The sequence below is a fragment of the Rana temporaria genome, chromosome 4, assembly GCF_905171775.1.
Source record: "Rana temporaria chromosome 4, aRanTem1.1, whole genome shotgun sequence".
Classification (NCBI taxonomy): Eukaryota; Metazoa; Chordata; class Amphibia; order Anura; family Ranidae; genus Rana; species Rana temporaria.
This window is the reverse complement of record NC_053492.1, coordinates 393,416,213-393,560,391: the sequence shown is the minus strand read 5'-3', so window position 1 is coordinate 393,560,391 and position 144,179 is coordinate 393,416,213.

Genomic DNA, 144,179 nt, shown 5'->3' with positions numbered 1-144,179 from the left:
TTTCCCTCAATAAAGATGGCGGGGTCTGTTTCCATGGATCGCCCTTTACATTGAGTGGCCGCTATATTATGATGCCTCACTGCTGCTAGCCCTACCCCCATTGATAACGTCCAATAGGACGAAACACGTCTGGAGGCAGCGTCAGTGACGTCACCACGCCTAGGAGGAGGGCTCCTTAAGCCGGCCGGCTTTTATCTGTTTGTTACACGCTGTTTTTTATCTTCTCAAGTGTAAGTACACTATCGTTTTAATAAATTTGTTATACCTTACGGTATCACGCTATTGCGTCCCTCTCTGTTTCCCGATACATGCAATTTGGACCACTTAATTGCCGCTGCTCTGCTGACGGGTGTGTTTGCGTCTCAAACCGCAATCACTCATCATTTTCCATTTGAGGCTGCGATCTGGTTGATAACCTCGGAGTGTCCTAATCCAGGGGATTGAAAGGCCGTGGCTGGGCTATAGCCAATTGCATCAAAGGCTTGCCATCTGGTAAGCTGCTATATGTCTCTGGTGGTGGGATAACACAGATTGCATGCATGTCACCTGGTGCATTGAAAATTTGACCAGCTATTGTCCCTACATGCAAATCAGCCTTGGATCCTTTCACCTGAATTATTTGTCTGATGCTGCTCGGAATTCATTACTCCTCTTATCTTTTATAGACTTTTTTAATGTTACAAAATAATTTGTTTTAATTTTGGGCGCGGCTTTTCTATATTGTGGATTTTTTACTGATGGAATTCCACACAGACGATCGTTTTTTTCTATCGTTTTTTTATCCATAGGAAACATTTAAAACATGTTCTATTTTTTTTAACCGATGGAAAAAAAAACGATCGGGCCCACACACGATCGGTTTGACCGATGAAAACAGTCCATTGGTCTGTTTTCATCGGACAAACCGATTGTGTGTACAGGGCTGAAGATATCATAATGATTGTGTACTTTTATCAGGCCAGCATTTGTTGGAAGGTTGCACAGGCCAGAACCTGCGGTGCAAAATTATTATAATTATTATTATTATACAGGATTTATATAGCGCCAACAGTTTGCGCAGCGATTTACATCAGGGAAGACAGTACAGCAGTGGCGTCACTAGGGTTGATGTCACCCGGTGCGGTAAAACATGGTGTCACCTCCTCTGTCTATGCTGCCCAGCACCAAGCACGGGCACGGGCGCACCCCAAACCAGCCCTTGTAAATGATAGTATAGGGCAGTATAGTGGCAAGTTAGGGTAGTATAGAGTGGTATAGTGGCAGGTTGGTGTAGTGGGGTGGTATAGTACAGGTTAAGGTGGTATAGGGCATGTTGGAGTGATATAGGGTAGTTTGGGGTGTTATAGGGCAAGTTAGGGTGGTACAGGGCAGGTTGGGGTGGTATAGTGCAAGTTAGGGTGGCATAGGGCAAGTTGGGATGGCATGGGAAAGGTTGGGGTGGTACAGGGCAAGTTAGGGTGGCATTGGGCAGGTTGGGGTGGTATAGGGCAAGTTATGGTGGCATAGGGCAGATTGGGGTGGTACAGGGCAAGTTAGGGTGGCACAGGGCAAGTTGGGGTGGCATGGGAAAGTTTGGGGTGGTACAGGGCAGGCTAGGGGTGGTACAGGGTAGGCTGTGGTGGCACAGGGCAGGCTTGGTGGTACAGGGCAGGCTGGGGTGGTACAGGGCAGGCTGGGGTGGTACAGGGCTGTTTGGGGGGTACAGGGCAGGCTGGGGTGGTATAGGGCTGTTTGGGGTGGTACAGGGCAGGCTGGGGTGGTACAGGGCAGGCTGGGGTGGTACAGGGCAGGCTGGGTGATACAGGGCAGGCTGGGGTTGTACAGGGCAGGCTGGGGTGGCACAGAGGAGCCTGGGGTGGTACAGGGCAGGCTGGGATTGCACAGGGCAGGCTGGGCATGTCAGCTAAAAAAACCAAAAAACGGGATGGTGTCACCCCTCTAGCGGGTGTGACCCAGTGCGCACCGCACCCCCCGTACCCCCTAGCAACGCCTCTGCAGTACAGTCACAATACAAATCAATACAGGAGGGATCAGAGGGCCCTGCTCGTTAGAGCTTACAATCTAGAAGGGAGGGTCAAGTAGAACAAAGGGTAGTTAGCTGTGGGGGATTATCATATTTATTCACTTGTGAAGTAGTCTTACCTATATTTGTATACTAAAAGGTCAAAAGTATATGGTCCTAGGATGTGGTGCAGGACAAGAGAAGAGATACAAAACCAAAAACAGCTACAGTACATGCTGTATTGTTACACTGACATCCTGCATATGCTGAAAATACAATGGTGGCTACTTGATGTTTAATAATAATAATAATAATAATAATAATAATAATAAACTTTATTTTATTTAGAGCCTTTAAAGGTGACTTCTCAAAGCGCTTTACAAGGAAAACACAAGAAGTACACAGGATAACATAACATAAGGGAAAAAGGGACAATTTAGTGAAAGCTTATCTAAAGAAACATTTGTTTTAGATTTGAAAAGGTTTATAAAAGATGACTTTATGATGTTCTTAGGAAGTGAATTCCAAGGTTTTAGAGTATAGTAGGAGATGGCCCCCCTGGAGTGTAGGTGAGTAGGGGGGACACATAGTAAACCAGAATGTGATGAGTGGAGGTTACGAGGGGGGGGTGTAGTTTGAAAAAAGTCCAGAGAGATAATAAAGTGCCAAGCCATGAAGAGCCTTGTAGGAGAACAAGAGGATCTTAAAGTCTATGCAAAACCTGATGGGTAGCCAGTGCAAGGACTCCAGTGGATTTAGGTACACCAGTGAGTAGAGCATTGCAGTAGTCAAGTCGGGAGAACATAAATGTATGGATCAGCTTTTCAGCTACTGTGTATGATAGCATACGACACAGCCCAGCAATATTTTGGGAAAAAGATGTTCTGACAACATTTTGTACATGTGGCTCAAAGGTTAAACGAGCATCAAATATCACTCCTAGATTTTTCAATTTAGACTGAAGCACAAGTACAGTGCCATCTATAAATAAGCTATTAGGAGTGGCCTTACGTAATTGATGGAGGGGGTGCCAATACACATGCTTTCAGTCTTGTCACAGTTTCATTGAAGGAAATTGTGGGCCATTCCAGCTTTTATATCATAAATACAGTTCGATAGGAGAGATGCATTTAAAGTAGAATCTGGTTTTATTAGCCATGTCTTTAAAACACTGATATCTGCCACACCACATTCTGTTGTTAAATAATTTCTGCTCTGTTCAGATAATTACCTGAGACTGCTACAAATCAACCAATGAATGTTTCATCTATCAAAAAAGATATCACTGAATGCACTTGGTATTATTTAAACATGTTTCTTTTTTTCTTTAATAGCACTCCGGCGCCACCCAAAACTCCTTTCCCTGACAGATGGGTGAAGATAAAGACTACTTACCGCTATGTCTCGCTTCTTCTTTTACTTTATTTGTATTGTTGTACCTTTCTTGATACAAAAAAAATAAAATAACGCTGAATAAAAAAAAAAGACTATTGACCTCTATGTGCGAGCAACAATCTCTATCCAGCAATTTAACATGCCCCCTCCACAGTAAGACACTGCTATCTAATCAGCAATTTTCATGCTCCCTGCCGAGTGGAGATCAGTATTTGTGACCATGCTGAGGTTGATTCTGATCACTGGAAATAACAGGGTGTGAGCAACGGTCTTTAGCATGCAGCAGTGGAATGGGGTGTTTAGGTTGGCACTAGTAAAAAAGAAAAGGAACAGATTTGTATAATTCACTTTTTCAATGTATTTTACGTTTTAAAAAGGAAACTACAACGGAGCTTCAATTAACATATTTTACACAACTATTTGTGGCTTTTTATACATAAATAACTCAGAAAAACAACTGTAAAGTTGGATAAGAAATTGGTGGGATTATGACGGTGCTAAATCAATAGAATGTCAACATATCAGTAATTTTAATATATTTATTAAAATATCATGAAGTATACATGACAAACATATATATATATTACATATATATTACAGACATATTGGTTTTTCTGGGTTGCTGGAAGTCCCAATTCGGAATATGCTGACGGTCAGAGTTGCCATCAGGGGGGTACAGGCAGTACACCTCTAAGAGGTCCGGAGGTCCCCAGGGGCCCGGAGCCCCCCAGGGCCCCATATGGAAACCCCCCTTTTTTATTTATTTTTTATAAAAAATATATATTTTTTTCAATATATTTTTATTTTATTTTTTATTAAAGGGCCAATTTTTTTTATTTTTTTTTAGAGGGCCGGAGGTCCTCAGGGGACCGGTGGCCCCCATGGCCCCGGACGGCAACCCCCCCTTTTTTTATTTATTTTTTATATAAAAAAAAATTTAATATATTTTTATTTTATTTTTTATTAAAGGGCCAATTTTTATTTTTTAGGGGTCTGGTGGTCCCCAGGGGCCCTGAGATCCCCAGGGCCCCGGATGACAACCCCCCCTTTTTTTATATAAAAATACTTTTCTTTATAAAAAAATCTTATATATATATATATATATATATATATATATATATTATTAAAGGGCCCAGAGGTCCCCAGGACCCCGGATGGCAACCCCCCTTTTTTATAAACAAATTAAAACATTTTTTATATTATTTTATTTCTATATATATATATATATATATATATATATATTTCTATATATATATATATATATATTTTATCTTTTTTATTAAAGGGCTCAGAGGCCCCCAGGACCCCATGTGGCAAACCCCCTTTTTTTATAAATCTTTATTTTTTTATTATTTTGTATTTTTGTTTATATAATTTTTTTTATTAAAGGGCTCAGAGGTCCCCAGGACCCCATGTGGCAAACCCCCTTTTTTTATAAATCTTTATTTTTTTATTACTTTGTATTTTTGTTTATATATTTTTTTATTAAAGGGCCCAGAGGTCCCCAGGGCCCTGGATGGCAACCCCCCTTTTTTTTTATAAATGTTTATTTTTTTTTATGTATATTTTTTTTATTTATTTTTTATTAAAGGGCCCAGCGTTTTTTTTTTTTTTTTTTTTATTAAAGGGCCCAGAGGTCCCGGATGGCAACCCCCTTTTTTTGTAATTTCTTTTTATATATTTATATATATATATATATATATATATATATATATATATATATATATATATATATATATATATATATATATATATATATATATATATACATAAGGCTACGCCCTTTTTTATATTTTTCTTTATTTCTTCTTTTTTTTGTAAAGGACCCCCCCACTTCTCAATTCGCGGCAGCCCCCCCCTGCTTCTCAATTTCAGGCGGCAGCCCCCCCCCCCTCCCCTGGTTCTCTGCTCCAGGGGGCCCATGCCTGAAGCTTTGTAAGGGGCCCCATAATTCCTGATGGCGGCCCTGCTGACGGTCAAGTGAGATATAATTTTCCAATATATTTCACCAAAAATGGCTTCATCAGGGGTAACACAATGATCAGAAACGTGGACGGCCAGCTCTTACAAAAATAGAGAGTAACAAATGTAAACCAATTATACACATAAATAAATCAACATATAACATATTTTTCAAATAAATAGGGACAAAAGCTGACTTGTCAACCTAGATGGGGACCACCTCAACCCTGCCAACAAAGAGGAGTCAGAATAGGACTCCCTGTACAGATATTAGCGTAGAGCCCTAATCCAGATTTCAATGCTGTTGAAAAACAGGGGGGGAAAGCTCAGTCGCAGGGGGAAGATAAAGACCCAGCTAAAAGGAACAGAGAGAGAGCTAATCAATATTTTATACCAACACACTATTATGATAGTTATTAAATAGATGCGCTGAATTTAATTATACAGGGCTTACTATGTCTGCTGATCTCAAGGGCTTGCGGAGACAGCCAAGAAAGCCTGCGGTTCAAAGGGTCTGTGGTTCAAAAATTATTAAACCCACAGACAACTAGTGAGATTAGTAAACGTGTCGGTTCAAAAAACCTTAAAAAGAAAAGGAAAAAATTGCTAGTTTAAATATTTTGGGCATGCTGGACAGTCAAAGTGTATCGCTAAACAAAAATGGCCCACCCTGTATATTCATTTGACATAATTTTTTGAGATATAGATACATTTATAATAAAGACAAAAAAACAAAACAAACACAACAACCCAAAAGAGAAAAGAAGGAAAAAAGAAAAAGGGGGGAGGGGGGGGCGACGACAAAGAAAAGGATAGGGAAATAGATACAGGAGGATACAGGGAATGGAACGGGGAAGGGAGGGAGAAAGGGGAGGAAGACAAACAATACCATTTTACCAAGGTATAAGACATGATACCCCACGTACAGAGAGCCCCAGATGGAATAGGGGGGTGGGGAAGCAGCGAACCTTCACAGAACAACAAAGTAAAGTGATATTATTCATTGCTTAAAGAAAAGATTTATAACAAATATATTCATTGATACCAGTGTATCGGGTAGCATTTAAGTTTTGAATCCATTTGGTTTCGAGTTGCAGAAGTGTACGATCAATGCCACCACCTCTTACATGTACAGGTACGTGTTTGAGAGCAGTGAACTTGATCATATCTGCATCGTAATTGTGCTCACGACCCACATGGCGAGTTATGGCAGTAGTCATAAGTCGCTTGTGGATCGGGCCAACGTGGTCCCTAATACGATTGAAAAAAGGTCTTTTGGTTTTGCCTATGTAAAAACAGCCACATAGGCATTTGGCCAAGTAAACCACTCCAATGGTCTGACACGTTGTTCTATGACAGATAGAATGTGTGAGACCATTGGGAAGAATAACTGAGGGACCCTTAAAAATAAATTTACAAATATTGCATCTATTACAAGGAAAGATACATCGATATGTCATCTCGTGAAAATAAATCCTTCTCCCACCCCCCCAGGTACAGGTTGGCATACGATGGGGCAGATTTAGTCCCCATCGCAACTCCCTGCACCTGGATGTAGTGGGATAGTGCAAATATTCTAATGAATTTTAGAAGTTTCAGAATAAACGTATTGTACGAATGTGCAGAGCTGCCCCTGTCTTTTAAAATATTGCCAAAAACCTCAATTCCCCTGTCCCCTGACTTTCGATGTCAATGGCAACCAGCCAAGTATTAGGAGGAACACATGTGCCTTCAATCGTTTGCAATAGATCAATTGTATCCTTGATATATGACGTCAAAGATGTCACATGAGGATGGAGATACTTATCCACCACAGCACTGGCGTTCTCCGTAAGACTCTGACAACCGGATACAATGGGTCTACCCGGAGGGTTGGTCATAGATTTATGCACTTTTGGAAGCGCATACATAGTGGGTATCTTAGGTTCTTGAGTATTTAGGTAATTCCAAGTATCTTTATTGATAAGTCCCTTGTGAAAGGCTTTTGTAATCAAAGAAAAATACTCCAAATTAAAATTGGTAATAATAGATTGTGATATCGGACGATACCATTCTCTATTTTTCAAAATTTTCAGACACATGAGTTCGTAGTCACAAGTGTTCATGACCACGACATTACCACCTTTATCTGCCGGCTTGATGGTGATTTGTTTGTTAGTTTGAAGAGATTTGAGCGCTAATTTCTGGTTACAGAAAGGATTATCCAGTGATCTCTCTCTCTCGAGAGAGAGAAATCAAGTTTTTCTATTTCTTTGGCAGTTTTTTCCACAAATGACCAGATACTAGTGTTCTTGGTCAGGAGTGGAAAGTTGGAAGATTTGGGTTTGTATGATAGTGGTAGGGAAAAGGTCACCTCGGGGGCACAAATGCCCATAGGCGATGTGGCCGAGGCCGCATCGTCATCAGTGTGACGTTCCTCCCATAGTTCCATCAAATCTTCAATAGCCTGAATTTCATCTGCATCGTATTTACGTTGTTCAAAGGACAAAGGCTGAGAATCACTTGGAGACTTATCATAAAGAACTTTAAACATCAGTTTGCAAGCAAATAAATGTATATCTTTAATCATTTGAAATTTAACACCGCTCGTGAGGGGACAAAATGTTAGACCCAATTTGAGGACATCAGTTTCATGTTTAGTTAGAGTGGTTGATGAGAGATTAACAACTTCTAAATCACAAGAGGGATCGGATACTAAGGTTCTATCATTGGAGGTAATGGGGTGGGAGGATAATCCAGAGGTTTGGCTAAAAAAATAGGCGCCAACTTGGGGTCAAGGTGAAAATAAGGACGAGAGGTTAGACTCACTTACCCGTCTAGTAGGTGTGGTGCTGGGTGAGAGTGTAAATGGTGGAGCCAAAGCTAGTGCTCTATTAGATTGTGTCGAAAGTGAAACTGATACAGATGGAGTATCAGATTGTGATAGCCGAGAGAGAAAAGATGACCGAACAATGTTCAGTGTTGAAGAGTTAATAGGAACACGTCGCATAATAGTGGAACCGGTGCGTGATAGTGATTTGGATGATGTCGATGTATGACCCCCCTCGCGCTTTTTAGGAAGATGATCACGAGAAAGGTCCCGATAGATCGTAGACTGACTGGAAACAGCTGAAGAGACAGAAGACATATTAGGCATATTAGGAGCATGTTGAGGTACTGTATGAGTAGGAGGGTAAGTAGATGGTCTGTTGAATGTGGGCTGATTCCATGTGTATCCATATTTATTATCATAGGCTGATTTGTCTCTCAAAAACATTCCTTCTTTAGCATTTATAAGATCAGAGGTATATTCCTCCAGGTGTTCTCGCAAATATTTCTCCCTCTGTACAAACAGGGGGCTAGAGACGGCAAGAATCAATTCAACATACCAAGCATTGATTTGTACATCTAATTCAACAATCTCACTCTCATATTGGTGACACAAAATGGTCATCATCTCAAAAGAGCATGTTTGCAAATTGTGTTCCCATTTAGATTTCAGCGAGTCATTTATTTTCTTAAGATTAGGAAATATCTGTATCCTTAGGCCCCAAGGAGTGATTTGATTTTCACAGTACCTTTCAAAATAATGTTCATGCCAAAATACTCTAACCTTTTTCTCCAATAGTCGTTGTAATCTCAAAAAGGCTTTGTCCAACTCTGGTTCAGTTATATCAGCTGTATTTTTAGATGATTGTATTTTGTACATAAATCCCTCCCATGCTTCACCACAAAAACTTTCCATGATGGAATCATGTACAATAAACAATGGGAAAAGTAACAAAGGATGACAGAGGAAAAGGGAAGAAAAAACCAATAGAACAAAGAACCAAAAACAAAAGGCATACAAGATACAAAATAACAAATAGGGGTTGTTTAGTATTTGAATCGAGAGACAATACTTCTCAAGATAGTTACAACAATAATAATATATGCCTGTTATATATATGTTTTTAAATATTCTGTTTGTCATGTATACTTCATGATATTTTAATAAATATATTAAAATTACTGATACGTTGACATTCTATTGATTTAGCACCGCCATAATTCCACCAATTTCTCTTCCTATATATTACCTTATTGGAATGAGGTGCATTTTTTATATTTGTTTTTGAAACCATTGGGATCCACTCCACTTTTTGAACTGTAAAGTTGATTTCTGTGCTAGCTATTGTTATTATTTCACAATTTTATACATGAATGATAGATAGATAGATAGATAGATAGATAGATAGATAGATAGATAGATAGATAGATAGATAGGTAGGTAGATAGATAGATAGATAGATAGATAGATAGATAGATAGATAGATAGATAGATAGATAGATAGATAGATAGATAGATAGATAGATAGATAGATAGATAGATAGATAGATAGATAGATAAATAGATAGATAGATAGATAGATAAGGTTAAAAATTGTTTGTATCTGTGCTGGAGAATTTTCCTTTCCCAATCATTGTATGTTCATTTACCATCTCAAGAATAAAGGAGGTTTTTAAGAAAATTTCAGGCAGTGATCATTTAATTTCAAACTATTGTATCATGGTTTTTATTGTAGTCATTGTTATGGGAATAAGTCTACAGAGTAATACGCTTTTCTAGAAATAGTCATAAAAATTTACAGACAGTAACTTTTACCATGTCCCTTAGACTATTCCAATACAACTGTAAAATAACTTTCATTAATGACCCCTAAATGGTTGTGTAATGACCCAGATTAGCTTGGAAGTGAACAGCTATTAAAAATATCTGATTCTTAGCATGCTTTTGCTTTGATTTTAATATGAATCTAGCTTATGATTTATTTAGAAAAGAAATGTATAATAAATAACTATGTAATCCATGTAAGGGTAGTGCCCTTTTGGATATTTTATGCTTACATTTTTATTAAATATAATGTAGCTCACAATAGAATATAGAATATCCATTAGAACAGAATTGTATTCTTTATCATACTATTATATAGCTTTAAGCTGAACTCCAGGCAGATATAAAAGACCCAAAGTAATGCAGCTCATATATATATATATATTTATATATATATATATATATATATATATATATATATATATATATATATATATATATATATATATATATATATATTCTTTTTTTGTTGAATGCAAGCAGTGGAAGTACCTGCATCTGCTGCTGCCTGGTATCAAACTTTGGTACTCAATCTACAGAAAAGTATCCAGGTTTGCTGCAGTGCAAAAAGCATGCTGATGGAATGACAGATCAGATCATCAGAAAGATGAGCTTATTAACCACGTGCTTACTGGGCACTTAAACCCCCCTCCTGTCCAGACCAATTTTCAGCTTTCAGTGCTGAATGACAATTGCGCGGTCATACAACACTGTACCCAAATGAAATTATTATATTTTATTTTCACACAAATAGAGCTTTCTTATGGTGGTATTTAATTACCACTGTGGTTTTTCTTTTTTGCTAAACAAACAAAAAAGATAAAATCATGTTTCACATTTTGTTATAAATAATAATAATTTTTCTCCTTCATTGATATTCGCTAATGAGGCGGCACTGCTGGGCCCTGATAGGCTGCACGTGTGAGCACTGATAGGCTGCACTGATGAGCACTGATAGGCACAGATAAGGCGGCATTGATAGGCACAGATAAGGTGGCACTGATGGGGACAGATAAGGCGGTACTGATGGTCACAAATAAGATGGCACTGGTGGGCACTGATGGGTGGCATTGATGGGCGGCACTAATGGGCACTGATAGGTGTTACTGATAAGGGACACTGATAGGTGGCACTGATGGGCACTGGTAGGTGACACTGATGGGAACTGGTAGGAGACACTGATGGGCAGAACTGTTGATGAGGCACTGATTGGTGATATTGATAGGTGGCACTGTGGGCACAGATAGGTGGCACTGTGGGCACTGATGGGTGGCACTGTGGGCACTAGTAGGTGGCGCTGGTGGGCACTAGTAGGCAGCACTGTTGTGCACTGGTAGGTGGCACTTAGAAGTGGCACACATGGGCACAGATGAGCTTAGCAGCTCTCCCTGATCGAGACCGATGTCCCTCTGTCTTCCACCGGTGATTGCCTTTTTTTCTCCTCATGCGATCATGCTATCATGAGGAGAAAAAATAGCAGATTACCGGCTCTGTTTACATTACATGATCATGCTCATGTGGATCGACCCCTTACTCCGATCGACTCATCGACTCACTTATCACAGAGAGAGACATGCGCATCCTGCAGGGGGTGCGCAGGCTGCTCGAGCACAGGAGGACATCTATTGACGGCCTCCTGGCAAAGTAGGCTCGCGCTGTAGCCGTCATTTGGCTATAGAGTGGATGGAAAAATGGTAATCAGCTGTTTGTGTTTTCACTGTCGAAATCACAGGGTGGGGGTGGGGAGGAGACATGTAAGTGTTAGCAATCTGCAGCAAAGAAAAATCAGGTTTCCTGTCCAACACAGAAAAATCTGTGCTGTGTGAATGAACTGTGTAAATATTAGAATTGGGTGGACAAAAATATATTTATCCTTCGGCAGCTAAAACAGGTCTCTCTATGTTTTTCATCTAATATTCAGCTGTTTGGTTAGGTTTTAACTTTAACAGATTCTTCACTCTAGTATGCATTTTTTTTTAAATACAGGCGATTTACAAAATTACATAGAAAAAACATTCTTAAACAATTGTGTGCAATTTAAATAAAGTATATCTAGGCATTAGTAAGATATTTTTTTAAATAAGTATTCATTTCTGAAAGAATCGAACGTTTACACCAAGCAAAGGTAATAAATCAAGTGGAGAGGAAAAAAACATAGACAGGATTTTGCATAATTGGATGACTGAAGTGGCCACAGCTTCATCTTATGTATTAAGCTTAATGAAAATTCACTTTCCTAAGTGAATATTCTTGACTTTTTTAATAAATAAACCTTTGATAAACTTCTGCTCTCAAAATATAACAGTCTAGAAACATACATGCTTGTGTAGATAATAAACAAAATGTAAAGCTTCACTTTATAAAGAGTAGTTACAACAAGAAGGTACTAAGCTTTTGTCTTCACATTGTGTGTAATTGCAGTATTCTCCATGGACTTAATAAATATTTCAATCACTTTTTATTATTCTGTGGTTTGATAGAGACTTTATAAAGATGCATAAATGTCATGAGTTCTATGTAAAATTGAAAGTGTTCTCTGCAGTCTGAACCCTTTGCCTAATAGAACTTGCTTGGTTTACATAAAAAAAAAAAAAAAACCTCAATTGAATGGTAGTTTAGAACATTTAATGCTATAATTTTCCCAAGCTTTTATTTATTTTTTAAATATAATATACTATATCATATTAGATATTTTCTACAGTAGCTTGGTCCATAACCTTAACTAAGAATACAGTAAGTTTATCAATCCATAGCAAGCAAAGCAAAGGTGCACTGATCATGTATGGAGACACAATTCTACGTCCACATATTAATTAGGCACAAGTTTATGTCCCACGCTACCACCCTAGCCTTCACATCTAGAGATTTCACAGCCCTTCTCAGACAATATAGTCTCAATGATTTCTGGAACTGGAACCTAAAAAAGACTTGTGAAATCTGGTAAAGCTCTGCAAAGAAACCAATAAGCTTCCATTTTTTTTCAAGCTTAATTAAACAAGTTGAGGTTAGAAGCAGATTGGCTACCATGAACAGCTGCACCAGATTGTGCATGTTCTAGTTTTCGTAAATCAACCCCAATATATTTTATTCACATCTGCATGGCTCTATTTCTATTATATACACCTAATTTGGATGCCTGTGGTTTGGGAGTCTTTCTTAGGAGGTACATTATAAATTAGGGATTCCCTTGTCTGCTGTTTGGCCTCTTATGGGCATGTTTTATGTTTTCTTTTTGTAAACCCCTCTCATGTAACCTATTACATAATTCTCTGGCTTTTTTTTTTTAATTGACATTCTTCCATACAGTTTTGTCTGATTTGAGATATTGACTATAATGGATATCCCTCACTAGAGGCACCTGATGGGCACTTGAGGCATTGAATATCATGTTCCCAGTGGTTAGCTTCCTGTATAAGGTGGGAGTCAGGGAGCCATTCTGCTGCACCAAAATTTCCACATTTAAAAATATGATGCTCTGTTGGCTACAATTATTTGTGAACTTAAGGTTGTATTCATTCCTACCTAAAATATCCATGAAATGAGTCAGGTCCTCCTGCATGTCTATCCTGATAATAAGCACATCATTTATGTACCTGTGCCACGTAAGCACATGGCACAGGTAGCCTGTTGGAAGCCAAAGCATGCTTCCACATTCCCCAGGCACAGGTTGGAGTACAATGGGTACATTGTGCCACTCCCTACAATTAGAGGTGTGCATAACAGTTCTATATTGAAAGAATTGTGTGTTCATGAGGAATGATCCTGCTTTTAATTTTTTTTTTAAAGCGGTTAAAGCGGTTGTATACCCTCTACTAGTACTTGCACCTACAGTTAAGCCTACATTAAGGCCTACCTGTAGGTGCTTGCAATATCTCCTTAACCTACATGGTTAAGGAGATATTTGCAGAAAAGTGGGCGCCAATGTCTACGACGCATGCGCGCCATAGACAACGGCGCAGGCGCACTAAAAGTGGCGGCTCTTGAATGGGAGCCTGCCGGAAAGTGCCGGAAATATGCGCATGCACGGGAGTGACGTCATCGCCGCTCCTGCCAGTCACAGCGCCGGATCGCCGATACCCAGAAGTCACCCCGGGTATCATGGCGGCGCCGGAGGATGTGTCCTAAGGTAAGTAATTGATAATGAGCTAGTATGATATTCATACTAGCTCATTATGGCTTTGTCCTGCAGGTTTTTTTTATCATTTTTAAGGGTATACAACCACTTTAACTTCCAAGTCTTTCTGGTGGGGGGTGCTGCTGTATAGTTGTATTGTGCTCCAATATCCATTGAAACAAGCCATTTATTGAGGTATAAATTTTTATAATTGGTATATTGATCCCTTCTAGAATTTTCAGAATGCCTACAGTATCTTTTACATATGACAGGACCCCCAGTATATGAGACCTAAGGTAACTCGACTAGGCAACTAACATTTTCAGTCTTACCCAATGCCAGACACAAAATATCAACCTGGTGGTGTTTACATGTCTTAAGAGGGGATAATAAGTGGTGTCTATGGGTATCTAGTATTTATAGGTCTCTTTATTTATGATTAACATATAATATCCCATTGATATTCCTCAACATTTTCCTAAGAGAAGGGTTAATCCTAATCTCTTTTTTGTAATATAGGCATATTTGCTCATAATCATGGTTGTCCATTACCAACACATTCCCCCTTGGACAGTTTAATAACAATTTAGTGATTGTTTTATAATTGTATAAAAGCTTGATCCTAAGAATAGGATACATTTTGCTTTCCCTTTGCTTTGAGAGGCAGACATTCCACCGCTTGCTGTAAAAAAGGCCCCAAACACTGGTCCCAGTATTGGAAAAGTTTGGTATTTTTAAAAGAGGGGTGGGACAGGTATCAACATGCCTTCCTGTCTAGGGCCTGTTCCTGTATGCAATAAGTATTTATCTTCATATTATTTTTTAACATAAATGGGGGGTAGGGGGCTTATTGCTTATGGCATAACTGTATAAGGTCTCTGACTGTTCTAAAATCATTAATGCTGGATTTTGGGAATGTGATTCCTGAATCACCTAATAGTCTTAAAACTAATATCAGAATTCTCAGAAATGAGACATGTTAATTAATGACTTTTCTTTCTACCAGAATTTTTTTTAGTTTTGCACACATGGTAAATGTATATGTGAAAAAATGTGAAACTGTGAAAAAATGTCCTAAATATATTGCTATCCCTACGGCATGCATGGTGATACCTTGTATGTGTAGCAATTTTCATTTTAATACATAGGTGCTCCTGGTACATACAGTTTTGTTATTATTCACCTGTATCTGGGGGTGGGGGCTAAAATAGATTTTTTGTTATTTTTTTTATTTATTATATGTTACCTTTGGTTTTAATAAAAATAGACAGTGTTTATAAAACCGTTTGCTACCACCCGCTGTTTATAAATGGAGCTGGTTCACTTAGGTGCTTAAAGAGCTGCAATTAGACTACACAACCTGCCTAAAGAAATGTAAAAATTATCCCTCACCAGCAAACAATAAATCCTTTTTTAATACAAAAACTGAGCTAGAACTCTATAAGCTCATAGACGTGATCACATTTCTAATTTTACACACAAAGCCAGGACCCAATGGCTATACAGTTAATTATTATAAAACAAGTAGTGGACTTCATAGGACCATACCTAATCCAGGCTTTCAACAGTATCCAAACAAGTAAGTGCATTGTAGAAAGTTCACGCACTACCTCAGTTTGTATGATTTCTTATTAACACAGATGCTACTATTTGCACTGGCTTCTGCCTTATATCACCGATTACCTTCAATATAAAGACATTGGCCAAAATGCACAATTAAAGATTAAACACAGATTTAACACATTGTATTGTTTCTGCGCAAACTGTTGGTGATATATAAATCCTGTATAATAATAATAATCTTAAATTGGATATACATAACCAAACAGAGATCGCTTCTGGAAAATTATTTTGTCATTAGACATGGGAAACACATTTGATTCCCTGACCTTGAAATACCTTTTCTATGTCCGAGAACTTTGGAGATTAGGATGCACACTTACTACACAGATGCAGGTACTATTTGCGCAGCTGCCTTCATAAAATATGGTGGACACAGTTTGGAAAAATTTCTTATAGCCAGAGGCAAGTGTATGCCCAGCAAGGTTGGCAACTAAAAATTCTTTGTAGAATTATAAAGTAAAGAATAAGGTGCTATACATGTTTATGTAAAAAACTGGCACAAAGAAAAACACTGCATCAAACTTAAATGTGCACATTAATGAAGAAACAAGCAAACATCAAGTCCATAAGTGAATAAATCCTGCAATGCTCTGAGATAAAACTTCTAGATCTTACACCACGAGTGCTCGGTATGAGGATGGCCACTCACCAGAACTGTTTGACCCCTTTTTACAGGACGGTCAAAAAACGCTTTGGGAACATCAGATTGGTTACGCTAATGGCATAAATCCACTACAATGGCCACTCAGGAAGGGGCTAGAATGTAAAAAATTACTCCACAGGAGACACGGAATAAAAGTCTCATAGTGTAGTAATGTTTTAATAAAGTAAAAACAGGAGCAATAACAGCAGTTACACTCACATGTAATAGTGCCTGGCCTCACTAGGTGCAAACATTGTGTGTGAGGCAGCTGATCCCTGGGGGTGGCGTGCGTTCCATGTCTCGCTCCGAAGGGCGAAGCTTGATGGGGGTATCAAATATGGACCCGGAAACGACGGATCCTCTGCTACGACATATGTTTCGCCATGATTGGCTCTTTAGAAAGTGATGTCACGCAACTTCCTGCTTGCTTTTATGTGGGTAGAAATTCTTCTACGGGTGACAATTTCTTTCCTGACCCGCCAGGAGGCAATCGGATGTTTCTTGGAACAACTAACCCAGGTGTTATTACCTATACAAGTTAGTATCCAGTTAAATTGTTTGCATTCAGGAAGGCATCAAGATCTTTTTTTAAAACAATCTAAATAGCTCACCATAACTGGTTCTTGAGGGAGTCTATTCCACATTTTCACAGCTTTTACTGTGAAGAAGTCCTTCCACATGTGGAGGTTAAATCGCCTTTCCATCAGGTGTAAGGAGTGTCCTCTGTAATTACCTAAATGTAAAAAACTCACTCTATAGACCACTTATGTATATATACATGGTGATCATATCCCTGCCTAATCACCTCTTCTCAAGAGAGAATAAATTCAGTTCCTCTAATATTTCCTAATAGCTGAGCTCCTCCATGCCTTTTATTTTTTGCAAGTTTTGTTACCATTTTTTGCACTCTACAATTCTCCAATATTCTTTGTGTGAACTGGTGCACAAAACTGAACTGCATAGTCTTGATAAGGTCTTACTAATGATTTGTAAGGGCAAAACTATGGAGTTGATTTACTACAATTGGAAAGTGCAAAACCTGGTGCAGACGTGAATGGCAGCCAATCAGCTTCTCCAACTTGTTCAATTGAAGTGGTTCTAAAGGCTGAAGGTTTTTTTCCCTTCATGCATTCTATGCATGAAGGTAAAAAAACTTTGGAGAGCAGTGCCCCCCATTCCACCCAATCCTTACCTGAGCCAGTGATGTTCACAATATCCTTGTCTGTTCCAAGACATTTCCTCTTAATTGCCTAGAGTGGGAGCCCATTGTCAATAACAGCCATCGAGCCAATGAGGAGAGAGAGGGCAGGGCATAGCCATGGCTATATGTATTTTAAGGAGTCAGCATGCAGTGGTGCCCCCAGGGCAAGCAGCTTGCTCTGGGGGCACTGCTTAAGGCAGGGGAGCCAGGAGCGATGTCGTGGGACCAGGAAATAGAAGATAATCGGAGCAGCTCTGTGCAAAACCACGACACAGAGCAGGTAAGTATAACATGTTTGTTTTTTTTTTGTTTTTTAATTAGTTTTTATTAGGAAAAAAAATTTGTATACAAACTTTATACAGAAGTGTATAAAAGGAAAAACAAAACATGAAAAAACAGGCGTTATCGTGAAAGTACATTAGTCACTTACCCTTCACACATACCAAATGGTAAAGAACAAATACAAAAACAAAAACATGAAATCAATCCATGAAACATCATTGAACATCAATCAACAGGTATTATCACACCGTTTGCTCGTGGAAAGTTGTAGGGGAGAGGAATAGGGGGGGGGGAATGGGAAAAGAAAGACAAAGAGGGAGAAGGAAGAAGGGGGAGAGGGGGAAGGTGGGGAAGATGTGCATGCTAAGTACAATTTCTAAGCAAATCAATCATCATTGTTTTCGTTTTTTAAAAACAAAGCTTTAATACCACATTAAGCTTTGACAAAAAAAAAAAAAACAACAACTGGAAGCTGATTGGTTTCTATGCAGAACTGAACCAGATTTTTCACACTCCAGTTTTGGTAAATCAACCCCTATGCCTCTTTCTCCTTTTTTAATACAAGAAAGTATTTTTCTAGCTTTAGAAACTTCAGCACTTGCACTTGTTCTTGCACTAGTAACAAATCCCATAATCTCCATTCCTAACCTTTTTCTCATCCTTGAAATATTTGGTGCAATATTGGGAATCGTAAATAAAACAAATTGACAGCACTGAAAATATCATTCTCTGTATATATGCAAAACCAATTAAGAGATAGATAGCTTCAAGTTTACCAGGGTATCCTCTAGGGTTCCATATTTAGGTATTTACCTTACTGCAGACTATACCACATTATTTCAAGCTAACTAGCTCCTTCTTTTTAGACAAATACAACATCTACATAATCCTGGTTTTGATACCCAAATAGCTTCATTTAGCCTGCGTGCAACCATGCTGGGCTACTGCTATATACAGTTTTATATACTTAAAGCAGTGTTCTGCCCAAAAAAAAAAAACAGCAGCTACACATTCTGCAGCTGCTGGCTTTTAATAAATGGGCACTTACCTGTCCTGGAGTCCACCTGCAGCTGATGTTTCCAGCGATGTCGGCACCCGCAGCTGATGTTTCCATAGTTGTAGGGGGCCCAGGCCCCAACAGGACCGCAGAAGGCCCCGTTATAGTCTCCCGGTCCTCCCATGTCCTCTCCCCCACAGTGTCCACCACCCACAGTGTCCCCCTGTGTCCTCAACCCACCCACAGTGCCCCCCTGTGTCCTCAACCCACCCACAGTGCCCCCCTGTGTCCTCCACCCACCCACCGTGTCCCTGTGTGTCCTCCACCCACAGTGTCCCCTGTGTCCTCCACCCACCCACAGTGTCCCCCTGTGTCTTCACCCATACACCGTGTCCCCCTGTGTCCTTCACCCACCCACCATGTCCCCCTGTATCCTCCACTTACCCACTGTGTCCCCCTGTGTCCTCCACCCACCCGCCGTGTCCCCCTGTGTCCTCCACCCACCCACCGTGTCCCCCTTGATGTGCCCTGCTGTGTGCCCCATGCCTTGTGATGTGCCTGTGCCCTGCTGTGTGCCTTATTGTGTGCCCCATGATTTATGTAGGTGGGGCTTTGTGTAGGTGTGGCTTGCGTGTGGGAGGGGACACAGGGGGCCCCATGATCTTCTATTTCCCGGGGGCCCCATGAGTTTTCAGTCCGCCCCTGGGTTAGTTTGCTTTTGATGACTTTTGCCAAAAACAGCCTTAGCATTACAGTGCCCTCAGAACATTATTATGCAGTGCTCTACTTACTTATGTTGCTTACTTTTAAGCTACCTATTCCTTTGCCTTCTCCTCTCCATCCTGCAGATGTCAGGACTTACTCAACATTGAATGTATGACAACTGAAACTCATGAATAGGTACTCAGCTTTTTACCTTACCTATGCATGTTCAGTCTGCTCTCTCTTGCAGTTCAGAGTCCTGCGAGAATGAAACAGAGTGGACTATGCACCCAACATTCAGTATGTCCTACTATCTGCAGGACAGAGAGGGGAGGGCAATGGAAAAAGCATTTGTTTTAACTAAACAAAGCAATGCACAATAATGTACTGAAGACACTGTAATGCAGGGGTAGGCAACCACGGGCCTTAAGCTGTGGTGAAAATTCAAATATCATCATGCCTCTGCCTCTAGGAGTCATGCCTGTGATTGTCAGTTTCTTGCAATGTCTCATGGGACTTGTAGTTTCAAAACAGCTGGAGGGCTGAAGATGCCTACCCCTGCTGTAATGAATAGGCATGTTTTTGGCAAAAGTAATTAAAAGTTAATTAATCCTTTAAATATCAATAAGTAACATTAACAAAACAATGGACAATCGACTACCCTCCTAAAGTTTTATCCTGGCCTTTGTAGCTTTCCTTAAATTTGGAGATGGAAACTTCAGCTCAAAGAAACTATTTTCAGATGTTAGTCTTGAACAGGTGCACTGTACCCTAACTCCAATTTAGTATATTGTTTGCTAACTGGCACAAATCTGAAAAGCCAAAAGATGGCTACAGTGCGGGCCTTAATTGAATGTGGGTGGGGACACAGTGCCCACCAGTGTCAGCTGCCAGTGCCCACTGTGCTACCTACCAGTGCCACCTATAAGTACCCACCAGTGCCACCGATCAGTGCCCACAGTGCCACCTAACAGTGCTCACAGTTATAGTTGAGCAGACACCTGGATGTTCGGTTTCGGACCCGAAGCCGGACTTGGAAAAAAAAAGTTTGGGTTCGGGACCGAATCCGAACCCAGACTTTGACCCGGACCCGAACCCCATTGAAGTCAATGGGAACCCGGACTTTTGACTACAAAAATGTCTCTAAAAAACTAAGGGAAAGGGCTGCAAATGGCAGCAAAATGTCGGGAAGAGCATGGCAAGTACTCTGGAAATAAATGTGGAAAGGGAAATAACTTAAAATAACATAAAAAAAATAAAAATAAAAAATATAATGATTTTGACCTTGGAGGACGAGGTCCATACAGTTTTGTTCAAAATTATTCAAACCCCCAATGCTGTAAAGGTGTAAAGGGTTTTAGGGAATTTAGTGTATATTTTATAATTGACTTCATAAAGAACCATATGCAACTAATATGACATCAATTGGTTTTGTAATACAGTAGTAAATGCAAAATTGAAGGCAAAGGTCCCTGAACTATGTACTGGACACAAACACAGTATATCACAGGTGCACAGGTGGTGGCAGGTGCAGTGCTGTTGAAATATTCAGAGTCACCTATAGATTGCTGACTGTCCCTATAGGAACATTTCTGGAACCTGTCCCTGAACTATGTACTGGACACAAACACAGTATATCACAGGTGCACAGGTGGTGGCAGGTGCAGTGCTGTTGAAATATTCAGAGTCACCTATAGATTGCTGACTGTCCCTATAGCTGAACAAAATTCCTAAACTATATGAAGCACAGCAGATGTCACAGGAATAAAGTGTGCTTGTTGAGATTTCTGGAGCAGGATACACCTAACACTGTCCCTAAGCAGCAACAGCAGCCTTTCCCTATGAGAACTAAAGCACAGTGACGACGTGCCAGAAACCATAAGATCATGCAGATATCAAAGAAATAAAGTGTGCTTGTTGAGATTTCTGGAGCAGGATACACCTAACACTGTCCCTAAGCAGCAACAGCAGCCTTTCCCTATGATAACTAAAGCACAGTGACGACGTGCCAGAAACCATAAGATCATGCAGATATCAAAGATCAAAGAAATAAAGTGTGCTTGTTGAGATTTCTGCAGCAGGATACACCTAACACTATCCCTAACCAGCAGATTCAGCAGCCTTTCCCTATCATAAGTGAAGCAGAGTGACGATCTGTGCTGTGTGCCTCTATCTAAAATAGAGGCTGGTCACATGATGGGTCACATGCTGCACTGGCCAATCACAGCCATGCCATAAGTAGGCATGGCTGTGATCAGTTCCCAGTCACAGTAGTAAAACGAATGGCGATTGGCTGCCGTGCAGCGCACCAAAACATACCCGAACTCCAAACCCGAGCCCAGACTTTTTCCAATTATTCGGGTTCGGGTCCGGGTTCGGGAAAAACCCAAAGTCCGTACCGAACCCGAACTTTACAGTTCCGGTTCGCTCAACCCTACTCACAGTGCCACCCATCAATGCCCACCAGTGCTGCCAATCAATGCCCATCAGTGTCTCATAATTAGTGCCACAGATCAGTGGTCATCAGTGATCATCAGTGCCCATCAGTGCCACCTATCAGTGCCGCTTATCAGTGCCTATCAGTGCCGCCTATCAGTGCCGCCTATCAATGCCCATCAGGGGATCCTCATCAGCGCACACCAGTGAAGGAGAAAAATGACCTGTTTTCAAAATTTTCGGTCCTTTTTTATTCAGCAAAAAATAAAAAACCCAACAGCAATTAAATACTACCAAAAGAAAGCCCTATCTGTCATTCAAAGAGTGACTGCACTGAAAGCTGAAAAATTGGTCTGAACAGGAAGGGGGTTTAAGTGCCCAGTAAGCAAGTGGTTAATATCGGACATCAAATATATATTTTTCTGTTAATAAATATTTTCTAATGGATATTATAGTAAGTGGACTTGGTGGTTTCCCATTGTATACCAAAAAAGGGGGATAAAAAATGTACTGCAAAATGTTCATTTTCATCATCCAAGTCTCATTTTATCCTACATGCTCTTTTACACATTGTTACATCCAGTGAATAAAGCACAGTTGGATTCAGAAGAGAACCTTAAGCATTATTATATTGCTCAGAAGCAATTACTTCACACCGTATAATCTATCAAAGGTGTCAGATTTACAAAATGCAGATTTCCTGTCACATTTGGGCACTATAAGCCCTGTATCTTTTCACCAAGATACATACTCCTATTTTAATGAGGCCCTTTGGTGGCTGTAAAACAGTAAAGGAGAGGATTATAGGGGTTAGTCTACGTATTGTCTATTTGTCTTACAAATTTCACACTAACTACCAATTACATCTCCATAAACCTTTGGCTACTTTAAGCTTCATGCTATATAATATGTAAAAAATATGCTGTGTTAACCTCTCTCCTATTATAAGAGTAACTACAGCCACTGATGCAAGTAACATATCTAATGAAGCCAATAATGAGCCTCTTTAGATGTACTCTTGTTATAGAAATAAAATTAGAGCAGCTCCTTTTAGTTAAAGGCACAAGTCCATTATGATAGACTCGCTGCGTTCTTTAGTCCAGATTTCAAATGTGGACAGATGCTGACAAACTAATTTAGGCTCAAGAAAGCTATTAATCGTAGAACTTTTGCCTTGCTTTAACTAATAGGACACCTTGTCTGGGCGGAATACACTTCATATATTCCAGTAAACATATTTTAATAAAGACAAATAGGAATTCGCTTCGGCAAAGTAATTTACGTAAACGGAAACCTTTTAAGGAAGAAAAAAATCAACCTGGCATTTTTTGACAAAGTGACTTGCTCTTAATAGATACAAATCAAATGACTAAAAAAATATGAAAGGTTGCATGTTGAAGAAAAGTTTACAATAATTGGATGGGTGTGTGTTTTTTTGCAAAAGTTTTTCTGTAGGTTTATTGCATAGCAAAAGATTTAGGTAATTTAAAATGTTACTTCTTGATCTGAAAAAATAAAAATAAAATAATCCAATGTATAGTGTGGTTTTTTTCATTGTTATCTGTGCATTTATTATGTTGTATATTCAAATATATTGCTTTATATTAGTGTGGACTCAAAGTAAAGTACCACTTACTATAATCAAAGAAAGATGTGTACAAAAACAAGAACTATATGTTTTCATAAAATGTACACATTTTTATTAATATAATTAAAAAGTCAAAATAACTCTCTAGACAATGGAAGACCACGTCAATTTCATCTTTATCGACATGGGTAAACAAAATCAATGACATTATGCTTATGGAAGAACAAAAGGCTAGAGAACTCGATAAGGCTCCTTTCACACTACTGCGACTTCAAAGTTGTGCGATTTTATCGTGATTCGTGGCCGCGATCTTACCGCGATTTCAGGGAATGTCTGTGTAAGTGGCACCAAAATAGGACCACAGTAGTGCAGGGACTATTTTGAAGTCGGAACGACTTGAAGTTGTACTAATATCAATGGTTGTCATTAGAAATCATGGGAAATGACTTGTCATGCTACTTTGCCATCACAAATCGTGGGACAAGTCGTATAAGTGTGAAAGGGGCCTAAATGGGAGAAATTTACCACACTTTGGTACTTTTAGATGCATTATTCTTCTTCGGAGAAACTCAGTAACAGACTTACACCTTAAATGTCACTTTTAATATGTATACAGTAAAACCTTGGTTTGAGAGTAACTTGGTTTGAGAGTGTTTTTCATGGTGAGCAAAATGTCTTACAAAATTTTGCCTTGATATACAAGCAATGTCTTGATATAAGAGTAGCGTCATGTCACAACTGAGTATAAAAGAGAAGAGAGGAGCCTCCAAGTGTAGCAATATGGTTACATTTAATGAAGGTACAACATTTAGCAATTTACATGGTTAATGATTAAAACAGGTACATCTAAGTATGCAGGCATCCAGGGTAAAGCTGTCTTATTGCTACACTTACAGGTGCCTTTCTTCTCTTTTATACCCTGTAAAAAAATGCTTTACAATACAAGTGCTTTGGATTACAAGCATGTTTCTGGAACAATCTATGCTCGCAATCCAAGGTTTTACTGTATTTACTGAGGAACTTGTGTCCACCCCTAGGTCTTCTCTTTCTTCTCGTTTTCCTCTCTCCAAATATATTCTGTTTCTTCTTTCCATGAACATGGTTACAAGCCATCTAACACCCTTACCTTTTTTTTTTGGGGGGGGGGGGGTCAAATACTACTGCACTGACTACATGTGCAGTATGGGCCACCCTGGAGACATTTTTTCTTGGGGGTCCCTTTTCTACAGGTGTTGCAAAATTACTTCAAAAGCCTGTTTGGGTCCTCATAACTATTATTATTGAACCTTTATTGTTGAAATTACCCATGCAGAAGGGGAAAAAAACTCCTCTGAAAACTGCTGTGGTGCACTGGGTGAAATTGCATACTTGCTTGTCCAGCTTTTAGTACCAAACAAGGAAGATGCCGCTCCAGGCGAGCAGTCACTACAGTCCAAATCCACTGGGTGCAAGCCATGGCCTGCCACCAATGATCAATAGGAAGAAAAGAACGACTGCACACCACAGGAATGTTCCAACGATTTTATTTAAAAAATAGCAAATGACAGCTAACAGAGACAGAGTGTCCGAACTCAGGAGGCGACACGTGCATTCACACTGACCTCAGTGCTTCTTCAAACCGGGTTTGGACACTTTGTTGGTTGTCATTTGCTATTGTTGGAATAAATTTGTTGGAATGTTCCTGTGGTGTGCAACCATTCTTTACTTCCAGCCTTTGGAACATCACAGTGGCTGCGTATGTGCATTATGGGTATCCGCATAATGGTGACATCACATGCTGTGCTCATTATGCGGTGTGAATGGGGGCTATATTTAGCTTGCCCTGGGAAAGAGGGGTAGTATGGCCATGGTCTACATGTATGTTTAAGGGGGTATCTATAGTGCTATTTAAAGGTAGACCGATATGGGTTTTTCTCTGGACGATGACGATGCCGATATTTGGAAATTGGGGCGGCCGATGGCCGATATGTGTTGCCGATTTTTGCGGCCGATATTTTAGGCCGATATTTTTTTTTTTATTATTTTTTTCCCCTCATCTCCAAAAACCAAGGGTGGAGAGGAGATAATTGTTTAGGGTGGAGTGCAGCCTGTCAGTGCCACATCAGTGCAGCCCATCAGTGCCCACCAGTGCAGCCTATCAGTGTCCATCAGGGCCACCTCATTGGTGTCTATCAGTGCCCACCAGTGCCACCTCATCAGTGCCCACCAATGCACCAGTGCATCCCATCAGTGCCCACCAGTGCATCACCTCATCAGTGCCCACCAGTGCATCACCTCATCAGTGCCCACCAGTGCATCACCTCATCAGTGCCCACCAGTGCATCACCTCATCAGTGCCCACCAGTGCATCACCTCATCAGTGCCCACCAGTGCATCTCACCAGCGCATCACCTCATCAGTGCATCTCACCAGCGCATCACCTCATCAGTGCATCTCACCAGTGCATCACCTCATCAGTGCCCACCAGTGCAGTGCACCTTGGAGGTGGATCATGCTGTATTTAGCTATGCATTGCACAGCACATTTAGGGATTCATTATATGTACAATACTATATGAGATATCAGTCCCCAACAGAATGTGTTTTATATACTGTATATATATATATATATAAAGAATGCTTTTAGCTATAGAAGTGTTAATAATTGTTGTTTTATAATTAACAAAATGTAAATTAAATGAACAAAAGTGAAATTCAAGTCAAGTCAATATTTGGTGCGGTCATATACCTTCAACAAAGCATCAATTCTACTAGGTACGCTTGCACACAGTTTTTGAAGGAATTCGACAGGCAAGTTGTTCCAAACATCTTGAATAACTAGCCACAGATCTTCAGTGGCAGTAGGCTGCCTCAAACCCTTCTTTCTCTTCAGACAGACTCAATGATGATGACAACAGGACTGTGGGGCTAAATCATCACTTCCAGGACGCTTTGTTCTTCTTTACACTGAAGATAGTTCCTAATGACTAGGGATGAGCCGAACATTCCCCTGATTTGGTTCGCAGCAGAACATGCGAACAGGCAAAAAATTTGTTCGAACATCCGAACACCGTTAAGGTCTACGGGACACGAACATGAAAAATCAAAAGTGCTCATTTTAAAGGCTAATATGCAAGTTATTGTCATAATAAAGTGTTTGGGGACCCGGGTCCTGCCCCAGGGAACATGTATCAATGCAAAAAAATGTGCAATAACTTGCATATTAACCTTTAAAATTAGCGCTTTAAATTTCTCCCATAGACTTTTAAAGGATGTTCCGCGGCTTTTCGAATTTGTCGCAAACACCCCAAATTGTTTGCTGTTCGGCAAACGAGCGAACAGGCAATGTTCGAGTCAAACTCATGTTCGACTCAAACAGATAGCCTAACCCTATTAATGACATTGGCTGTATGTTTGGGGTTGTTGCCCTGCTGCAGAATACATTTGGAGCCAATCACATGATGGATAGATATCTGCCTGTATTTCTCAGCATTGAGGACACCATTTTCCTGACCAAATCTCCAACTACATTTGTAGAAATTCAGCCCCAATCTTGCAGAAACCTCCACAATGCTTCACTGTCGCTTGCAGAAACTAATTTCTGTACCTCTCTCAGCCAAAATTGTCTCATACTACAGCGAAATATTTCAGATTTTGACTCATCAGTCCAGAGCACCTGTTGCCATTTTTCTGCACCCCAGTTCCTATGTTTTTGTGCATAGTTGAGTTGTTCATCCCTGTTTTAACATCAGAGGTATGGCTTTTTGGCAACATGAAGACCACTTCTGGCCAGACTTCTGTGGACAGTAGGTGGGTGCACCTGGGTCCCATTCAGTTCTGTGCTGATGGCACTGCTAGACATCTTCTAATGTCAAAGGAAGTAAGCATGATGTTTCTTTCATCTGCTACATTAAAGGGTCACTAAACCCACATAAAATTATGTATTACAAGCTGTTCATACTCACTCAGTCACTATGAGATTCATATTCTGTATTTTGCTAAAAATCCAGGTTGATCCTGTTGTTCTCTATCTCACCCTTTTGATAATTTCTCAAATGCAGCTAGGGATTTTATTGAGCAGTTTTGGCAGCTCTGCACGTGCTTAATTTTCAGTGAGTTTCTATGCTGAGCATTTCCTCCCTATCACATTTGAGCAGTCCATGTTACTATAGAGTTACACATGTGGGCATCTACACAGTGGTAAATGACAGCTCACTGCCTTCTCCTCCATGCCCACTAACCAGCTAAACCCTATGGGGGCAGGATATTATATGTAGATTTATGGAGGCTTCACCTCCTTCTTATTCTAAGGAACAGAGTGTTTTTGGCAGAAATCCGCCCACACCATGTTATTGCCAACAAATAATAAAGATTTAATTTCCAATATATATTTGTATGACAATTTAACCACTTGCTTACTGGGCACTTAAACCCCCTTCCTGCCCAGGCCAATTTTCAGCTTTCATTTTTAAAAATAAATAAATTATTTTTTCTCAGTTTAGGCCGATACATATTCTTCTACATATATTTGGTAAAAAACAAAAATCACAATAGGCGTATAGTGACTCCACTTTTGATGAGAAAAAACAGTCCCCTCTGGGTGATCTATGTACATTACAAGGATTTTGTTGCAGATTCCTACCTTTTGTTATTCTGAAGAAATCCCTCTGTGTTTTTGTCCATGTGGGAAAGTGAATCTAATGGGAGTGGATTCATAATTATCAATCAGCTGCTGCACCTGCAGGACACTAATGAGGATAGCTGCTGGTCCTGCATACCTTTAGATGTGATTTCCTTTTGGGAGTATCTCACCAAAAATAACATTTTTGTTGTAGGGAATGCCTGAAATCTGATTTGTATCTTAGGGCAGACTTCTGGGAAAATCAGTGAGCCAATCACAGAAGCAGGAAATTATGTTTCTGGGGAGCAGTCTGTACACATTCTGTGTACAGAAGGTCTCCGGGTAGCCATATTGCTTTGCATTTTACAGAAAATTACAGATTGAAAAGGAAAGGTTATTTTTAATAACATTCAATTACAATATGACTTGTTTCACATTTTTGCTATTTTTTTTTACCACAAAAGTGGATTTACCCTTTAACCTTGGAAAATAAGGCTGGGTTCACACTATCTTAGCATGCGGCTCACACAAGGTGTCTGGTGAGTCCCCGTTTACCATTTCAGGTCTGATCTCAGCCCAAATTTTGGGCTGATTTCTGACCTAAAACGGACTAACAGATGCACAGTGTTTGTGTGCTAATTCACAGAGGAGTCGCAGAGGAGACATGTGAACCGAATAAGTCTGGGAGGAGGGGGAAGATAGTTGGTGAAAATATCTGGGAGAAAAATATATTTTTAAGCTGGCACTGGTGTCTGCATGCTGCCTCTTATTCCCCATAGAACAGACCCCTTTCTTCTGTTAGTAAAGAAAGCAGCAGGGGATTCCCTTCATCTATACAAGACTTCTATCCTAGATGAGGGTCTGATATTGATGCAAATGGGGGACCCCAAACCAAAAAATGTCATAGAAAATGTAAAAATGTGTCTCAGAAACACTAACAGCGCTATATGAATACCTTGATCCACCTGAACCAAGAGTTCAAAATCTGCTAAACAATATTGGAAGTGGTCTCACAGGGACTCTGTCCTATGGTCCACACAATGAAAGCAATGCAATTGCACTATCTACAATGAGTCTCACATTGGTATAAAACCATCAGACAGTCTCTTATTCAAAGTGCTTCTTAATATGGGATGGTTCTTATAGGTTAATCCCGATGGATCCAGACACTCCTTCAGCGTTTGAAGGAGTGTCTGGACCCATCAGGATTAACCTATAAGAACCATCCCATATTAAGAAGCACTTTGAATAAGAGACTGTCTGATGGTTTTATACCAATGTGGGACTCATTGTAGATAGTGCAATTGCATTGCTTTTATTGTGTGGACCATAGGACAGAGTCCCTGTGAGACCACTTCCAATATTGTTTAGCAGATTGTGAACTATTGGTTCAGGTGGATTAAGGTATTCATATAGCGCTGTTAGTGTTTCTATGAGACACATTTTTACAAAGCTCAGTCTCTGTTTCATCAAAGACCTCTACTGGGGAGGGCTTCCTAGAAGCGTGTGCTTGGGCCTAAACTATGAGACCCAGACTGGCTTGGGCCTAAACACCATGTGGCAGAGGCCTAGCACTCTTTTACATCTGAGCACAGCCAGTGAGGGTTACTGAGAGGAGTGTTAAAGCAGAGCTCCACCAAGGATTTTTTTTTTCTAAATGCTGAAAAAAACAAAAACTTTTTTTTTTATACATACCTGAGTGGCTGTTGCTAGGCAGATCGTCCTAATCGGCCACTTCCTGATCCTCGGTCCGTATTCATTCTTCTGTTCCTCGGCTGCCTCCAGTGGAATGGTGGAGCGGTGTCTTCTGGGACATTGTGTGTGTCCCAGGAGACATCATCCATTCACGGCACGCCGCGCGGCTCGGGCATGCGCAGTAGGAAATTGGGCGGTGAAGCTTCACTTTCTGATTCCCTGACCGAGGATGGCGGTGGGGCAGCTGAGACCTGAGCGTTTGCTCAGCTTCGGCTACTGTAATCGCGGGCACCCTGGACAGGTAAGTCTCCTTAGTAAAAGTCAGCAGCTACAGTGTTAGTAGCTGCTGACTTTTTTTTTTTCACCTGACCTCCGCTTTAAGTATCTGCAACTGTGTCAGTCTTTATAACTAGCAGTATAGCCTTAAACCTAGTACATTCTGGTCATATATATTAGCTAATTATAAGGACCTACAAATACAATGAATACATAGATGTAATAGTTACAGTATGTACAATAGGTTACAATAGAGGGTATATATATATATATATATATATATATATATATATATATATATATATATATATATATATATATAATATGTATATATATGTATATTATTGCATTAGTTACTTCAGGTGTCCCACTAAAAATATCTAACATAACTCACTCCATAATGGTGCCCACTTAACAGACCCCCCTTTTTTCCTTTTCACTATTATATTGACCTTTCTTTCTTCATTAGGGAAATTAATGTTACATTGGTGCCTTATATCTGGTACTCATATATTTAATCTGAACATGCCTCTCCCTGCTACACAGAATGTCATGGCACCTGAGAGGCTGTACTGACCGTTTCTTATGGAAACAAATGCTTTTTTCTATGCAAGTAATTTGTTTACCTTTGCTATTGTATTTTTTCTTATGGCCCTCTGGGCCCCCTTTTTTTTATTGCACCCTTTGTACTTGTTATTCCTCAATTAAACTATTTGTGAAAAAAAAATTATATCTACCAGACCCTTATACTTGATGAGGATCTGTTATGAATGTCAAGTTGGACAGCACAAAAAAAAGAGGACACCCTCAAAATCCATATTAGGACCATATATGACCATGCATCCTGGCAGGCCAGGAAATTGGTGATTAGTTTTTACCCATATTCCCTGAACCATACCAGGCCAAATACCCTCATCATAGGGACTACATTGCCAGGGGAACTGATTTTACCATTGCACCCTCCCATCTATATGTTTTACTACTTAGTGATGAGCCAACACTAAAGTACATTTGGTGGGAAGGGTCAGAACCAGCAAAAGCTGTTTGGAAGCTTAATTGGTACTTACAAACTTCCTTGGGTTTTTGTGGTCCTTGAATGCTCTAAGGAAGTAGAGGGAGTATGAATGCACCTAGAGGTACCCACTATTTACAATAAGTGCTGGACTGGAATTATATAACCTCTTTGTAGATTCTCAGTGTAATCTAGGCTTGCTTCACTTTTATATATTTTATTTTTTTTTATTTTGTGTACTATCTCATTTAGATTCACAGCATTCAAGGCCCACACTTTGGTCATTTGACTATGGAGAGTCCAAAGTGAATGCTGAAGAATCCAGGTTCTGTAGCTTAAAGTAGAAGTTCACCCTAACATAAAAATCTCCAAATCTACTAGCATCCACAATCCAAGACTAACCTATCTAGCAATTTAAAGAAGAAATACATGCCTTTTCTGAATCCGGCCAGTCCGGTCCCACGCTAAACTGTCAGTGGAGGCTTCTCTGTGGAGGCAGATGCAGAAAAGGCAGCCAACAATTGAAGTCCCATAGTAATTCTAGGGGTGAAGTCACTTCTTAGGCATTTCCCAGCCATTGTAGGCTGTGTCGTGCACACAGCATCTGCCACTAGAGACTGAACCAGATCAGCTTCAGAAAAGGTATGTATAGAGATTGTATAGATTTCTTCTTTACGGGGTTAGATAGGTTAGTCTTATGCCCCGTACACACAATCAGAATTTCCGATGGCCTAAAATCCGATGGAATTTTTTCTCGGAATTCCGTTCAAGCTGTCTTGCATACACACTGTCAGACCAAATTCCGACCGCCCAAATCGCATGACACTGCTATGAGCCGAGAAAAATGAATTTCAATGCTTCTGAACATGTGTTGACTTGATTCTGAGCATGTGTGGGTTTTTTCTCCGTCGGGGTTGCACACAGATGATAGGAATTTCCTATTGTTTTTTTTTCTATCTGAAAAAAATAAAACATGTTCTATTTCTAAACACAGATGGAAAAAAGTCCGATGGAGCCCACACACGATCGAAATTTCCGATGAATAAAGTCCATTTGACTTTTTTCTTTGGAAATTCCGATCGTGTGTACGCGGTATAGATTGTGGATGCAAGTAGATTTAGAGATTTTAGTTTTAGGGTCAACTTCCACTTTAAAAGCTTCCCGTTGGGCCTTTTGTAGTGTTGGACGTCGGACAAGTACCAGTTCCACCCATTAACTATAATAGTCCAAGGGTTGTTACATTTTTACTCATTACGTATGTGTTATTTCATTTCTATATACAATCCACAGATCACTGATCATGCCAAGTGTCTCCTAACAGGACTTCATGTTTATTGATTACCTGCCTAAAGTAGCAACAAAATCTTTTCAGCTCATGATACACACAACAAGCTTGAAAAAAATTGTCTGCAGAAAAAGAAAAACTCCAACTGGCAAGTCCTGTGTTTGATCTGCTCACAGCACTCATCTGTGTGCCCCCTAGTAATTATAAATATGCATATGGATTATTGTCACACACATATGAATCAACATGCAAATATAAGCCATGTAGTTTGCTCAGATACATTTTCCGCTAGCAAATCGAAATGCATGTTTACTGAAAATACTCAACTGTGCATGTATATACTAATTGAAACAATCATCTCACCTACAGCACTTAAGAATTACGTGTACTGTAAAACATGCAGTCTATTCATTATTGTATAGTCATACTTAATATATTGCTGCTGAGATCATTATTGAGTATTTAAAATGTAAGTGAAATATTACACAAATTGGCAGTAAGGTATGATAACAGCTGGGTTAGCTGAAGTCATTTAGTCTTGGTAAAGAAAAGAGATGCAATGTTTGTTTGTTTTTTTATGGGAAATATGACTTCCAACAGTTTTGTCTATAAAAAAACTGCCCTTCATAGCAAGGAGCACATGGAAGAGCCACACATGCAAAACAAAACCAAAGAAAATTCACACCTTTACCGTCTCCTACAACAAAATAATTATAAATGCACATTGTGTTACCTGCAAAACTTCACTTTTCAAGTCACCACCAATTTTTTGTGCACATCTGTGCACTGAACTATTGTGTTTTCACCAACAGGTTTATATTGCTGATCTTATTATGGGACTGTGCATTTAAATCTATATTTTTCACTATATTGTTTTTGATTGTTGATTTACATTCAAGATTAAATATATATATATATATATATATATATATATATATATATATATATTTTTTTTTTTTTTTCACTTTAGCATTCCTTCACTGTAGCTCTTTTTTGGACTTTATTTTAATGTGATGTCCATTTATAACACAGTATTCACAATTCATTGCTGCTTATTTACTTTTGACGCTACACACTTTTTCTTAACATAAACACAATGCGTTTGCCTGCACTGGATCACATGCTACAAATGTACCATGTGATCCGGTTGCAGTGCATTTCTAAGTAGTGCATGCACTAGTGCATGCAGTACTTTGCAGTGCGATACAAAATGAATGGGCACAAATTGCACTGCACTGAATAGCATGTGAATTGAACAGGAATGTGCAGCGAATTACTGTGTGATTTATAGCGCGAACCATGGCTTTAAGAATATGCGGCTGAGCTATGCTTACAGATACTTTAAACAATGGTCAATAAACCAGATTGGAAAACTCAAAAATCTTCTTACACTACCTGAAACATCCAAAGAAAACCTGTATTGGGAGAAGCAAATGGGTAGTCAGTATTGTCCTCCATGCTTGGTCTAGGTCATTGAAATTCCTGAGACATCATAATCATCATTTGAAACGAATGAATATTAATATGCATAATATGATATTAAAGTGGAGGTTTACCCTAAAAACGATTTTTTAACATTAGAGGCAGCATAGTAAGGGCATATACTTTTGGCAGTTTTTTTTTTTTTCTCTGTACTTACCTTTATATTCTGATTTGGTCCAGGACTTCCGCGTTCTGATGACTCCGGGACTGGGCGTTCCTATCCCTGCCTCAGGGTTCCGATGACTGCGGGACTGGGTGTTCCTATCCTTCGATGATTGACGGCTTGTGAAACAGGTGACCTGTCGCACAACGCGCGTCACCAGATTTCCGGAAATAGCCGAGCTGCGAGTCGGCACTATACGGCGCCTGTGCCCGCCGTGTAGAGCTGACTGCGCAGGCGCTGTATAGTCTCGACTTGCAGCTCGGCTATTTCCCGACATCTGGTGACGCGCGTTGTGCGACAGGTCACCTGTTTCACAATCCGTCAATCATCCAACGGAAGGATAGGAATGCCCAGTCCTGCAGTCATCGGAACCCGGAAGCCCTGGACAAAAACAGAATATAAAGGTATGTACAGAGAAAAAAAAATGCTGAATGTAAATGCCCTTACTATGCTGGCTCTAATGTGTGTAAAATTAAAAAAAAATTTTTGGGTGAACCCCCGCTTTAATTACACTGTAACTGAGTGTTGGGCCAAAATTCCTTTTGGGACATGCATGCTATTTTTAAACATGTTTAAAGGGTTTATCTACTAAAACAATTTAATTTAATTTAAATTAATCAATATTTTAGACAACGTATTAATTTATGGATAAGCAATATTGAGAGTTTTTATTTCAGCAAAATTTCTGTGAAATCAGGAGGTTTCAACTATTTTTTTTTCCATTTTAGTATGCTTTAAATGCATTAAAGTTGTTTGATTTTAAAGTTGCAATTGATTTTAAATAGCTCTAGAGAGTTACATAAGCTACTTTCAGAAGTTTTAAAAAACCCGCTAAATAGATCTTAGTTTAAAACGTGGATAATCGGCGCTACCACTGTGCAAAAATGCTATTATGTGCAAAAAATGCCACTATGTGCAAAAATGCTATTAACCCTAGTAGATACAAATAAATACTAGTGCAAAAAAAGTGACAGTGCAAAAATCTGAAATAAGAATTCATCTTCCTTAAAAAAGGGGGAAGATAAACGAAAGATAAATGAGAGAACTTTAGATTAAGTTCTCTCATTTAGTTCACTCAGTATGACCGGTGCTGCAATTGCAAATTAGCTGGAATAAACAGCTAAAAAGAAAGTGTCAAAAAAAATTGCAAAAAATGCGCAACCAGTTATAGATGCAAAACAAGTGCAAATGAGTAAACTATTGTTAGCCTGAATCAGTTCAATATGACTTAAACCAAAAACACAACAATGTCCAATTTAAGACGGCTGTGAGTCCCTTTATTCCTTTATTCCAAATTGCCAGGTTACTGACATCAATACAAACTTTTCGGCAAAACAGTTTAACAAAACAAGCTATCTTCCAGCTGCGGCTCAAGTCAGTCAGCTGGGGCGTGGTGGGGTCAGGTTCTATTGCTCCGCCCGACGCTGCGTTTCTCCATACGAGGTATCAACAGGGATAGGAGGCTCTTCATTTACTGGAGATTCAACAGGAACTGCTACAATAGTACAGGAATAGAGAGAGGTGTACAGTATGCACTCACAGACATAGTACTCCCCCCTCTAATCCCTCAGCTCCCCCACTTCTATGACTTGGTAATCATCTACCAGCAGCCTCACATAGCTCTCTGCCGTTTTTTCTGCCAGAAAGCTCTAATCAGAAACACAAACTATACGTTTTTTTTTTCCCTGCCTCTAAATGTTGAGCTTACAGTGGTTGTAAGCCCTTACAGACCACTTGGCCCTACAGGTAAGCCTAGATTAAGGCTTACCTGTAGGTGCAAGAAATATCTCCTTAACCTAAGGAGATATTTGCAGAAAAGGCTGCACTGATGTCTACGGTGCATCTGTGCTGTAGACAACGACGCAGTTGCACTGAGCATGCCGTTAATGAATGGGACTGTGCCGTCCCTGACGGCTCCCATGCGAATGCACGGAAGTGACGTCATTGCTGCTTTTGCCAGTCACAGCACCGGAGCAGCGATACACGGAAGTCACTCCGGGTATCATGGTGGTGGTGGAGGAGAGGAACGAGGGTCGCTGCGGGGGCTTCGATCTCAGGAAAGTAATTCATAATGAGCTAGTATGCTATGCATACTAGCTCATTATGCCTTTCTCTTGCAGGGTTTTTTTTTTAGGAAAACTTTCAGAGGGTTTGCTTCCTCTTTAAAATATGCTTCTAATCATCCTAATCACATAGGATAACATTGAGCTGCTTTTCCTGTAGAAGCAGCGATTTTTAAGTCAGTGTGCTTGGACCCTTAATCCTTGTACACACAATCTAATTTTCCGCAGACACAGCCTTACGCCCCATACACACTATCAGTTTTCCTGCAGGTTTTTCTCTTCAGGTTTACCAAAACCATGTAGTGCAAGGGCCTGCCTGATTGCATACGAATTGAAACTTTTAAGGTTTGACCTCATATTAGATGGTTTTGGTAAACCTGAAGAGAAAAACCTGCAAGAAAACTGATAGTGTGTATGGGGCTTTAGACTTTTGTCCGAAGGCGTTGGGCAGGAACTTATCTTGCATATAAACCGCACACAATTGTCGGCCAACAAACACGAGCATAGTGTTTTTTCAGCTCTTTAGCGACACCATTGGCGTAACCAGAGTTATGGGCGCCCGGGCAGAATTTTGTTTTCCACATGCCCTAGTCCTCCTGGACCTCCGGCGCCCAGGCCGCTCTCCCCCAGACTGCCACACTCCCACCAGGCAAGCAACATGACTCTCAGACTCAGTCTCACCTCACCTGCTCTTCCTGTCTTCCACAATATGCGCTGCCTGCCACAACGGTCGGTGAAGTGATCCAGACGGCGGAGGAGAAGACGGCGGCATCGGCGGCTCTCAGACTGACAGCGAGGCAGAGGCGGGAGACTCCAAGCGCATGCGCCACCCGTGATCACAGACAGGCCAGCTCCGCCGCTGCACATGACCCTATTTACCCAATCACAACACGCCGGCTGGCCATTGTCGAGACTGAACATGGCGGCTGGCGCACAGTGACACGGTGAATACAAATTATTAATAGAAGACAGAGTGACACACACTGGTGCCCCCTAAATGTTGTGCCCGGGGCAACGGTCCCCTCTGCCCCCCCCCGCTACGCCACTGAGCGACACCATCGGACACCTTCTGGTGAGCATTGCTTCTGAGCATGTGTGTTTGTACTTTGGACTTTTCTACACACGCTTGGAAAATCTCACAACAGACCATTGTCTGCGGAAAATTTTAAAGCCTGCCATCCATCATTTGTCTGCCTGAAATCAGACAACAATTGTCCGATGGAGCATACAAAAAGTCAGATTTTCCGCCAACAGCCTGTGATCGCACAATTCCGATCGGAAAAACCGATCGTCATGTCCCTGTATCCTTGATCTTGGTTTAATTTGGACAATACTACCCTCTTGAACCTTATTTACCCCCTTCATGTATTTGAAGGTTTCATTCATGTCTCCCGTTTCCCTTCTTTCCTCCAGACTGTACATATTAAGTTCCTGAAGTTGCTCTTGATATGTTTTATCCCTCAGACTTTTCACCATTTTTGTTACCCATCTCTGGACTCAAAGTATCAATATCTTTTTGTAAGTGAGGTCTCCAGAACTGGACACAGTGGGGTTGATTTACTAAAACTGGAGCGTGCAAAATATGGTACAGCTCTGCATAGAAACCAATCAGCTTCCAGGTTTTTTGTCAAAAATGTAATAAAGCTGATTGGCTACCATGCACAAATGCATTACAGCATTGCCTCCCATGGGCAACATGACAATTTTATATAATTAACTACTTGTTGGAGTGGATACATCTCTTTAATTTTCTTACTTTATTATATGCCTACATGATTGATTTATCATGTAGCAATCATGTTACTTAAAGCACAAATTATTAATGACTAGCTGTAGTGACTGATCGCTAAACAGATAGAACAAATGGCTCCCCATTGTGTAAACTACACAAGTGGCATGTAGTAGTTAACAGTCACACCCAATTGGAGCATTGCAGGAACATGTAGGATTAATCACTTATAATTCTACTTGCGTAAACTCTATAACCGCGGCTGCCGTATTTCACTTAGCTACCCCTGATTACATGATCATTTTAAGCATTAGGTGAATTACTATCATTAGCTATTAACACTGTTTTTATTGACACTATTGAAAGTCTATAGGGCTCTTCAAATTGTAAATATTGTAATAAAATAAAATAAATAAAAGTATTTTGACATGATTTCACCTCCAGTTTCTTTTATACAAAAATCACTCAATTGCCTTTCTTTCCTTGACAAAAATATTCATTAAAAACATTTTTCTGTGCTGCATTTAATATAGTGCAACCATTCAACCTGCGCAGGAAGCTTCCAGGAACCACACAAATACTGTGTAATTATCCTGTGGCTCCCTGCTGGCTGCTGCATATTCCAGGCACATAAGTGAGCAGTGCATTTCTAGAACCTAGATTCTGTCTTTATTGTCCCTGCTCAGAATATGAAACTCCACTTCATTATAGAAAACCTGATCAAACTTGATAGATTTACCCATTATTCTTGACTGTGTCAACTTTCAATTTTTTCCTTCTGCTCTTTTGTTTTGCCACCCAGGAGAGCATCTTTTTCATAATGCCTATCATTTTTTTTTTAAAGCAAGGCAAACTAAGGTTTTATATAAAATGTGTTTAAACATGTGATTTTACAAAAATAAGACTCAATACTTTTAGTTTTTTTTATTATTCTGTCCTTTTGTATTTTATTGACATTCTACATTTGTTAAAGATGTATCATTATGAATGAATAGGAAATACAAACACGTTATTGAATAAAAAGGTAAAAAAATAAAATGCATTCAACATAAGTGCTGTTTTTTTATAAGTTTAATTGAAACATAACAATGTATATTTAACACACATTAAAGAGAAACAATAAAACATTTTTTATAAGCATGGCAATTCACTATCAACTGTATGTTATATTAGTGGGTTTACATTTTTTTCCCCTCATTTACTTTATAGGATTATTTACAATTTACAACTAATAAATATATATAATTTGTTAGCTATATAGCTATATAGTATAGATAGCAAAACAGAGTAGCACAGCTTACATCTAAGGAAGTGCTATAAAAACATGTTTGCCTATCACAGCTATCAAAGGCCATTTTTTGCTTTGTGGAGCTCCTCTCTACAAAAGAATAATGTAGTCACCCAGTTCTACACTGTTCAGGTCAGTGAGTTCATTAGCAGATCTGGGCAATTTCCTCTATCTAATAAAGCAGGGGTGCCCAACCAGTGGCCCGGGGACCACATGTGGCCAGCGAAGCCCTCTGATGTGGCCCGTGACCTCTTGCTGTGGGATGGAATAAAACAGAATAGAATACTTATTAAAGGTAGGTTTATTACTAAAATTAGAGTGTATATATGGGCATATCAGTTTTGCAGTGGTTACTGGGCTGCTTTCAAATTGATCCACAGGTGCAGAGAAGTGCACCTGTGGGTTACCTGCACTGAGCCAAAGACTTCTATTACCTGCGAGTTTGGTGTGCTTTCTGAAAGTGCACCACACCTACAGGATATAATACAAGTCTATGGCAAAGTGCAGCTACTGTAACCTGCAGGAAAGCCACAGGTAAACTGTGCTGCACCCGTGATGTGGGTAAAAAACAGTGCATCAGTGTGAAAGCAACCTTATGCTGCGTACACACGATCTGGCTTTTGCCCGGCCAAATCACATCGGAATTCTATATCTAAAGTCTGATGGAATTCCTCAGAATTTTCAATGAAAAAACTCAGATGGTGCTACACACGATCGTAAAATCCGATAGAGAAAGTCCATCGGACTTTTTCAATCGTAAATTCTGATCGTGTGTACTGGGCATTAGGCTCCTTTCACACGGTCAGTCCGACCCAATTGGATTCTCCATTTACCTCTAAGGACTGAAAGATGTAAACAGACTTGTGTCCGTTTACAACCGCCTACCTCCAATCCGATCTGCAAAAAAAAGAGAGTAGAGTGGACTCTATACAGCCGAGTGGGCCACCATCCACCCGCTCTGCTCATTGTGGCCCGCGACCAGCTACCAAGTCGCTTAAGTGGCCCTTGCACCCCTGAAGTAAAGCCTCTCCACAATGTATAATTATCAAACATATACTTTTAAAAATAGGATTCTTCAAATGTTAAAATATATACATAGGGGTAGATTCACGTACCTTTAGGCAGGCGTAGCGTATCTCCTATACGCTACGCCGCCGTAACTTTGAGAGGCGAGTATGGTATTTTCAAAGATTTTGCCGCCAAAGTTACGGTGGTGTAGCGTATTAGGGACGGCGTAAGCCCGCCTAATTAAAATTTTAAAGCTGTGGGCGTGTTTTATGAATATTAACTGTGACCCCACGTAAATGACGTTTTCGATCGAACGGCGCATGCACCGTCCGTGGACGTATCCCAGTGCGCATGTTTCCAAATGACGTCGGCAAATCATCATGCTTTCGACGTGAATGTAAATTACGGCCAGCCCCATTCACGGACGAGTTACGCAAACAACGTAAAATTTGAAAAATTTGACGCGGTTCCGACGTCCATACTTAACATTGACTGCGCCATGTTTTTGGTGGTTTATCTTTACGCCTGAAAACCTCTTACGTAAACAGTGTATCTTTACTGCGCCGGCCGGGCGTACGTTTGTGAATAGGCGTATCTAGCTGATTTACATATTCTAGGCGTAAATCAGCGTACACGCCCCTAGCGGCCAGCGTAAATATGCAGTTAAGATACGACGGCGTAGGAGACTTACGCCGGCCGTATCTTAGCAACATTTAAGCGTATCTCAGTTTGAGCATACGCTTAAAGTTGCGACGGCGCGGATTCGGACTTACGACGGCGTATCTACTGATACGCCCGTCGTAAGTCTTTATGAATCTACCCCATAGTTGTCCTAAGTATTTGCACAGCTTTATAACTTTGTGCAGGAGTCAAAGCGCGAGACCTTCCAACTTTGGAACCAAGCTTCGTCTACGCCATGTCTGGTGCCTACTCCATCCTCCTATGTCTTCTGGGAGACACACAGGTCCCAGAAGACAGCAGGGCCCAGTGGGATTGCACAGCACGACTAGCGCATGCGCAATAGGGAACCAGGAAGTGAAGCCGCAAGGCTTCACTTCCTGATTGCCTTTACCGAAGATGGAGACGGCAGCACCTGAGAGCCGAGGGACAGATCGGCTTCGGGTGCCGACATTGCGGACGCCCAGGACAGGTAAGTGTTCATATATTCAAAGTCAGCAGCTGCAGTATTTGTAGCTGCTGACTTTAAAAAAAAAAAAAGATTTCGGCGGAACTCCGCTTTAAGTTTGGTTGTGACATCAACTCCACCTTAAGGGGGTAGTGTGGTTGTGAAGTACTTACAGTATATGTAAAGATAAAACTTTTTTTTTCATTTTAAATTGAGTAGAGAATGAATATAACCTTTGCCAAGTTTCTTTGCTGTCTTCATCCTATTGTGGAGACTTCCCTTCACTTCCTATACTGAAACACAAAAAGAAATGAGAGGAGATCTCCCCAAAGCAAGAGATTTTGCATCCTAGATACTTGTCACCAGAAAATATGTTTTTCCTAATGGGGACACAGATAGCAAACAAAAACCCAACAGCAGTTCTAATGCCGCGTACACACGATCATTTTTCAGCATTAAAAAAACATTGTTTTTCAGCATGTCCAAAAAACGAAGTTTTCCCAACTTCTTTATTAAAACGATGTTGCCTACACACCATTGTTTTTAAAAAATTATCTAGAAAAGCTCGGTGACGTACAACACGTACAACGGCACTATAAAGGGGAAGTTCCATTCGCCTTTGGGCTGCTTTAGCTGATTCCGAGTTAGTAAAAGACGATTCACGCTTTTTTGTCTGTTACAGCGTGATGAATGTGCTTACTCCATTATGAATGGTAGTTTTATCAGAACGAGCGCTCCCGTCTCATAACTTGCTTCTGGGCATGCACAGGTTTTTTATGTCGTTTTAGCCCACACACGATCATTTTTTACAACCCGAAAAACTACATAGTTTAAAACTACGTTAAAAAATGCAGCATGTTCGAATATTTTTTTGTAATTTTTCAGAACCTGAAAAATCATGTGAAGCCCACACACGATCATTTTAAATGACGTTTTTGAAAAACAACGTTTTTTTCATGCCGAAACATGATCGTGTGTATGCAGCATAAGTGTAATTTTTCAGAACCTGAAAAAATATGTGAAGCCCACACACGATCATTTTAAATGACGTTTTTGAAAAACAACGTTTTTTTCTTGCCGAAACATGATCGTGTGTACGCGGCATAACTGCCATACTTTCTCCATAATGACTTTAGATGCACTTTATTACAATAAATTAATCACTCTGTAAACAGATATAAATGATTTTTATTTAATCTACTAATTCTGTATGTATAATTGTGAAATATTCCTTTTAAAAGAAAGTTCCACCTTCTCTACATACAAAATCGTTCACAGCTAAATCAACTCCCATGTAGTATATGATTTGCATTTCTGTATTGTGCTGCTTGTTTTGGATTTCAGCTTTAAAAAAAAAAAAAAAAAAAAAATAGTGGTTAATAATGACCAAAGAAAAAAAAGTCTTAAAGCGATAAACTCTGAAAAACATTATCATAGGTTGGTTCTGCTGTTCCTGGACAAATGCTTATTTTTCTTGTATGGTTAATATAGTCATACTATACAAATGGAACGAGAATGCTAGTCTTTCTAGTCTTTTAAATTCCAGCTGATACAATGATTGTTGCAAATAAAACACGACTGCTCTGCAATGTACATGCTGTTAAGTAAATTAAGCCATAAAGAGATATATGACCATCTTATGTTAACACACAAATATAATGAGATTTATTGCCATAGGCATGTCCATTTCAGTCTGGAGGGATTGTGATGTTGCCCCCAATGAATACTAGGTTAGGAGAAAAGTAAATGAAGCAATGGACCAGTGTTTCTCAACCTTTTTTTCAGTCAAGGCACCCTTTAAAATTATAGACAATCTCAAGGCACCCTATTCTAAAATGTAAAAACTATTCGAATAGTTTTACATAATTCAGCAACATCCACGTGTTAGAGGAGGTTTATTCTTCCAAAGAAAATGCACTTTTGCACACTGGTGCTGACTAGTGTCCCAATGTTTCTCTTCTCCCTGAAATTCTCTCCATCAGTCAGCTAATGTGACCCCGGTTCTGAGGAAGAGGAGCAGAGGGGGGTCAAACAAGGATGCAGTCTAGGGAACAGACATCCTCCTTACCAACTGATGACATCATTGATTGTTAGGATGCCAGTGTCTAGTTGTAATGGTGCACAATGAAAACCTGTGACTTTGTGTAACTAAAGGACAGGCTTGATCCACCTGCTTGCTTGTATACAATGTTTGATAATTTTTTAGGCATTTTGCCAAGGCATCCCTGAAGAAACCTCGAGGTACCCCAAGGTGCCTGGGCACAGGGCCGTCTCACCGAGCGGGCACCCCTGGGCACAGCCGGGGGCCCCAAATTCACCTGGGGCCCCATCAGAGATGGACAAATAGCACTAGCCGGGGGAAGTGTCAGTTGATGCACTCGAGGTGCGCTAAATGAGTAGTCGGCCGCTCTATAGGAGGATTCCTGGCCATTCCGGGTGTGCTGCGGATGTTCCACGAGTGGAGGAAGGTGTTTCACCGCCGAAGATACCAGCTAACTAAGGCTCTCCACAGTACCAGAAAGTTCAAAAACACCTTCTGTCACTCACGGAAAATCCGCAGCACACCCGGGAATGGCCAGGAAACCCGTAGATTTTCCTCTCCTCCCCCTCCTTTCATGGCTGCTGAGCCGCTCCATCGTCACTGCTCAATGTGCAGTGACAAGCGGCTCAGGAGGTGTGGCTGTCCTGGAAGGGATCTCCACACTGCTCCGTCCTGTACCGTCCAGCATATCACACATCCCTTCTCCCGCCCCCCTCTCCCTGCAAGTGTGCCGCTACGTCTGTGAAGGGGTTGAGGGGGCGGGAAGATTAAGGAGCCAAAGACCACAAGAATGAGAGAAGTCACTGACTGAGAGCCCCCGGGGACCATTCAAGTAGGTAAGCACTGTGACCAGACCCCCTTCTCTCCTCTTCCTTCTCCCCCTCCTTCTCTCCCCCCTTCCCTCTCCTTCTCTCCCCCTTCCCTCTCCCCCCTCCTTCTCCCCCCTCCTTCTCCCCCCTCTTCCTTCTCCCTTGCCTTCCTTATGCTCCCCCTTACTCTCCCCCTCCTCCCCTTCCTTCTCCCCCTCCCCTTCCTTCTCCCCCTCTTCCTTCTCCCTCGCCTTCCTTCTCTCCCCCCCTTTTCTCCCCCCTCCTTCTCCCCCTCCCCTTCCTTCTCTCCACTCTTCCTTCTCCCCCTTTTCTCGTCTCTTCCTTCTCCCCCGCCTTCCTTCTCTCCCCCACCTCATCCCTTCTCTCCCCCTTCCTTCTCCCTCCTCCTTCTCCCCCCCTGCACTCCCCTCTTCCTTCTCCCTCACCTTCCTTCTCTCCCTTTCCTCCCTGCTTTCTTCTCCCCCTTCCTTCCCCCTTGCCTTCCTTGTCCCCCTCCCTTCCTTCTCCCCCTCCCTTTCTTCTCCCCTCTTCCTTCTACTTCGCCTTACTTCTCTTCCCCCTTCTCCCCCCTTCCTTCCCCCCTTCCTTTTCCCCCTCCCTTACTTCTCCCTCTCCCTTCCTTCTTTACCCCACCTCCCCCTCCTTCTCTCCCCTCTTCCTTCTCTCCCCCACCTCCCCCTCCTTCTCTCCCCCCTTCCTTCTCCTTCTCTCCTCCCTTCCTTCTCCCCCTTCTTCTACCCCCTCTTAATTCTCGCTTGCCTTCCTTCTGTCCCCCACCTCCCCTTTTCTCTCCCCCTCCTCCCCCCTTCCTTCTCCCCCTCCCCTTCCTTCTCCCTTCCTTCTCCCTCGCCTTCCTTCTCTCCCCCACCTCCCCCCTTTTCTCCCCCCTCCTTCTTCCCCTTCCTTATCTCCCCTTCCTTCTCCCCCTCCCCTTCCTTCTCTCCCCTCTTCCGTCTCCCTCCTCCTTCTCCCCCCCTTCCCTCATCTCTTCCTTCTCCCTCGCCTTCCTTCTCTCCCCCGCCTCCCCCTTCTCTCCCCCTTCCTTCTCCCTCCTCCTTCTCCCCCCTGCTCTCCCCTATTCCTTCTCCCTTGCCTTTCTTCTCTCCCCCTTCCTTCCCCCTTTATTCTCCCCCCTTCCTTCTCCCCCTTCCTTCTCCCCCTCACTTTCTTCTCCCCTCTTCCTTCCTTCTCCCTCGCCTTCCTTCTCTCCCCCCTTCTCCCCCGACTTCCTTCTCTCCCCCCTTCCCTCCCCCCTTCTCCCCCTTCCTTCCCCTCTACTTTTCCCCCTCCCTTCCTTCTCTCCCCTCTTCCTTCTGAAAAATGCTGCAATAGATGTTTAGAACAAAAGGAAATCCCAGCAAGAAACTTGATTAAAATGCATCATGTTACAATGCATCATAACACGTCACAATGCACTGCCATGTATTGTATTGGATGAATGTAATTAAAATAGAAGTTCATTCTGCACTCCTGTGACTTGCTTTTTGCAGACAGCAGGCTGCCAGCAGTCGGCTGACATCTCAGAGCTGGTCCAGGCTTGGGAAAAAATGTGACCATATGGTCGGAAGCCACCCAAATATTGGAACAAAAGTGTAGGGTGTAGTGTGATTTGTAGTTTTATCACATTTCTTGACACTAGCATTTCAGTGGTGCCTGTTTACACTTGAGCATAGTGTTGCTTGAAAATGTATGCAAGTTTCTTTTGGGGCGGAGTTGCATGTTTTTGTTCGATAGACTGTGGGAGCACCTGAAACATGTCTAGTAACTACTAACTAGCCTAGTAAATAGCTTTTCTATTGGGGAAAAAATAATAATAAAAAAATAATTTTGCACAAAGTGCATGAAAAATTAACAAAGGCACTCAGTTCAAGTGTGAATGATTCTTAAGACATATAGAAAAGGCAATAGTTAATGGAGGTATTGTATCATTAATACATTATTAAATTAATTTTTTTAATAGCACCAGTGCAAATACCTGAAATTAACCTGGTGCTGGCTTCTTGCTGTCCATGTATAGTAGAGCTAGAATGTGAGAGAAAGAAGGAACCAATCAGTTCCTGTGCACACACATGCTCATAAGAAGAGAAAATAGATGGGTTATTTACAAAAGGCAAATCCACTTTGCACTACAAGTGCAAACTACAAGTGCAAAGTGCACTTGAAATTGCACTGAAAGTGCACTTGGAAGTGAAGTCCCTGTAGATCTGAGGGGAAGATCTGAAATGATGGGAAGCTAAAATGCTGTTTTTTATTTTCCTTGCATGTCCCTCTCGGATCTACAGCGACTGCACTATAAGTGCAATTTCAAGTGCACTTTGCACTTGTAGTTTGCACTTGTAGTGCAAAGTGGATTTGGCTTTCGTAAATAACTCCCAGAGTGTCAGATAAATGGTGCTGCTCCTTTCACTGTCCAGTCCCAGTCCAAGGCAGGTCCTGGATGACCTTGGCTCAGAGGAAATAAATTAAATAATACTGGCAATCAAACTGAGGACATCTAGTGGCAGAAGATTTTTTGGGGGGGAAATTGTTGGATTGAAGGTAAAAATAGCATCAAAAGCTGGTTTGGTTATTTAGGTTATTCATTTGTATCTTTATTTTTACTTAAAGTGTTGCTTTAACTATTATTATTATTACTACTACTATTATTATTATTATTATTATTATGTAGAAGTATATTTGTTGTACTCGTGTTAGGTTTAGTTTATCACAGCAAATATGTATTTGATAAAAAGTAAATTCCTTATACATGTTATTTTAGAATTCCTTTTTGACTGGCAGTTGCACACCCATAAGCTTCTCAGCATCTTAAAAATGTAAATTGCTGAGAAGCAACACAAAAGATAAAAAGATTTTGAAACAACCACAGTGATCACTTAATTTTATTTCTGCATACTTATTTGGCATAAGGTAATTAGAGTGCCACATTGCTGTAAAAGACAGAAAGCTCAGGGTAGTGTTCTGACTCTGATGATAATACATGATTAGAAGTCAGTGACAGATCACAACTGCCGAATGACCCACCAAGGTCTTATCAAGGGCATATCCCATAATTAGCATGCACTTCACTGGCAGAAGAGTACAGCGCCATTGTTCTGGCACAATCAAATTAACCCAGTCAATTAGGTCAGTGTTCTGTGACCTTAAAGATATTGCATGCTTTATTTCTCCTTTCATAAAACAAAAGAGAAGTTTTTGTGGACTCTGAAACTAACTGATAGGCAGACTTTTTTTTTGGAATACACTTCATTGCATTCGTAGTTAATCATATTTTGAACAATAGCAGTAGCTAATCCAATGTGACCCCGAGGGACAGAAATGTCAGTCACCTTGACAGAAAGCTAACAAACAGGTCCTTGAATTGTAGAGCTTACCATAATTTCAATAATTATTTGAAAATATAATGTATTTAGCAAACCTCCACAATCCTACAGTGCATTTATTATTGTATTCAATTTTATAATTTACAGTATATGTGTAGATCAGTGGCAGCTGGTGTTTTTTTTTGGGGAGGGGGGCAGGAAACAACCACCCACCTACCCCATGCTGTTTGCCGGTTGGTCCAGCACTTACCCCATTGGCAGCAGTGGGTGGCAGGTGGCAGGCAGCACGGTGCAGCGGCTCTATGTCCTCTCCTCCATGGCGGCTTCCAGCACCTCCCCTCCTCCTCCTCATGCCACGTACACACCAGCGGTTTTCCAGTCGAAAAAAAAAAACAATGGTTTTCCCGACGGGATTCAGCTCAAGCTGTCTTGCGTACACACGGTTACACCAAATTACGACAGTCAAAAATGCGGTGACGTACAACACTACGACGAGCCAAGAAAAATTAAGTTCAATGCTTCCGGGCATGCATCAACTTAATTTTGAGCAATGCGCGTTTTTTTTGCACGTTGAAATTGCATACAGTCGACCGGTTTTCCAGCTAGGATTTTTTTCTAAAGGGAAAAAAGAGATCCTGCTCTCCTTTTTTTCCAGCAGTTTTTCTGTGGGAAAAAGTCAGATGGAGTATGCACACAGTCGGGATTCCCAGCCAAAAGTTCTCATCAGACTTTTTCTGATGGGAAAACCAGTCATGTGTACGGGGCGTAAGTGTCCAATAGGGTCGCCTGTCCTTTAAGCCAGTCGGTTGACTGGTGTCAAAACCTGCTTCCTGTTGTAACACACCTGGGTGGGATCGGAGCACATTCTCTGCGTTCCGAGATGACCCTATATTGAAGCCTATTAGAGCCTCTGGCTCTAATCAGTGCTTTAACAAAAACTGCCCCTCCCCCCGCATTGGAATCCATGTGCTGGTGTCCTGAAAGGGGCCAGACACATGGATGGGGGTGGCATATGTGTGCCTTTAATGGGCGAGTCACCCCTGTTGTAGATGAAACTGAAAATACAAAACTCATCACAGCACTGTTGCATCCTAGAATATTCTTCTGGCACCTTATCAGATGTGGACCATATTTTGAGTTTTCCCCAAAACAGGAATAGAGGGAAAATCTTCCAATGGGGGACATTAGTTTTAGTAAAAAACAGGGATTCCCTCATTTTGGAGGGATTTCATCTCACGTCCTGTTGTAACTATGAAAGTGAAGGGAAATCTCCTCAGTTCACACACAGGTGGAAAAAATATCTGACAAGGGTTATAACCCACCCTTAGGGCCCTTTTACACGAGTTGTCCGACCAGGTCTGCCTATCAGTTTTTCAGACAGACCTGATTAGATCTTCAGTTTCCTCTATAGAGCCGGGGATGTCCGCTGACACCTGTCACTTAGGGTTACCACCTTTTCTTCAAGCCAAACCCAAACACTTTAGGGGCCTGGGACACCTTTGGGTACCTTAAGGAGAGTAGTAATAGCGTGCCGCAGCAAAATGTGGGTAAGGCCAAATTGCTCTTGTGGACATCATCACCCTGCCCCCCAGTGATGCCAAACCTGCCCTCAGACAACTGCTCGCAGCTCCCAGACAGCAACAGATTTGTGTGTTACTATCTTGGTTACTTGGGGAGCCACAGCTCGGTCTGAATAATGTGTCCTGGACTACCCTGGTGAATCCCAGACAGGTGGCAACCCTACAGTCACTATCCAATCCAATCCTGTCCACCAAAACCAGATCGGATGGAAACAGACAGGCTGTCCGTTTCCATCCGATTTCCCCATGTCCATGTACGCTCTGCACAGCGGCGCAGGCAGGGCCTGGCATCCACCTGCTCAGCGGGGATCAGTGGAGCGATCCCCCCCTGAGCAAGCATAATCCGCTGAATGGAGGCACCTGTGTGAAAGGGGCCTAACTCTATTTAAAATTAAAGCAGTACTAAACCCAAAAACAAACATTTATTATATTGCAGTTCACCAATTCTTATACTGTATGTGATAGTTTGCTTTTTTAGGCTTTCATTCTTCTATTTTCATTTGGTGACCTAGCAATACCTAGCAATACCTAGCAAAACAATACAGAGCTCTGTCCTCTCAGCGGTTTATTGTTTCCCTACAAAGCCAGTATGCAACTGGGATTTCCCTTAAACACTGGTTAGGCACACATTTAACCCTTTGATCACCCAAGTTGATTAACCCCTTCCCAGCCAGTGTCATTAGTACAGTGACAGTGTATTTTTTTTTTAGCACTGATCACTGTATTTCTGTCACTGGTTCCCACAAAGTGTTAGTTAGTGTCAGATTGCCTACCATACTATTACAGTATGTCACTAATCACCACCATTACTAGTGTAGAAAAAAATTATATATAAAAATTCCGGTGTATATCCCATAGTTTGTAGACGCTATAACGTTTGCACAAACCAATCAATATACGCCTATTGCGATTTTTTTCTACCAACTAATGGAGCAGAATACATATTGACCTACATTTATGAAGAAAAATATTGGATGTTTTATAGCAGAAAGTCAAAAATATTGTTTTTTGTCCAAATTTCTGGTGTTTTTTCACTTAAAGTGCAAAAAAACAAAAGAAAGCTCAATTTACAGAGAAAAAAAATTATATAAATGTAATTTGGGAAGAGCGTTGCATGACCCTGCAATTGACCGTTAAAGTAATGCAGTGTTGTATAGCAAAAAAAGGCCTGGTCATGAAGGAGGGTAAACCTTCTGAAGGTTAAGTGGTTAAAAGAAAGAACAGTGCAGAATAACACACATAAATGCATGTAAAAACACGCAGAGACGCATATAGAAAATGTACATAAATGTGTATAGATTTGCAGAAACGCATGTGACTGCAGGCCAACAGAGTAATATTTTTATAGAATTTGTATGTGCTTTTTTTAATGTAAATGGACCTTTAAAAAGAGAAGATGGCGAGCAGGTTATCAGTTTTTAACTAAAAGGGAAGCTGCACATGGAAAGTACAATTGACTGCAGGCGAATAAAACAAATGCTTTAGCACTCATCCCTGCTAACCAGATAACTGGATTAATTAATAAACAGTTGCTTTTAAAGGAACCCCAATGACAAGAGGTGAATGTTTTCTGGCCTGGCTGGTTTCAGAACACAGATGTGTTCATGCTTTTATATGCTAAGTAGGGAGACAAAAAAAATTCGAACATGCTCTAATTTTTAACAACGTTTTTAACGTTGTCGTTTTTCGGGTTGTAAAAAATGGTCGTGTGTGGGCTTTAATGACAGTAAACAGGCTTTTGCCTATTTTTCCCATGGTGTTCTGCTCTCACATTGTTCTGGAATTCGCACAGTAGCTGGATTTTTTAACCACTTAAGCCCCGGACCAATATGCAGCTAAATGCCCAGAGGTGTTTTTACAATTTGGCACTGCGCTGCTTTAACTAGTAATTGCGCGGTCATGCAATGTTGTACCGAAACAAAATTTGCGTCCTTTTCTTCCCACAAATAGAGCGTTCTTTTGGTGGTATTTGATCACCTCTGCGGTTTTTATTTTTTGTGCTATAAACAAAAATAGAGCGACAATTTTGAAAAAAATGCAATATTTTTTACTTTTTTCTATAATAAATATCCCCCAAAAATATATAAAAAAAACATTTTTTTCCTCAGTTTAGGCGGATACGTATTCTTCTACATATTTTTGGTAAAAAAATCGCAATAAGCGTTTATCGGTTGGTTTGCGCAAAATTTATAGCGTTTACAAAATAGGGGATAGTTTTATTGCATTTTTATTATTTTTTTTTTTTTTACTACTAATGGCGGCGATCAGCGCTTTTTTTCGTGACTGCGACATTATGGCGGACACTTCGGACAATTTTGACACATTTTTGGGACCATTGTAATTTTCACAGCAAAAAATGCATTTGAATTGCATTGTTTATTGTGAAAATGACAGTTGCAGTTTGGGAGTTAACCACAGGGGGCGCTGAAGGAGTTTCACCTAGTGTGTGTTTACAACTGTAGGGGGGTGTGGCTGTAGGTCTGACGTCATCGATTGTGTCTCCCTATAAAGGTGATGACATGATTGATGCAGCCGCCACAGTGAAGCACGGAGAAACAGTGTTTACATACGGCTCTCCCTGTTCTTCAGCTCTGGGGAGCGATCACGAGGGGGCAGCTAGAAACGAATAGCCGCCCCCTCATCCCGGATCGCTCCCTGAGGCTTACCGACCACCGTATGTACCGGGAGGGGTCCCGATCGGACCCCCGACCCATGTCTAGGCAGCGACGTGCGGGCATGTCGTTCTGTCTGTCCGTGCCACTCTGCCGACTTATATATACATGCGGCGGTCGTTAAGCGGTTAAGTAAAATATATTATGCTACAAAGACTATTGCTATAAGGTTACCTTATAAATATACATGGATATGTACTTTACATAAATGTTGAAAATATAATCTCTTTGTGCATATATTGTAGAAATGAATGCCTTTGATTTATTCCTGATAAAGTTTATCTAAGCTCAACAAAACACCAAAAGATTTGAGGCTCAAAGACCATCCAAGCTCATTTGTGGAGGTGTAGGAACTGGGTGTATTTAGAAATTTACCTATGACTCATATGCCAAAAATGTAGTATAGCAATCAAGCTGAAGTGCCACCATGCTGTGTAGCTTGTACTGCAGCAGGAGCATGCCTTAGGGTAACAGTATTGCTCCAGCATAGACTCAAAGACAGTGTTGTCATCTTAGGAGTCAACGATATTGGCAGAACCATCAAGTATAAACTGAACAAACACAAGACTACAGGGGGAAATGGGGGAAAGCCCTGGGAGATGGAGTGGCATAGGTTTCTCATAACATTTTTGAGTTTACATACTGTACATTTTAATAACACCTACAATACATACTGTACAAATGCCTCACATAATAGACTAAACTTGTGAACAAGAATAACACTTGGGCCATGCCTATTATTAATTTAAATTGCATTGCTCTGGAGGAACACAGCTTGGCTATCAGTGCATATTTTTTAGTATGGGACTGCAGGATTTAAAGGGGTTGTAAAGGTTCATCTTTTATTTTCTGCATTGTTGGTTCACTTACATTTTCCTTCAATTTCCCTTCTAAATGTTTTTTTTTCTTTGTTTGAATTTCTCACTTCCTGTTTCTTCTCCGTAAGCTTTCCACCATCATCCGAACGGTAAAAAGTATTTTCGAACAGCTTACTGAACACCCTTCTGAGGAGGAACAGGAAGTGAGAAATTCAGACAAAGAAAACAAAGAAAAAAAACATTTAGAAGGGAAATTGAAGGAAAAGGTAAGTGAACAAACAATGCACTAGCTAAAAGGAACTTATTTAGAAAATAAAAAACAAACATTTACAACCCCTTTAAGGTGAGGGTTAAAGTGGAACTACACCCTGTTCCAAATTATTATGCAAATTCTATTTCAGTGTCACAAAGATTCAATATTTTGTTTTTCAGTTTAACTCATAGATGGAATTGTGTCTCAGGGCTCTTTTGATCACTGAAAACAATCTTGGACACCGGTAATAATTAGATTGCCAGGTGAGCCCAATTAAAGGAAACACTACTAAAGGAGGGTGTTCATGTTATTAAGCAGAGCACCATTTTCAAGCAATATGGGGAAGAAAAAGGAAGTAATATCCGAGGTCACTCCGGTCCTTCAAGGGCATAGAGCCGAGTGGGGGCTACCTTGCCCTCACTCAACTTCCTGCCTAGCTATCGGCCACATTATGTCCCCCCCGCCCCTTTCCAATCATTTCCGAGCTTACCGGAAACCGTTGGTAAACCCGGAACTGATTTGGAAGCGCCAGCGAGAGGGGGGGCACCTCTCCCACCGCCTATAAAAGTGATTTTGTGGTGAATCTGCCACTGGGACCACTTTTATCTGAAAGAAGGATACCAGGATTAAGGCAGTTAGCTGCTGCCATATTAACAATATTTAACGTCAAAGTCATGATGTACATTCCAACTAACATTCTAACTTTTTTTGTAATGAACATAAATATGTTTAATTGCTATGCATTACTGTCCATTATCTTTGCTCTCTGCATCTTGATATATAATACAGACATATTTGGCCTTCTATACAAAAGCACCACATGTAAGTGCTTTATTTAACTGTTACTCTAAAATAAATATTATTCTTAAACACCAGATATTATAAAACAACAGTTTTCTTAAGCTACAGCATTTTTGTGCTTGTGCTTTTTTTTTTTTTTTTTTTTCAGACAGCGGCTTTTATGAGCTTACATGGATAGAAAATATAAACCCATTTGTTCATATTTTGCAATTTAAAGCAGGGCTGCTCTCACACTCAGCCTGTTTGTTTTAAGAATTTTATGAGGGTAGTATTTATGTATGTATGCATATATTTATATGGCAATAACACAGGTATTTGGTGGATATTTGAGGCCCAGGAATACAAATGAGAACGTCCCCAAGCAAATGCATTCAAATTCTTTCTATCCAGCCAATCGAAGCCTTGATTTCATCCTTTTCATTGAGCTACATTTGTCTGATTTAACAAGATAAGATTTGAGTGCTGATGCAGCCTGTTGTTAATGCAGGAGCTGGATGCACAATACTGGCAACACTCTAGATCAGAAAGATGCATAAATCAGATATTCAAAAATTAGGTATGCAGCACATCGGTTTTATAGTCACAGTCTCAGAAATTGAAATGGCCCAGATTAATGTATCATATCTTACACACTGTCCGAGTGAATCAACTTTAATATATTGAACAGATTCACAGAACAAGACTTTGTTATCTAAGGAGCACTTGGAAAAAGGAATTGACCTGAGAATTTGATTTGGTTCAGGTAGTTCATGCTGTACAGCAGCATTTGAATCTTCTCACATAAAAATAAAATTTGTATTAGAAATGTTTTTCCCATCACTCAGAACTTGCTTATAGCTTTATGCAGGGATTATACTGCTAAAGAGAAAATGCAGCTCAAATAGTATTTTAACTTTTGCTTTAGATTTACAAATTAAGATGTCTTTTCTTATGTAAATATGTCCCGCAGATGATGATGTTGGTGTAAAAGGAAACACTGGCTTTTTTAATACTATATTATGGAGAAAATCATTTTCAGCACCCACAAGAACCAACTGAAGAGCAAGCTGACCATAGACAGATTTATAAAGCTTAGGGATGATTGGTTGTTCTGGAGCTGCCCATCATGGCTCTTTTAACATATTGGTAAACAAGTCACAATGGGTTAAGCACAAGTAAAAATCAGTCATTACAACATAAACCTGTCAGTTTGAAAAATGATGGAAATCAGCTGCAGCAATAAAATGCTTTAGGTAGGAGTGAATACACATTATTAGATTTTCCTCTAGATCTCAATGATGGCCTAAAGCCGGGTACACGCTACAGTTTTTTTTCTGGGTTGCATGAAAAAAACCTGACAGCTCTGGTCGGAGCCGGTTTACTAACCATGTAACGTTAGTCCAGTGATCTCTCCCGCTGAGCTGTTACCGGGGGAGTTTGCCCCCCCCCAGCCAGAACACATTGATCAGCATTCTCTGCCATTGGCAGAGAGTGCTGATCAGGAATCGGTCGGCTGCTGGTTTTACAGCATGCACGTCCGACAGAAGCCAGCCGAACGCACAGACCGACATACACATGGGCCGAATTTCAGCATTTTTTTTTTAACCGCCCGTTGTCTCCTGACATTCGGCCCATGTGTATGGGGCTTAATGTGCAAATTAATGACACTTTTCTGGTGTCAAGAATTGGCTAGTCAGATCCTGCCCTATCTCTTTGTCAGTAAGACCAGTGTAGCACTACCCCGGAAGGAGCAGTTAAGTATTTTTGGGTGGCACTTAACTTCTATCTTCTCGCTGTCCAGGGTGAAAAGGGAGTCTGAGGAATTTCAATGTCCACACAGTGCCCTTCTTTTTCTGGGATTTATTTGCAGAACTTCAATAGAAAAGAAGTAAAAGGGTGTAAGGGTAGGTAGGTTCAGGTGCATATTAACAAATAGGAAACACTCCTGCTTCCAACAAACAGTTCTCGTCGCCACTCTAGCCAGAGTGGGTATTGCTCACCCGGATAGGTCCCTCTCACCGGCCTAGAAGCCTTTATGAGGAGACACTTTTGGTCCAGAATCCCCTGCCACAGGATTCAGCACCTGGATCTCTCCAGATTAACTTTTGTAGAACTTAGATCTGACAGGCGACCACCGTCGAGCCTCTTAGTGTATGGTGCATCCTTTGATGAAGTTTCCAGGCCTCCTCCCGAGATACCAGCCTCAACAAAATCAGTGTTGGGGAGACTTTTATGGGGAGCCTTGTCTTTGACCGGCAGACCACAATGATTAATTCTAGTGGCTATAGCCCGCAGAAATCGTATTTAAAAAATCCAAAAGGGTGGGTACAACCAGCCTGCCCATAGATGGACTAAATCTCAATCCATCTAAAGCTGGATTTACATAGGAGGTTGTGTTACCCAGTGTACAGTAACAGGAATAGAAGCCTTGTCAATGTAAGGGTAAATATAAGCCATAGTATATAACGTTAATCTGCAAAGTGGTGTCGAATATAAGGGGTGATAGATGGCCACCATCGTTACGGGTAGCCATAGCTGGGGAGAAAGGTGGTGTAAGGCAGTCTTTTCAAGTGATGGATAAGTAATAGCATCAGACGGTTCACCATAGCGATATCAGAATATTCATATTGAGATTCTGTAGGTGAATCCTCCATAGGTGCTTAATCCAATATTGCTTAATCAGGTCTGCTTATTTGGAAAAGGCATACTTGATACTTTCTTTTACTTTTTGCTAGAAAATTACTTAGATAACATTAACATTAACATTCTAAAAAAAAATCTAACACCCAAGGGAATAAAATGGTGGTTGTTGTAGTACTTTCTGTCACACCGTATTTGGGCAGTGGTCTTACACTTTTTTTTTTTTTATAAAAAAATAAGACAATAGTAAAGTTAGCCCATTTTTTTATATTGTGAAAGATAATGTTACGCCGAGTAATCTAAAACCCAACATGTCATGCTTCAAAATTGCACCTGCTCGTGGAATGGCGACAAACTTTTACAAAATCTCCATAGGCGACATTTAAAAAATTCTACAGGTTGCATGTTTTGAGTTACAGAGGAGGTCTAGGCTAGAATTATTACTCTCACTCTACCGATTGCAGTGATACCTCACATGTGTGGTTTGAACACCATTTTCATATGTGGGTGCTACTCACGTATGCGTTTGCTTCTGCACGCGAGCTCGGCGGGACGGGGAGCTTTTTTATTTATTTTTTCTTATTTATTTCACCTTTTATTTTTTATTTTTACACTGTTCTTTAAAAAAATGTGTCACTTTTATTCCTATTCCTATTACTCCTAAAATGTCCTTTAAGAGCTATGGGCGGAAGTGACGTTTGGATGCCGCTTCCGCCCTACAATGGTATGGAGACGGTTGGGGGCCATCTTCCCCTCACTCGTCTCCATGCCACAGAGGAAGAAGGATCTGATCGCCTCCACCGCTACCGACAGCTCCGGTAAGTGGCAGAAGGCACCGGAGAGCGGTGAGAGGGGGGCCCTCTCCTACCGCCGATAAAAGTGATCTTGCGGCAAACCTCCTGCAGAGGCCACTATTATCGCTCACTGAAGAAAAGGATGCCGGGGTTATATATGTGTTTTTAATGTTGCCCTTTAAGCCACATAAAACATTCTCCCGCTGAACAGCCAGGGTACGTGTCCCTGTTGCTGTGTCCATCTAAGTATGCCTTCAGTACAGCCCAATATTCCTGAGATCCTGTGCATGAAATCATCACACCTTGTGCACCAGTCAGTTACAGAACTTTAACAAAAAATCATTGTGCAAAAGGTGGACTGGGAATCTTTGGTTGGGTGAGGTAGGGGGGTAACTACACTGAAATAGCTTTCTAAGAGGGATGAGCCAGATGTTTGAGTCGAAAGCCTGTTTGCCGAACAGCGAACATTATGCAGTGTTCGCGGAAAATTCGAAGAGTCGCGGAATACCATTAAAGTCTATGGGACACTAACATGAAAAACCAAAAGTGCTCACTTTAAAAGTTACATGCAAGTTATTGCCATAAAAAGTGTTTGGGGACCTGGGTCCTGCCCCAGGGGACATGTACCAATGCAAGAAAAAGTTTTAAAAACAGATTTTTTTTCGGGAGCAGTGATTTTAATAATGCTTAAAGTGAAACAATAAAAATGAAATATTCCTTTAACTATTGTGCCTGGGGGTGTTTATAGTATGCCTGTAAAGTGGAACAGTTTTCTTGTGTTTAGAACAATACCACAGCAAAATGACACTTCTAAAGGAAAAAAGTTGTTTAAAACTGATGGCGGCTGTAATGAATTGTCGGGTCTCGGCGATATAGATAAAATTCATTAAAGCAAACGTCATGGGTCCCCCCCAGTCCATTACCAGGCCCTTCAGGTCTGATATGGATTTTAAGGGAAACCTTGCGCCAAATAAAAAAAATGGCGTTGGGGTCCCCCCGAATACCATACCAGACCCTTATCCGAGCATGCAACCTGGCAGGCTGCAGGAAAAGAGGGGGGTTGAGAGAGCGCCCCCATCCTGAACTGTACCAGGCCACATGCACTCAACATGGGGAGAGTGCTTTGGGGTCCCCCAAAGCATCTTGTCCCCATGTTGATGGGGACAAGGGCCTCAACCCCACAATCCTTGCCCAGTGGTTGTGCGGGTCTGCAGGCAGGGAGGCAAATCCCGGCCCCCTACATTGTACCCCTACCAATTCACAAAAAAGTGTAAAAAATTGTAAAAAAGACAGGAGACGCTTTGGGATAAGTCCTTTATTAAAAGATTAAAATGTCCTGCAATGTAATTCCACGCCGCCCAATGAATTGAAAAAAGAAAAAAAACAAGATGCAACAGCTCTGCCTCCATGGGAAGCTCCAACCAAGTGATGCTTCTTCTCAATGACAGCTGTTATATAGCTGAGGACGGGGCCACCCAGTGACATAAACGGGTGACCCTGCCCGCTCTGATGCCACTTTTTTTAATTTGACTCAGGGTTCCCCTTAATATCCATACCAGACCTGAAGGGCCTGGGATGGATTTTGGGGGACCCCCATGCAATTTTTTGTAAAATTGTGGTTTGGGGTTCCCCTTAATATTCATACCAGACCCAAAGGGCCTGGTAATGGACTGGGGGGGACCCATGCTGTTTTTTTTATGACTTTTATCTATATTGCTGAGACCCCACAATTTATTACAGCCCCGTTCAGTTTTAAATTACTGTTTTCCTTTAGAAATGTCATTTTGCTGCTGTACTGTTCTGGACACGGGAAAGCTGTGCCACTTTACAGGCATACTATAGACACCCCCCCAGGCAGGACATTTAAAGGAATATTTAATTTTTATCGTTTCACTTTAAGCATTTTTAAATTACTGCTCCCGAAAAAAATGGCAGTTTTTAAAACTTTTTTTGCATTGATACATGTCCCCTGGGGCAGGACCCAGGTCCCCTCGTACACACGATTGCGATTCTCGAAGAGAAAAGTGCAATGTGAGCTTTTTGTCACAAATTTTTAATGTGTGTATGCTCCATCAAACTTTTTCTGTCAGAATTCCGGCCAAGAGAGCAGGATGTCAATTTTCGTGACAGGAAAAATTCCCGTTCGTCTGTATGCAATTACAACGCGCAAAAAAACGTGCATGCTCAGAATCAAGCAGAAGAGCCGAACTGCCTATTGAACTTCATTAATCTCGGCTCGTCGTATGTGTTGTACGTCACCGCGTTCTTGACGTTCGGAATTTCAGATTAGTGTGACCGTGTGTATGCAAGACAAATTTCAGCCGTTTTCCTGCTGAAAAAAAAACTTGCTTTTCTTGTCGGAAATCATGATCGTGTGTACGAGGCATAAGCCTTTAAAATGAGCACTTTTGATTTTTCGTGTTTCGTGTTCTCATAGACTTTAACGGTGTTCTTCCAAATTTTTGCCTGTTCGCAAGTTCTGCTGCGAACTGAACCAGGGGAGGGGGGGTGTTCGGCTTATCCTTACTTTTTAATGGTCGGGACATATTTATGTTGAACACAGATAGTGTATAAGGAAAGGGGCACATGGAAAGGTCAGTGTTTCAGGTGAGACAGGCAAGTGAGACATTAGGGGTCTTTTACACCCTTGATGTCTCATTAAAGAGAACGTGTCACCAAAAAATCATCACAGGGGATTTTTGTGACCGACAGGTGAGACATCACCCCTGATGTCTTATTTAGGAGAATCTGTTACCAAAAAAATCATGTGATAAAAAAATAAAGTTTAGTGACATTTTTGTTTTAAAAAGTGTAAAAAATTTAAGTTATACCACAGCATCCAGCAACTTAGTCATGACCTTATTGTACTAGCACAAAAGCTGACAACGGCAGAGCAAAGAATTTCCTCTCTAGATGATGAGCTGTTGTAAACCTAAATAAAAGCCTAATGCCATGTACACACGATCGGAGTATCTGATGGTCTAAAATCTGATAGTCTTTTTCATCGGAATTCCATTCAAGCTGTCTTGCAAACACACTGTCAGACTAAATTCCGACCGTCCAAAACGCGGTGACGAAAAACACTACAACGAGCCAAGAAAAATGAAGTTCAATGCTTTGGAGCATGCGTAGACTTGATTCTGAGCATGCGTGGATTTTTCTCTGATGGAATTCCACACAGACGATCGGAATTTCACATATTCTATTTTTTTACTCCGATGGAAAAAAGTCTGATGGGGCCCACACACGATCGGAATTTCAGATGAAACAAGTCCATCTGACTTTTTTTCATCGGAAAACCAGATCGTGTGTACGCGGCATAACAGAACAAAGTTGAGGATCTGGAAAAGGCGAAATAACCTTAGAATTATAAAGGAGTCCAAAACATTCAAAAGTAAAACCCTTGTGCATAATTTGCAACTATTGAAAATCAGAAACCCTGGGGCTAAAAAACAAATGTGTAGGGGGCATGCACTCTGCAGCTGGAATATCAGGAAGTACCTAGATTATGCTGACAAAAATTGTCTTTTTCTGCAGCCCACTAATAGTGCGAGATTCGTAAGAAAATTCTTAGTTATGATTTTCGTAAGAACATTCTTTCGAAACTCAACCCAAGTATGGCCGACTTTAGGATTGTACACAGTGCAGTTATTATACTTCACTTGACTAGTTTGTTCTACCTCTAATCACTGTTATATTTAACTAAAGAAATAAAGAGGACCTGCGCTTAGGATTGCTGCTAGGAACCAAGTGTAAGACTGCAGCCCCCCTAATATATTCCCCCTAAAGGGAGCATAAACAGTAAAGATAATAATATGTAGAGGGTGATGGCGCTGTCTAAATATCCCCCTAGTTTGCAGAGGAGATATACAGAAGGTGATAAGTATGCTGTCCACTCACACAGTGGATCAGTATGCTAAAATACTTGCTATAACAAATAATAAATGATCCCAATATGGGATGAGCAGTGATAACTACCAATAAAGAAAACTGTAAGAAAAACCGCCCGTAAGTACCATAAATGATCACTAATGAATCAGTATGGAGTCAACTAGGCTTGTGCATTAAGATGCCCTGTAAAAGCAATAATACCAATTGGCTGGTGCTAAACCACAATTATTATATAATGTGTGTAATGTGCATATGCGCACACCTGTGGGCTAAGTGCCAGTGAAAATATAAATTAAGGTTCTAGCGCATAAATCTCAGTAAGCTGATAATAAACCAAAATAAATGAGAATATTTGATGTGCATATGCACACACCTATGCGCTACGTGCCACTACAAAAACTACAAAAAACTAAATGCACATTGTTCCCCAATCACTAGAGAGAGGAAAGAGTGCTAACAATAAGTACGTGTGAATATCCCATAGGAAAAATACAAAATGCAGAAATTAAAAAACTATATGTATAATAATAGAAAAATGTCCAGAAATATACTGTAGGAGGCAGATTCACAGAGCAAGTATGCCGGCGTATCTACTGATACGCCGGCGTACTTTCAAATTTCCCACATCGTATCTTTAGTTTGAATCCTCAAACCAAGATACGACTTCGTACGCCTTTGCATCGCAGATGCAATACTTTGGCGTCCGCTGGGTGGAGTTTGTGTCGTTTTCCGCGTCGGGTATGCAAATGAGCTTTTTCCGACGATCCACGAACGTACGCGCGGTCGTCGCATTCTCTTACGTTGTCTCTAGTGGGCTTTTTCCGGCGTATAGTTAAAGCTGCTATTTTGCGGCGTATAGATAGACTTGCCATGTTAAAGTACGGCCGTCGTTCCCGCCTCGAAATTTGATTTTTTTTTTTTGCGTAAGTCGTCCGTGAATAGGGATGGACGTAAGTCACGTCTAAGTTCAAAAAATGACGTTGTTGCGACGTCATTTGGCGCAAAGCACGGCGGGAAATTTTTAAACGGAGCATGCACAGTTCAATCGGCGCGGGGACACGCTTCATTTAAATGAATCACGTCCCCTACCCGCCGATTTGAATTCCGCCGCCAGAAATACACTAACTTACGGCGTGAATTCATCCTGGATTTGACTTAAAGCCAGGTAAGATACGGCGGCGTAGCGTATCTCTGATACGCTGCGCCTGTCCATTTGTATGTGAATCTGGCCCAAAGTCAGATTATGTGATAAATAACCGTCAAAATGTCAAATAAAGTGACTTGTTCCGTGACAACATAAATGTCCCATCCATAGGTTATCTTGATGCAGTTTGTGACATATATGTAGACAATCCGTGACAGATGAGTGCTCCTATACGGCTAATAGTGCTTCCAAGGTGATTCCAGTGCTCCCCCACCAGGGTCCCCACTCACCAGATAGCCTAACCCCTGCAGAGGTAGACAGCATGTAGTATGAGGCTTCCACGCCTAGACTGTTGTATGTATCCTCTTCTGTCCTTGGATGTCTGCTATGAGGCGGTGTTCGGGTCAATCTGGATGCAATGTGGTCAGTTCCCAAAAATCCACAATCCTCAGAGGAAATATAAAAAACAGGCTCCATGGCGTAGTAAAAGATAAAACGTTTTATTTGCAATTCCCCACTAGTGCATACGGGAATGCAGGAAACAGGCTTGGCTAACAAAAATATTGGCCAATAAAAACAAATAGTAATTAAAAGAAATAAACTAGCAGCCAACTTCCAGGAGGTTGAATGTCAGCCGTGCTGATAGAAAACGGTGTGCGCTCCAGCTGTATTGCGCAGACGTCTCAGCTGGCTGTCCCGGAAGTGACGTGCTTGCAAGTGTGCGTGTCCCCGACTTGAAGACGTTAACACGAAACGTACGTAAGGTGGGGACACGCACACTTGCAAGCACGTCACTTCCGGGACAGCCAGCTGAGACGTCTGTGCAATACAGCTGGAGCGCACAGCATTTTCTATCAGCACGGCTGACATTCAACCTCCTGGAAGTTGGCTGCTAGTTTATTTCTTTTAATTACTATTTGTTTTTATTGGCCATTATTTTTGTTAGCCAAGCCTGTTTCCTGCATTCCCCTATGCACTAGTGGGGGAATTGCAAATAAAACTTTTTATCTTTTACTACACCATGGAAGCCTGTTTTTTATATTTCCTCTGGGGATTGTGGATTTTTGGGAACTGACCACATTGCATCCAGATTGACCCGAACACCGCCTCATAGCAGACATCCAAGGACAGAAGAGGATACATACAACAGTCTAGGCATGGAAGCCTCATACTACATGGTGTCTACCCCTGCAGGGGTTAGGCTATCTGGTGAGTGGGGACCTTGGTGGGGGAGCACTGGAATCACCTTGGAAGCACTATTAGCCATATAGGAGCACTCATCTGTCACGGATTGTCTACATATATGTCACAAACTGCATCAAGATAACCTATGGATGGGACATTTATGTTGTCACAGAACAAGTCACTTTATTTGACATTTTGACGGTTATTTATCACATAATCTGATATATATTTCTGGACATTTTTCTATTATTATACATATTTTTTTTTAATTTCTGCATTTTGTATTCTTCCTATGGGATATTCACAGGTACGTATTGTTAGCACTCTTTCCTCTCTCTAGTGATAAGGGAACAATAGTTGGAAAAAGGGGTACGATCCAATCAATCTCAAATATACAAATCGCACCTCATCCCTGGGTATAACAAATGAGAACAAAGGGAAGAATGGGATGTTGACAGTGCTAAATAGAATAAGTTCTACAGTATCACAAATACATTTTTTAATCATTTATTAAAATATCGAGATATGAAATTCATGCAGCACATGATACAATGTGCATTTAGTTTTTTGTAGTTTTTGTAGTGGCACGTAGCACATAGGTGTGCGCATATGCACATCACATTTTCTAATTTATTTTGGTTTATTATCAGCTTATTGAGATTTATGCGCTAAAACCTTCGTTTGTATTTTCACTGGCACTTAGCGCACAGGTGTGCGCATATGCACATTACACACATTATATAATAATTGTGGTTTAGCACCAGCCAATTGGTATTATTGCTTTTACAGGGCATCTTACTGCACAAACCTAGCAGACTCCATACTGATTCATTAGTGATCATTTATGGTACTTACGGGCGTTTTTTCTCACAGTTTTCTTTATTGGTAGTTATCACTGCTCAACCCATATTGGGATCATTTATTATTTGTTATAGCAAGTATTTTAGCATACTGATCCACTGTGTGAGTGGACAGCATACTTATCACCTTCTGTATATCTCCTCTGCAAACTAGGGGGATATTTAGACAGCGCCATCACCCTCTCCATATTATTATCTTTACTGTTATATTTAGGCTTTGATATTCACCCCTGTTTTATCCAACAGAGGAAAAAGGTAAAGTCACAAACATTGTTATATTGGTTTTGCTGTTGTTTTTTGATCTTGTGATTTCTGTAATTAATACGTATATGATGCTCTAATTTTATTGCTTAATATCCTCCATTGCATCACTAGCTCCAAGTCACTTGTATCTAGCTGATGTAATCAGGTTATCTTTACTTTACCATAAGGTAGTGGAAACAGATTGTCACTACAACAATTGGACATGTGGCCTTGCAACTTGACAAGAACCACATTACTATACAAATTGTATCACAAAATGTGAGGAGATGGCACATTCTGCAAAAAAGGATGAAAATCTTAAGATATTTACAAAGACTACATGGATGTGGCATTCATACAAGAAATGCATTTTAAGGAAGAGGACTGTCTTCATATGTCAAAGATTTGAGTGGAAAAATGTGTAGATTATCCTCATGAGTTGGAGCCCTAATCTTGTTTCCCAAAAATCTAAACTGTTACATAATGTCACTATTGAAAAGGACCACATAGACCATACAATATTGATACACATACAAATAGCTAGGCACGACTTTAAGCTTACCAATTTTTATTATTCCTCAAATACTCTTAACAACAAGTTCTTTCTAGAGACGTCCACTTGGATCTTGCAGGAGTGACACATTCTTTTCATTTTAGGTGGGTATTTTTACAGTACCATGAATGTACAGAAAGATCGAAAGCACTGCTCCCCCACATACCTCCCTTTTAGCAAATATGATTTTTGCACTGAAGCTACATGACATATGATCCCAGCACACCCCATGACAGTGAATTTACCTACTACTCTCAGGTACACAATACACTAGCTAGTTTGGATTAATTATTTGTGCACATAATCTTTACTAGCCAATACAGAGCAGTCCTAAATACATGATGACATTATCTCTGACCAAGCTCCAATATCAGCTGTGCTTTATAATGCCTCACAACAATGGTTATGCGAAAATTCAGCAGCTAGCTACATGACCTCCAATGAGGATTTCCATAATGTACTACAAACAGCACAGAAGAAATATGAGGCCATTAATGTAGATCAGAGCACACATCCCAACCTTTTGGGGAAGTGGGCATCTAAGGGGTAATAATATCGTATATTGCGGCATATAAAAAGAAAAATTACTTCAGAACTATAAAAAGGTGAGTAATCACATGCACATCTTTAGGACACAGACAGGAATCACAAGCAGCACATGTCAGTTTACAATGTGGATTGAAATAAATGAGCAGGTTGAAAACTCCTATAGAGATGTGTAATTCCACAAAATGGAAACAAGTCAAGGAAATTACTTACTAGGTTGACTGAGCAAAGACAAACCCTGATACACACTGCTACACTATAAAATAAACGGAGACAGCATGTTTCCACCCCATCTGGAATAAATAAATTCTAGAAAAATATTATAGAATTCTTTAATGGGGGACTGCACAGACCTTAAAGGGGTTGTAAAGGCAATTCCCCCCCCCCTAAATAGCTTCCTTTACCTTAGTGCAGTCCTCCTTCACTTACCTCATCCTTCGATTTGCTTTTAAATGTCCTTATTTTATCTGAGAAATCCTCACTTCCTGTTCTTCTGTCTGTAACTCCACACAGTAATGCAAGGCTTTCTCCCTGGTGTGGAGAAAGCCTCTTGAGGGGGCGAGCAGGTGTGTCAGGACTCCCACTAACACACAGCTCCTTTCTTTATCTGCAAAGTAGAGAGTGTCCTGACACTCCTGCTCGCCCCCTCCCCCCTCAAGAGGCTTTCTCCACAACAGGGAGAAAGCCTCGCATTACAGTGTGTAGTTAAAGACAGAAGAACAGGAAGTGAGGATTTCTCAGAAGAAATAAGGACATTTAAAAGCAAAATCGAAGGATGAGGTAAGTGAAAGAGGACTGCAATAAGGTAAAGGAAGCTATTTAGGGATTTTTTTTTTTACCTTTACAACCCTTTTAAAGGAGGTACAAACTTTCTAGAGGACATACAATTCCAACACGTAAGCTGATTTTATAAAATACTCCAGTTAACAAATTAAGACAGCCTTGGTGGAACCAAGGAACCTATTGTTCAAAATCTCCATCTTACCCCACAGCTTTCAAAACAATTTGATACTAAAGCTGGCCATAGACGGATCAAAATTTGGAGAGTTCAGCAGGGCATATGTACCTTTTTTTTTACCCAAACACCTGCAAATCCAAATGGGTGCTTTCCCTTCAGAATGCTAAAATGCAACCACAGCCCACTCTCACTCATCATCTCTTATCATATAATAATATATCAAGCTTCTGGACCCAAGTCAGGCTATTCATTAGATCTATAACCTATCAAGAATGGATATACCAGATGACCCTCTGATTTTGCTCTTCACCACTCCCGAGAAGAAAAGGAATAGATGCACTTCTTTTTTCTGGCCACATGGAGATATATTATGAAATAATTTTTCTATAATTGCACACCAACTTTCCTAGATAAATAAAATTGAATTTAGACAACTGTTATATCCAGAAAGGTAGGGCCCTGAAATGCACAAAAACTATTTCCAACTGTTCTTCAGGAGATGGACAATATAGCGTTCCTTCAACCAAAAGAAATGCAATGAATGGTAATACAAAACTTGTGCACCATTGTGTTTCATTAGAATAATATTGATCCTACTTTGTGTCCTTTTTCTTTTCTCTTCTTTTAGTTCTAACATAGATACAATATCAGAATTTTAAAGCCGATCATGCCTTCAGTTTAGGTAAAATTTAGAGCAAAAACTGCCTATTGTCATATAAGTTAGACTATGGGCCAGATCCACATACATTTAGATCGGCGCAGCGTATCAGAGATACACTACGCCGCTGTACCTTACCTGGCATATATTCGAATCCTCAGCGAGTTTGCGCCGTAAGTTAAATCGGCGTAGTGTATTTCTGGCGGCGGATTTGAAATTGGGCGGGTTGGGGGCGGGTTTCATTTAAATGAAGCGCGTCCCCGCGACGAATGAACTGCGCATGCGTTGTCCCGAAATTTCCTACCGTGCATTGCGCTAAATGATGTCGCTAGGACGTCATTTTTTTAACTTAGACGTGAGTTACGTCCATCCCTATTCACAGACGACTTCTGAAAAAAAAAAAATTCAAATTTTGACGCGGGAACGACAGCCATACTTAACATGGCAAGTCTATCTATACACCGCAAAATACCAGCTTTAACTATACGCCGGAAAAAGCCGACTACAGACGGCGTTAGAAAATGCGACGGCCGCGCATACGTTCGTGGATCGTCGTAAATCGCTAATTTGCATACCCGACGCGGAAAACAACGCAAACTCCACCCAGCGGGCGCCGAAGTATTGCATCTAAGATCCGAAGGCGTACGAAGCCGTACGCCTGTCAGATCTTACCCAAATGCCGTCATATCTTGGTTTAAGGATTCAAACTAAAGATACGATGCAGGAAATTTGAAAGTACGCCGGCGTACCAGTAGATACGCCGGCGTATTTGCTCTCTGGATCTGGCCCTATGTGAGCATATGCAAATGCTTTCTATGCAAATATTACATTTAAAAACTCCCTTGCAGCTCATAGTAGTATTACACAAGCAATGATCCACGCTAAGATTGAAGCCATACTGTATGTAATGTACCCCCCAACTTTATGCCAAGCTATCGCTTCCTTAAGCAATGATAGATACACTCTACAAGCCTCCTGGAGCACCCACTCTCCTCTTGGGACATTTCTTTATTCCCCCACTCTCCCCTGAGGGACTCTTTCCCCCTTCTTTTTTTTTCTCCCATTCCTTTCTACTTCTCTTCTACTTATACTCTCCACCTACAGTAATAATGTTCTTTAGCAAGGCACATACATTGCACACTAATAATTATTCCACCATAATGAGTTTGTGCTGTAAATTGCCTCCAGCATTGTTCCTGCTTCTTATTGCTGGAGGATGACATTTTGCTGAAGCCCAGGGTCCCAGCAGTAAATCATAAAGCAGAACTAAACCCGTTGATTTGCCAGTTTCAAAAAAAGTTACATTCCTGGAATGCTGGAAATACCAGCTGTCACTTTTGATTGTGTCCTCAATCAAACAGATGACAGATGGGACACTTTTGACACTATTTTTGGACTATTGACATTTATACAGTGATCAGTGCTATAAACATACACTGATTAATGTGTGAATGTCACCGGTAGGGAAGGGGTTAAACACTAGGGGGTGATCAAAGGGTTAAATGTGTTCCTCAGTGTGTTCTAACTGTATGGGGGGATGGGCTCACTAGAACATGACAGAGATCACTGCCCCCGATCACTGGGAGCAGTAGATCCCTCTCATGTAGCCAGACAGAACAGGGAAATTTCTTGTTTACGTAGGCATCTCCCTGTTCTGCTTCTCCGTGTCACGATTGCGGGTCACCAGTGGACATCAAGTCTGCGGGACCCACGGGCACGCCCTCGAGAGCACACATGTGCCCGATAGCCTGCGATTTAAATGGGACGTACAACTATGCTCATTTGCGCAGTCGTGCAATTCTGCTGACATATATCGTTGTGCGCTGGACGGCAAATGGTTAATGTTTTACATAGCTATACCTGCAAAAGGGGCCAGCCTGAAGTGACCTAGCAGGACCACTTTAATCAGGTGTGATTGAAACAATGGCCATTTACAGCATAGCAATAAAATCAGCTTAGCAAAAATGTGGAATGTAAACTAGAACTCCACCTACTGGCTGCAGCTACTGGTACATATCAAGAATCCAGTTTTAGTCATTTCCTCCCAATATGTTCACCTTACCTAACAATATCAATATGTTATACTATTTAATAAGAGAATGGCCTAATGCTGCAATATTTAGTCCTAATGATGCTTAACAGGAAATGAGTTAAATGCAAAGCATCGGTCTGAGCTTCCATGTAGCCATCTATTAAATTGCAGACTATTTTATTTTAGGGTTTGCCATGCTGTATTAGTGAGGCACCGTAAAAGAGTTGATTTTCATTTTTATGCTTTGAAGCATTAACATTATGTTCTAACACTTGTAAATGAATACAGCTCTTTTCTAATCTGTCATTTTAATGCCTTATAGATTTTATTTCACTTGGTGCTGTACCAGATCCTCAATAATAATAATCAACTGCTTTGTTGTTCTGCAGCAGAAATTAAATTTCTGTTCTGAGCACACAACTAATAAAATATGTTGCTTGAGGAAACAAAAATAAAAAAGATGAATCATAGGAGAATTTTTGGTTCTTCCATGAAAGACAATTACAAGGCAAGTGGTAAATTCATTTGAATGATAGCGCCACTGAGATACTAATTGATGGTAAATTACCTCAGCGTGTAGTAATTCTGAAGTTGAAACACATATGTGCTTAGAGTTGTGTCTGTTTCTTCTGCTTTATTTGTGCCTATAACTAGTGATGAGTGAATCCTTTAGGATTAGCACTGCTGCTGATCTGCTGATATTCACAGAGGCTAAAAGACCTGACATAAAAATCCATTGGACCCCTTTTAAGTTGACTTTCACAATTAGCCTGTGCTCCCATAGCTAGGTCTCATCATCCCATCAATGAATTAACCAATCATTACATTATAACTATTAAAGCTGAAATCCAGGCAGATTTAAAGGACACAAATAAACTTAGCTATGTATTAATTAAAATAATTAAACATGTTTTTTTTTGTTTGTTTTTTAATGCAAATAGTATTGAATTTGTCTTTGTATCAGCCTGTAGCAGCACTTTAAAAGAGGGTCACTTTGGGACTGGGAATCAGTCAGGGAGCCAATCAGGTGTGCTTTATCTGATGTGCTGAAAAGGATCAAGCTGGTAAATGGAGAAAACTGAGTGAGCAGAGAGGTGACCTCATCAGGTTCTGGCTGTTCATTCACTGCCTTGTCTGTGCTGTGTGGCAGGACTCTGTAAAGCTCAGAACCAAATGGACCGAAATACAAATACTTTTCAAGATAAAATAGATTCATTATATATGTTTCATTTGTTAATTTAGCTGTTTTTATTGAGTTCAGCTTTCAGTGAATTTTTCACTACTGCTAAAAAATGATTGAACATTACTAACACAATACATTTTGTAATTGAATCTTATTTACAGTGCCCTTTCTATTTCAAGCTACAACACCTGTGATTTTATAAAACCACCAAAAAGGTCACATCCTAGGAATATGGCAACCTAGAGGCAGTTTCATGTGTGATTGGCTCTCTGCTTTTCTTAATATGCATGCGATAATTAAAAAAAAGGCAGCACCATTTGTACTTCCTGAGACTACTCAGGAAGAACGGTCTGGGAGAGAAAGTACTAGAGACCTTTTTCCGCTCATCAATTGAGAGCATATTGGTCTACTGAATTTTACTATGATACCCAAATTGCACTGTGGCTGATAGGAATGATGTGCAGAAAATTATGCACACTGCATAGAAAATAGTGGATCATAAAATCCCCTGTCCAGCAGACATTTATGAGTTGCGCTGTCTTAGTAGGGTGGAGAAAATAATAGGCGATTTATTTCATCCTGGTTCCACCTATTTGAATTATTACCATCAGGCAAGCGATATAGAAATAATAAAGTTAGAACAAATAGATACAGAGAGAGCTTCTTTCCACTGGCTATTGAGGTCATAAATGCAAAATTAAGTTAGGTGACCTACTGGCCAGGTTAGTGTTTTACTATTTCTAGGGATGTTTTCAATGTTTTATGGTAGTGTCTGTGAAGTATTGTTTGTACTTTTCAAAATTGGGAAGGAGTTACCTTTTGATATTTTTCTGTAAAATGTTATTGCAATGACAAAAAATCTTATGTTATCTTAAAGTAGAACTCTACTCAACTTCACTCCAGCACTGCAGTGTTCCCGGAGCTTCCTGCCAGGCACTGAAATCTATGATCAGTTTGCTTCTAGATACTGATCTCCAGTCATTTTCATTGCCAATGCTGGGATGATGTCATTCCCACACAAGTGTGGGAGTTAATTCATCTCGGAATTGCCAAAACTTTACACTGAGCTGCGTGTGCTCAGTTCAGTGTACAGGGCACGCAGGCAGGTAAGACACTTTATTGTAAAAGAGGCATAGTATGTTGCATTAAATGTCCTGCCCCCTTTTTAACATATAGATTCCACTTAAGGCAAATTGTAGTCATATTATGTAGTTGGGTTTTAATTTTTGGTGTTATTTTCTAAGCATGTGCCTTACCTTAAAAGGTACAGATGATGAGCAGCTGAGGATAATAAAGGATAAATTAATGTGATTGGGATTTGTTCATGGGGTGTTCAGCTAACCCATCATTCAGTCCTAAAATTGCAAACTTAAAGCATCACTATGGTCAAAACACAAAAAAAAAAATTCTTGATCATACATCACGGGACACAGAGCCTTAATTACTTAATAGGTTATGTAGTCACCACAGGTGATTGGACACTGGAAAACCCAATTAAAATTCAGTTCCTACCCTATATAACCCCTCCCAAATGGAGAGTACCTCAATTTTTTTTAGGTCCTCTGTTTCCTCTGTGGGATCTCGGAAAGGCTGCATGCTCTTTTCCAGTTCATCCCTTGCTGGATAAACTGATGTATGACAACTGGGTTCACCCACCCAGATAAACAGTTTTCTCCTCCTAGGCAGTTTTCCCTTCTTTATCCTACGGAGGAAGGTTTCACTAAGAAATGTGGGTTCCTGCTATAGATGCAGCTATTTCTTGTGTAAACAAAAACCTGACCTGTCCTATAGACAATGCACAGGGTTTTAGTGATAGAGTGATAAAAAGCTGGAGTCCCTATTACAAGCCTCCTTTTCCATGGCTGGGGCTGTAGTAAAACCTGCAGTTGGTCATTGGTGTATGTCAGTTCCTCAAGGAACAAATGAAGCTGGTGATTAACCTCCTCCCTACAGAGGAGATTGAGGTTTATGAGGACCTTCCTAAGGCCTTGTGTTTTGCGATTGATGTGATTATGGACTCTGTTCAGCAAGCATCCCGCTTGAATCTCCTACAGGTACACATGTGCAGGTCCCTTTGGTTAAAAAATTGTGAGGCCAAGGTTTCTTGCAAGAAATACTTGGCAGCATTCCCCTTTGCGGGAGGATGCCTATTTGGGGATGACTTGGATAAATACTTTCAAAAGATTACTGGAGGCAAGTCTACTCTGTTAGCGGTTAAGAAGAAGAGTAAACGTCCTTCATTTAAGCGTTCTCTTTCTCCAGCCCCTGGAACCTCATTCTCCAGGCAGTGGCGACTGCCTCCCCAGTCTAACACTAGGTGAAAGACCCAGAACCAAGCCCAAGGGCAGAAAAGGACTTGGGGTTCAAAGTCTAAGCAGACCCCCAAAACTTCCCTATGAATGGATGCCCCCGCTTGGCCGAGTGGCGGGAAGGCTGCTGCAATTTGCAAACGCCTGGCAGAACGAAGTTCAGGACAAGTGGGTCATCTCCACAGTGTCCTCAGGCTACAAGCTAGAATTCAGAGAACGTACGCCACCCCGCTCCGCTCCTTTCACATGGAGTCTGTCCGTTCAGTTGTTTCCACCCTTCAGGGAGATGAATTCTTGGCATCAATAGACATCAGAGATGCATATCTACATGTGCCAATATTCCCCGCTCACCAAAGGTTTCTAAGGTTTGCGGTGGATCAGTGCCACTTTCAGTTTGTGGCCCTTCCTTTCGGGCTGGCTACAGCACCCCGAGTGTTCACAAAAATACTGGCCCCGGCCCTAGCAAGGCTAAAGGCACGAGGCATAGCAGTAACAACCTATCTGGACAATCTGTTAATCATAGATTAGTCCGCTGCACGCTTGGGCCACAATGTGCACAGCACAGTGGAATATTTAGAGTACCTAGGCTGTGTCCTCAACCTGGAAAAATCCTCCTTGCAGCCTCAAAGAAGGCTAGAGTATTTGGGCATGATTATAGACACATCCCAAAGCAAGGTATTACTTCCCAAGCCAAAGGCCGAGTGATAAAGGCAAAGGAAATGCATTCCATCCGTCTATGCATGAGATTATTGGGAAAGATGTCCCTTACGCCGGTTTCACTCAAGGCTGTCTCTTACGCCCGGTTTCACTCAAGGCCGTTACAGAACAGAATTCTGTCAGCTTGGAACAAAGATGTTCAGGCCCTGGATCCTCCGGTTACCTGGAAAGTAGCAACCACAGACGTCCGCCTTCTTGGCTGGGGGGCAGTTCTAGAAGAAGCATCTGTCCAGGGGAAGTTGTCAGGGGCCGAAAAGCTCCTACCCATCAACATTCTGGAGATTCTGGCAATTCATCTGGCCCTCAAAGTTTGGGCTTACAGACTGCAGGGTTGGCCTGTTCGGATTCAGTCTGACAATGCTACAGCCGTGGCCTATATCAATCACCAAGGAGGCACCAGAAGTCTGGATGCCCAAAAAGAGGTGAATCACATCCTGGCCTGGGCAGAAAGTCATATTCTTTGCCTATCTGCGGTCTTCATTCCAGGGGTAGAAAATTGGCAGGTGGATTTTTTAAGCAGCTGAGTCCAGAAGAATGGTCTCTACACCCCAACATGTTTCAAATCATATGTCAGAAATGGGGTACCCTAGATGTGGACCTGTTGGCTTCCAGGATCAACGCAAAGCTGTACAGCTTTGTGTCAAGAACAAGAGATCCATGTGCCCAAGGGTCAGATGCCCTGACAATCTCATGGGATTATTATTCTCTGATTTATGCACTCCCTCCGGTTCTGCTTCTCCCACGATTCCTTCAGAGAGTCAAGAGGGAAGGAAGGTCTGTGATTTTGGTCATCCCGGCTTGGCCCATGAGACCCTGGTACACAGAAATCATAAGGATGGCAGTAGGAAGACCTTGGGTTCTCCCACTACGCTCAGACCTACTGTCGCAGAGTCCAATATTCCATCCTGCCTTACAAAGTCTAAATTTGACGGTTTGGCTGCTGAGACCCACATTCTGAGGAAACATGGGCTCTCAGGGCCAGTCCTATCCACTCTGGTTAATGCTAGGAAGCCGGCCTCCAGGCTCATCTATTACAGAATCTGGAAGGCATATGTTTCCTGGTGTGAACCCAGAAGGTGGCATCCTAGGAAGTATGCCATTAATAGGATTCCTGCCTTTCTTCAGTTAGGCTTAAATATGAAGTTGGCTTTGAGCACTATCAAGGGCCAAATCTCAGCCTTGTCGGTATTCTTTCAAAAACCGTTTGCCTCTCATTCCCTAGTCAGGGCCTTTGTTCAGGGAGCACTGCGTTTGAATCTACCGGTTAAGTCTCCCGTGTACCCTTAGGATTTGAATTTGGTATTATCTGTTTTACAGAAACTACCCTTTGAACCATTACACCAGGTTTCTCTAAGTCTTTTGACAAAGAAACAGTTTTTTCTCATAGCCATATCCTCAGCAAGGAGGGTATCAGAATTTCCGGCTCTTTCGTGCAAAGAACTGTATATGATTATTCATGATGACAGGGTGGTGCTGCGTCCTCACCTGACTTTCTTGCCTAAGGTGGTTTCAGGGTTTCATCTGAATCAAGATATAGTCCTAACGTCTTTTTTTCCAGATCTGCAGTCTGCGGAGGAAGAGTCTACACTCTCTAGATGTTGTTAGAGCAGTAAAGGTTTAACTGAAAGCTATGGCTAAGATAAGAAAAATTGATTGTCTGTTTATTCTGCCACAGGGCTCAAGGAAGGGCCAGGCAGCGTTGAAGTTCACTATTGCAAGTTGGATTCAAAAAGTCATTATTCAGGCCTATGGTTTAGAAAAGAAGATCCCTCCTTTTCAGGTGAAAGTGCACTCAACTAGAGCAGTTGGTGCTTCATGAGCAGTGCATCACCAGGCCTCCATGGCTCAGATCTTTAAGGCTGCTACTTGGTCTTCGGTCCATACATTTACTAAATTCTACCAGGTAGATGTGAGAGGGTACGAGGATGCCACCTTCGGGCGTAGTGTGTGCTGCATGCAGCAGTATAGATCCTCTATCCCAATGGCAGTCTTATTTCTGATCTGTGTCTCCTTCCCCTCAAAAAATCACTGTGTGTAGCTAAAACGACGTTTAAAACAACGTTTTTAAACCCGCGCATGCTCAGAAGAAAGTTATGAAGCAAGCTTGAATGGAACAGAGTGCCGCCGTACGTGCTGAACGTAACCGCGCTTTGCTGGAGCATTTTGAAAAAACGATGGTGTGTAGGCAACGTCGTTTTTTAAAATGAAGAATGAAGTTTTTTTTCATCACAAAAAACGACCGTGTGTACGTGGCATTACAGGAGGCTCTATTTATCTAATAAGCAGGAAACAAGAGAAGAAGCGAAACGAAAAGACGAGAAAACAAAAAGTTTCCTAAAGGAAATAGAATGGGATATAATACCAGAAGATAAATGTGGATTTCTAGAGGCCCCTATATTAGAAAAATAAATCAGAGAAATTATAAAAAAAATCCCCAGTAGGGAAAAGCCCAGGGCCGGATGGTCTGACGATCCTATATTATAAAAAAATTATTGACATTTTAGCGCCCAGAATGTGCTCCTACAACGGGATAGGGGTAAAATGGGATATGCGAAGAGAGGCGATAGAAGCAACTATTACCTTCATTTTGAAAGAAGGGAAGGACAGCACACTTTGCTCTAGTTATAGACCTATTTCACTATTAAATTGCGACACAAAGATATTTTCTAAAATTCTGACAGGGAGGATGAAAACAATTATGAGTGAACTAATACATGCTGACCAGGTTGGTTTTGTGCCAGGACGGGAGGGGAGAGATAACGATATTAGAACTCTCTTAGCTATACAGGAAATTAAAAAAGGTGGAGCCCCCGGTCTACTCCTGTCAGTGGACGCCGAAAAAGCGTTTGACAGGGTAGACTGGGGCTTAATATATAATACCTTAGAAGTAATAGGAATAGGACCAAGAATGCTTACTTGGATTAAGGCACTCTATAATCAACCATCCGCAAGAGTGAAAGTAAATGGGACCCTCTCAGGACTATTCGAATTGCACAATGGAACAAGACAAGGATGCCCCCTATCCCCCCTGTTGTTCGTGTTAGCACTAGAACCTTTTTTAAGAGGAATAAGGAAGAACCCGGACATAAGGGGGATAAGGGTCGGAGAGGAAGCACACAAATTAGTGGCCTACGCTGATGATATTTTATTTTATGTAACCAGTCCCAGAACAACTCTACCAAACTTAATGAAATCATTAAAAGAATATGGAGAGATCTCCAACTTTAGAATGAACCCGAATAAGTCTGAAACTCTGAGTATACATATCCCTAATGCCGCGTACACACCATCACTTTATGTGATGAAAAAAAACGACACTTTCTGTGAAGTAAAAAATTACGTTTTTGAAACTTCAATTTTCAAAGACGAAGTTGCCTACACACCATCGTTTTCTCACAATGATCTTGCAAAGTGAGGTTACGTTCCACCACGTTTTACCATTGAAGCTTGCTTCATAAGTAGCTTCTGGGCATGCGTGGATGAAAAAACTTCTTAGAAAACGACGTTTTTTGCTACACACGGTCAATTTCTGTGAAGTAAAAAGTGCACTTTTGAAAAACGACACATAAAATTGAAGCATGCTTCAATTTTTTTTGGTCGTTTTTTACAAGACATAAAACGACGTTTTCCCCCACACACAGTCAATTAAAGTGACGTTTTTAAAAACGTCATTTTTTTTCATTACATAAAGTGATGGTGTGTACGCGGCATAAGAGCGACCAAAAAACGTATCAAAAGGTGTTCCCATTTGTGTGGGGTAAAAAAGAAAGAAAATATCTCGGAGTGAAATTAGCAATTACTTCTGAGAGGCTATATACAGTAAACTTCTTGCCGCTGTTAGAGGATATTAAAGCAGAACTTAACAGACTCACTGTAGGCCAAATATCGTGGGGGGTAGAATGAATATATTTAAAATGGTAATTTTACCTAAAATTATGTAAAAAATACAGATGCTTCCGATCCCACTCTCACAGAAGTACTTTAAAACTCTACAAACGATCCTATTAAAATGTGTTTGGCAAGGGAAAAAAGCATGTATCAGTTGGGCAACACTGACAAAAAAAGGCACAAGGGGGGTGGGGTGCACCAGATATTAGAAACTATTATAATGCTATTATTCTCACACAAGTTATAGACTGGATTAGAAACACTAAACAAAAGAGATGGATAAATATGGAATCCCAAATAAGTAAGGCATCACTAGGGCGTATTATATGGATCCCACATCAATGATTTAAGTAGTGACTCACATTGTATTACATGGAACGCAATTAAAATTTGGGATAAAATACACACTAATGAAAAATGGGATTTTAATTCTCTGTTAATCCCATTAACGGACTCAAAAAAAATTTCACCGGGTATAGAAAAGTTATTCGGAAAATGGATCACAAAGGAAAATGCACAGTTAAAAGATGTAATGACGCAAGATAAATTAAGCACATATCAAGAACTAAAAAATAAAGGGGAAGTGGTAGAGATAAATGAATGGTGGTATGCCCAGCTTAAGCACTTCTTTGAGGTACTCCCTCAGCCTACCAGATCGGTAGAGAATTTACGACCCCTAGAAAAATTTAGCGAGGAAAAAGGAGGGAAAGGGGTGACATCTAAGATTTATAAAATCCTGAAGGAGGAGAAAGGTTCGGAGATACAGTACCACCATACATTTTAAAATGGGAGGAAGAATTGGGGTCACAGCTGAGGGACTCAGACTTAAAACAAATTTTGCAGAGAATACACACCACACAGGGGTCAAGTCCTGGGGAAAAAAGTGTGGGAACTCCCACCCAAGATCCACTCCCCCACCAAAAAAAAATTATACGCTCATATGCATAATTACTAAACCGCATGTTTTTTTTTTTCCGATCCACTGTACCTTAGTAATCCAAGCAAGTTCTTTCTAAATCCCGCGATTACTCGCGGCAGACCTCCGCAATGTCTCCTGGGATAATGTCAAAAGCTCCCAGGAGACATTGCGGTATCGAGGAAGTGACAGAATACCCGTACACTACCCGATGAATCCATATACAGGAAGCGGCCAGTAACATAAAGGATTACTAAGGTTCGCCTGCCCCTGACAGTGACTTGAGCTGGGCATCGCCGCTTAGTGAAGGATTGGTTTGGGCGGCTCGGCTGCTCTCGGCTGCTCTAGTCCTGCAAAGGGAACTGCGTTCCTGCTGTGAAAAAAGTGCAGGAACTCTGTTCCCAAGCGTTCCCGCAGGACTTGAGCCCTGACACCACATCAGTAAACAGTAAAATCACAGAGCTAAACTATAAATGTCTGGCCTCTTGGTATATTACCCCAAATAAGACACATAAATATAACAAAGAAACATCAGAACTTTGCTGGCGTGGTTGTAAAGAAGTAGGAAATATGGCACACATATGGTGGGCATGCCCAAGAATAAAGATGTATTGGAGCAAGATCAGACAAGCAATATTTGAAATAACCAATATAGAGATCACAGACGACCCATGGGTATGCTTACATCATGGGAGTAGAATAACATCAAAGAAATATCAGAAAACTTTACTCCCCCATCTGTTAAACGCTGCTAAGTGCTTAATAGTCAGACATTGGCAGGAAAGGGAAAGCCCCTCTATGAGAGAATGGTGCAATAAAATTAATGATATTCAAAATCTGGAGTATTTAAGATTTGCTGATTTAGAGAGTGTAGAAGAATATGATGAGATCTGGATTTATTAGACAGAATTTAAACAGACATTGAGATTTGCGGAAATGATGGGAGCATAACCGTAGTAGAAAATAAGAAAATCTGGAAAATAAGAAAACAAGACAGATTATTGGTTTGTAAATAAAAGGGCCTGGAGGTTCTAGGGTGGGAGGGGGGAGGGATAGGAGCAGGAGGAGGCAGGTATGGAGGGCTACCACATTTATATGCAAGCTGTTAGTGCTAAAAGATAATACGTATCTATATAAAAAAATAAAAATAAAAAAAGGAAACCACAAATGATGCTAAACCTGTGCAGAGACGTTATAAGCAATTCAAATGTGAGCATGTCTTGTGTTCTTAGGTGGAGTCTGAAGTGGTGCTAATGCACCCCTTTTCCTTCTCCTCCTCCTTAAGGGCACATAACAACCATTTTTAGTCCTGCTAATTCTAATTATATACTTAGGGGTGTATAGCAGCTATTTATTTTATTTGTAAAGTTTTTTTTGCACTGTAATCTATCCCATATAATTTAACAAAAACTTTAATTTTCCTCCTTTTGCCCTAAGTCCCTAGCAGACTTATTTTTGGACCTGCTAATGCACCCCTTTCCTCCACTTCCTCAATGGCTCACAGTAACTAATTATTTTGGACCTGCTAATGCAAATTTGTCCTTCTTTTCCTCTTCCTTCTCAAGTGCACATAGCAGACATTTATTTTGGACCTGCTAATACAACCATTTCAATTTGGGGGCAGATTCACGTACCTCGGCGCATATCTCTGCCGGGCGCAGCGTATCTAAGATACACTACGCCGCCGTAACTTATTTTTTCATTTTCGAATCCTCAAAGAATTTGCGCCGTAAGTTACGGCGGCGTAGTGTATCTTTGGCGGGCGTAAGGGCGCGGAATTCAAATGGATGTGATGGGGGCGTGTTTTATGTAAATACGTCGTGACCCGACGTAAACAACATTTTTTTTGAACGGCGCATGCGCCGTCCGTGGGGATATCCCTGTGCGCATGCTAGAAATTAAACCGGAACAAGCCAATGCTTACGACGGTGACGTCATTCTACGCATATCCCTATTCGCGAACGACTTACGCAAACAACGTAAAAAATTCAAAAGGTGACGCGGGAACGACGGCCATACTTAACATTGAGTACGCCTCATAATATCAGGGGTAACTATACGCCGGAAAAAGCCGAACGCAAACGACGTAAAAAAATGCGCCGGTCGGACGTACGTTCGTGGATCGCCGTAACTAGCTAATTTGCATACTCAATGCGGAATTCGATGGAAACGCCACCTAGCGGCCGGCGGAAAAATGCATCTATGATCCGACGGCGTACTAAGACGTACACCAATCGGATCGATACGAGATGCAGTCGTATCTTGTTTTGTAGATACAAAACAAAGATACAACGCGCAAAATTTGGCCTTATAACAGCCATTTATTTTGGGTCTGCTATCATGTCCTTTTCCTCCTCCTCACCCTCAGTGGCATGGAGCAGTCCCTTTTTTCACTGCACTGGTCATGCACTCTTTTTCCTCTTCCTTAAGGGTGCAGAGCAGCCACTTTTTACTGTTCTGCTTATGTACCCTGTTCTTCCACCTCAAGGATGTATAGCATTTACTTGCCCTTATAGCACTGCTCCTGTGCCCTGTTCTATGCATTAAGATAAAAAGCCTTCTGTGTGCAACAGCCCCCCTCAACCCACCAATTCTTACCCGAGCCCCATCTCTATCCAGCGATGTCCACAAGTCCCTCGGCCATCTGAGACTCTCCTGATTGGCGGAGACACAGCAGCGGTGCCATTGGCTCCCATGGTTATCAATCATAGTCAGTTAGCTAATCAGTAGAGAGAGGTGGCGGGCCCGAACAACAGCTCCAAGTCTGAATGGACACAGGGAGCTGTGACTCAGCTCGGGTGCCCCCATAGCAAGCTGCTTGCTGTGGGGGCATCAGGAACGTTATCATCTTTTACATTTTCTATATAACAGCAAAGTCAACAATTTATACTGTACTTGTAACAATTTGTAGAAATACAGTAAGGCTTAGTAAACATATGTACCAGTCCTGCTTGGGTAAGCACTTACTTTTATTATGTGTATATTAAATATGTAGGGATCGGTAGGAGGACAAGGTGACATACTCAGTTGTTTTGATTTCCGCAATCAATAAAAAAGACATCAACCTCTTAGCAGCCTTGGAGATTCCTTGGTAGGGAAGACCTAATAGGAAGTGTATGGGATTTAGGGGAACAGAAACAGTCAATAAGGTTGGCAGAAAAGTTTGGATCTGAACCCAAAAAGTGGTAATTAGGGATGAGCCGAACACCCCCCTGTTCGGTTCGCACCAGAACTTGCGAACACACCAAATGTTCGTGTGAACTTTAGAACCCCGTTAAAGTCAGTAAATGGGACTCGAACATTTGAAATCTGAAGTGCTAATTTTAAAGGCTAATATGCAAGTTATTGTCCTAAAAAGTGTTTGGGGACCTGGGTCCTGTCCCAGGGGACATGTATCAATGCAAAAAAAAGTTTTAAAAACTGATGTTTTTTCGGGAGCAGTGAATTTAATAATGCTAAAAGTGAAACAATAAAAGTGAAATATTACTTTAAATTTCGTACCTGGGGGGGGGGTGTAAAGTTAGCATGTGAAATAGTGCTCCCGCGTATACCGCGCACCCCTAAAGTTGCCCCCGAAATTCCTGTAAAAAAAAATGTTATATGATTTCATTACTTACAGTTTTGGTGTCTTCCCGGCGTTCATCGTCCGGTCCGGCGTCCGTCTGCGGCCGCGGAGGTGTCCTCCCGGCTTCTCCAGCGCGTGCCTCAAGTTGAGTCCCCGCTTCCCGCGCTCAATTCGAACGCCTCCGCCGACATATACCGAGTTCACTCGGGTACATTCGGCAAGGCTCGGCATCGCTCGCGCTCATGCTCTGTGACGTTTATGCGTGAGCACGAGCGAAGCCGAGCCTGACCGAATGTATCCGAGTGTACTGCACTCGGTATATGTCAGCACAGGATTTCAAACTGAGCGCGGAAGCGCTATCGGCGTATATCGCGCACCCACAATTTTCACCTTATTTTAAGGGGAAAATAGTGCGCGATATACGCCGATAAATATGGTACATAGAACTGTCCCTGCACAAAGTGTCATTTCTGAAAGGAAAAAAAGTATTTTAAAACCAGCTTTGCGGCTATAATGAATTGTCGGCTCCAGCAAGGGGGAAGACTGGGCTTCCCCAGTGACGTAGCAGAGGGTGCGTCAGAGGGTGCGGGGTCACGTGACTCCCCTATATAAGAAATGTCACAGCTTCAGCCGCTCATTCGCTGGGCTGTGTCCAGCGGTGAGAGGAGATTGGCGATGCTGCGTTGGAGCAGGAAGCCGGGAACTAGTGTCACCGCTGGATTTTTTTTTCTTTTTTTTTTATTAATAAATGACTTTTTTCTACGGTGTGTGTGTGTGTGTTTTTTTTAACTATTTACACTTGCTTCGTGAAATGGTAGGGGTACAATGTACCCAATTACCAATTCACATAGGGGGGGCAGGATCTGGGGGTCCTTCCAGATTCTGATAAGCCCCCCCGCCCGCAGACCCCCACAACCACCGGGCAAGTGTTGTTGGGATGAGGCCCTTGTCCCCATCAACATGTGGACATCCTCCCCATGTTGAGGGCATGTGGCCTGGTACGGTTCAGGAGACGGGGGGCGCACTCTGTCCCCCCTCTTTTCTGTGGTTGGCCAGGTTACCGTGCTCGGATAAGGGGTCTGGTGTGAATTTTTGGGGGAACTCCACGCCATTTTCTTTTTTAAATTTGGGGTGGAGTTCCACTTAAAATCCACACCATTTTTTTTTTAAATTGAAGGCGGGGTTCCCCTTAATATCCATTCCAGACCTGAAGGGCCTGGTAATGGAATTTGGGGGGACCCCCACGCTATTTATTTATTTTTTTTATGAATGAATTCGCTCTGAATTGTCAGAGCCGACAATTCATTATAGCCGCAAAGCCGGTTTTAAAAGACTTTTTTTCCTTTCAGAAATGACACTTTGTGCAGGGACAGTTCTATGTACGAGAGACATGCGCTATTTCACATGCTAACTTCAAACACCCCTTAGGTACGAAATTTAAAGTAATATTTCACTTTTATTGTTTCACTTTTAGCATTATTAAATTCACTGCTCCCGAAAAAACATCAGTTTTTAAAACTTTTTTTTGCATTGATACATGTCCCCTGGGACAGGACCCGGGTCCCCAAACACTTTTTAGGACAATAACTTGCATATTAGCCTTTAAAATTAGCACTTTAGATTTCTCCCATAGACTTTAACAGGGTGTTCCGCGGCTTTTCGAATTTGACGCGAACACCCCTAATTGTTCGTTGTTCGCCGAACAGGCGAACAGGCAATGTTCGAGTCGAACTCGAAGCTCATCCCTAGTGGTAATGAGGGGACATTCCCAGAAGATATGGTAATGAGTGCCTATATCGTTATTACATCTCCAGCACTGCTGAGAAACCTCTGGTTTACGTGTGTGTAAAACAAACAGGGGTCTTATACCAGAAAAGAAGAATCTTAAAAGCAGTCTCTTTTTGTGCCGCGTGAGGATTTAGATGTGCATTCCCAGATTTTCCCCCATTCTACTAAGGAAAATGTTTTTTTGTAGAATATGTGACCATTTTCTCATATAATTGTGGCAAGTGTCAGTTAGGGGAGGAACCTCATGTAGAAGACCCCCCTATATCTTAAGGCTTGGAGCACCGACCCCACAATCCTATGGGAGGCATTATTCCAAATAAATTTAAGGCACTTCCTTTGAAGGTTTTTTGATTGAGGCATTGGAATCAGTATTGGAAGTGTCTCTCGCTCGTACTCCATCTTTAGAAGCAGAAAGGTGAAAGGGGAATCCCCAGCAATACGTGATCTGATAGTTTTGCAGATGAGCAGTAACAAGGCTGAGACTACGTCTCTTTGCCAAAGTGATATGTGACAGATCATTAAAGATTTGAATCTTGGTTCCTTTAAAGTATACCCAGGTTTTATTGAGTGTGGCCAAAGTGAGAGCTTCTTTACTCTCATAATAGTAAAAGCGGACAATAATGTCTCTTGGATTGGTCCCTGGAGGTGGAGCCTTTTTTGTCTGCCACAGACATATATACCGATAGAATGTCTTTGCCATGGCTCTGCATCGGTAACAAGATTTTTCACACACATCAGATGGAAGAGGGAAGATGTGGATGCCAAAGCAAAGGGTATTTCTTAACGGCTTATTTTGTTATGGTGATCGATTGAGTCCAAGCAGATCAAAGCTCATGAATATTTTTGCATTGGTATATGTGACCCATGTCTGTGCCCAGCTACCTATGTCCTTTTTTAACAAATTAGCCAGAAAAAATAGTTTGCTCTTACTTTAGACTTCAGTGGAGTTTGGTGCTATTTTAAGTGTTTGCAAATGTCCTGTCAGGTTCATCGAAAGTCCAGAAAACCAAACTTTGCTGGGTTTCCTTATCACAAATAACCAATACACTCAATATAACTTCTGCCCATCTGCCAATCATCTTCTGTGCTTCAAGCTAATTTTTCTTTATATAGGATACAACATGAAAGTGGTTATTAATATTTAAGTGCAAAGTAGTTATTTAAATGTAACGTATATAAATTCCTTGTAACTATAACTCATAACTATTTCGGTAGTCATTCTGTCATAATTTACTGTTCAGCAAATGACCTATTCTCTGAGCACACAAATTATTATAACCCATTAAAAAGATAATAAAATGAATACAAACTAAAATTGCCAATGTTAACAAAAAGCTATTGCCCCTTAGGGTAACAATAGGAGACGAATCATAATGCCATCAGCATACATGCATGTATTATGCATACCCAGGGGTCATGACTTATCCTTAAGGGTAGAATAGGTTTGCAAAATGCAATTGTGACAAAGACAAGTTAATTTGCATTGTTTTAATCTAATAGCAAAAATACAGAAGCAATGTATAAAAGAAGAAAATAAACAAAGCAAGGGTCGCTTATTTATGGTATGCTGATTAAGCCAGTCAAACGCTGCAAGTACATTACTCAATTACATCAGAAACGTTATCAACTTTTACATTTATTATATAACAGCAATGCCAACAATTTATATTGTACTTGTAGCAATTTGTAGAAATAAGGCTTAGTAAACATATGTACCAGTCCTGCTTGGGTAAGCACTTACTTTTATTATGTGTATATTAAATATGTAGGGATCGTTAGGAGGACAAGGTGACATACTCAGTTATTTTGATTGCCTAAAGGCACTTCATCACTGACATCTGGATTTGAATTTTGATTGGAAATGACCCAAATTATTGTAAAAATGTTAAGTCTACATCCCCACAGTCACACTTTTGGTACACAGTTAGCAGAATTGTAACTATTCTTAAAAAACGTAGAGTAATACTATTTTATGATTAGGCCAAAGCTGTTCAAATGTAATATATTGAGCCTCTCTATAGACCTTTGGGGAGTTAGAACGATCTTATATATTTTCTCAGCTACCAGACATTGTGTTTTTTTTATCCTCCAGTAAGGGCTAATTAGGAATATAGTGAAATACAGTGTAAAAATATATATATGTATGTATATATATATATATATATATATATATATATATATATATATATATATATATATATATGTAGCGCCTGTGTACTTTTAGGTACCGGTGCTATTCTAAATTGAAGGGGGATGAGAGGGTTAGTTAGCTCTCATCCAGTTAATTTGTTCAAATTTGGTCTCTGCTTTGGCTGGGCTGTGCTGTGGGCTCATTCTGTTGTTGCCGGGGTGCTATACCACCCCGAGGCGACAGGTGGCTCCAGTGGAGTTCAGGCTAGGGTGCCTCTTGCCAGCAGCCAATCAGGGGGGTTTTTCCCTCCCGGGGCATGCTGGTGGAGGGTACTTCTGGAGCAGACGCCATTGAGGCGGGGTTCTTTTCCGGGTGTGGTGCCCACCTTCAAGGGGACCACACATCGCAGCCCCCCCGGCGAGATGGCCTACCAGGCCAGGGTGCGCGTGCCACGCGGTGTTCCTGGTTTCCCGGGACCATGTTGGCCCGGAGCATTTAAAGCTGTGGCGGGGCCCCAGTGTTCGACTGGGTCCCCAATTCTGAGAAGATCCCAAGCCAGATAGCTGTTCGGTGGGGAGTCCGCCTGAGGAGAGCCAAGAGAGGCTGGCGATCCAACAGGGCCTAGACAATACATTGGGGATCAAGGTAACCGGACACTGAAAGGTTGGATGTCAGCAACCTGTCAGTCGGTAACTTGAGTGAAAAGACTACCTGAAGGCGATTCTAACACAAATTCTACCAAGGAGGATTGTCTCCATGATCTAAGTTCTAAGGAGGGTCTGTGGCAGATCTTTTCCCTCAAAGTTCTGAGTGATACTCTGGCTGCCAGGTCGGTGTGAGAGGCCTGTCCAGGTACACTATACCCACTCCGGCTGGAGTGGCGACGAAAGAAAAGCATTGTTGGAATCTGCTATTTCTCCTCCTCATCCATCTTTGCTATCTACCTCAAGTTTTACGGTTTACCGTGTTGGGTAAAATAAAGCACAAAAAAAGACACCTGCTGTGTGGACATTCCATTTGCTAAGGCTCTCATCGTCTACCCTAGATAATCACAGAGGTAACCATCCCAATCTGTAACCAGCGGCTCCTTCGGGGGTGAGCGCTTTTTTCCTACACTAATACACACATCAGAACCAACTGGGGAGGAACCCAGACAATTTTTTTGGACTGAGAACAGAACGCAGACACAACATACAAACTTTATGCTCCAATGGAAAAAGTCAGACGGAATTTTTTCATCGGATATTCCGACTGTGTGTATGCCCCATCTGACTTTAAGAGTTAGAAAGAGAGCATGTTCTCTTTTTTTCTGATGAAAAAAAATTCATTTGTCTGTATGGAACTTCGATGGAGAAAAAAACATGCACGCTCGGAAACAATTTGACGCATGCTCGGAAGAACTGAACTTCATTTTTTGAGGCTCAACGTAGTGTTGTACATCACCGTGTTTTTGACGGTTGGGATTTGGTGTGTCCATGTGTATGCAAGACAGCTTGAAATGAATTTCGTTGGAAAAACCCATCAGAGTTTATTCTGACGGAAAATCAGATCGTGTGTACAGGGCATTATTATCCTGGGTGGGGTTAAAGCCTAGGTACCAGAGCTGTAAGATTGTACAGACATACAATAAAAAACAGGCAAGGACACACCTACCCACTAGACTGGACAAGGTACTACATTTGTGCTTTTAATCTTTCTTGCACCTAGTATAATCACTTTCCAGTACTTATATCTACAACTTTACAACCATGGCAAACAAATATGATTTATCAGACCTGATTTACTAGTATAAACTAAGGCAAACAAAAGTGTTTTGAACCACACACACTTTGAACAAAAATATGAATGTTTTTTTTGTTTAATTCCCATAAACATAATTTGATGTTTGAAATAAATTAGCCTCTAAAATATATAAATAGTGTGTTAATAATTAAAAGTACCATCATCCAGGGATCAAATTGAATAAGAGTTTGATTTTGGTCCCCAAACCAAAAAACAAAAAAAAGGGGATTTGCGGGCAAATTGGACTATCGTGGTACGGTAAACAATTATAGAAATGCACGTACAAATTTTTTTTTTAAATAAAATACATTTTATCGACACAGACAGAAACAATGAGTACAAGCAAAAATACAATAAAAAATAGTGACAGTCCAGATGTATCGCCCCAGTAGTCAACCCCTAAGAAGGGAGGTAACACTGGGGGTTGGGAGTCACTTGGGGATGTCTCGACTAGTTTCACAGCCGCTGATTCTTTCTTTAGGAGAGCAATCTGCAATCAATTCACAGTCAAGAAAATAATAAATAAATAAATGGCAGGCATATAGATACAGTCAAGCCTGACATGATGATATAGTGGGTATGGGGGGAAAAGGGAAACAAGGATTGAGCTGTTTACGATTTAATGTTTGATTCACTAAATGGTTATGATTTGATGTTTGATTCACTAAATTGCTAAATCAGGCTCATTCAATTAACATTTCCAGAAAAATACAGACAACATGGCAAAGGTAAAAAAATTACCATACAGGCAATTTATTTACAATGTTTTTGAAATACAGAGTGCAATACTAAGTAGTCTCTGCAAAGTTACATTTGTGTCTTTTACTGCTTGTCGACCCCTGCGCGAGAGCCCATAGCTATACGTTGGCTCTCGAATCGGCACCCCGCTCGCCCCTGACTCCCGTGCACGTGCCCGGCGGGCGCGAGCGCTGCCGGGCACACGCGATCGCTTGTTACAGAGCGAGGACTGGGAGCTGTGTGTGTAAACACACAGCTCCCGGTCCTGTCGGGAAGAGAAATGCTGATCTTTTGTTCATACAATGTATGAACAGAAGATCAGTCATTTCCCCATGTCAGTCCACCCCCCCTACAGTTAGAACACACCCAGGGATGATGCGCATTGTTGGTTTTCTATCACACAGCGTTTTGCTTGTAGGCCAAAATGTAAAATGTTGGTCTCATCTGATCAGAGCACCTTTTTAGGCCTTGTACACACGATAGGTTAACCAGAGGACAACGGTCTGACTGACCATTTTCATCGGTCAAAACCGATCGTGTGTGGGCCCCATAGGTTATTTAACCTTCGGTTAAAAAAAGCAAACTCGCTTTAAAATTTAACCGATGGATTGCTAACCGATAGGTCAAAACTGATCGTTAGTATGCAAAACCATCAGAATCAAGTCGACGCATGCTTGGAAGCATTGAACTTCGTTTTTTCAGCACGTCGTTGTGTTTTACGTCACCGCATTCTGACACGATCGGTTATTTAACCTATGGTGTGTAGGCGTGACAGACCATCAGTCAGCTTCATCGGTTAACCCAGTGTTTCTCAATTCCAGTCCTCAGGCCCCCCCAACAGGTCAGGTTTTCAGGATTTCCATTATTTTGCACAGGTGATTTGATCAGTTTCACTGCCTTAGTAATCACCACAGCCTTTTCATCTGAGGGAAATCCTGAAAACCTGACCTGTTGGGGGGGCCTGAGGACTGGAATTGAGAAACACTGGGTTAACCTAAGACAACGGTCCTCCAGACCGTTGTCCTCTGGTTAACCTATCGTGTGTATGAGGCCTTAGGCCTCGTACACACGATAGGTTAAACAGAAGACAACGGTCTGATGGACCGTTTTCATCGGTAAAAAACAATCTTGTATGGGCCCCATAGGTTATTTAACCATTGGTTAAAAAAAAGCCAACTTGTTTTTAAATTTAACCAATGGATTCCTAACCGATAGGACAAAACCAATCGTTAGTAGGCATGACCATTGGTTAAAAATCCATGCATGCTCAGAATCAAGTCGACGCATGCTTGGAAGCATTGAACTTTTTTTCAGCTCGTCGTTGTGTTTTACGTCACCGCGTTCTTACACGATCGTTTTTTTAACCGATGGTGTGTAGACGCGACGGACCATCAGTCAGCTTCATCGGTTAACCGATGAAAACGGTCCAACGGTCCGTTCTCATCGGATGGACCGATCGTGTGTACGCGGCATTACACATGTTTTCTGTGTCCCCCACATGGCTTCTTGCAAACTGCAAACATGACTTCTATGGCTTTCTTTCAACAATGGCTTTCTTCTTGCCACTCTTCCATAAAGGCCAGATTTGTGGAGTGCATAACTAGATGTCCTGTGGACAGATTCTCTCACCTGACCTGTGGATCTCTGCAGCTCCTTCAGAGTTACCATGGGCCTCTTGGCTGCTTCTCTGATTTATGCTCTCCTTCCCGGACCTGTCAGTTTAGGTGGACGGCCATGTCTTGGTAGGTTTGCAGTTGTGCCATACTCTTTTCATTTTCCGATGATGTATTAAACAGTGCTCCATGTTTAACTACTTGCCGACCAGCCGCCGTCATTCTACGGTGGCAGGTCGGCTCTCCTGGGCGAGAGCCCGTAGCTCTATGCCGGCTCTCTTTGTGGCCACTAGGGGCACGATCGCTGCTGGGCACCCACGATCGCTCGTTACAGAGCGAGGACCGGGAGCTGTGTGTGTAAACACACAGCTCCCGGTCCTGTCAGGGGGGGGAAATGCTGATCCTCTGTTCATACAATGTATGAACAGCGATCAGTGTTTCCCCTAGTGAGGCCACCCCCCCACAGTAAGAACACACCCAGGGACATACTTAACCCCTTCCCCGCCCCCTAGTGTTAACCCCTTCACTGCCAGTGGCATTTTTATAGTAATCCAATGCATTTTTATAGCACTGATCGCTATAAAAATGCCAATGGTCCCAAAAATGTGTCAAAAGTGTCCAAAATGTCCGCCATAATGTCGCAGTACTGGAAAAAATCGCTACTCGCCGCAATTACCAGTAAAAAAAATATATTAATACAAATGCCATAAAAATACCCCCTATTTTGTAAACGCTATAACTTTTGCGCAAACCAATCAATAAACGCTTATTGCGATTTTATTTTACGAAAAATATGTAGAAGAATACGTATCGTCCTAAACTGAGGAAAAAAAAAGTTTTTTTATATATTTTTGGGGGATATTTATTATAGCAAAAAGTAAAAAATATTATTTTTTTTCAAAAAAATAAAAAACGCAGAGGTAATCAAATACCACCAAAAGAAAGCTCTATTTGTGGGAAAAAAAGTATGCCAATTTTGTTTGGGAGCCACGTCGCACGACCGCGCAATTGTCAGTTAAAATGACGCAGTCTCGAATCGCAAAAAGTGCTCTGGTCTTTGGGCAGCAATATGGTCCGGGACTTAAGTGGTTAAAGCTTGGGATCATTTTTTATAACCTAACCCTGCTTTAAACTTCTCCAAAATTTTATCCCTGACCTGTCCTGAGTGTTCCTTGGCCTTCATGATGCGGTTTATTCACTAAAGTTCTCTAACAAACTTTTAAGGGCTTCACAGAACAGCTGTATTTTTACTGAGATTAAATTACACACAGGTGGACTCTATTTTTTAAATTGGGTAACTTCTGAAGGCAATTGGTTTGACTAGATTTTAGTTAGGTATCAGAGTAAAGGGGGCTTTATACAAATGCACACCACTCTTTTTAAGATATGTGATTGTAAAAAGTAATTTTCCTTCTATTTCACAATTCTATGCCACTTTGTGTTGGTCTATCACATAAAATCCCAATAAAATACATTAAAATTTTCGGTTGTAACATGACAAAATATTAAAAATTTCAAGGGGTATGAATACTTTTTCAAGGCACTGTACCTCCAGCCCAAGGTACTGCGTCTCTGAATACTGAGTTTGTGATATTACTACTCTGTCACTCACTGTTTTCGTTATGGGAGGTTCTAACCTCCGAAAGCAAAGCTCAGACTCTACCCAGAAGGCCACCTCCACACAAGACACAGTGCAGAACAAGACATTGTCAGTTATTGAGAGAACACAGACATTACTGATGACTTGTCTTTTCCCATTAGCCTATCTTTTTTGGGCACAATTTTTCATAGATCATTTCCTCTTTATAAAGAAGATCAAGTATGAATAGACTTGAATAGGATCTCTAAATAGGGTATTTTTTAGTGCAAGTAAGGGTGAAGTGCCAATATAGCATGGGGTACACTAATGAAACCCAGAAATAATGACACTGAAGACCAAAAATTACAACAAACCAAGTAGGCAGTACAGAGTAAAACATTTTTTAAATTGTCTTTCTCTTCAGTGTTGCTTTTGAATAGTAACAAAAATATAGATGTTTGCACAGATAAACGTAACATGTTCCATAAGAAACATGAGAACCATATCACAAAAGCATATGTGTGAATAAGTTTATAAGTATGTTAGAATCATTCTGCAGCAATGCAATTTGAAAACTATTTTGCAGGAAACCAAAATGTCCTTTGAATTATACAGAGCTCTTTGGGTGACCTTTTTTATCAATGTCAGATAAGGTGTTTGCAGTTAATGAAAATGCTAATTAGAACGCAAATGGTGGAATGTATTTAGATAGCATGGGGCATATTTCGTTTACATAATTATGTTTACTAAATGTGCTTGTCCTTGCACTAGTCTATTGTGCAATGGAGCTACGAAAATTAAGAAACGTGGTGATTTTTAAAATATATTTATTTATGCAAAACTCACAGCACAGAACATTCAAATCCATTTTAGAGCTACAAAATTAAAATTTTCACTGTAAAAATCACATTTAAGCCTTACATTTACTAAAGTCTGCAAGCCCAGGATGTCTTTTAACCACTTAACCCCTGTACCATATTGCTGGTCAAAGACCAGAGCCCTTTTTGCGATTCGGCACTGCGTCGCTTTAACTGACAATTGCGCAGTCGTGCAACGTGGCTCCCAAACGAAATTGGCGTCCTTTTTTCCACACAAATAGAGCTTTCTTTTGGTGGTATTTGATCACCTATCACACAAGCAGGAAATTACATGTTTTGAGGTAATTTGTATTTATTTATTTTATTTGCTATATTTTTTTATTTTAGTGAAGTTCAGATTTAAATGGATTTGATATAAATAAAATTAGGGAAGAGGCAGCAAAAGTATATGCTGGAAGCCCATCATTTTACTGGTTTGTTTGATTTAAACAAGTTTCAAAAACAGTTTTAGTATCTGTAAGTATTGCAAGTATTACAGGTACCAAAAAAACACTTGCCCACCCCAATTAACCAATTAAGACCCGGACCATTATGCAGCTAAAGGACCTTGCCCCTTTTTGGGATTCGGCACTGAGTCGCTTTAACTGACAATTCCGCGGTCGTGCGACGTGGCTCCCAAACAAAATTGGCGTCCTTTTTTTCCCACAAATAGAGCTTTCTTTTGGTGGTATTTGATCACCTCTGCAGTTTTTATTCTTTGCGCTATAAACAAAAATAGAGCGCCAATTTTGAAAAAAAATGCAATATTTTTTACTTTTTGCTATAATAAATATCCCCCAAAAATATATAAAAAAACGTTGTTTTCCTCAATTTAGGCCGATACATATTCTTCTACCTATTTTTGGTAAAAAAAAATCGCAATAAGCGTTTATCGATTGGTTTGGTTTATAGAGTTTACAAAGTAAGAGATAGTTTTATTGCATTTTTATTAATATTTTTTTTTACTACTAATGGCGGTGATTAGCGTTTTTTTTTCGTGACTGCGACATTATGACGGACACATCGGACAATTTTGACACATTTTTGGGACCATTGTCATTTTCACAGCAAAAAGTTTACTGTGAAAATGACAATTGCAGTTTAGGAGTTAACCACTAGGGGGCACTCTAGGGGTTAAGTGTGACCTCATATGTGTTTCTAACTGTAGGGGGGCGGTGATGGATGTGTGACATCAGTGATAGTCTTTCCCTATATCAGGGAACAGACGATCACTGACACTGCCACAATGAAGAACGGGGAAGGTGTGTTTACAACTCTCCTTGTTCTTCAGCTCCGGTGACCGATCGCAGGACACCGGCGGCGATTGGGTCCTTGGGTCTCGCGGAGTGGTCACGGCTGGGTTTAAAGAGACACGTACAGGTACGTGATTGTGCCCAGCCGTGACATTCTGCCAACGTATATCGGCGTGAATGGGTCTTTAAGTGGTTAACTAGAAATGTTAATGGTAATCAAGTTCTATCAGAGATGCCTAGGCTGTTCAGGTGTCAGAAGGGTGCCACGTCCCATTATTAAATGGAGAAAAATTTTGGGTTGGGAAGGGACTTTAAAGGCACCAATATGGGCACGTAATTTGTATAAAATGTGGAAAAGTTTATTTGTACATACAATTAAAATCAATGCGCTTCTGGAAGAATGATCAAACATTCCCATAGACACACTCCTAAACCTTGTGGACAGCCTTCCCAGAAGAGTGGAAGCTGTTATAGCTCCAAAGGGTGGGCCAACTTAATATTGAGCCCTATGGACTAAGACGCCGTTAAAGTTCATGTGCGTGTAAAGGCAGGTATCCCGATACCTTTGACAATATAGTGTGTGTTAGACAATTGTGTGCCTCCAACCTTATGGCAACAGTGTGGAGGATTCCCTTTTTTGTTGCATCATGACCATGTGCACAAAGCCAACCTCATACCAAGACATAGTTTGATGAGCTTGGTGTAGATGAACTTAAGTGACTTTCATAGTGCCCTGACCCATAACCTACTGAAAGCCTTTGGGATGCATTTAAACTGTACCTGACATCACAAATGATCATTGCCAGAATGGACACACATTGCCACAGAAATACTCTAACACCTTATGGAAAGCTTTCATAGAAGAGTAGAGTCTGTAACAACCACAAAGGGTAGGACAACTTAATTTTAATGACAGTGGTTTTGGAATTGGATGTCCTACAAATTCACATAGGTGTTATGGTCTGGTGTCCACAAACTTTTGCCTGAATAATGTGTCCAGTCTGAGCAACCATTCTCCCACTAGTATAGTTCTTTTAAATTTAGGTTATTTTACCACTTCCAAAGCCCCCACCACTATTGATGTTAGATTTCAGCAAGTGAACAAAATGGCAGTAAGGCTGACTCCCTTGAAATCCCCTTCAATGCCTTTCCAGCTCAAAAATTAAAAGCCAAGCCCAAGATCATCTTGGCATCAGGTTGTGGAAATCCACTAATGTGCTTTTAGACCCACCTAATACCTGCGTCTAAGGATCTGGTGAGCTTTAGCCTAAGAGGGGTTTGTGGTGTGGAGACGATCGCACTCATCTCACATGCTAGCAAGGTTATGCTGAAAATTCTACAAGCTAGGCTTCAGCAGCATGTGAACCGAGAGCTACCATAAGTACAAGCTGGATTTCGAAGAGGCAGAGGAACTAGAGATCATATCGCCAACATTTGCTGGTTCATGAAGAAAAATGTATACTTTTGCTTTATTGACTATAATAAAGCCTTTGATTGTGTGGATCACAACAAGATGTGGCAGATACTGATAGAAATGGGAGTACAAGACCATCTCACCTGTCTTCTGAGAAACTTGCATGCACGTCAAGAAGCAACAGTTAGAACAGGACATGGAACAACTGACAAGGATGTATTTTGTCACCCTACTTATTTAACTTATATGCAGAGTACATCATGCGAAAATCAAGAATCGATGAATCACAAGCCAGAAATAAGATGAGGGTGAAATATCAACAACCTGATATATGCAGATGATACCACACTAATGGCAGGAATTGAAGAAGAATTAAAGTCTCTTAATGAAGGTGAAAGAGAAGAGTGCAAAAGCTGGCCTGGAATTGAACATTAAGAAAACTAAGATCATGGCAACCGGTCCCATCATTCCTTGGCAAATAGAAGGATAAGAAATGGAAAGAGTGGCAGATTTTCTCTTCCTCGGCTCCAAGATCATGGTAGATGGTGACAATAGCCATGGAATTAGAAACTTGCTTCTTGGGAGGAAAGCAATGGCAAACCTAGACTACATTATAAAAGGCAGAGACATCACCCTACCGACAAAGTGTGTAATATTAATTAATTCATTATTATACAAAGTTATGGTATTCCCAGTAGTAACCCATGGCTGTGAAAGTTGGACAGTAAGGAAGGCTGAACACTGCAGAATTTATGCTTTTGAAATATAGAGTTGAAGAAGACTCTTGAAAGTCCCTTGGATGACAAGAAGATTAAACCAGTCAATCTTGTAGGAAATCAACCCTGAATATTCACTGGAAGGACATATCCTGAAGCTGAAATTTGAATACTTTGGCCACCTAATGCATATAGAGGACTCAATGGAAAAGACCCTGATGCTGGGAAACATGGAAGTAAAAAGGAGAAGAGGACGACAGGAAACAAGATGGATAGATAGCATCATCGAGAAAAATGCACATGAAGTTAAGCAAGCTCTGGAAGACAGTGGAGGAGAGAAAAGTCTGGAACGCTATTGTCCACGAGGTCACGAAGAGTTAGACACGAATAAATGACTGAACAACAACAACAATACCCGGGTCTAAGGATCTAATGAGTTTTAGCCTGAGACGGAGATGTTGTGAGGGGACATGGAGGAGTGCTGTTTAATATAGCACTTTATATCTCTATGTAGAGCATGTTAAATAAGAACTTCAAACACACTGATTAATGATTTATTTAGGACCTTTATGGACTCTTATGTTTGATTACACTTTAATACTGGTGGCACTTTATTGGTATTTCATAAATTGTATTTGTACAACTTTATTATTAATGTGATGTGTATGGATAGGTTTTAACATCTAGCACTCATTGAGTTAGTAAATCTGGTTAATATCATAGAGTGTTTCACACTAGGTAGCAGGGAAAGCTGCAGGAGTGGTCTACCACAAGTTTTAAAAGGGAAGGCGCAGTGTTTTTGGTTAATGTTGGTTTACTTAAAATTAAAAACAAATAAACTAAGCTTTGTACTCTTGGCCAATCTTAATAAAAATAAGAAAAAAATTAAGTAAATAAAAACAATTATACAAATAAAATAAAATAAAAAAAAGGGGGTCCCGGGGGAAGAAGGGGCTCCTCTGACCAACCACACGGAAGGGGCTGCCTCCCCGGGTAGGGTTCTGACTGGTTTACTTGACTGAGGCAAAATCTTTTTTTTTTTGTAAATCATCCCTACTGGCTTCAATACTTTTTCAGACTGTGACCTGAGAGGCATATATAGTTTAGGAGTTCTGACTTTGCTCACTGTCTATTTGTTCCAGGTCTGGAAAACAAAGAACTGAACGCCGAACGTACTGCGCATGCTCCGTCCATAAAATTACCTGACGTGCATTGCCCACGTCATTGGTTTCGACGTTAACGTAAATGGCGTCCAGCGTCATTCACGGATGACTTACGCAAACGACGTGAAATTTAAAATTTCGACGCGGGAACACCAGCCATACTTAACATTGGTTACACCACCTAGAGGGCATGCTTAGTTTTACGCGACGCATCTTTACGGAAACGTACGCCGACCGCAATGGAATCGCCACCTAGCAGCCGGCCTAGAATTGCAGCCAAAGATCCGACGGTGTAACACCTGTCGGATCTTAGGGCTATCTATGCGTAACCTAATTCTATGAATCAGGCGCATAGATACGACAATCGTATCTCAGAGATACGACAGCGTATCAGGAGATACGCCGTCGTATCTCTTTTGTGAATCTGGCCCTATGTTTTTCTCTTCTGACAGATTTCCCTTTAAGATAGCATCCTTAGAGGAATTTATCAAAACTTAGGCAGCCAGAATCTGTAGCATCTGTGCATTGCAACCAATTAGCTTCTATCTTTTATTTTCAAGCTTAACTGAACAAGCTGAAAATAGAAGCTGAGTGGCTGCCGTGCCCAGCTGCTCCAGATTCTGTCTGCTCCAGATTTGATAAATTCCCCTCTTACATACTACATTCATTGTTAGATTTTTGCTTTTCCTTTTGGCAAAATGTGAACTGTTTTTCATGAAGTAGGCAGTCAGCATTTTGAATGATACCAGGTAGGAATTACTAAGATTGCAAATATTAATACTTCTAAAACAACATGCCTAGAAATATCTTACATATTCTATATTAAATTACAAAATACATTAATTGTTGAAACAATTTTCTTAAAACCTCTCTTTTTTTATTTCCATCTTAAGCCAGAGGGTTTAGGAGTAGAGACTAAATAAATATTATAGTTATACATTTACTCGTAAATCTCTGACCTATTTCCTACCAACCACAATGGAAGTAAAGATATCAATTAATAAAGGCAAAGAAGGATTGTAATTTATAATTAACTAGCAAGCGGTTTCAAGCAAACTGCAGCGTAGAGTCTAATATTCAGTAGAAAAATAACTAGTGTTGATTTGTCCCTTGACAAATTAATAGACTACTTATCAATGACAGGGTTACATAAAACTGCTAAATAAATAATCATTTTGTTAAAGTGTTGCAGATCTTTAACAAGCTTGATCTTAGCCACTTGACATAAACAAACAGAAGATTTAGGACCAAACAGGCCACACAACAAGAAAACAGTAGAAAAATAAAAATGCAAACCTAAACTGTCAATTTAAAACATATAAAATAAATATAAAATAATTTGAGTTAATTAAAGTGTGGATATTAATTGTATCATTCATTTTATTTGAATACATTTACATGATATACTTGTATGACCTAAGGCAAATTAGTTAAATATATATGATAGTATTTATATGATATATAATGGAAAGTGGATGTAAAGGATAAGAAACACATTATAATAAATCAAACAGTTCTGTGGCACTTCAGCTTCCACACAGCTATGCAAGTGCCATCTCCAGTGTCAAATTCCAATGACCCTCCACCTTATCAGTAGGTACAGTATATTTTATATTGCCACAGATATTACTCCATGTTGCATGCTATCTACCTCACTTGTTATAGAAGGAAACGTGTTTTGATTTCAGCAAATTAGCTGATCATTCATCAAGTTCAATAGTCATGTGTACTTTCCCTGTTCCTATGCTCAAATGATTGCTTGCTCGGATCGTCATCATATCTGCTTGTATAACTGACATTTCATATTGACCTACAGGTGGCACTGCAGATGATTGCATAAATTTCAGATCCTGGTTTCTCAATTATTGGATGCTGTAGAAATGCCTAAATGTTATTACCCTTTTAATTAAATATATATTTTTTTTAATATGCGTTCTTTCTTTATAATTATTTCATTTTCTTGGTCAAGTAAATAGACCATTACATTTCATATTTAAATTATAACTAGAGGTAAAACTTATTTTTTAAGATTTAGCTTGGTAAGAGTAAGAGGTATGGAACCACTTTTTGCTGTATGTATCCCCATGAAGGTGAATCTCTTTTTCCCAATCACCAATATAATGGGTGGAGTCCATGCACATGACGTCCCCATGCCCGCTGTTCCCATGAGGCTGTCGGCTTGAATCCCGGGACGGATATACATTGCATATATCCTCATTTTTACATGTCTCTATGTAAGTAGTTGGTATCTTTTATCTTTAATACATTTTATATGGTTTCACACTATTGGAGTTTCTTTGATTCATCTTACTTGCATGATCTGCTGGTGAACCATTGGTTATTCTCTACGTGAGTGTTCTCATTGGACACCAAAGGAAAGTTGTAGAGGTCTGACGTTTTGCTGCAAAGGAAAGAGAGTTGATAACTCCTGTCTTAAGGATATTCTATCATACTGCGATCGTGACTCTTAGGCCCCGTACACACGACCAAACATGTATGCTGAAACTAGTCCGCGGACCAGTTTCAGCATACATGTTCGGTCATGTGTAGGCGCGAGAGGGCAGAATTCCAGCAAATATTTGCCCGCCGGGCCTTTTCCCAGCGGGAAAATATTCCTGGACTTGTTTTAAAACCGTCCGCTGGAAGCCTGCCCGCTCGGACATGTATGGTCGTCAGTACAGACCTACCGTACATGTCCGAGCGCCCGCCGTCATTCGACGCATGCGTGGAAGCATTTAAAAGGCAGGCCCGCCCACGTCGCCGCATCATCGTCGCCACGACGGCGCGGACACGCCCCGCGTATGGTTTACGCGCGGACTTCTGTACGATGGTTAGTACAGCCATCGTACAGAAGTCCCCGGGCAGACATGTACGGTGAAAACGGTCTGACGGACCGGTTTCATCGTACATGTTTGCCCGTGTGTACCCGGCCTTATAATGATAATCTGGAGTCCATTTCCTCTGGTAAGCAGCCATCTCATATTATATGGTGGAGGAGCACCTGAGTGTTTCACTTGTATGTACGATATTCACTATCAAGGTGTTTTTTCATATATGTTGAACACTGAATCCCTCACATTCTTCTTGGAGTGACGCACTAGTTTCATGACTGAACTTTATTTGTCATTTTAGAGTGGCAATTTTTTGATTGTATATGCTGTCCACTATCTTATCCATATTGTTTTTTGCCAGCGGCTTTCTAATTTGAGTTTATCTGCGCAATAACTTTGAAATTCAAGGACGCCAGACTGTCTTCCACTGGTATAGTTATGATCATATTTATCACTTTAAGTGATTCATCCTGTCTTGCATGGAGGAGCAATGTAGCCACCCTTTAAGAGAAGTATTGTCAATCTGGGGAGAGGCTATTGTTAAAAGCACAAGCAAATTTAGATGGACTTGACTAATAAATTAAAGCCAAACTCCATCTAAGACTTTTTAATCAGTTACAGCAATAGTCTTCTTTCCTTTTTGAATAAAGGTTTTGTAAGCACCCTAGTTAGTCTTACTTTGTTTGAAGCCTTTAACTGTCACTTTTGATGGACAACTTGGCCTGTTAAACGAAGTTAAAAAATAACAGACCGATACCAGAAAATAAAGGGGAAAAAGCCTAAAAAAGGAAACCAATGCAGCCACCACATCTAAGAATTTGTAAGCTGCAATATATAATTTTTTGGGGGATTTGAATGTTACTTTAAGTTCCTTGAGTGAGTAACTGGATGTTATTTTGTCATGTATTTACCCTGCAATGGCAAAACTTTGAAATAAACATCACTTACAATTTTGCTATAACTGTATAACACGTACACATAAAATGGTAATATAAAACCGACCCCATGCTATTATAGTTTTCTTTGAAAGAAACACATTATAAAGCAGTGAACGTGACTTTCACCAAGCATTCATGGCTGGTGAATCAATCACTGTTTTTTAAAACACAAACCAGGAAAATTTACTTTTGGTGAATATCTGACTGTCAGATTAGCTGCTTAATAAATATACCACTTAATCATTAAATATGTATTAAATAGGCCCCTTAACCACTTGCCTACTGGGCACTTAAGCCCCCCTCCTGCCCAAAGCAATTTCAGCTTTCGGGGCTCTCACAATTTGAATGACAATAACTCAGTCATGTAATACTGTACCCAAATGAATTTTTTGTCCTTTTTTTCATACAGATAGAGCTTTTTTTTGGTGGTATTTGATCAACTGTTTTTTTTTCTTTTGCACTATAAATGAAAAAAGACAGACAATTCTGGAAAAAAAAATTCTTTGTTTCTGTGATAACATTTTGCAAATTATTAATTTTTCTTCATACATTTTGGCCACAATTTATACTGCTACATATCATTGGTAAAATAACCCAAATTAGTGGATATTGTTTGGTCTGTGTGAAAGTTAGAGAGTCTACAAGCTATGGTGCCAATCATAACAAATTGATCACATCTGATGTATTGGCGGCCTATCTCAGACAGATTGCACTAATATTTGGCACTGATGACAGATGGCACTAATACGTAGCACCGATGACAGATGGCACTAATATGTGGCACTGATGACATCGATATGGCACTGATAAGTGGCACGACATGTGCCCCTTATAACAGATGGCACGTGGCACTGAAAGGTGGCACTGATGACAGATAGCACTAACAGGTGGCACTGGGGACAGATGGTACTGATAGGTGGCACTATCTACAGATGGCACTGACAGGTGTCACTGGGGACAGGTGGTACTGATAGGTGTCACTTGGGACAGATGGCACTGGGGACAGATGGCACTGATATGTGGCACAGGGGACAGATAGCACTGACAAGTGGCACTGGGCACAGGTGGCACTGGGGACAGGTGGCACTGATAGGTAGTGTTTTATGTAGTGTTCACTCACAGATCTGCAACACAGTTCGCTTTTTCCTCCTCACACGCGGTCTCTGTGTGAGGAGGGAGAGCCGGCAATGAGAGATGATCTCATATGTTTACATTTGAGATCATCTCTCATTGGACTCACCGATCGAGTGCTAAATGGCCGCTGTGATTGGCCATTTACCACGATCTGTGACACGGCCAACACAAATTTTCCCCGATGCGCGCCCTTGGCAGCGCATGGGAAACAAGTAAACAGGAGGACGTCCAGGGATGCCCTCCCGGCAATTGATCACTGTGCTGTAGATGTCTTTTTTCTATAGCGTGGGCTCGAAGTGGTTAAGCATTAGCACACTATCACTCAAAGCAGTTTTTGAGTCAGGATTTTACCATTCGCCCTGAGGCTACTTTCACCCTCGAGCGGGGGGTGGGGGTTATCGGCACTTTACCGCTGTTATAGCAGTGCTTTTCGGACGCTAGCGGAGAGCTTTTAAACCCCGCTAGCGGCCGAGGAAAGGGCTAGAAGCTCCCGAAAGTGCCACTGCTGAAGCGTTTTGCAGGCGCTTCGGCGGTGCTGCCCATTGATTTCAATTGCAGGGGTGGTTTAGGAGTAGTGTATACCACTCCTAAATCATCAGAGGTACTTTTCAGGTCCTATTTTTAGCGCTAACATGCCTGAAAAGCGCCCCAGTGTGAAAGGGATCTAATTCCTTATCACACTACCATCCACACTATAGGCCAATGCGGTTTTTGATTCATTTTTTAATTGTCCTATGCAGCATAGAAATTAAACAAAGACCTCTGCAAATTATTATCAAGGATACAGGAAAGTGTTTGCATGTTCTAGTTGACTTTTGTTTTGTTGCGTTTGTATGTGTATATGTATGATTATTTTAGGGACTGTAAGCTGCTGCTTAAAACAGGTGTGGATTGTTCAATTTTGCAATACCCCATGGTATGGTAAAACTGCAAACACTTTATAAATAAGTAAACAAATTAAATATATTATTATATCCTATTATGCATTAGTGTATTGCATGTGACATGCAAAATTCAGCGTTTTTTTTTGAAGGGGGGATTTTTTCTTTTAAACACAATTTAAACTGTTCCCTGTGACCCTTAACACTTAGCAGGCTGCCTACAACTGCCATGGTGTTTCCCATCAAGCATCTAATCCTTTAACTAATCTTCCTCATGGATGGCTTAATGTAATAAAATAGATAAGATAATACCTTATGTAAAAGAGTACTGAATTTTTTCTTGCCAGATTACCAGTATGTGTGGTCACCAGCACATTGCTGTACTAAGGGGGAAACTTACAGGTTCACCTTGAAGTGGACTTATTAGTAAAGATTAAACCTTATATGAATCAATATTGCAGCATTACCGAATGGCATAAATGAATTAAAAAGGAGAAAATAATATGTTCATTGTGTCACTGAAGCTCACTATACACATTAAAAAAAATCGTTTGGCTCCACTATCCATGCAAACAACATGGATGAATGAATATGCAGTGTCAACTATTGAATTCTGATATTTGCAACCACAGCTGTCAGAGTACCTGAACATTACCTTCATCTGACAGACATCATTTGTACAAATATTTTTTCACAGCTCTGTCAACAAAATTTAGTTGACTTTTGTCAATGAGGGTGGAACTAGCCAACCATGGAACTTATTTAAAAAAATGTGATACGTGTATGGCCAGATTGCAGTCTGGGCTAAGATGATATGGTCTCTGGTATCCAGGTTCATTGTGGGTATTTCAGATCATTAGAGACTATTTAGACCATCTATTGTTTCCATAAAACAGGCCTTATTACTGACATAAGATAATCAGCAGGAAGCTAACCCTGTTTATATTGTAAGCATATATGACTGGCCAAAGTTTAACCCTTAATACGCTATGATATGATTATTTACATTTGGTTGTTTGCATATTTTTTTAGATGAAAAAAAAAACTTTCAATTGGATTAGACACCTACCTAAATGTAACGAAAAAAAAATAAAATTGTTCTGTGATAACAAATGCACCAGATAAGGCTGATTCTTTTCTCATACAGATGATTACCGTTTAGTATTTAATTGTCAGTTGAGTACATCATTTACTAATAACGATTATATTTCTCATTAAAATACTTCCTTCATTATTTCTTAGGTAAAATAGTGTAATCCAATAATTGTTCAATAAATTATTCTTTAAAACCTAATTAAAAAACTGAAATATTATCTCTCATAGTCAGAGTACTGTAACAGAGATGTACTAATTACAAAAGAAATGAATGCGTGTAAAAATTACCATTTCAGTCAATGCCTTATAAATTCTTAATGCAAAGCTAACATATAAAATGTACATTAGATATATAGATACAATAAAGCAAACATGTTTTAATCTTGTTTTACCTTCAAAAGACTTTGATTATTGTAATTAAATAAGACATGATATAATAAAGGTCTAACAGACATGATTAGTTCATGGGCAGGTAAATATTTTACTCTTATTTATGAGCATAATGTCTTATTTTCAAAAAACATAATGCATAAATATATTGACACAATTAAATGGGCTGCACAAAGGAAGCAGAAAAATTATGTAATGAGCCTACTGGTATTTCAAACGCTGCTTGAAATGCTTATGGAATTCTAATATAAAAACAGTCTATCGAAATGTAATGCAATATAACTTTATCATAATGCTAATTATGGCACACAAAAACAAACAAATAATGGAATGCTCAAGCCAAACATTTTCAAAAAAAGTATGAACTGGTGACACATTTTTCCTCTCCAGGACTTGCATTATTTATCTCAACTTGGAACCATTCGAGTATCCTTCTATGTAAAATGGTTGTCAGACAACTGGTGTTCTGCAGTTTATCAGATCCATATTCGTAACCCCACCTATAACATACTCTACAGTATTATTCACTTAGAAATGAAGTGACAGTGACAGTGCCCGCCCCTCCCCTCCTGATACTAAAATTACTTTTACTTTTTCATACAATCCTTTCTGTTTCCCAATGATGCAGCCTATACCTTATTTCAAAGCTCGGCACTCATGTGACTGGCCGCCTCTCTCCTGCTCTCCTTCTCTCCTCCTCTCTGATGTCAACGGGGGATTCTCAGCCCCTCCCGCTATAGCAGTCAGATTGAGAGAGGGGAGAGGCGGCCGGTCACGTGAGCATTGAGTGGTGCTCTGAAATAAGGTATAGACATTTTTTTATATAATGAACACACACAGGGGTACCTAGCATTAGGAAACAGAGAGGATTGTATGAAGAGGACACAGTGGCTTAACCACTTTAATTGAACACGCTGAAGTTAGAAGCTGATTGGCTACCATGAACAGCTTGCACACTTCAGTTTAAGCAAATCAAACCTTATATGCCCTTTCTTAAATTTAAAACCAAAATTAAGGGCCTTCTTTACCTAAAAAATAAATAAATGCTGAATTATGCAAAGTCAGAAGACCAAAGAAGTGTTTAAACCACAGAGTATGTTTTAAAAGATCTCAGAGAAAACTTTGAAAATTCAACTTCTACCCTCATAACCTATTTTAAATATCCCTTATATAGCTTTTAGATTGCATAATTCACTACAGACCTTACTTTTAATACACATATCCACAGCCTTTACTTGCTCACTATCTAGTGTATCTACTTATAATGAACTTCTCCTTCTATGTTTAAATGTTTAATAAAACATGCTAATCTAAACTCCAAAACACATTTTTTATATGCAACAGTTAACCAGTACCTAGATAAGGTAGCTATTTTTTTTATTTTTATCACACTTTCCTTTTGTTTTTACCTTGTGATCCTGCAAACAACACATTGCCTGTCCCTTTGTAGCCTTGCTCACTCCTCCACTGTATCTATAGAAGAAGTCATGGCTGCCATTCTGGTAATTATGAGCTACTTCAAACATTTGTTTGTCTCTATTACATGGGGAATGCATGCTTCCACCTTATCCTACAGGAAGTGACAAGGGCACTCCATTACTGGCTAGATCAACAGGGTTGATCTAAGGACAGGTAAGCTGCAATATACAACATTTACTATTTAATTAAATACAAATAATGATATATGACAGGGATATGCAATTAGCGGACCTCCAGCTGTTGCAGAACTACAAATCCCATGAGGCATAGCAAGACTCTGACAGCCACAAGCAGGACACCCAGAGGCAGAGGCATGATGGGACTTGTAGTTTTGCAACAGCTGGAGGTCCGCTAATTGCATATCCCTGATATATGATGACTCATTAAGGAATGATTTTTGTTGTACCTCTGAACAAGTAACTTTTAGGATACTGTAATTAACTGAACTAAAATCATTTGTCACAATTTAAATGATAGTGTTGATCATGTATCCATATAATCAGGTAGGTTGAGTTTCAAAACTGTTATCTTTACTATGAAGTTAAAGGGGTTGTAAAGGTACAATTGTTCTTTTGTCTGTAACTCCACACAGTAATACAAGGATTTCTCCCCGGTGTGGAGTGTTGTGCTCGCTCCCTCCCTTGGACTACAGGAGATTTAGAACACCCACTAACACACAGCTCCTTTCTATATCTGCAACGTAGAGAGTGTCCTGACTCTCCTGTAAGGGAGGGGGCGAGCACGACACTCCATACCAGGGAGAAAGCCTTGCATTACTGTGTGAAGTTACAGACAGAAGAATTTCTCAGAAGAAATAAGGGCATTTAAAAGCAAAATGGAAGGATGAGGTAAGTCAAGGAGCACTTCACTAAGGTAAAGGAAGCTATTTAGGAAAAAAAGTTGTACCTTTACAACCCCTTTAAGAAAATGATCAATGCAAGCACTTCAAACATTTAAGAAAATATCTAAAATAAATAATACATGTTTTAGCCACACTGCATTGCTCCAATGTTGCTTCATGATCTCAAACAATGCTCAAACTAGTCACATTGCTTAAAATATTGCACTATTTATGGACATCTTGAAGATACCCCTTGACATAAAAGGGAGTCTACCTATAGAAAATTCATAGGGTTAAGGCAGGCTTTCTCAGTCATTGTTTGCTAAATGTTTCTTGAGCAGTAAGCAGCAGTAGATTGACTTGTCTGTAGGGGTTTCAATGATGTAAGGAGTTTTCTTTACAGCGGCACCAATGTACAGTGGGGATCGAAAGTTTGGGCACCCCAGGTAAAAAATTGTATTAATGTGTATAACGAAGCCAAGGAAAGATGGAAAAATCTCCAAAAGGCATCAAATTACAGATTAGACATTCTTATAATATGTCAAAAAAAGTTAGATTTTATTTCCATCATTTACACTTTCAAAATTACAGAAAACAAAAAAATGGCGTCTGCAAAAGTTTGGGCACCCTGCAGAATTTATAGCATGCACTGCCCCCTTTGCAAAGCTGAGACCTGCCAGTGTCATGGATTGTTCTCAATCATCGTCTGGGAAGACCAGGTGATGTCAATCTCAAAGGTTTTAAATGCCCAGACTCATCTGACCTTGCCTCAACAATCAGCACCATGGGTTCTTCTGAGCAGTTGTCTAGAAAACTGAAACTGAAAATAGTTGATGCTCACAAAGCTGGAGAAGGCTATAAGAAGATAGCAAAGCGTTTTCAGATGTCAATATCCTCTCTTCGGAATGTAATTAAGAAATGGCAGTCGTCAGGAACAGTGGAAGTTAAAGCAAGATATGGAAGACCAAGAAAAATATCAGACAGAACAGCTCGCAGGATTTTGAGAAAAGCAATTCAAAACCCATTATTGACTGCACGATCCCTCCAGAAAGATCTGGCAGACACTGGAGTTGTGGTACACTATTCCACTATAAATAGATACTTGTACAAATATGGTCTTCATGGAAGAGTCATCAGAAGAAAACCTCTTCTACGTCCTCACCACAAAAATCAGCGTTTGAACTTTGCAAATGAACATATAGACAAGCCTGGTGCATTTTGGAAACATGTTCTGTGGACCGATGAGGTTAAAATATAACTTTTTGGCCGGAATGAGCAAAGGTACGTTTGGAGAAGAAAGGGCACAGAATTTAATGAAAAGAACCTCTGTCCAACTGTTAAGCATGGGGGTGGATCAATCATGCTTTGGGGTTGTATTGCAGCCAGTGGCACAGGGAACATTTCACGAGTAGAAGGAAAAATGGATTCAATAAAATTTCAGCAAATTTTGGATGGTAACTTGATGCCATCTGTGAAAAGGCTGAAGTTAAAGATAGGATGGCTTCTACAAATGGATAATGATCCTAAACACACCTCAAAATCCACGGGGGATTACATCAAGAGGTGTAAACTGAAGGTTTTGCCATGGCCTTCACAATCTCCTGACCTCAACATAATTGAAAATCTATAGATAGACCTTAAAAGAGCAGTGCGTGACAGACAGCCCAGAAATCTCAAAGAACTGGAAAGGCCCCGTACACACGACCGAGTTTCTCGGCAGAATTCAGCCAGAAACTCGGTTCAGAGCTGAATTCTGCCGAGAAACCCGGCCGTGTGTACACTTTCGGCCGAGGAAGCCGACGAGGACCTCGGCGAGGAAATAGAGAACATGTTCTCTATTTCCTCATTGTTCTATGGGAGAACTCGGCCCGCCGAGCTCCTCGGCGGCTCCAGGACTGAACACGCCGAGGAACTCGATGTGTTTGGCACGTCGAGTTCCTCGGCCGTGTGTATGGGGCCGAAGACTTTTGTAAGGAAGAATGGGCAAAGATACCTCAAACAAGAATTGAAAGACTCTTGGCTGGCAAAAAAAGCATTTACAAGCTGTGATACTTGCCAAAGGGGGCAGTACAAGATATAAACTCTGCAGGGTGCCCAAACTTTTGCAGACGCCATTTTTTAGTTTTTCTGAAATTTTTGGAAAGTGTAAATGATGGAACTAAAATCTAATTTTTTTGACATATTATAAGAATGTCTAATCTGTAATTTGATGCCTTTTGGAGATGTTTCCATTTTTCCTTGGCTTCGTTATGCACATTAATACAAATTTTTACCTGGGGTGCCCAAACTTTCGATCCCCACTGTATGTGGATTTATTCTCATTGTCCCCCAATGTAATAGGCAATATATTCCACTAACCATGTAAGTCCTTGTACACACAGGGAATTTTTGTTTCTCTCAACCCAACGGGCTGAATGAAAAAGACCCTGAAAGATTGCAAGCAATGTTAGTACAATGATCTCCCCTCAGCTGAGCTATTGTATTCTGACAGGGGAGCTGCTCCCCCGTCAGAACACAGTGATCATTGCTCACAGCCATTGGCTGCAATCGCTGATCGGATGCTGGTTTTTCCAGCATGCCTGTTCGATCAGCTTATTTCAGACAGGCTGTAGTACACATTAGCCAAATATCGTCCAGTTTCTGTTGAACCGACCGATGCCAGCCGAAATTTGGCCTGTGTGTACCAGCCTTAAAAGGCATTTTTTCTACCACTGACCATTGATTTATTTTGACCCGTCATCATTGACCATTAATGTAAGGCAGCCCTTTTCTACTGACCAGCAATTTATTGGGAACACCTTCACTGACACCAGCAACATAAGAAGGCATGTCTCCACTGACCACCAGTGTAAGGTGACATTTCCCCATTGATCACCAATTTCTTCCCTGGCCACAAATATAATTTGGTGCTTCTCCACCACTACGATTTCTAGTGCATGGATTTGTGTTAAGAACTGCTCTAAAAATCTGCTATTTATTTGCTATTCACTGCATAAGAATGAATAATCTAAAATATTAGATGAGTAGTAGGGATGAGCTCAATGTTCAAATCTAATCTAAGTTCGACTGGAACATTCGCCCCTTCACCAAACATAGAATATTATGGGGAATTCACAGGAAATTTGAGTGCTGTGGAAGACCCCATAGACCCAGAGATCGCAGTGCATTGCTGTATGATGATTGGCCAAAGCATGCACCTGACCTGCATGCTTTGGCCAATCACAGCATGCTCTGCTGAGAGAGCCATAATTGACCAAAGTCAGGGTGTCTTTGGCCAATCATGGTTCAGGGGGACTAACTTTACGCTCCACACTATATAAGGCTGCTTACATAGTGGCCATGTATAGTGTGTGGACAGAGATAGTTTGAGCTAGATTAGATGGGCAAGTTGGTTAGTGGCAGTGTATTTGATATATATATATATATATATATATATATATATATATATATATATATATATATATATATATATACACATATATATATATATATATATATATATATATATATATAAATATATATATATATATATATATATATATACTCTGCATTCAGTGTAGCCTTTATACTATATTTAGTGTAGACTCTATATTCAGTCAATGCAGACAGTGTAGTTTATATGACTCAGTGTATGAAGTAGTTAAGTGAAACCCTGCACCATAAAAAAAATGGCGTTGGGGTCCCCTCCAAAATCTATACCAGGCCCTTTAGATCTGGTATGGATTTTAAGGGGAACCCCATGCCAAAATCTTTTAAAAAATGGCATGGCGTTTTCTCCAAAATCCATACCAGGCGCTTCAGGTCTGGTAGGAATTTTAATGGGAACCCCTCGCCAAAATTGTAAAAAAAAATGGCGTGGGCATCCCCCCAAAATCCATGCTAGACCCTTATATGAGCATGCAACCTAGCAGGCCGCGGGAAAAGAACCGTACCAAGGCCACATGCCCTTATTTTTTTAACAAAGGAATTGTCAAAAACTGTCTGCTGTTGTTTTTACTTTTTTGACACGTTTTTTGTTAATGGGTAGGGGTAAAATGTTCCCCATAGCCATTCACACAGTCACAATATTTAAAGAAATGTTTTCATTTTTATTTTTTCACTTTAAGCATTACTAAAACCCCTGCTCCTGAAAAAACGACCATTTTAAAAACGTTTTTTTTTGCATTGATACATGTCCCCTGGGGCAGTACGCGGGTCCCCAAACACTTTTTATGGCAATAACTTGCATATAAGCCTTTAAAATTAACACTTTTGCTTTTTTTATGTTTGTGTCCCAAAGACTTTAACAGTGTTCTCATGTTCCCAAAATGTTCTGGTGCGAACCGAAGCGGGCGGGTATTCGGCTGGTCCCTAATGAGTAGTATATATAAAATATCCATCTACAACATTTCATATTTGATAAAACATATAACCACACACACTATGTCAATGTTAAGACCAAAATACACCAATTTACAATATTGGACAGCTGCTGTTCATTGGTTGACCTCTAGGATCCCCCAAAACACACATATACCTCATATTCACAGAACTGTCCCTTTAAATCAATATATATATGTGAAACACATAAACTACTAAGGACAAAACATTAAATGGAAAAAATAAAAAAATAAATGCATATAGATATAAATTAGTCTCATTCTTCCAGTGCACAGGGCACTATATATTAAAAGATCCACCAGTGCAATGGTTCACTGCATTTTCCATCCAGTGTGAACCATGAAACCACTGGTGATCTCCTGGCCCCTCCACAGGCATCAATTTATGGGGTGTCACTTTCAGGCAGTGGACCACACCTCAAGGTGGCTTTCCTGGGCTTACATGCAATTGTAGATTTTATTACCAGTGAGTATAATGAATATTTATTTTGTGTGATAATAAAAAGTTTACTAAACTGTTATGGTTTCCCCCTTTTTCCCTTTACTGCTCATCTGAGGATTTTAGCCACATTGATTGGTGGTGGAGAATGAAGGAGTAACCAGGATGCAGATACAGTAGGACTACAGAGGACACTGGAGCAACTAGAGTGTGATATCAACAAGTATGGCTCACTCTTGTGCTACATAGCTGGGGGTCAATATTCTCTGGTGAGTGTGGGACTGCAGGGAGATCACGCATGGTTGCATGGTTCACACTGAATAGAAAATGTAGTAAAATATTGCACAGGGCACTGAAGAACTGGGACTTTTTACTTCTGATTTGTATCTATTTTTATTTAGGAAATGTTTTTTTTTTGTCTCTTTTCATTTCATGTTTTGTACTTAGCGATTTATGTATTTCACACACGTTGATTTAAAGGGACAGCTCTGTAAATATAAGGTATATAAATATTTCATATTTAAATTAATTTATTTTTTTATTCTAGAACATAATAGAAATATATATACATATATACTGGTGTTAAAGGTAGTATAGAGGCACTCAAAGGTCATATAGAGGAGGATATGAAAACAGCAGCATTTTTTTAAACGCTGCTGTTTTGATCTACCTCCTCTGCAAGACCTGTAAATGCCTTCGTACTACTTTTGGATGTGCATGAATCTCTTTGTGGGTGAGCACTTGGGCATTTATCTCAAACATAGATTGCCGTGGCTACCCTTGGGATTATATAAAGAAATTGGGCCAGATTCACGTAGAATCGCGGCGGCGTAACGTATCCTAGATACGTTACACCGCCGCAATTTTTCATCGCAAGTGCCTGATTCACCAAGCACTTGCGATGAAAACCTACGCCGGCGGCCTCCGGCGCAAGGCGGGCCAATTCAAATGGGCGTGTGCCATTTAAATTAGGCGCGCTCCCGCGCCGGACCTACCGCGCATGCTCCGTTTCCGAACTCCCGCCGTGCTTTGTGCACCGTGACGTAATTTTTTTGAACGGCAACGCGCGTAGCGTAATTCCGTATTCCCGGACGGCTTACGCAAACTACGTTATTTTTTAAATTTCGACACGGGAACGACGGCCATAGTTTACACAGCAATACGATTGCTGTGTAAAGTGAAGGCACCAAAAAAAACCGACTAACTTTGCGACGGGAAACTAGACTAGCGGCGATGTAGCGAACGTGAAAAACCGTCGGGGATCGCCGTAACTTCTAATTTGCATACCCGACGCTGGTTTACGTCGCAAACTCCCCCCAGCGGCGGCTGCGGTATTGCATCTTAAGATCCGACAGTGTAAAACAATTACACCTGACGGATCTTATGGCTATCTATGCGTAACTGATTCTATGAATCAGTCGCATAGATAGAAACAGAGATACGACGGCGTATCAGGAGATACGCCGTCGTATCTCATTTGTGAATCTGGCCCATTGTTCCCATGATGTGATGAGTAGATTTACCATGCCTTTATGATCTTCATAACAGTACATCAAACACCAACAATTGTGCCCTCACCTTAACCACTTACCCCCCGGACCATATTGCTGCCCAAAGACCAGAGTACTTTTTGCGATTCGGGACTGCGTCGCTTTAACAGACAATTGCGCGGTCGTGCGACGTGGCTCCCAAACAAAATTGGCGTCCTTTTTTTCCCACAAATAGAGCTTTCTTTTGGTGGTATTTGATCACCTCTGCGGTTTTTATTTTTTGCGCTATAAACAAAAATAGAACGACAATTTTGAAAAAAATGAATATTTTTTACTTTTTGCTGTAATAAATATCCCCCAAAAATATATAAAAAAACATTTTTTTTCCTCAGTTTAGGCCGATACGTATTCTTCTACATATTTTTCGTAAAAAAAAATCGCAATAAGCGTTTATTGATTGGTTTGCGCAAAAGTTATAGCGTTTACAAAATAGGGGGTATTTTTATGGCATTTTTATTAATATTTTTTTTACTAGTAATGGCGGCGATCAGCGATTTTTTTTTTTGGTATTGCGACATTATGGCGGACACTTCGGACATTTTTGACACATTTTTGGGACCATTGGCATTTTTATAGCGATCAGTGCTATAAAAATGCATTAGATTACTATAAAAATGCCACTGGCAGTGAAGGGGTTAACACTAGGGGGCGGGGAAGGGGTTAAGTATGCCTGGGTGTGTTCTTACTGTGGGGGGGGGGGGTGGCCTCACTAGGGGAAACACTGATCCTCGGTTCATACAGTGTATGAACCGAAGAAAAGCATTTCCCTGCTGACAGGAACGAGAGCTGTGTGTTTACACACACAGCTCCCGTTCCCCGCTCTGTACCGAGCGATCGCGTGTGCCCGGCGGCGATCGCGCCCGCCGGGCACACGCACGGGAGTCGGGGGCGAGCGGGGGGCGCGTGCGCGCGCCTCCGGCGGCGCGCGTGCGCCCCTAGTGGCGGCTAAAGGGTAGGACGTCATAATACGTGATCTCGCCTAGGAGAGCCACCTTGTGGACGTATTATGACGGTGCGGCGACGGCAAGTAGTTAAGAGTTGGACCTTATCATGAGGCCAAACAGCGCTTTTGATATATCCAAATGCAATCGCAATCGCTGGCTTTCATATATTATTTTTCTATAGCAGGGTACTCAGGAAACAAGGGAAAACACCATAGTGTAAAACCATCAAAAATGTATTTAAAAAAAAATAGCCACTCACAGTATTATTGCTTTAAGAGAACTCTCAAATACAAGCTGGAAACAACAATCCATGAGACTCTAACACGCCTCCCATAATGACGTCATAAAACTCTGCCCGGACTTTCTCAAAGGCAGGGATGCAAAATGTCAGATGGGTGGAGTTTCATTATGTCATCACATCGGGGGGACTGTATGTTCATTTCAGCTTGATCTATGAACAACAACACAGACAACAAAACAGAGTTTAATAGCAAAGAAGAGGAAATTATGTTAAAAGTTAAAAAAATATGCAATATTTTCTATTTACCTACCAAAAAAAATATATATTTAACATTTTTTAAGTCCTGATCATAATTGATATATACTGTACAAAACCACTAAATGTATTTTAAATGAATAGTTAATTATGCTTAATTTACTATCATTCATCTTTAGACTGTGAAGCACAAAGTTATCAAAGTGAGCAATATGTGACCAAAACAAAACTTAATTAACACAATTATCTCTTATTTCCTATGTGAATGATAAACTGTTTTTTTGTTTTACTTTTCTGTGAAATTAGCTGATATATTCAGAAAGGTGACAGTTAAAGCTCGTTTCAGGTTTTTTTTTTTTTTTTGTATCTTTGCACAAGGATTTTTTTTTACTTTAGTGGCTGTCCATCACACTTGTTATGTATGCAGTCTGAGTGAGCCCGCAGGGGATCCTAGTTATTTACACTCTTTTTCAAGATTCGAAGCTGTTATAATCATTCGCTGTCAACTTTGTGCTGACACTGAATTACTTTGTGTTTTTTATGCTTGGTTTGGGTCTGAAATACTAGCATCCATACCCTACACTGTAATTCTATGGGTGAGTGAACTGATCAACTATATACAGAATTACTAGCAGAGGAACAGAAGACTTCCACATGTTGAGATTTGAGAAATTGTAGATTGTAGACAGTAAACAAGTTCCTTAGGCTTTGTATTTTATCTCACTAGAGACCCAAGGGAATATATTTGTTGCATCTCTCAGTCAAAAGAGCATACAAAAAAATGTAAATAGGAGAGTCTACTGGATTTAAAGTTTCTGAGATTCAACTTTTCTAAAGGAACTGCTATATAAATGATACATAATACAAAAGAAATATTTTATGTTATGAGTGTTATTGCCCTTAACAGACAATTTTACAGTTATATCATATTGTGTTACACACAAATACAATACATGCACTATGGCATGCGATGTGTAAGCCATATGTACGCTCTTGTTTATTTCCCATATCTCTACAGAAACAATATTTAAAGTGGGTTTATCATTATATTTACACTTATATTTTTAGCCAAAGTGAAAGAATACTTTTTTTTTTACATAGCTCTTATTCCCAACCTGCTGCCATCTCTAATTAACATTGTCCAAATATTGAAAACCCTGTGGGATTACAGTACATGTATATACACACATTTATGTATGTAAATCACATGTATATTACATCACAACTATTCACAGTTGTGATATGCTATGCATTTAATTTAATGTGATATGTATATATATATATATATATATATATATATATATATATATATATATATATATATATATATATACATATATACCGTATTTATCAGCTTTTTACCACGCGCTGGCGTATAACGCGCACACCAATTTTAAGAGGGAATTTTCTGTAAAAAATATATTTTTTAGTCCAAATAGTATATGCAGTTACAATTAAAAATAAGAGCAATGTACAGCAAGCGACTCAGAGAGCAGCTCCTGTAGCATATAGAAAATGCATTAATAAGTATAAAAATTTAAATGAATGCATTTACGTATTAAAAATGACAGTGCTGCTCTGTGAGCAGTGAGTGGCCTGCTTTAACTGTTCCTGTCACAATGCATCCTTCTGAACTGTATATACAGTATATTACAGTGAGGTCACTAATACATCGGAACATGCATATCTAGTCATACCTGGCCAAAGTGAAACAGCAGCACACAGATCTTAAAGGGGTTTTAGTCTGTGGTGAAGGGGAGGGTGAGGATGCAGGCAGCGCAGCAGCGCTGGCCGAGACTGTAGCGGTACCTATGGCATACCTCGGAGGGGAAGGAGGGGGACGAGCACCCGCCGGAAATCACCGCCGGAAATCACAGAGCCGTCATCTCCACTTGGCTCTCACTCGGCTGTCACGTCACACACACATAGTCCCGCCTACGCCATCGGCATTGGACCATCTCCTGTGACAGACAGAACACTGGTCCAATGCTGGTGGCGGAGGCGAGACTGTGCGTGTGTGACGTGACAGCTGAGAGGAGATGACGGCTCAGTGATTTTCGTGGGCGCTCATCCCCCTCCTTCCCCTTCGAGGTATGCTATCGGCGTATAGCGAGCACCCGTGATTTTCCCCCTATTTTCAGGGGAAAAAAGTGCGCGGTATACGCCGATAAATACGGTATGTATAACGTGGTATCGTTTTCTATGTATGCTAAAGTATTAACCTCCCTGGCAGTATGATTCTTTCAGAAAAAACATGCTGAAAGCGGTACCATTATTTGCAAGGAAATTTGGCGTTTTATATTGTAGGCCTGTAATTTTTAGAAATAACTCACTTAAATCTGACCAAACAAGATTCTAATAGGCATCCCGGGTATGACATTTTTTTTAAAACAAAATTATAAATTATAATATAATAAATAACTATAAATAATTATAACAAATAATAATATAATTATAATAAAAATTATTCAATAATGTAATCAAATCAAAATCACTGAAATTTGCTCAGTTGCAGAATTGTCGTTGTCATTATTATTTTTTTTATGACAAATTTCCCCACAAATCGCTATCGCACAATTCTGCAAGTGATTATAATTTATTATCGCTGTTTTCTAGCTGATCTAAAACTATTTTTGACATAAAGGGACACTTTTGGTTGCTATGGACAATCTACAGTTTGCAGGGAGAAAAAAAGGTTTTTATTATATAAAATGACATGCAGGACACTGGGCAGACCACTAGGGACAAGGGGGGGGGGGGGGGTTTACATACAGTACTGTAATCTATAAGATTACAGTATACTGTATGTAATGTGTTTGTTTACTTTTTTAAATTTGGCGCCGTTCTCCGTCCCCGTGCGTCGTAACGTCGCAGGGAACGGAGATCGGCGGCACAGGAGGACGCTGTGTGAATCGAGCGAGGTCCCGCTCGCTCACACAGCGCGGTGGCATCGCTGGATCCAGGGACAAGGTAAGTAAAAACTCCCTGTACATCCAGCGAGGCAAGCCCGAGTCGGACTCGGGGTTACCAATCCTAGCCCAAAAATCTCACCCCGAGTCAGACTCGGGAACACCGCCCAGGAGGTTAATGATGGTATACACCAAAACAGGTTGACAATAAGAATTGAATACTGAAAGTTGTCAGTGTTGTATAATCAAACTAATTATACTTTTATATGTAATCTGCAGCTGATACGCCCATGTATTTGGTCATTTTAAATCAATAATATACAGCATACATTTAGTTCTTGTTTATTTGTGATTAAATTGGTATTTTGGATAAAAAATGCTCTTTACATTAATAAGTAAGGCACATGTCATCATTGCCAGATCACATTATTATTTTAACTACGAAAAGTGTCTTTTGTCTGACTTAAAAAACTGCTGCTCCATATCTTTTTTGTGTAACTTAGGGCCAGATTCAGGTACCTGCGCCGCGGCGTAACGTATCCCGTTACACCGCCACAAGTTTTCAGCGTAAGTGCCTGATTCATAAAGCACTTACCTGTAAACTTGCGGCGGTGTATCGTAAAGACGTCCGGCGCAAGCCCGCCTAATTCAAATGGGGCGTGTACCATTTAAATTAGGCGCGCTCCCGCGCCGAACGTTCTGCACATGCTCCGTTCGTAAATTTCCCGCCGTGCTTTGCGCGAAATTACGGTGCCCCGACGTGTTTGTGAATGGCGACGTGCATAGCGTACTTACGCCGAAATTTTTTTTTTTTACTTTGACGCGGGAACGAAGGACATTCTTTAACATGGCTTGTGTAAAGTTAAGCAATGAAAAAGATTGCTTAACTTTGCAACGTTTTAAAACAAAAAAAAAATCACATGTACATATATTCAGTACATGCAGTATTCCCAGCCTTTGCTCAATACTTTGTTGAAGCACCTTTGGCACCGATTACAGCCTCAAGTGTTTTTTAGCATGATGCTACAAGCTTGTCAGACCTATTTTTGGTCAGTTTCTCCCATTATTCTTTGCATGACCTCCCAAGCTCCATCAGGTTGGATGGGGAGCATCGGTGCACAGCCATTTTCAGATCTCTCCAGAGATGTTCATTCAGGTTTATTTCTAGGCTCTGGCTGGGCCACTCAAGGACATTGACAGATTTGTCCCTTCATGGCTTGGTTTGTGCTCGGATATGCACTGTTAACTCTGAGACCTTATATAGACAGATGTGTGCCTTGCCAAATCACGTCCACACTAGGGAGGGAGGCGCAGTTGGCGGTATAGCGCCGCTTAAAATAGCTGTGCTATCCCGTCGGAATTGCCGCGGGATTCGGCCGCTAGCGGTGCGGTATTAACCCCCACGATAAAGGGTTAATACCACCCGCAATGCGCCTCTGCAGTGTGAAAGCCCTCGGGCTTTCACATTGAGAAGGCTGGGCAGGAGTTTTTCAGGCGGTATTTAGGCGCTATTTTTAGCGCTGTACCGCCTGAAAAACTCCTCAGTGTGAAAGGGGCATTATGCACATGATTTTTTGTTTTTTTTCTTTTAATAAATTTGCAAAGATTTAAAAAATTCTTTTTTCATGTTGTCATTATGGGGTATTGTTTGTAGAATTTTGAGGAAAATAAGGAATTTAATACATTTTGGAATAAGGCTGTAACATAACAAAATGTGGAAAAAGTGAAGCAATGTGAATTTGAAATACTTTCTGGATGCACTGTATTAAGAATAATAAAAAGCACTGTGAGTTTTTTGAATTTGTAATTTTTTGCTACTTTTTTAGAAAAATTAGGAAAGCAAACAACATTTTTCTGTTCACAAAGTTGTAATTTTAAGTTATTTCTCAATTACAGCATAGATATACTTACAAATACCCCCTTAAAACACATTCTTCTACTCTTCCTGAGTGTGAGGATACTGCATGTGTAAGACTTTTATGTTTTTTGCCAGACACATAGGGCCAGATCCTCAGAGCGAGTACGCCAGCGTATCTACTGATACGCCGGCATACTTTCAAATTACCCGCGTCGTATCTTTAGTTTGAATCCTCAAACCAAGATAAAACGGCATCTGGGTTCGATCCAACAGGCGTACGGCTTCGTACGCCTTCGGATCGTAGATGCAATACTTCGGCGTCCGCTGGGTGGAGTTTGCGTAGTTTTTCGCGTCGGGTATGCAAATTAGCTATTTCCGACGATCCACGAACGTACGCGCGGCCGTCGCATTCTCTTACGTCGTCTTTAGTCGGCTTTTTCCGGCGTATAATTAAAGCTGGTATTTTGCGGCATATAGTTAGATTTGCCATGTTAAGTATGGCCGTCGTTCCCGCGTCAAAATTTGAATTTTTTCTTTTTTTTGCGTAACTCGTCCGTGAATCGGGATGGACGTAAGTCACGTCTAAGTTTAAAAAATGACGTCCTTGCGACGTCATTTTGCGCAATGCACGGCGGGAAATTTTAAAACGGAGCATGCGCAGTTCATTCGGCGTGGGGACGCGCTTCATTTAAATGAAACCCGCCCCCTAATCGCCGATTTGAATTCCGCCGTCAGAAATACACTACGCCGCCGTAACTTACGGCGTGAAATCTTTGAGGATTCGAAAGAACGCCAGGTAAGGTACGGCGGCGTAGCGTATCTCTGATACGCTGCGCCGATCCATTTCTATGTGGATATGGCCCAAAATCCAAGGAGCATTTTCAGGCTTTCAAGAGACATATATAATGCATCTGATATCCTGACTACATATCACATTTATTGAGACCCTAAAATGTCAGAATAGGAGAAACATCCTTATTTTGTAATTTATTTAATTAGAGGCATGCTGAGTTTTATGAAGATCACATATTTGGAAAATGCTCAATTTTTTCACAGGTATAAATTACTAAGATATTTTTAACACCCAGCATTGGCATGCTTAGTATTAGGCTGGGTTCACACTGGTGCGACAAACACTCCGACATTGGGAGCTCATGTCGCATGATGTGTGAAAATCAAAGCTTCCCTGTGGGAGCCGTCTTAACTGGTCCGATACTTGTCGGTCCGACTTTGAAAATGCTCCCTGTACTACTTTGGTCCAACTTTGATCCTACTTCAGCCCATTCAAGAGCATACCAGGCCCCTCGGTCTGGTATGGATCTTAACCCCCTTAGCGTTAAACCCGAGCGTGACTCGGGTGGATTTTTTATGCTAAGAACGGTATCCCCGAGTGACGCTCGGGGTAGATGTGCAGAGCGTGCAGCGGCACGGCTTACCTTTCGCAGCATCCACAGACAAGTTACTCACCTTGTCCCTGGATCCTGCGATGCATCCCCGCTGTGTGAGTGAGCGGGTCCTCCTCGCTCGATTCACAGTCTCCCCGTGTGCCGCCGATCTCCGTTCCCTGCGACGTTACGATGCACGGGGGCGGAGAACGGCGCCAAATTCAAAAAAGTAAACAAACACAATACACACAGTATACTGTAATATTATAGATTACAGCACTTTCTGTAAAAAATACACACACCCCCTTGTCCCTAGTGGTCTGCCCAGTGCCCTACATGTACTTTTATATAATAAAAACTTTCTGCCTGCAAACTGTAGATTGTCCAAAAGTGTCCCTTTATGTCAAAAATGGTTTTAGATCAGCTATAAAACAGCGATAATAAATTATAATCACTTTCAGAATTGAGCGATAGCGATTTGTGGGGAAATACGTCATAAAAAAATAAAAGTAATGACAGCGACAATTCTGCAACTGAGCAAATTTCAGTGATTTTGAGTTGATTACATTATTGAATAATTTTTATTATAATTATATTATTATTTGTTATAATAATTTATAATTATTTATTATATTATAATTTATAATTTTGTTTTTAAAAAAAAATCATACCCGGGATGCCTACAAGACTTTGGTCAGATTTAAGTGAGTTATTCCTAAAAATTACAGGCCTACAGTATAAAACGCCAAATTTCCTTGCAAAATAATTGTACCGCTTTTGGTACGTAATTCCAGACAGAATCATACCGCCAGGGAGGTTAAGGGGAACCCCCTACGCCGAAAAAACGGCGTGAGGGTTCCCCCAAAATCCATACCAGACCCTTATCCAAGCACGCAGCCCGGCCAATCAGGAAAGGGGGTGGGGACGAGCGAGTTCCCCCGACCTCCTGAACCGTACCAGGTCGCATGTCCTCAACATGGGGTGTGGGTGCTTTGTGGCAGGGGGCACCATGCTGATGAGGACAAGGGCCTCTTCTTGACAACCCTGGCCAATGTTGTCGAGGTCTGCGGGCGGGGGGCTTATCGGAATCTGGGAGATCCCTTTAATAGGGGGGACCCCAGATCCCGCCCCCTCAATAAAAAAAAGCACACTAGACAGGTTTTTAACGTAATTTATTAGGCAGCTCCGGGGGTCTTCTTCTGACTTCGGGGGTCTCTTCCATCTTCTCCACTCTCTCTGGCCTCTTCTCCCGCTCTCCGGTGCCTTCTCTGCGCTCTCCGGTTCTTCTCCAGCTCTTCGGTGCCTTCTGCCGGGCTCCTCCGCTATCTTCTTCCAGCTCTTTTATTAGCATTGGCCTGTACTTCTCCATTATCTTCTTCCCTCTTCTCTTCTTCCGATGTTGACACAACACTCTCTCCCACTGTAATGGTGTGCGCGCAGTGTGCAACGACTTATATAGGCATGGGGTGTGGTCTCCGGGTGATGTCACCCTTATGACGTCAAAGTTAAAGTCCCATCGTGCCCCAGGACTTACTTTGTCAGGGGCATGGCTAAACGGACGCTCGAGTGGTTTATATATGCTGGACACAATAATTAAAATGCAGAAGTAAGATGCGCTCCAAACACCGCTCACACATATATGAGCAGCCAAGTGTACACCCTTTATTAACAATGGAACAACTCTTTCAATCAAAAAAGAGTGATCCAAAGACTTTAAAACATACTAAAGCATAATAAAATGCTAGTATATAATATATATGAACTGAAAATAATATTTATAAAAACAAATGTTATACCCGGACACAGCGCATCCAAAGACTTTAAAACATACTAAAGCATAATAAAATGCTAGTATATAATATATATGAACTGAAAATAATATTTATAAAAACAAATGTTTTTATAAAACGGTCCGCTGAAAACGCCGGAGCGTTTTCAGCGGACATGTCTGCCCGGAGATTTCTGTCTGATGGTTGTACACACCATCAGACAGAAATTTGCGCGTAAACAATTCACGGGGACGTGGCCGCGCCGTCGCCGCGACGATGACGCGGTGATGTGGGCGGCCTTGAAGTTCAAAGCTTCCACGCATGCGTCGAATCAGTAGGACGCATGCGAGGGATGGCGGTCGGTCGGACGTGTCCGGTGAGTCTGTACAGACGACCGAACACGTCCGACGGACAGGTTTCCAGCAGACAGATTTCTTAACATGCTAAGAAATTTTGGTCCGCTGGAAACTGTCCGATCCGCAGGACAATTGTCCAGTCGGGCCTACACACGACTGGATCTATCCGCTGAAACTGGTCCGTCAGACCAGTTTCAGCGGATCGATCCGGTCGTGTATACGGGGCCTTAGACTTCAATTGTGGCGGGTGGCATAATGATGGGACAAACTATGTTTTGAGTATCCATTTTTGATGTTAGTGACGTGTTCCTTTAGCCGTACTTGGAGTTGTCGTATAGTCCGACCTATGTATTCTAACCCACACGGGCACATAATGACATAAACTACATGCCAAGCAGTGCATGCTATGAAAAGCTTTATGGTAAAACATTCTCCAGTAGAATTGGACGTATAAGAATACATTTTACAATGTCTCTCTACAATAATATGACATATAGAGCACTTCCTACATGGGAAGAAACCCCCCATATTGTGATAAAAAAAGAGATTCTATTGGGGAGATCTATAACATTTGGAGCTATCTGGAGCCTCTGGGGTGGAGCACCACTAAACACAGCCAACAGCATCTCCTAAGACATAGGAACTGTCTGCCTGGGACCAATCTTAGCCAGGCAGGGTGATGACAACTATTAGTGCAGATGAAGCCATTTCTGTCCTTCTCCTTAAAAAAGGTTGACGTGGCAATGGCTCCATCCTGCACTTTCATTTTTGAGTCTAAAAAAATGGACCTCAGATTTACTTGATTTGTGCTGGAGGCAAATACTCCTATCATTTGAGTTCAAGAAGGCCATAAAATCATCAAGACCACTTTGTTCACCATCCCATATGAGGAGGACATCATTGATGTACCTTTTCCAGAGGATCAACTCTGGTCTAGGCCCAACATAGACAACATCCCCTTCCCACTTAGCCATATTCGGTGCAAATTTTGCACCCATGGCCACATCTCTATTTTGCAGGTAATAGGATCTATTGTAAACCCTCCTGTTTTTTCACCTTAATGCATCCTAATCATATAGAGGTCGGCTAAACATAATAATGCAATGCCCATCACAATTTTCGTAATCTTACCAATAATAACAGAGCACTTCAGAAAGATTGATTTAAAGAAGTTGCTCTTCTTTCAGCAAAAAAAAAGCTGAAAAGAAAGGGAGGATACAAACACATTAAATTGCTTTCCGCCTGCAAACATAGGTTGTAAAAGCAGAAAATATAATATAAAGGTGCTCCTTTATACATGAATAGGTGAACTCACAGTATGGCCATGTGAAAAAGGTAATCAGTCAAGTCAATGAGACTATTTTCAACATTGCAACAGTCCTAAAGAAATCAGGGAGAAAGGGGCTAGTCCAGGGATTGCCAGCCATGGCTTCCACATATTAGCAAATTTATTTGGTGTCCTTGTATACCTGCTGTCCTTTTAACCACTTCAGCCCCGGGAAGGATTTCCCTGCTTCCTGACTAGGCCATTTTTTGCGTTACTGCACTGCATCGCTTTAACTGACAATTGCGTGGTGGTGCAACGTTGCACCCAAACAAAATATATGTCCTTTCTTCCCCAGAAATAGAGCTTTCTTTTGGTGCTATTTGGTCACATGAACAAAAAAAGAGCAACAATTTTGAAAAAAGCACAATATTGTGTACTTTTTGCTATAATAAATATCCCCCCAAAAAAGTAAAACATGTATTTCTTCATTGGTTTAGGCAAAATGTTAGAGCTTCTACAAAATATGGGAAAGATTTGTGTAATTTTTATTATTATATATTTTTTTTAACTAGTAATTGCGGCGATCTATCTTTATATTGGAACTGCAACATTGCAGCAGACAGATCGGACACTTTTGACACTCTTTTGGGACCATTGGCATTTATACAGCGATCAGAGCTAAAACTAGCCACTGATTACTGTATAAATGTCATTGTCAGAAAAAGGGTTAACACTAGTGGGGCGATCTGTGTTCCCTATGTGTGTTTCCACCTGTGGGGGATGGGAGTGACTGAGGGAGGAGACAGATTATAGTGCCTACTTAGTAGGAACACACAATCTGTCTCCAATCCCCTGAAAGAACCAGGATTTGTGTGTTTTCACACAGATCCCCGTTCTCGTTCTGACAGGAGCGATCGTGAGTGCGCAGTGGACATCGCGCCCACCAGCCACGCTCACCGGCTCCAGCGACACGCTGCGGGTGCGCCTTCTATAACATCTTAAAGAGCCAACGTATAGCTACAGTGATTTGCGCAGCCGTGACAACCTGCCACTGTATAATTCATCCGCAGCTGCACAGTGACAGCAGAACTGCAGTGATGCAGGGCGGGCGGTGAGAGATGCACTCATGGCCTGGCTGTAAAGAAGCCAGGTGGTTGGGAGGTTGAGAACCCTCGTAGTAAAGGACCTACATATGGCACAACAGCAATGTATATATAGGAAAACTATCAAGCTAGCTATAACATATTATTAAGTACAAAAAGATGAGATAGAAAAGACATATAAAAAAACATATGAAAGCACCAGGATATATACAATGGTTACCCATGGAATTGTGTGTCCTTTGTGATTATTATGGATGAGCCTGTCTACCCTGAGTTCAGTTTGAGCAGGGGTTTAGTGAAATTCAAAGAAGTTTGGATGCTAAACTTAAAACCAATTAAAATCAATGGAAACCAAATCTGTGAAAGCAAAAGTGCCCATATTCTGGGCAAATGGGCAAAGGGTTGTTAAAAAGCACTGACCTATGGTATATGTACCATTGAAATATTGATATATTAAAGAGGAGCTCCAGGCTCCTTCAGAAAAAAATAAAAGTCGGCAGCTACAAATACTGTAGCTACTGAGTTTTTTTTATTAGGACACCAATCCAGCAGTGTCTTCACCCCAGCTGGTTTTTCATTTGGCTGTTGGGTGCTGCCACCGCCATCTCCACTAAGGGAATCCGGCAGTGAAGCTTGTGGCTTTGCAGCCGTTTCCCTACCGTGCATGTGCGAAGCGCGCTGCACTTTGGGAATAGCCCGGCAGCGGGGGAAGGAGGAGGGGGGGCAACTTCCAGCTGACCTCGCCGCAGTGAGATCAGTCAGAAGTGAAAGTGGGTATCTGTGAAAAACAGGTACCCACTCCCCCCGAAAAGTGCCAAATGTGGCAGCAGAGGGAGGGAGGAGGAAAATAAGCGTGATGATAGGGGATGTGCCTACTTGTCCAAGTTTATATTCATGGCTGTGCTCCAGGGTGTATGCATGTCTTTTTGAGTGCTCACATGGATGGCTCCCCATGTAGACCTGTGTAGTTTGTTGGGCCTAACTGTGTTTAACATCATACATTCCACACCCAGCTGCATGCATAGGATAGCCCTATTTTTATCACTACTAGATGTAATGAAGGTAGCCATGCTGTTTGGCACCATTTAATACGCATACATGGGTGTGCCTTCTAACCACTTGCTGATCACCCTATAGCAGTTTTACTGCTACAGGGTGGCCACGCTGCGCAGGATCACGTATGTGTCCAATTTTTCTGTCGGAATATCGCTAATCCATATCTAATTCGCTGATTGCCGTCATTACTAGTAAAAAAAAAAAATCCATAAATATATTGCATAGTTTGTAGACACTATAACTTGTGCGCAGTCCAATCAATATACACTTATTGGGATTTTTTTTTTACCAAAAATATGTAGCAGGGTTATGTTGTTATTCCTCTGGTTGAACAGTATGTACCTATTCCCATGTTGCATTAAAGAATATGAGCTAGAATATGTCAAAAAGACACTTGTTGCTCCATTGCACTGTGACCCTATCTCTCACACAGACTATGTTTGACTGCCCATTGGGCATTGTTTTTCGACTTGTCTCTGGATAGCCATGTGCATGGGTGCGCACATGGCAGATGGTCCTGTTGAGATATTCACCAAATATATTCACCAGATATTCACCAAACTTTTGATTTATTGAAAAAAAAAAAAATCATAATAAAGCTTTTTAAAAAGATATAGTTATGTTGTTCAAAAAACAAACTTTTTAAACACACCTCGTATGCTCCCTTGTATATTGGATTAATTTCAGATCCAACTTAGAGACTTTACACCAGGGGTGCCCAACCTTTTGAAGTGCGAGGGCCACTTAAGCGACTTGGTAACTGGTCGCGGGCCACAATCAGCGGAGCGGGTGGATGGCATGTCCGTGTCCGCACTGCATATGCAGAGTGGACACAGACACAGCCTGATCGGAATGGAGGTAGGACACAAGTCGGTTTACATCTGCCACTCCTTAGAGGTGATTGGAGGGCCCAATTGGGTCGGACTGACCGTGTGAAAGGGGTCCATGGCTGCTTTCACACTGATGCGCTGCGGTTTACCCGCACCGCGGGTAATAGACTTCTATTATATTATGCAGGTTTGGTGCACTTTCAGAAAGCTCACCAAACTCACAGGTATTAACAAGAGTCTATGGCTCAGTGCAGGTAACCCACAGGTGCACTGCTCTGCATCTGTGGGTCAGTTTGAAAGCAGCCCAGTAACCACTGCAGAACAGATATGCCCATAAATACACTGTGATTTTAGTAATAACAGTATTCTATTCTATTCCATCCCAGAGCAGGAGGTCGTGGGCCACATCAAAGGGCTCCACTGGCCACTGGTTGGGCACCCCTGCTTTACACACTCAAGTGAGATTATATACATATGGAGAAATGTACATGCTCAAATTAGGTTCAGCATCCAATTTTTCACAAAAGAGTATATGTCAAAGATCTTGTTTTCATATGTGAGATGGTGGGTAAATTATATGAAATCCTAATTTTTTTTTATACACCTCCTAGCTGCCAACAGACAAATATACCCATCAGCCATAACATTAAGATCACTGACAGGTAGTAAAGTCAATAACATTGATTATCTTCTTACAATGGCATCTGAAAGTCAGTGGGATATACGTTGTATTAGGCAGTAAGCAAATATATTGTCCTTAAAGTGTTACTAAACCTAAAAATGTTTTTTACCTTAATTGTTTGCATTAAGGTAAAAAAAAATGTATTTCCCTATGCCTCCCTTCCCATATGTAGAGTAAGAGAGGGGAGAAGAGATTAGCGCTGTGCACGGCTGCATCTATTCTCCCCATAATTCCTTTTCACACACTATTCGAGAAAGCACCAGAAGCCATTGGCTCTTGCTACTGTCAATCAAATACAATGAAGAGGAAGTGGGGAGCGGGCCTAAGTCCCACTGTGTATGTCTATGGAGCGGAGCTCCATAGAGACACAGGTCGGGAGTGCGCAGACCACGTTTCTCCTCATAGCAAGTGGCAGGCTACAGTCGACATTAAAAGAGGAGGAGAAACCAAGATCGCCGCCGGGGAACCCAGAAGTGGAGGATTGGAGTCACTCTGTGCAATACCACTGCACAGAGCTGGTAAGTATAACATGTTTGTTATTTTATTAAATAAATAGAAAAATCTGACTTTAGTAACACTTTAAGCTAGTGTGTTGACAACAGAAAAAGGGGCATGGCAGTTTGTTGTGCATTGGTCTACATAGCTGCAGACCAGTCAAGGTGCCCATGCTGGCCCGTGTCCACAGCCAAAAGCACCTACAATGGGCATGTGGGCATCAAAACTGTTACTTTGACATGTACTGTACCACCTACAGTACCAAAACATTTTTGCTGACCAAGTCTACCCCTCTTGCAAATGTGCCCTTCCACACTGCAAAAAATGGTTCAAGAATGGTTTAAAGAAAACAACAATAAGTTTGAGGTGTTGACTTGGCCTCCAAATCATACAGATTTTAATCTATTACGCATCTGTGGGATGTGCTGGAAAAACAAGTCTGATCCATTAAGGTCTTGTCTTGCAACTTACAGGATTTATAAGTTCTGCTACAGACGGCTTCCTGGCAGATACCATAGTCTACCTTCAGAGGTCTAGTAGTGTGCATTACACAATAGTGTTGAGCAGAATATGCCATATTCGATTTCGCGATATATCTCGAATATATATTCGAATATTCGAGATATATTCGCTAAATTCGAATATTCGTGATATTTTATCGAAATTAATTGAATGCGATTTTTCGCTATTGCGAATGCGAAAATAATTGCGATTTTTTAATAACTGCGGTAGGAGCGCTCTGATTGGCTTAGAATATTCGTGATATTTTATCGAAATATCGCAACATGCGAATGCGATATTTATTGCGCAATTTCGAGATATGCTGGAGGAGCGCTCTGATTGGCTCAGAATATTCGTGATATTTTATCGAAATATCGCAACATGCGAATGCGATATTTATTGCGCAATTTCGAGATATGCTGGAGGAGCGCTCTGATTGGCTCAGAATATTCCTGATATTTTATCGAAATATCGCAACATGCGAATGCGATATTTATTGCGCAATTTCGAGATATGCTGGAGGAGCGCTCTGATTGGCTCAGAATATTCCTGATATTTTATCGAAATATCGCAACATGCGAATGCGAAATTTATTGCAGATATTTCGAAAACTGCTGTAGCAGCACTCTGAAATCGAATATGTATGATATTTTAACCAAAATACATATTGCGATTGCGATTTTTCGATCGCGCATGCGCAATTGCGCGAACAACACGCGACCATTTCCTGGAGCCTTGCCAGTTTCCCAATATTACAGCAACATGGTGGGAAGCAATTTCTCAAAGTCTGAGGAAAAGTTGCTGATTTGTGTAAGTATTTTGACCACTGTTATTTCATCATCTTCAACTGCATTTAAGTCTAGTTTAAAAGTTAGTATATATGATCAGATATTAGTATTTAACCAAAAATGTGTCTCCTGCTTTTACAAAACTACAAGTCCCAGCATGCCTGGACAGCTGCAGACACCCTGGTTGGCAAATGTGTATTTAGGCACTTTTCCTTGTTATTTAGCATAATGAATTTAAAATTTTTTTGGACATAGGACGTATGCGAACGTCCTGACTTCAGTGTCCTCAAGGCCCAAGGACGTTCGAATACATATTGCCCTTTAGATGTTGCAGAACTACAACTTCCAGCATGCCTGGGAATGCTGGCACTTCTAGTATTGTAAGTTCTGCAGGCCCACATTTTTCAGGCCTTTATGCACGGGTCTCTAAACTGTGGCACCCTAGATGCAGCAAAAGTAAAATTCTTAGCATGCACTGAAAGACCGTGGCTGATGGGAGTAGTAGTTTTGCAACAGCTGGAGGTGGACTGGTCTTGAAACCCAGAGTTAGGTAACAAACCCGTAGTGTTTTGCAACCATTCTGCCTCCAGCTGGTTATTTTCTGTTGAAAAGCCTGTGGCGTGCAAAACACAACCCAAAAACTCCACCCGGTGCAAGGAAAAATTTGCACACACCTAAAGAGTGACATCACAAAAAACTGCGACGGTTGCATACGTCAGTGGTCCTCCGAAAAGGTCCCGTCTCTGACCCCCCGGGGCGTTAGGCTCCTAGGCTCCTGACAGGGAAAAGAGTTACTGTGGTCCATACAGCCGAAGCCATATGGACCCATCTCGGTCCAAGCAGCGCAATCAACACGCGAACAACACGCGACCATTTCCTGGAGCCTTGCCAGTTTCCAACTTATGATCGCAGCGCAATCACACAGCAACATGGTTGGAAGCAATTTCACTAAGTCTGAGGAAAAGTTGCTGATTTGTGTAAGTATTTTGACCACTGTTATTTCATCATCTTCAACTGCATTTAAGTCTAGTTTAAAAGTTAGTATATATGATCAGATATTAGTATTTAACCAAAAATGTGTCTCCTGCTTTTACAAAACTACAAGTCCCAGCCCAGCCCAGCATTTAAGTCTAGTTTAAAAGTTAGTATATATGATCATATATTAGTATTTCACAAAAAATGTGTCTCCTGCTTTTACAAAACTACAAGTCCCAGCATGCCTGGACAGCTGCAGACACCCTGGTTGGCAAATGTGTATATTGGCACTTTTCCTTGTTATTTAGCATAATGAATTTAAAATTTTTTTGGACATAGGACGTATGCGAACGTCCTGACTTCAGTGTCCTCAAGGCCCAAGGACGTTCGAATACATATTGCCCTTTAGATGTTGCAGAACTACAACTTCCAGCATGCCTGGGAATGCTGGCACTTCTAGTATTGTAAGTTCTGCAGGCCCCCATTTTTCAGGCCTTTATGCACGGGTCTCTAAACTGTGGCACCCTAAATGCAGCAAAAGTAAAATTCTTAGCATGCACTGACAGACCGTGGCTGATGGGAGTAGTAGTTTTGCAACAGCTGGAGGTGGACTGGTCTTGAAACCCAGAGTTAAGTAACAAACACGTAGTGTTTTGCAACCATTCTGCCTCCAGCTGTTTTTTTTCCTGTTGAAAAGCCTGTGGCGTGCAAAACACAACCCAAAAACTCCACCCGGATGCAGTGAAAAATGTGCACACACCTAAAGAGTGACATCACAAAAAACTGCGACTGGTACATACGTCAGTGGTCCTCCGAAAAAGGTCCCGTCTCTGACCCCCCGGGGCGTTAGGCTCCTGACAGGGAAAAGAGTTAGCAACGCATATCTCCCCTATACGTGTATCCTGTGTTGTTAATAATATATTCATAATTATGCAAATGATAATGGCTGCTATATTTATGCAAAAAAGGTGGCGACCGAAATGGCAGGATATAAAATCTTTCATGTTACCCCTGTCATTGATTAATAAGGCGAGAATGCTTCCAATTGTTGAATAGCATACATTTACGTCATATATCCATAAGGCTGTCAACAGAAGTATTACAATATACTTTGTTCTTCATCTTGCAGAAGTTCCTGGAAACAGGATATGATGACCTGCGGCGGCAGCCACAGAAAAGGGCTGTGGTCAGCGCCCTAATCGCTGACTTTGGCGGCCAACATGACCACAAGGCCATTGTTAAGAAGTGGTCTGACCTCAAGAGGCGCCAAATGGGTAATGTCAGACGTCTTCGGGCTAAATATCATCCAGGTAAGTTATTGTTGACAGTTATGTTTTTTTTTAAAAAAGTGTATTTTGTGCGTGAACTCGAAAGAGAGAGGAGCCGGCCTGCAGGAGTTGGGAGGCCTCCCCCAGAGGCAATCTGCCACCTTTCTCCATGCCCCGGTTGGCAATGGCGGGTGTGAGGGGGTCCTCCCAACCCAACCTCGCATAGCACACCCACCAGTGGCGGGGCTGAGACCACCAAACTCAATTCACAGGTAGCCGAGAGCGGGATCCGAACCCCTAGCTGCAGAGGTGAATCAGTTGTCAGTGCAGTGGCAATCGCGTGGAGCCACCGCAGCTCCTTTGGTGACAGTTATGTAAGGTCATATGTAATTCATGTAAGGTCAGATGTTGTTAACCAAGATGCCATGTTGTGCTAACATATATCACCACCGGCCAAGGTATTCATAGTACTGTTGAAAAAAGACATGGGGCAGCAGACAGGAACACAGAAGTTATGTGGGAACATAATTTTCCCATTGCTTTGCATGGGACTTTAAAGAAAAACCCCGACCATGGCAAGTGGGGGTGGGTAAGGTTTAAACCACCTATCCTATGTTTGTGGCTGACATATAAGTAACCTGTGTGCCAAGTTTCATATAAATATCTTTAGCCGTTTGTACGTGATGCTGGAACATACATACATACATACATACATACATACATTTATGCACACACACACGTTGAGTTTTATATATATAGATTACCACTAAATTCCTGTGTTAGGAGTGGGGTTGTTATAGTAATCCCGTGTGCTCCATCAGGCCCTTTTTTTAACATGAGATGGTCTGAACAAAACAAAGGAGACAAAAACAGCTCATTTTAACATGGTTGCATCCCAGCTCACGCTCAGTCCCCTGTAGTGCCCACAAGACCCTTTAATATAACATTGTCCCATTGGTTAACTGTCTATATAAATCAATTTGTATTCATATACAATACAGCAGAGTACACAGAATTTGCATACGTCATTAGAAAACATTTTTATAATATATGAACATTGTGTTATTATAGGAGCTCCAATGCCAGTTATCCGCGCCAAGCGCAGAAGGCGCCAGGCCGATGAGGAGGAGGAGGAGGATGCGGCAGAGGAGGATGCGGCAGAGGAGGAGATGGATGAAGAGGAGCAGCCAGGGCCCTCCCACTCCCCAACCCCAGCTCCTGCTGAGGAGCAAGCTGAGGAGATTCCCCCCCCCACCACCCCAGCTTCTCAAGCGGAAGAGCAGGAGGAAGAGAGCGGTCCTGTGAGCCTCGCTCAGGAAGGTAAATATGTGCACAATGATTAATAACATTTCAACAACAAAATGTAGATATAAAAATGGACAACATATAAAGCGCACCTGTCAGATTGTAGAACCATAATATGGTATTGATGCTAGAAGTATACAGGTAGTGCATAATTATTAGGCAAGTTGTATTTTTTGAGGATTCATTTTATTATTGAACAACAACCATGTTCTCAATGAACCCCAAAAACTCATTAATATCAAAGCTGAATTTTTTTGGAAGTAGTTTTTAGTTTGTTTTTAGTGTTAGTTATTTTCGGGGGATATCTGTGTGTGCAGGTGACTACTATTACTGTGCAGAATTATTAGGCAACTTAACCAAAAAATAAATAGATACCCATTTCAATGATTTATTTTTAACAGTGAAACCAATATAACATCTCAACATTCACAAATACACATTTCTGACATTTAAAAACAAAACAAAAACAAATCAGTGACCAATATAGCCACCTTTATTTGCAAGGACACTCAAAAGCCTGACATCCATGGATTCTGTCAGTGTTTTGATCTGTTCACCATCAACATTGCGTGCAGCAGCAACCACAGCCTCCCAGACACTGTTCAGAGAGGTGTACTGTTTTCCCTCCTTGTAAATCCCACATTTGATGATGGACCACAGGTTCTCAATGGGGTTCAGATCAGGTGAACAAGGAGGCCATGTCATTACTTTTTTTTATTTAATACCCTTTCTTGCCAGCCACGCTGTGGAGTACTTTGACACGTGTGATGGAGCATTGTCCTGCATGAAAATCATTTTTTTCTTGAAGGATGGTGACTTCTTCCTGTACCACTGCTTAAAGAAGGTCTCTTCCATAATCTGGCAGTAGGACTGGGAGTTGAGCTTGACTCCATCCTCAATCCGAAAAGGCCCCACAAGCTCATCTTTGATGATACCAGCCCAAACCAGTACTCCACCACCACCTTGCTGGCGTCTGAGTCGGACTGGAGCTCCCTGCCCTTTACCAATCCAGCCACGGGCTCTTCCATCTGGCCCATCAAGACTCACTCTCATTTCAGTAGTCCATAAAACCTTAGAAAAATCTTTCTTGAGATATTTATTGGCACAGTCTTGACGTCGCAGCTTGTGTGTCTTGTTCAGTGGTCGTCGTCTTTCAGCCTTTCTTACCTTGGCCATGTCTCTGGGTATTGCACACCTTGTGCTTTTGGGCACCCCAGTGATGTTGCAGCTCTGAAATATGGCCAATCTGGTGGCAAGTGGCATCTTGGCAGCTGCACGCTTAACCTTTCTCAGGTCATGGGCAGTTAAGTTTGCGCCTTTGTTTTTCCACACGTTTCTTTTGTTTGATGATCACGCTTCAGAAGCTTTGCAATTTTAAGAGTGCTGCATCCCTCTGCTAGATATCTCTCTATTTTGGACTTTTCAGAGTCTGTCAAGTCCTTCTTTTGGCCCATTTTGCCAAAGGAAAGGAAATTGACTAATAATTATGCACACCTGATATAGAGTGTTGATGTCATTAGACCACACACCTTCTCATTACAGAGATGTACATTACCTAATATGCCTAATCGGTAGTAGGCTTTCGAGCCTATACTGCTTGGAGTAAGACAACATGCATAAAGAGGATGATGTGGTCCAAATACTCATTTGCCTAATAATTCTGCACTCCCGGGATGTGTTAGACACATAACAAGTGTATACACATGATAATGATTGATTAATAAGCAAAAAAAATATTTTATTTATTTGGTAACGTTCTTTGAAATCCAAATGTTTTTTTATTATATCCTAACAGTAGCAAGAAAGATGATGCAGCAGCACGCGCTGCTAAAGAAGACACATCAGAGGATAAAGGGAAATCATGAACAAATTAAATACCTGGTCCAGCAAAATACGCAGCTAGACCAGCAGCAATTAGAATATCTTGCTGAGCTGGAAAGGCTTCAGAAGCTCATGCTCAGCTATGTCTGAATTAATTTTTTGATTAAAAAATGTTATTTTTTGGAAATGTTTCATTTCTTTTTGAGATCGATTTTTAGGTTTTTCAACACATCTAACTTCACATCGAACAAATCAACATCAACACATCTAACTTCATAATAAGCAAAAACATTTTATACTATCATTTTATTTAACACAAACCTAGGACAAACTAAAGCACACGGACACAGACACGACGAACACAAAATAAACTGTTGAAAAATGAACATAACAAAAGCAACAATAAATATATATATATATATACAGAGAGAGAGAGAGAGCAAGAAAGAGAGAGAGAGTGCAGATTTGCTCTTGCAGACAGCCTAATGGTTGCAGTATAAAGGCCGCAAACCAGGGTTTAACATAAGGTTAATTGTTTTAGTTACACTTGCTGTTACGATCCGGTCTGGTAGCTTGAAGCGGAGGCTGTTGGTGAATCCGCTGTGCCAGAGAGGTCATGAAGCTTTACTCAGCATGGAGGCAGCAGCAGTAGTATTAAAATATAATGTAACTAGACAATGCATTTCCTGAGGAAAATGCGAGTGGGAATGCTGAATAGCTTAATTGCTGAGCCCCTTGCCAAAGACATTCACCATAACCACTACACTATCTTTAGGACACACAGCTTCTTTCTCTATCTGCAAAGTATAGAGTATGCTGACTTCCTGGTCGCCCCTCCCCCCTCAAGAGGTTTCCCCTCCCCCCCAGGTCAGTGAGGAGGAATATTGCACTGAGGTCAGGAAAGTTATTTATGGAAAGAAATAACATTACAAACGCTTTTAATTCACAGATCAAATACATGATTTAAGCCTCCAAACAAAGCTTAATAAATCCTCAACCGTACATGCGATCGATACAACGACTACACCGTTTGAAATACACGGCCCTTGTGAACGCATTGATATGAAATTTATGTTGATAAACTTAAAAATGTGGCCATGTCTGCGATTTAGAAAACAGCGTCTTTGTGAGTTTTGCAGCAACATTTTTTAGATAATTTAACATGAGAGTCTATGAGACATAATTTCTGGCTGTTGCTCCAATAACTAAAACTAAAATACGTATCGCAGAATTGATCACATTGCCAGAAACCAGACAAGCATAGCTACGTTTTGATATAAAAATTGTGTATGAAAAGTAGATCTTGTGGGCGTGAGACCATTTTGTTTCCCCTTTTTGTAAAGATATTTTTAATTACAAAGATCTCCAATGTTAAGGTCACATGACAGACTCTAAATCCCCTCCATAGGATTACATTATAACCTATCGCATTTTTGTGAAAAATTCGCAAAACGTAAATTGCGTTTTCAACAAAAAATTGTAAACGATGAAGATCTGAAAAGTCATAGCCGGATAGCTAAATATTTTGTGACCGCTTTACAGTTTTTTCTGTGTCTGTAAGTGAAAGTATGAAGTAGCTGAAACTTTTGGCAGGGCATGTGAATTCAAAGGGGAAAAGGATGTTCTCATTGACTTCAATGTTAAAAAAAGGGTCTAAAAGCTTAAAATTTATAAAAGTGTAAAAAGTAGAAAAAAACTTGAAGAAGTCCCATCATTAGCTGAAAGAGACGAACATTTTTACAGTTGAATGGTCTCAATAGCTGAAAGTATGCCGAAGTTACGCAGAACCAAAAAACGTAAGGAATAATAAGATTACTAAATTTACGTATATCAATACTGGAAATGTTTATTAAAGCATTCACACTAATTAAGATTAATACATTTACGGGTATCCATACTGGGAATGCTTATTAAAGCATTCCCACTAAGTATCACACAGGCATGATTTACAAGCAGTAGTGGTAATAGTAATACATAGCATAAAAACACTTGGGGAATACTGTACAGCATCAGTAGTGGTCATAGTAGTCAATAGTGTACCAAAAAATTGGGACACAGGTGTCTTGACTGAGCTGTAATAGTAGTAGTAGACATTGACAATACAGTGTCAAATCACTCGGGCAAGAGGTGCCATGATGAACAGCAGTCTTAATAAGAGTATATAGGGTGTGAAATAACTGCTGACATAGGTGTATTGACTGGGCAGCAGCAGCAGAAGCAGCAGTAGTATTAACAGTAGTAGTTGATACAGAGTCATATCACATGGGCAGGAGGTGCCATCATGAACAGCAGTAGGAATAGGAGTATATAGAGTGTCAAATAACTGCTGACATAGGTGTATTGACTGGGCAGCAGCAGCAGAAGCAGCAGTAGTATTAACAGTAGTAGTTGATACAGAGTCATATCACATGGGCAGGAGGTGCCATGATGAACAGCAGTAGGAATAGGAGTATATAGAGTGTCAAATAACTGCTGACATAGGTGTCTTGACTGGGCAGCAGCAGCAGAAGCAGCAGTAGTATTAACAGTAGTAGTTGATACAGAGTCATATCACATGGGCAGGAGGTGCCATCATGAACAGCAGTAGGAATAGGAGTATATAGAGTGTCAAATAACTGCTGACATAGGTGTATTGACTGGGCAGCAGCAGCAGAAGCAGCAGTAGTATTAACAGTAGTAGTTGATACAGAGTCATATCACATGGGCAGGAGGTGCCATCATGAACAGCAGTAGGAATAGGAGTATATAGAGTGTCAAATAACTGCTGACATAGGTGTCTTGACTGGGCAGCAGCAGCAGAAGCAGCAGTAGTATTAACAGTAGTAGTTGATACAGAGTCATATCACATGGGCAGGAGGTGCCATGATGAACAGCAGTAGGAATAGGAGTATATAGAGTGTCAAATAACTGCTGACATAGGTGTCTTGACTGGGCAGCAGCAGCAGCAGAAGCAGCAGTAGTAGTATTAACAGTAGTAGTTGATACAGAGTCATATCACATGGGCAGGAGGTGCCATGATGAACAGCAGTAGGAATAGGAGTATATAGAGTGTCAAATAACTGCTGACATAGGTGTCTTGACTGGGCAGCAGCAGCAGAAGCAGCAGTAGTATTAACAGTAGTAGTTGATACAGAGTCATATCACATGGGCAGGAGGTGCCATGATGAACAGCAGTAGGAATAGGAGTATATAGAGTGTCAAATAACTGCTGACATAGGTGTCTTGACTGGGCAGCAGCAGCAGAAGCAGCAGTAGTATTAACAGTAGTAGTTGATACAGAGTCATATCACATGGGCAGGAGGTGCCATGATGAACAGCAGTAGGAATAGGAGTATATAGAGTGTCAAATAACTGCTGACATAGGTGTCTTGACTGGGCAGCAGCAGCAGAAGCAGCAGTAGTATTAACAGTAGTAGTTGATACAGAGTCATATCACATGGGCAGGAGGTGCCATGATGAACAGCAGTAGGAATAGGAGTATATAGAGTGTCAAATAACTGCTGACATAGGTGTCTTGACTGGGCAGCAGCAGCAGAAGCAGCAGTAGTATTAACAGTAGTAGTTGATACAGAGTCATATCACATGGGCAGGAGGTGCCATCATGAACAGCAGTAGGAATAGGAGTATATAGAGTGTCAAATAACTGCTGACATAGGTGTATTGACTGGGCAGCAGCAGCAGAAGCAGCAGTAGTATTAACAGTAGTAGTTGATACAGAGTCATATCACATGGGCAGGAGGTGCCATGATGAACAGCAGTAGGAATAGGAGTATATAGAGTGTCAAATAACTGCTGACATAGGTGTCTTGACTGGGCAGCAGCAGCAGAAGCAGCAGTAGTATTAACAGTAGTAGTTGATACAGAGTCATATCACATGGGCAGGAGGTGCCATGATGAACAGCAGTAGGAATAGGAGTATATAGAGTGTCAAATAACTGCTGACATAGGTGTCTTGACTGGGCAGCAGCAGCAGCAGAAGCAGCAGCAGTAGTATTAACAGTAGTAGTTGATACAGAGTCATATCACATGGGCAGGAGGTGCCATGATGAACAGCAGTAGGAATAGGAGTATATAGAGTGTCAAATAACTGCTGACATAGGTGTATTGACTGGGCAGCAGCAGAAGCAGCAGCAGTAGTATTAACAGTAGTAGTTGATACAGAGTCATATCACATGGGCAGGAGGTGCCATGATGAACAGCAGTAGGAATAGGAGTATATAGAGTGTCAAATAACTGCTGACATAGGTGTCTTGACTGGGCAGCAGCAGCAGCAGAAGCAGCAGTAGTAGTATTAACAGTAGTAGTTGATACAGAGTCATATCACATGGGCAGGAGTTGCCATGATGTACAGCAGTCTTAATAAGAGTATATAGGGTGTGAAATAACTGCTGACATAATTGTCTTGACTGATCCAAAGGAGTCATGGGAGAAAATCATGTGGTCAGATGAGACTATAATATAATTTTTTGATCATAATTTCACTAACCGTGTTCGGAGGAAGAATAATGATGAGTACCATGCCAAGAACGCCATCCCTAATGTGAAGCATGGGTGTGGTAGCATCATGCTTTGGTGGTGTTTTTCTGCACATGGGACAGGGTGACTGCACTGTATTAAGGAGAGGATGACCGGGGCCATGTATTGCAAGATTTTGGGCAACAACCTCCTTCCCTGAGTTAGAGCTTTGAAGATGGGTCGAGGCTGGGTCTTCCAACATGAGAATGACCCAAAGCACACAGCCAGGATAACCAAGGATTGGCTCTGTAAGGAGCATATCAAGGTTCTGGCGTGGCCTAGCCAGTCTCCAGACCTAAACCCAATAGAGAATCTTTGGAGGGAGCTCAAACTCCGTGTTTCTCAGCGATAGCCCAGAAACATGACTGATGTAGAGAAGATCTGTGTGGAGGAGTGGGCCAAAATCCCTCCTCCAGTGTGTGCAAAGCTGGTGTAAAACTACAAGAAATTTTTGACCGCTGTAATTGCAAAGAAAGCCTACTGTACCAAATATTAACATTGATTTTCTCTGATGTTGAAATAGTTATATTCAGCACTGTAAATACATCAGGTCCGGGGCTTCATCAGGGAATGCATGGCAAGGGACCCTTCAGCGCCCTGAACCGACGACGGGTGCCAGAAAGTCACCGCCGATCCAGGACTCATTCATCTTTATGAATGTGAGTCTGTCCACGGACTCTGTGGACAGACGGGTCCTCTTGTCCGTGACCACCCCACCTGCCGCGCTGAATGTCCGCTCAGATAGTACGCTGGAGGGGGGGCAAGACAATAACTCCAGCGCATACTGAGCGAGCTCGCGGCAGGTGTCCAATCTGGCAACCCAGTACTCCATGGGGTCGTCGGTGCTCATACTGTCAGAAGCACCGACGGACGCCATGTAGTCTGCCACCATGTGGGCCAGCCGCTGGTGGTGACTGCTGCTGCTGCTGCTGGTGGTGGTACTGGGTCGCTCGGTTTGGAAGAACATCCTCATCTCTTCCATTAGGTCCCCTGCTCGGCTGCAGCTGGGTGCAGCCACCTGCTGGGTGAGATGAGGGGGGACAACTGGAGGCCGGGGAGTTGCCTGCTCCAACCGTCTGACAATGGCTGCCTGCAGTTCCTCCATCCGGTGCTGCCTCCGGCTGGCTGGGATGAACTGCTCCAGTTTCCCCTTGCACCTGGGATCCAAAAGGGTGGCCATCCAGAAATCATCCCTCGTCTTGATGGTCTTAACCCGGGGGTCCCTCCTGAGGCATCTGAGCATGTGGGCAGCCATGGGGAAGAGCACAGCCCGCTGTGACTCCTCAATGCTGGCCAGGTGAATGAGGTGCGACTCTTCTTCCCTGAGGCGCTGCTGGTCAAACTCAGACATGCCCAACCCCCGGACTATCGGTGCCCCCAACACCGGCTCTCCCTCCTGACCAGGCCCTGACTCCGGGACGACACCAGCAACCACCTCCTCCTCCTCTTCATCATCATCCTCCTCCTCCTCCTCCTCCTCCTGGTCCTGGCCCTGGTCTCGGTGGAGCATTGCTGACTCCTCCTGCTCCACCAAGGCACTCTCCCCAGCCTCGAGCAGGCGATCTAGTGTCCTCTCCAGCATGAACAGTATTGGCAGCACGCTATTGAGGCCAATTTGCTCACTGCTGACCATCTTGGTCGCCTGCTCGAAGGAGGACAACACTTGGCAGACCTGGTTTATCTGCCCCCACTCCGCACAGGCGATGAAAGGGAGTTGTGGTGAAGCCCTCTGAGTGCCTAGTTCCATCAGGTACTCCCTCACCGCCCTTTGCTGCTCCCACAACCTCTTCAGCATGTGGAGGGTGGAGTTCCACCGCGTCACACTGTCCACAATCAGCCTGTGAAGGGGCAGATTGTACTTCCGCTGCAATTTGGACAGGGACGCGGTAGCGGTTGGGGAGCGCCTGAAGTGGCTGGCAATCCTACGCGCCTTTGCCACAATGTCACTCAACCCTGGATAAGTGCGCAGGAACTTCTGCACCACCAGGTTGAGGACATGTGCCAGACAGGGCACGTGCGTCAGACTGCCAGCATGGAGGGCGGCGAGTAGGTTGCTGCCGTTATCGCAGACAACCATACCTGGCTGGAGCCTTCGGGGTGTCAGCCACTTCTGGACCTGAGCTTGAAGTGCTTTCAGCACTTCTTCTGCAGTGTGTCTCCGGTCCCCTAAACTAACAAGCTGGAGCACGGCCTGACAGCGCACGTGCCCCACACTTGAGTAGCTACGGGGGCGCTTGCTGGGAGGCTCAGCAGCTGCGGAGACAGTGGCTTGAGGGAGACCAGCAGTTCTCCCCTGGACACCCCGGGGCGGCACCACAAGATCGGTTGCCGACGATCCCTCACCGACGCCTCGGAGGGAAACCCAATGGGCCGTGAAGCTGATGTAGCGTCCCTGCCCATGCCTGCTGGTCCAGCCATCCATTGTCAGATGAACCCTGTCGCTGACAGCGTGATCCAGCGACAGGGTTACATTCTGAACAATGTGCTGGTGTAGGGCAGGGACACCAGTCCTGGCAAAGAAATGGCGGCTGGGGACACGCCATTGGGGTTGGGCCTGCTCCAACATCTGCCTGAAGGGGTTGCTGTCAACTATGTTGAAGGGCAGCAGATGTTGGGCAATAACCCTTGCCAGGAGCCCATTGAGGGAACGCACACGTCGGTCTCCAGGGGGGAAGGGAGTGGTGCGGTCAAAGGCGTCTGAAATCGACGCCTGGCGCCGGACGGCAGTGCGGGACACAGACGTGGAGGGTGCTGTGGAAGTAGAGGTCTGGCTGCCGGTACCAGTACCTCTACTAGAGGGAGCGGGGGGGCATGACCTGCTGGAAACAGATGAAGATGTGGCAGGGGCTGCTGTACCCTGCTCACTTGTGGTGGTGGCGCTGCTACCACCACCACGCTTCATCTCCTCATACAACGCCCAGTGGTTTATCCTGAGGTGCTGGTTCAGGGCTGTGGTACCCACCCGAGCCAAACACTTCCCTCTCTTCACCCTCACTTTACAAATCCGGCAGATGGCCACGGTAGGGTTGTCTGCCACCAGGGTAAAGAAATTCCAGACAGGTGACTTCAGCACCGCCCTCCTGTCAGATGGGGTGACGCTTACTTGCACCTGCTGGGATTCGGTGCGCACAGGTGGAGCTGCCTGCTGCTGCTGCTGCTGCTGCTGCTCCTCCTCCTGACACCTCCTGCTGCCATCACCAGTGGAGACCCTGACGATGGTCTCCCTGGTGGTGACCTGGCGCACCGTTTCACCAGGGTGCCTACCTTCCCCGTCGTCACTGACGTAGTGAGCCGACGCGTCAGATGGCAACCATGATGGGTCACCCTCTTCGCCCCCAGAGATGTCAGACCAAGGGCTGAGATGTGTTGGTCTGAGGGAACCACGTGACATGGAGCCTCTAGCCTGGCTCCGCTGTCCCCTCACCCACGCCTGGGTCTGACTAGGTGCTGCTGTTTCCTGCACCAAAACAGCAGCACCAGTTTGAAGGGATGTCTCTGGGATACTGCCAGCAGGTATCCCATCCTCCTCATCCATCCCTTCAAAAAGGTCCTGACCATCAGGACAGAGCTGGAGGTCTGCCTGATGCATGGCCTCCCCCAAGAGATCCCTATCACTGTCGCTGTCGAACAGTAAGATGCTGGACTCTTGGGGGCTGGGGGGGGGTAGTACAGGCAACGGTGTAATGGTGGTACTACTGTGAGTCGGGACCGACGACTCAGTGGCACTGCTGTGCCCCATGTAGTCCACCACTACTTGAGCCTGAGATGGCAATATCGGGCGGCTGCCCGATGGGAAGAACTCCCGGATCAGGCGTACTCCCCTTGCACCCGATCCTCTACCACTAGTAGGGGCACGAGAGGTACCCCGTGCTGGCAGCGATCCAGCACTGGGAGTAACTCCCCTACCCCTACTGCCACGGCCACGGATGCCGCTCATAATTGCTGATATGTGTGTGGGGGGGTTAAACTTTATTGGGGGGGAAAATGTGAACAAAATGTGTTTTTGTGTTTTTTTTACAAGACAGGCACGCAGACAAAGACGTACACAGACAGCTACTAAACTATAAGAAAAGTAGTACACCAGACAAGGACTACAAAATTAAAGAAAAAAAAAAAAAGCACTAAACAAACACTAACTTTTTTTTTTTTTTTTTTTTTAAACACAAAACACAGACACTAAACACACACTAAGCTAAGCTAGATGAAATAAATGTACACTAACAGTGTGTACACTTACTACACAAAATTTAACTAAACTGAACACAAAACTTAGCTTTTATAAAAGCTCTTTAGGGAAAACTAAACAAAATTTGAACTGAGATGCCTATCAAATATCACTGAACAGTGAACCTGCAAGATCTGACAGTAACACAAGATGAACAAAACTTAGCTTTTAGAAAAGCTCTTTTATAAAGCTCAGATCAATATGTGTTCTGAAATCTCTTGCAAATATAACTGAACAGGGAGGATTGCAGGATCAAACAGTAACACAAATGAAAAAAACAGCACAAAACAGCACAAAACGTAGCTTTGAAAAAAGCTCTTGGGTCTATTGCTTTGAAAAAAGCAGTTGATATACTGGAAAAGATCCACTGGAATCACTAAATAGCAATGCTGGTGATGATCTAAATCAATCAAGAACAAAGACACAGGAAACCAGGAAACCAGGAACACAGAAACAGCCTCCACACTCTATAGCAAGCTTCTGAATCTGCAATGAAATGGTGCTGGGAGTGAGCTTATATAATGTCCATGCAGGCAGGTTCCTATTGGTTGCTAACCTGTGACGAGTGTGGAAGGAGAACTCTGATTGGCTCTGATGCAAAAGGGCGGAGCAAATAATCGCGCAATATTCCTATTGCCGAATATTCGCATTGCGATTATTCGGCAATATAAAATGATCGCTTCAGCTACTCGGCCCAATGGCTCTAATCATACCAGCAATGCTTTCAGACGTCTATGGAGATCACTAGGATGTGATCTGTTTTAAAAATGAAACTGTAAAAATCGCTCTGATGCGGAAGATCGGGGCGAGGAAAATAATCGCGCGATATTGCGTTTGCCGAATAATCGCATTGCGATCTTTCTGGAAAATTCAATGAACGCTTCAGCTACTCGGCCCAGGGTCTCTAATGATACCAGCAATGCTTTTAGACGTCGATGGAGATATCTAGGATGTGATCTG